This window comes from Boleophthalmus pectinirostris, unplaced genomic scaffold (genome assembly GCF_026225935.1).
Source record: "Boleophthalmus pectinirostris isolate CB_2022bp ecotype Guang Dong unplaced genomic scaffold, ASM2622593v1 HiC_scaffold_14, whole genome shotgun sequence".
NCBI lineage: Eukaryota > Metazoa > Chordata > Actinopteri > Gobiiformes > Gobiidae > Boleophthalmus > Boleophthalmus pectinirostris.
Genome location: NW_026571047.1, coordinates 19,146,074 through 19,290,252, shown reverse-complemented (window position 1 = coordinate 19,290,252; position 144,179 = coordinate 19,146,074). Strand labels below are relative to the sequence as shown.

Genomic DNA, 144,179 nt, shown 5'->3' with positions numbered 1-144,179 from the left:
AGTATCTTACAATGGAGAAGTTGTCAAATCGTACCTGACCATTTAGGATTCATATTAAAGCAGGGGTCAGTAAACTAAGGCCCACGGGCCAAATCCGGCCCTCCACGCCCCTATGATGGGCCCCCCTCCCCTCTGCTCCCCACCACTTGAACTGGCCCTATGAGGCAATCCTCAAAAGTGTGTCAGTTTTCAATTATAAAATGATATTTATATGAAGTATTTATATTTAAATAATTATATGACGTATTTAAATTCGCCGAATGTTCGAATTTTCGTCACCTGACAAGCTCAAGATCAAACAGTGACAGTCAACACAGGCGCAGAGTTCTGTAGTGCAGTTAAGGACAGCAAAATGAGTTGAGTTAAAGTATGAAAAGTTGACAGAGTGCAGAGTTTTCATAGAACAGTGGACGATTATTTTTGTGTTCAGTGTAAGGAGCGTACAGTTTGTCTGATATGTAAAGAAAGTGTGGCGGTTTCCAAAGAATATAATCTGCGTCGTCAGGGTCATACAATTCTGTTAAAAGGCCGACCTGATCCCGGCCCTCAGTCAAGAGCAATAATGTGGCCCCCAGAGAAAAAAGTTTGGTGACCCCAGCTCTATTTAACCAACCTAAAACAACATTTTACTGGCCTGACCAGCCAGTCCCTTCTGTCCCTCCATCTACACTTGAGACAATCCAACCACAGCTGCTCATTTGTAGCACGTGTCACGTGTACAGAAGATGTCTCCTCTCGAAAATACTTATTTTACAGTTTTGTGCTTTGATTTATGGTATTGCACAAATCCACACTGTTTATCATTCCTCCGTGTTGTTTTTTCTTTTTTAACATAAGCTACCATGTTCTTTTATACCTCAACAGAGCATGCATCTCTCTGATTGGCCTATCTATCTGTCAATCACACTGGATCATCCTGAATCAGGAAGACAGGATATGGTTCCAGACCGACTCGTTTTTGCGTAGTTTTGTCAAAGCGTCTGGTTCTGGCTGGCCAACGCTTTACAGCACCTGATCAAAAATAAGTTACAAAAAAAATTATTATTTATTAGTGCAGTTTGTGGAAATGTATTTTGCTCGTACATAGTTATCAATGTTACTCAAAGTTTTTATTTATTTATTTATTTATTGCTCATGCTATTATTTTGTTGGCATCAATTTAAAGAGAACAACAACAACATCAACAAGTCTGAAAATGAACATGAATACATATTTTTTTGACGATTAATTGTCTTGTCTTTGCTGCATGAACAAAAGGAAAAGGAAGAAGATAAATTTTATAAACCCTGCTCCTTTCACAGATAAAAAATTTAACATTTGACCCCAAAAACCAAACCAAGTCACCAATCAATATCAATAAGTCATATGCATGTTTGTGTAGTATATTTTAAAACTATTCTTATGTTTTCAGTAGTGGCATTTTGAACTCCAGATAGGAGATAGGGGGTAGGTGAAATCTGAAATCCTCTGAACATCAAATACAAGTCAAGACAAGACATACAAGATTGCTCAAACAACTATATATTATAACAATGTTCTCTCAATAGATTCATGGCTAAAAGATCAAGGACGTCCATTTTATGTAATACTCTTTAAGTCTGAAACAGTTGCAGTTCCTTTGACAGAGCCTTGTGTTTTTCATAATCCTTCACATTTTAACATCAGAAATCTTGTCAGCACAATACCATTTCACACAGATCCCAAACATGAACCACGTATGATTTTAAACCTGTTTACCGTCATTTGTCGTCACTTCGCTCTCTGTTCATTTCTACTTCAGCCATGTCTCTCTCACCTGCGCAAAACATGCCCCATCCACTGCTCTTCGTCAAACCTAAAGTCCCCCATGAGAAATCCTACTCTTTGCATCCTCTCTTTCTTGTCATCCTCATTGTTATTTTAGCCCACCTGCAAATCTATTTTTCAGCTCTCAAATACAGATGCCGACCAGAACCCACCGAAGTGCAAGAACGCTAAGAGGAAGCATGCTACGTCTTGCGCACTTCCTCCCATGACAATACTGTGAAGTACATGCATGGTAGTTTAAAGTATTTGTCATGTCCAAAAGAGCATTGCATGTATACCTGCTGTGGGTGCCAGAGACTCCCCCCCTCCCCCGCCAAGCTCCCCTTGTCTCCGGTGATTAGGGTCTCCTGGAGGGGTTATAAATCTTCGCTCAAAGACAGGCCAAAGTCTGAGGAGCCGGACAACTTTAAATTATCAGAGACTTCCTGTAAGGGTTTCCGATGGATGTGAAATGTAAAAGGGAGTCTCGGAGGGCTGTGGTGGGACATAGGTGGGACGTATAGGGGACAGGAGGGACGCTGGTCAGTGCTTATGGTCCTGTTGTGGACAGGACGGTCTGGAGCCAGGATTGTTCCACTTTGGAAAGAATCACACAGGGGTACTTTAAATTCCATTGCTTGCGTGTTGGGCTGGACTAGTTTTGGAGTTTTGTTTGAATAGAGCGGCTGATGTAACAGGTCACATTTGATATTTAAATCTAAATTACACTAAAAAGGTCTCATTAATCTAAAGGACTTGATTCAGTGATTGTTTAATTCTATCTTATATTAGTATGGGTCAACTTTACTCAACTATAGTTTTGTTTTTGTACAATGCACGGTCAAATTCATCCAAAATCTTAGCTGACTATAAGATAAATTAATTATCAAATGATAAAATGCAGTTATTAACCTTTTGTGTGTGTTTGTGAGTGAGTGTGTGTGTGTTGTTTTTGTAGCTTTAATAGTTCTTAGTGTGGGTCAAATGTATTCAACTCTAGTTTTGTTTTTGTAGTAGGTTTATACAGAAATAATGCACATATGTATATTTTTAAAGGTGCACTATGTAACTTTTCTGGTGTTGGGTCTGCCACCTGTTCCCTTTGTCTGATATGTTCCACAGCATGGCATTAAACATATTTATCTTACAGTTACAGTAGTTTTTATTGCACAAAAAATGCCTATAAAAACTATAAAGCATTCTTACTGTTCACCTCTCCATAGATCTGACTAGTATTACTAATTGATCGTTTTTGTGGAGATAGGTACATTAAATGTCTTAATGTGGAACGTTGAAGATAAGGAATCTGTGTATCATTCGTTCATTCGTTTTTCAAAATAAAACCAAAAATAAGAAAATGAAAAAAACAACTTTTTTTTTCATTATTTGTCTCCAAAACCAAAATGAAAAAACAGATAATCATAAATTTTTTCAGTTTTTTAGATTTTGTGTTTAAAAGAATAATGGAAAAAACGGATAACGGCCATTTCACGTTTCCGTGACTTCTGAACTAGGACTAAAACAGGACTAAACCAGGACTGAACCAGGACTAAACCAGGTCTAAGCCAGGACTAATTTTGGACTTGAGACAGAGAGAGAGAGAGAGTTAGAACCATGAGTCCATGGAGCAGGGTGTCTGTAAAGCACGATCAGGCTACAGATGCCCTTAGCTCCATGGGGCGAGGAGCTCTGCGCCGATTCGTTCGCCTGCGGTCACCCAACGGTCTACGTGGGCGCACCTCCAGAACCATACCGACACTCAGTCCTGTTTTAGTCCTGATTCAGTCCTGGTTTAGTCCTCCTGGTCCTGGTTCAGTTCGTATGCGGCACAAAAGTCCGGCATCACAGTCACGGAAATCATGGAAATGGGAAACAGCCGTTATCTGTTTTTCCATTATTCATTTAAACACAAAATCGAAAACTGAAAAAAAGAAATTGTTATCTGTTTTTTCATTTTGGTTTTGGAGACAAATAATGAAGAAAATTGTTGTTTTTTCATTTTCTGATTTTTGGTTTTATTTTTGAAAAACGATACATGGATTATAAGGCAATAATATATCCCTGAAGACACAATGATAACTTCAAACGTGCAGTATGAAGAACGAATAGTCAAAACCACAAGTGAAATATTTGTCCATATATGTAAGATACTATTGTTTGAGAACAGACTATTAGATGTGAAGTACACTATAAATAATAATAATTGTACATGGCGTCATATCCACGTTCTAACATATGTACATGTTAAATCCATTTAGTGTAAAAATTCCCAGCCATCTGGAAGAACGGGAAGAAACGCATTACCAAATATTTGCAAATTGTGTTTGATTCAGCTGTTCTGCAGATGATTTGAATAATTACAGATACAGCCACACAATGGGCCCAAGCTCCAGTGAAAATATACAGCCCTGAGTCCTGTCTGTGGGCTGTGGTCTCGCCAAAACCCAAGTCTTCACCTGTGCCAGTCCAACCCGGTCTGGGCTCCATCCGAACAAATAATCTGTCAAATGAACAAGAAGTGGGGTGAAAACAAGATCTTTATCCCCTCCTCTGGTCTCTCCATCTCTCCATCTCTCTGTCTGTAGCGTGACTGTGTATGAAGTGTTTAGAGCTGTTTGTGTATCTTATGTCTAACTGTGAGCACATCTGCCAACCTGCGCTCACTCACTGGACAACATCTGGAGGAGTACACATCAATCTTCTACAGCGGGGTTAGGCGAGTCCTTTTCCAATTGTGCTTGTCAATTGGTTGTATCATTTTACACTATTTTATTTGCCATTTATGACATCAGCCTGTACAGGGACTGAATTCGGAAATGACCAATCTTGTTTATAACCTGGCACAAAGATACTACCTCTTTGTTTAGGTCAATATTTTTATGTGTATTGCCCCTCATAAATACTAAAACTAAAATCCCTTTTGGATGTGTTGCATGAGGACTTCTCAAAGGCACACTATGTAGTTGTTATTTCTTTGCCCATGTTCCACAGTATGGCATCAAATGTGTATATCAAGCATTTATTTTCATGATCTTTTTATTTTTTTGTTTTATATCTGATCATAATGTGACAAAATAAGACATCATTGGGTTTATTTTTCAAAACATGCTTTCAGATCATGCATATTAATCATGGGTCCAAACAGTATAATGAAAAGAGAAGGTGATAAAGGATCACCCTGTCTGATGCCATGTCCACTTTGAAAGAGACACAGTATGATCCACTAACATTTCACAGGTTTTAGTGAACTAATCTGTCTGATGTGGTCATTTTGGTCTTTTCTATTAATTCTATTGTTTAAAAATAATGATATAAACATTTGTATTGTAGCATAGTTTGTACTAATACGTGTCTGATACTCGGTTAGTTTAGTTTAGCTCTGTTTTGTGCCTTTTTGTTTTGTCACGTGATTCTGTTTGTGGGTTTATGTGGTTTTATTTTGAGATTTAGTTTTGTTGCGTGTCCCTTAGTTTACTCGTTTTTTGTATAAGCCTACGTGACTCATTTTTGGCACAAACATATACTAATCCTATTATATTGTTTCTTAGTTTAGGTTATTTTATGTACATATTTCAGCATGTTTGTTAATTTATCCTTTTACATTCCTATTAATTAAACATTACTTAATTTATACCATTTTCCACCTTGTTTTTTGTTTTGTTTGTTTTGTTTTGGTGTTCCTTAATATTAGTTTACTCAGTTGTATTTTGCTTGATTTTTGAAGAAGATGTCACTGGGTTAATTTCTATCTAACTTCTACTAAGCCTTTTTAAATTAATATTATGTTTTACAGCACCCTTTATGTATTTTATACTGTAGTTTAGCACTAAGATTTTAAAAGAGCGTGATTTTAAACAATATAATCAAGCTGCATTTCAACACGGCACAAAGGTTTCCGGCCGTGATAATGGAACACCCTGATTGTGCTATTATTGCAAACAAAGTCTTTACAAACACGAGCAAATCCAACAAAAACCTCAGTCAACTATAGGACAAATTATCTAATGACAAAATGCAGTTATTAACCCTTCGGCGTGTATGTGTTTGTGCGTGCGTGTGCGCTTTGTGTACCTCCGGCCTGGCGTGTGTTGCTCTCGCTGTCTTTCATCACAAACCCACTCTCTCTTTCTCTCTCTCTCTTTCACTCGCTCTCTCCCCTTCTCTTTCTCGTGAGCTTCAGTTTCAGCGTTTGTGAGCGTCCCGGGCCATGGTCTGAGGAGGGAGCACGGGGGCGGATGATTTCTAACACATGGGGAGCCTTGGGGAGCCCACGCAGAGCTGGAACAATACAATGGAGGAGCTGTCAAGTGTGGAGGAGTGAGAAAAGAGAGGGGGTGAGAGAGTGAGGAGAGAGAGAGAGAGAAAGTGGGGATGAAAGTGAGAGAAAGAGAGAAGAAGAATGGGGAGAGAAAGAGAAAAAAGAGAGAACAGAGATAAGAAAGATACACAAAGACTGAAAGAAAAAGATAAAAAGTGAAGAGAGGGGTAGAAAGATAGAAGCGAGAGAAGAAAAAAATTTGAGAAAGTGAGAGATGAGATAAAAGAGAAAGGGAGAATGAATGGGACAAAAGGAGAAAGTGGAAAAAAGAGAAAACTGAGTTAAGAAAGAGGCAAAAAGGCTGAGGGAGTGAGAAAAAAGATAGCAAGAGTAAGAGAGAGAGAAAGAGAAGACAAAAAGGATACAAAGAGAAAGTGTGAGAGAGAGAAGAAAAGGGAGAGGAGAGAAAGAAGAGAGATGAGACAGACAGAAAGAGAGGAGGGAGAGATGATGTCAGAATCCTTCACACCCGCCCACACTCCGTCCTCTGGCTCCTCTCCAAAGGGAAGCAATATGAACTTGTGCATGCACGCACAGAAGCCACAAACTGAATTAAGGCTCTGAGTGCTGTATACACTACTGTGCACAAGCTCCAGGGCAGAGGGGTGGTGCAGGGGTGACTGCCGCCTCATAACGAGAAGGTCCAGGGTTTGAGCCACAGACTTTGCATGTTTTCTCTGTGCTTAGGTGATTTGGGTCCCTCTGTTAACATATTATAAATATATTGGTCAAGTTTAGGGATGCACCGAAACTAAAATATCCAAATATCAGTTGAGCCGATATCCTGATTGGGCCTATATATTGATATAAGAAAACTTTAATATTTACTGGTCGTAGTAAGTTTTAACTTTTACCCATACAATGCTTCTTAACACATTTGGATCAGTTTGTCTTATTTCATTTTTGTTTTAAGGAAATAAATGCAGTTTTCAGTCTCCACACTGGTATTGGTTATTATCGAGTATCAGCAGTATCAGTTGTCAGACAGCGGCAGGATATTTACTTAGTCACAGCTCAGGAAATGAAAAGCATTTTGACTTTACCAATTTATCAATTAATCAATTAAACTATTTATAGAGCGATTTTTGTACAAAAAAAAAAAAAAGTGTTGGGCTTTACTATTATGGTATAAGGGATAAAGAGAACAAACCATCTTAAACTAGATTTTTATTGTCCACATTAAAAATATTGTTGATTTGTTGAAAACTTCAGTTGATTTTTTTTTTTAAATAACCCATTATACAAATTTTAAGAGACTATTCTCAAGACAAGGATGAGTGAAGAAGGAAGCAGGGCAACTGTCATAAAACTTTTACTGGATTATAATTCATGCTTTTGTTCTTAAGTAGGAGAATAATGATTGATTTCAGTGTTTAAATGCCAAAAGAACATGTATCCTTCTAGTATATCCTTATTATAACCAGATATTTAGAAGAGTTATGAATGAAATCCCAATTTAAATTTAACTACCAACTTCCTCTTCTTAAGCCAAGCCATTTCCATAAGGTCACCATTACAATCTTGAGGTCATGCTAACCCACTGCCAGATCATCAAATTGCCTAAACCCTATTTTCAGATCCATCCAATAGATTAGATTATTAAGGAACAAGTCTGTGGTTGTTCCAGCACAGCCCTCCCTCCCTCCCCTCACTCCAAAAGCCCAGGATTAGGGCCCTGGGAGCAGCCGTCCTCCAGATGCCCTCCCCCGTGCTCACCCAGCGGAGAGGGGTCTGACTTCCCGTGACACCTCTGCGTTCCTGAAAGTGAGAAGCAGCTCCGAGGTCCCGTGTGGCGCGTACAAACTAGCACGCATGTTAGCGCGTTGGCACAGTCAGCGTGAGGAGGCGATGAAATTTCAACAGCCCCAGGTTTGTTCTGTATCCGAGGGAGTACGGGGAATGAAAATGAGTTGAAATAGAGACTAGCTTCTGTTTTAACCCCCAAAGTGCTGCAGAAAATGTAACTGAATGTGTGATTTTTTGAAATGTATAGTGGTGATAGAAGTATTCACACCTGTCCAAGTCATATCTTACCTCAAACGCACAGAATACAAAGTTGAGATAAATTCCTTTTACATCATGCCATGTGATTTAAAAGGAGCTACTGGAAAACGAAATGTCTGCATGCACCTATGTGGTTTAAAAGGAATTTGGATGGATGAGAACCATTAAGAAGCCCCTGTTTTAGACAGTACATTGTTGAGAATGGAAAACATTGTCCCAAAGAGTTATTTGTGTGTCATAGTGCAACAGGACTTCTAAGACAGAAAACAAGGTTATCCGCTTCCTCAGGCTTTCAGGTACATTCCTCCTAAAATGTTTCAAAACATAGTAAACTGGAGTCTTTGAGTTTATAAAAAAGTTCCCCATTTTACAGAATTTTGATAGAATAATGTTTGAAATAAAACTAACCCTTGCATCACATGAATCGTCGCATGTTGAGGGACTATTTTCTCATATATCAGTCCGCTTTCTATCAGGAAGTACAACTCACTGCTGCTCAGATGTAAATCCTTCAATTTTCAAGGTTGGTTTTACTTCTAAAATTATTCCATTGACACAGACATTTACATGGACAGTCTGGTGTAATAATAGATTGGCATCTGGTGTTTTGTGGAGTGGGTAAGACTGTTTTTAGTGGCAGGATAACTATGGCCATTGACATGCACTAACCTAGCACCAGCGACCTCTGCAAATACAAGGACTGGGACTGGGATATTTAAAAAAGTGTCTCCACACGTCTCCAACACTCTGGCTCACTAGGAAATGAGGCCCTGTGTCCAAAATTCCAGACTGTCCCTTTAAAAGCGTTGTTCATGCTGTTCACACACACCCCAACACACAAATACACACACACACTTATTGCAAAATTGGGACAATGTTTCAAAACATATCAATATATCAATATAGGCTGATGCTTTAACAAAGTTCCCCATTTTACAGAATTTTACTATTTTCAAAAGAAAACTGACAAAAAGACAGACTGTATTATTCATGCTTTTCCTTATTTGGTCATTCATTAGATTGGTCTCAGGTTAGTTTTTACTTTTACACAATTTGACTAGAAAATGAAGGCATGCATTTTTTGTTTGAATTTATCCAATCTTATTGTTTCCAAATATATATTAAATGTAGTTGAGTTTTTCTCATATGTTGTCGCTCTAATTGAGACTACAATGAGACTACAAATGGAACTAACGTCTAAACTAGGACTAGAACAGGACCAAATCAAGTATCAGGAGAGTCTGTCAACATTATGAATTGTAGTAATATCCTTTAATACCACAGGAAGTGCAGTGAATATCACTGCTGCTAAAAATACTACTACTGCATTTTGGTACTGGACACTGACCAGGTCCACAGTTACTATAAAAATCTGATGGTAAAAAACGACAGTGACACTTATTACAAACCACATAAGAATAAAGTAAGACTTTTACAGACCAGGGGGAAGCAGGTTCTGTCAATGAGTGAACTTGCTGACTTGAGATTTGGACTCCTCCAGAAAGAAAACAGGCCAGATCCCAACGGCCAACAGCAGGAGTCCAGAGAGGCCAGTGCACACGCCAACCACCAAACACCGGAGCTATCCATCACGGGACGATCCCACTGCAGGAGGAGAAGAGAGGGGGAGGAGGGGAGAGCAGGAGGGGAGGGGGCAACATGGGACCAAAACATAACAGTATGCGTGTGTGGTCATTGTTAGCAGGCCAGGGTCATTCTGTGTTAGTTTCTCTGGGAGTCTAAGCCAAACTGTACTCCCAGGACAGGGCACAGCAGTGGGAATGAGCGGAAGATAAAGCGCGCTCCAGAAAACTCCCTGAAATTCCAAACAAGTGTAATTCCTGTTGGACATGAAAGCAGCAGGGCCAGAAATCAATGTAGCGGAAGCAGCCACTTTGGTCTGCCAATGAAATAGTTTCCTCAGTGAAGCTATTTTTGTGTTGTGTAAGATTATGAAGGATGGAGTGAAAAGCCATAGAGGTATGTACAATATATGTATGTATGCATCAGTGTGCATTCAATCAACTCTTAGGAAAGTTGTCCACTAAATTATGTAGTTGTATTTTGCAACAAGAACTTTAGAATACTTTTTGTTCTGTGCAGTGTTAAAGTGCACTATGTAACTTTTCGTCTGTCATCTGCATGTCTTCATAGAAATGTTATAGCTTTGCCTGAAATATCCCATAGTATAGCATTAAACGCCTTGGAAAAACATGCATTCTTACTTCCATAGTGGAGTTCTTAGGCTTGATCCACACGACAACGCTCCTGGATTTTTATTTTTTATTTTTTGGCGGGTTGAAAAAGAATTGTGTCCACACATGTGTCAGATCAATAAATATTCATGTCCAGATGACAACGGAGCACTGAGAGAAAACGATGTAATACATATGCCACACCTGTATGTGGCGCTGTTAACAATAATAATAATATTTAATAATGCAGATCTCATCACCTTTTTTTTTTAACTTTAAAGTCATTTAGCCTAGTTTAGATGTATCCCAGAAATATAACCGTTTTGTTTTGCAAAAGTTAAACATAAGTTTTTGTTCTTTGGCCATAAGATTTGGATGAGAATTATTAGAATAACTTGGTCTCATAATTCAACAGTTTAATTACCCAAGTGTAATCTTTGTTATTGATCCATGTGCATAATCTGCGGTGCGTGTTGTTAGCATTAGCGCTAACAGCGTGGCTCGGTTGTTGGGTTGACGGGAGCGGCTCCACCAGGCTGCACCTGTCCCATTTCGGCAACACTCCTGCGGCCCGCGGAGGACTGTTCGAGGGCTGCAGCCTTCACTACATCCAAGGACCCTGGCGATGACGGGGTCACGACATCATCATTTTCCAAAAGCTGCAGTTTGCTTGTCCACACGGCGCATTCTCAGATTTCTCCACTCTGGAACTCGTTCTCAAAAAACGCCATTTTCACCCACCTGAAACGGTGGCTCTGTGTGGACAAAAGGCCAAAATGAAAAAAACCTCAAAGTTTTCACCAAAAAACGTTGGCGTGTGGACAGGCTCTTAGTCTCCACATATCTTTCCTGTAACCTGCTCATCTTCTTTGTTATACAAGTAGACAGATTTAATGCTTTACTGTGAAACATTTCAGGAAGCATTAACATCATTCAGAGTGGTTAAAGATGTAATTGACAAACTAATACCCCTCATTTCTCTTTAGAATTAGTAAAGTCTAACTGATTAGTACACTGAAGGGACTGAGTAATGTGTTTTGTACAACAACAATAATTCTAATCTAAACTAATCTAGTATTTAGTCAGCACAGAAGGTCAGCAGACGGCTCACCTCACTGTTTGTGTACTCTGCATTGGGTCAGATGATTTTCCACAACAACAGAGCAGAGACTGGGACCATCTGTGGACATTGGTCAGTCCAGAAATACTGCTCTGAAAACAACTGACCAGCAGACGCCAGTCACAGTTTGTTCACATTTGTTTTACAATACTGACTAATATGAACAAATTTAAACTAATTACCAAATAACTAACTAATTTTAGAATCCAATTTGTTAAAGATCTGCTATTTAACTTTTTGATTGGGGTTCGTCACCTACTTGTTTCTATAGATATGTCATTGCTCTGCCTTTAATGTTCCGCACTTATAACATTAAAGGGACAGTCCGGAATTTTGGACACAGGGCCTCATTTCCTAGTGAACCAGAGTGTTGAAGACGTGTGAAGACACTTTTTAAAATATTCTATTCAGTCCTTGTATTTGCAGAGGTCGCTGGTGCTAGGCTAGTGCATGTCAATGTATCAGTGTCTTACCCACTCCACAAAACACCCGAAGCAAATCTATTATTACACCAGACTGTCAATGTAAATGTCTGTGTTGATAAAACAATGTTTGAAATGAAACCAACCGTGCATCACATGAATTGTCGCATGTTGAGGGACTATTTTCTCATATATCAGTCCACCGCTGCCAGGCTTTCTATCAGGAAGTACAACTCGTTGCTGCTGCTCAGACATAAAACCTTCAAATGCAAGGTTGGTTTTACTTCTAAAATGATTTTATCAACACAGACATTCACATTGACAGTCTGGTGTAATAATAGATTTGTTTCGGGTGTTTTGTGGCTCACTAGGAAATGAGGCCCTATGTCCAAAATTCTGGACTGTCCCTTTAAACAGCTCTATCTTACAAGGATTAAATTACAGGTGGTTGTACAGCTCAAAAATACCTAGAAAAACTAAACAACATTCTGATTGTGAGCGGGCTGCCTCTCCACAGATCTGACCTGTAGCTAGTTCTTTGAGCTGGTCTCCATGAAGATAAAAAAGATGTGATAAAAAACTGTGAAACATTCCAGACAAAGCAATAACATCTGCGTGGAGAAAAGCATTTGATGGACCCTCCACCGAAAAGTTACACATTGCGTCTTTAAAGTTGTTGGTAGAGCTTCTTATAGATTAGAGTATATTTACTGCATATAGAGATGATAATGGCAATATGTTGTTTTGTTTTATTGTATAATAGCTCATTTGTAGTGTAAAAGTTACAGCAGTTGTGGTTGTAGCAATAATTGCAGCAGTAATTTTACTCTAGTTTTTTTTTACTCTAATTTTACTTTATTCAAGTCAAATAAACTTCAATTAATGCATATGTGAATCAGTGTTAAACTTTTTTTTTTCTTTTTTTGTTCTTCACATGTTATATTTCATTTGTATTTTCATATCATGAGATAAAACTTTTAGCTCATATGCTCAAAATTAAATATTCACTCAATCCATCTTAGTTTTTTACATCTGTTCTGTAAAATGTATTTGGAGAACAAGAAGTACAGTTTACTTACAAAACAAACCATCCACTACTTTAAAGTTTCTATTTCCTTATCTATATTATAATGTTGTTTTCTCATCACAAATATACCTGGAATTTTTCTCTCAAACTAAAAACACTCTGTTCCACCCTGTGATGTCATGTGGTAATACAGCAAGTGCTCCATTGTGTTTTTAAGATACATCTTCACTTCAGAATCACTTGGATAATTTCAGCCCTAGAACTCTAAACCAGGTCTAAACCAGGTCTAAACCAGGTCTAAACCAGGTCTAAACCAGGTCTAAACCAAGTCTAAACCAGTAAACAAGTCTAAACCAGGTCTAAACCAGGTCTAAACCAGGTCTAAACCCAGGTCCAAACCAAGTCTAAACCAGGTCTAAACCAGGTCTAAACCAGGTCTAAACCAAGTCTAAACCAGGTCTAAACCAGGTCTAAACCAGGTCTAAACTAAACCAGGTCCAAGTAAACCAGGTCTAAACCAGGTCTAAACCAGTCAAACCAAGTCTAAACCAGGTCTAAACCAACCAGTCTAAACCAGGTCTAAACCAGGTCTAAACCAAGTCTAAAACCAGGTCTAAACCAGGTCTAAACCAGGTCTAAACCAGTCCAAAAAGTCTAAACCAAGTCTAAAACCAGGTCTAAACCCAGGTCCAAACAGTCAAACCAAGTCTAAACCAGGTCTAAACCAGGCTAAACCAGGTCTAAACCCAGGGCCAAACCAGGTCTAAACCAAGTCTAAAACCAGGTCTAAACCCAGGGCCAAACCAGGTCTAAACCAAGTCTAAAACCAGGTCTAAACCAGGTCTAAACCAGGTCTAAACCCAGGTCCAAACCAAGTCTAAACCAAGTCTAAAACCAGGTCTAAACCCAGGTCCAAACCAAGTCTAAACCAAGTCTAAAACCAGGTCTAAACCAGGTCTAAACCAGGTCCAAACCAGGACTAAAACCAGGACTAAACTATGTCTGAAACAGGATTTAACAGGATTAAATCATGCTGCGTGGACCGTGTCTCCTCCTCTTCTATCAATACTATTTTTAATTTGGTTAAGTAAAGTCTGATCATTCAGTATTCAGATTACGTTACTCACTTTAAGTAATTTAATGGATTCCGTTACAAACTACATTTTGGGGTATGTAATCTGTAATCTGTAATCTGTAGGGGAATACATTTTAAAAGTAAACTTCCCAACATTGAACATGTGTGAATGAAACAAACCACATACTCCAGGTATGTTTTTGATGAAAGAACATTATTATAACATGGCTTTAAAACTCACAGGAATCATTTAGGCAGTTTAATGTCAAAAGCATATAGCAGGATTCTCAAATTGCCACATGTTCTTGTACAAAAACATCCCGTCTGAGATTTTTCTGAAAGTTAGTCATTTAAGACATTAATCTCCCCGTATGGCGACACTTCCTACTGTCAGGCTACCCCTCGGTTATGGCTATTACCACCACATCAAAACCAGCCCCGTGCATGAGAGGGTCCTGGGACAGCTGCTGCCAACACTACCACTGGATCCTATTTCTTAATCCAGCCCCAAAGTGAACAGGAACTCTCATACCCCTGGCAAAACACCTGGTCCAGCTGCTATGCCACCTTTCTGCAATAGCTGCTCAAAATGGCAATCCTAATTTAATGTATATTTAGCTTATATTTTTAGCTGGAGTCAGTATATCTCTATGTAATTATTGTTGTTGTAACAGTAGAAGGTTGAGTACGGAGCCACATCCATGAAATGTCAAATCAACTTTTATAACCTTTAATGATACTGTTCCATCATTAATGAGTAAGTAAGTAAGTTAGTACCATATTTTTTGGACTATAAATCACCCTTTTTTTCATGGTTTGGGCGATCGTGCGACTTGTATATTAAAATTTTCACACTGACAGCCGCGAGAGAGTGCTCTATAGTATCTGCTGCTCCTATTACTCCTCTGTCACTGTCACTTGGCTCTACTGCGCATGTCTCCTACAGAAAGAGCCTCTGTCCTGCTGCAAGTCCTGAAATCTGCAGATGAAAACTGTAATCGAGCAGCAGAAAGAAAGTTTGGAGTGAGCGAGAAACTTGTGAGGGAGTGGCAGAAAAAACACAACTTCACGTTAACCTGGAGGGTGCGCCATGCAACTTTCCTGGAAGTCATTGGATGGACAAAGCCTGGACTTCAGTGACAGCTGAAACCATCCTGTTGGGATTCAGAAAGGCAGGAATAAGTCTAACTGGAACTGATGCTGAGTCTGACGACAGCTACACAGAAGAGGAAGCGGCGCTCTGTTTACCTCTGGAGGTCACGGAGTTGCTCAGAAGTGACACTGAGGATGAAGAATTCAATGGATTTAGTGATTTGGAGTGAGATGGAGAGTTTGGTAAACTTGTTCTGTTCTGTTGTTTATGCTAAAGTTATCAGAAGAACTGTTCATATGTGATGTTAACAGTCTGTTGTTCTCTGTTCTGTTGTTATTACTAGAACTTGACTTTCAAGATGAAATGTCAGTTCCTGGTCTCTGATTTTATAAAATAAATTTATCCTACTATCCTCCCAATCTCTATTGCACCCTCTACCCAATGGTAACTACCGATGCGGCAGCTGTGCTCAATGCAATAATACAGTAAAAACTGATCATTTTTTACACCCTCACACTGGTAAAAAATATCCCATAAAAAGTGTTATCACATGTGCATGTACACATGTAGTCTACATGTTGAAATGTCCATGTGGCCTAGTGTACATTGGAAAGACCACAGGAAAACTTAAACAAAGAATAAGTGAACACAAGAGCTCCATCAGAAGAAACGACCGGGACTACCCTGTAGCAGTACATTTTAATGACCAGAGACATGATATTTGCTCCCTACGTTTCTGTGGCATTGAGCATGTCCCCCTTCCACCCAGAGGAGGGGACCATGACCGCATACTTAAACAAAGGGAAGCATTTTGGATTCACACTCTCCAAACTTTAGCTCCTAAAGGACTCAATGATGATTTTAATCTTAGCATCTTTTTGTAGACATTAGTTTACATCATTAGGTCTCTCGTTTTGGGTGGGCTGTATATGGGCTACAGCTTAAGATTCATTGTGTATATATATATATATATATAGATGTGTATATGGCACGACAACATTATTTTATAGTTGGGTGAATGTATACTATGTCTATATGTATCCATATATTCTTCTTACTTTTCTAATATTATTCTATGATCGTTATATGATGATTTCATTATTATTATTTGTATTATTATTACACTATATGTTGACTGTCTTTGTTTTTTGAATTATGGGGTTTTGTGTGCACTGTTTCTTTATGACCTGTCACCCTTGGGTGCTTGCCACACCCTATTTAAGATGGCCACCTGAGCTCTCATTCTGTTTGCCTGACGAAGGCCTAGTGCCGAAACGTTGCACGGTTTGTCCTAATAAATTTCACAGTTTGCAAGTAAGACGGTGTGCGGGATTTTTCTGTATAAAATAAATTTCCCCAAAAAAGTGCGACTTATAGTCCGGTGTGACTTATATATGTTTTTTTCTTCTTCGTTATGCATTTTTTGGCTGGTGCAATTTATTCTCCAGAGCGACTTATAGTCCAAAAAATACAGTAAGTAAGTTTTATTTATAGTGCTTTTCACAGACAGAGCATTATTCATACCCGGTCATTGTTATCTTACTCAAACTTGTTTTCTGATTCATGCATATTCCAGTAATCTTGTTTTGTTTGAAGCGTGAGTGCCCAGAAAATTTGTGTTTCACCTACCCCCTGTCTCTGCCCATTTTTGAGATTACGGTAATCAAAAGAGTCATACTTCCAAGACCAAAAACAAAACAAAACAAGTAAAGAAAAGCTGCAATGAACCAGTTTCTGTTTTATTATAATACTGTGACTTACAATGTGGGGAAAAAATATAATAATAATGATGATAATATTCTTCTTATATTTTAGTAAAGATCTTTCAGATTTGATGATATAAGTCTTCATCACCTCTTTCATTGCTTCAGTTTTGCTTGGGTCTCAAAGGGAAGTCTCGCCATCCTCAAGTGTTGACTGTGAACCAACTCCTGCCCGGCTATCGCCTTTCAGCTCCACAGACTACAGTTATTACAAGGGGTGGGCTGAGGGATGATGGGGGTGAGGGTGGGGGGTCTGGTACTGTGGGCTGCAGTCAGGAGACCCACTGATCCCAAATGAGCAGCGTAAGAGGTTTCCGGCAAAGGTGAGCAAGGACCGGGTTCAGATCTAAACTGAACCTTAATACAAGACAACACTTTTCAACCCAGATAAATTGGGAGTTGTCTCATATGGTTGTGATCCAATTCCAGCTCTGGGCAGTGGAAACTATTATTGTGTCCTTGGGCAAGTCACTTCGTCTTCCTTGCCTGGATGAATGTAGTGGGTTATTGTTATCAAGAGAAATCAACTCATTTTTTTTTTTTTATACATAAAGTACAGTGGGTCAAATATAGGAATTTAACAATATCAAAATCCCTCTGTACAATATATTCATGATATGCAGCTCATGGTTCAATATTTATTGCAGTATTTTAAATTGTGAATATGCTACTTTTTTCTTTTTAAAGCCTTGAAAAGGCCTTGAAAAGCCTTTGGTACTGTTAGAATATGAAGAAATTAAGATTTAAAAGTGCTTAATAATTAGTAATTAATAGTTATTTCTTCATATAGTCCGCACTGACAACACCAAAGGATTATGGTCTATGTAGTTCCCTCTGGTTTTTTAGCTATTGCTGCATCGTAGTAGCCAGGCTGGCGCCACCTAGTGCTCAATTTCATTTCTCTCCAGCAACTAGGTCAGGAATCGGAATACACTATACAGTTTGCAAGAACCCCGGAAGTGTGAGTTCAGGCACCAGCCAATCAGTGAAGAACCATAAATTCTGTGTTGGCAACGATTCCCGAGATTGAGGATGTAAAGTCTAAAGGAACAAAGAGAATGTTTGTTGAATTTTATCAAGAGGAAAAACGTTATTGCCTTTCTTCCTATGGGATTTGGAGCATTACATACACCACAACCAAACAGCAGCGATTGTTTAAATAAAAAAAGTACCCGCCTACTGCTGAGCGAATGGAATCCTAATGCTGTGAGGTCAGATGGTTTCCACAAAGTGAAACCGGCTGATGAATCAGGCTAGCATCATGGCAAGGCAAGGCAAGTTATTTGTATAGCACCATTCATACACAAAGTAATTTAAAGAGCTTAACAGAATAAGAAAGACATTAGAATCAACGTAACTGTTCATTTAAGACTTGTAATTCGATATATAGAGATGGCGAACACAATGACTCTCTTCCATTCAGTGACTTTTATAAAGCCAGACTTAAGAGCGTCAATTCTGGGCGAACAATTATACTTCATATAAACTTTCAAACTTTCCTTTCATACTTCCTCTTCAGCTCCGTCTCTTCCTCACATCCTTTCTCTCCCACTCTCTCGCCCCTCTTATACGGGACGTCCAGATTGTTCCCATTTAGTCCGGTCTATCTGCACACACACACACTCACAGTTCTGTCTTCATCAATCCTCCTCAGCTTTTTACAAGTCCGAGCAGCTGGTGTGCCCTCTAAATCTGCAGGGATTTGGGATAGTAAAAAGATAATGCAGGAGGAAGGTGACAAAGAGAAAGTTCAAGGCCCTACACAGAGTTTAGGGTTTGGAGTTTAAAGGCCAGACGCAAGAATGTGCCACCTTCTCTGCTTTCTTTTCTCTCAGCTTAACGGGGTTCTCAGACTTTTCACATTCAATCTGATTTATCAAAATAATAACACAACACACAGTTCAACCAGGAATACAGGAATGAAAAGAAAAAGGTGTATTTATTTCACAAGGAAAATGCAAATATGATAATGCACTGTAACAGATATGAAAGTGTCACAGGAAAATACATATTACATAAGTTCATTTAAATTATATTTTAGGCCATCCAACCTATGAGAAAAATAAATCAGTAAAAAATTAATAACTGATCAAGACTTTATTCAGTATATCAGTGTTTCCCAAACTTTTTTCTGGGGACCCATATTTTAAAAGTCAAAATTTTTTGCGACCCAAGTCAACAGACATTAGTGGTAAATCACAAAATAAAAGTGGATTTGACCATTACTAAACATTAATGAGGATATTTTATTGTTGTCTGAGTGTCGTGTCTCTGAACAATTAGTATTACTCAAGTTTTAAACAATGAAAAACAGTCATTGAAGCAGCAATAAAAGGAGCCATAAGTTGCCTATTTGGACATTAAATGTAGCCCTGTGTCTTACCGTGCGCCGCATAGACTGTGCCTCCTCTTGTGTTTAGCCATTTTTCTTTTCAAAATTCAACTGAACCAGAAATACTGGAACAAAATAGTCAATAAAATCATTACAAGAAGATTAGAAATTATACAAAACATGTCTTAACATTTCAGCATGTGTCAGAACTGTATTTTGCAGATCCACATGCAGATCGTGACAAGGCGACCCAAAAAAATTTCTTGTGACCCACCTTAGGATTGCGACCCAGTCTATGGGAAACAGTGCAGTATAGAACTGAGTGCCACCTATCAAACTTTAAAGTTGTACTATGTAACTTTTCTGGTGGTGGGTACGTCTCTTGCTTGTTTCCAGGTAGTTAATTAAAGCTATTTATTGAAGAAAAACACATTGACAAACATGCATTCTTACTGTGATCGGGGTCACATCTACACAGATCCAGGAACTCTGTGAAGTTGTGTCACCTGCCTCGTCTCTATGGAGATAAAAGTAGTATCATTAGACAAAGTGGTGGCAGCCCCTCCATCAGAAAAGGTACACAGTGCACCTTTATTGTATTATATTTTAAAAGGTCTGGTCCATTCTACTGTTTGAGATGAGAACAAGCCACTACAACTTAAAAGGAACCTACATGTTTAAAAAAAAAAAAAACTGATTCAGAACCAAGGTTATGGAGTGAAGCGTAACTGTGAAAGGAGTTCATTTATGGAACAGTCTTGACAAAGATATAAAAGAATCAAGTAGAATGATGACATTTTAAAAACACATAAAATCGGATGCAGTGTGTATGTATGAAAAAGGAAAGTAAGTTGTTGTGCATAATAGTGAAGATTTGTGTTTGCAGTTGATGTGACTGATTGTGCCTGAAGTAAAATGTACAGATTTGAAATGTTTTAAAGCGACTATTGGTGTTGAAGTTTTGTCTGGAAAATGGAAAAGGAGGCAGATAACGTAAGATGACTCTTCTTTCTGCTCCTTTTCATTCATTTCTTGTATGTTTGATGTTGTGACACTGTTGATGCCTTTTTTATATTGTATGAATGAAAGAAATAAACAAAACAAAACAGAACTCAGACTGAATACTGAGCAGCAGATGTGGCTGTGGGATTGTCCATTAAACCTCTCAGATCTCTGTCCTTCTCACCTCGGGCACACCCCAGCGAAAGTGAGAAAGTGACAATGTGTCCAACACGGTAGCACCCACTCGCCCTCAGCTGTCTCCTTCCATTTTGTTTGTGTCAGAACTGCACCAGCACCAGCACCCGCACCATCAAGACTGTATATTTACCTTACACTAATCTAACTCTGGTTTTTATCTAATGGAGTTGTGAGTGGATGAGGTAGGACACGTCAGGACCGAGGGCTGGGGGTGGGTGGGGGTTCTGGGGTGCGTTCTTGGGGCCCTCGTCTTGACCTTGTGAGAAAAGCAGTAGACACTCAGACAGAAACCTGATCAGAGGATGAAGTCATATCTTTATTTAAGGTAAAGGAAACAAGGGCACCAGTCTGGGATGTCCCGGGGAGACAGAGGGAGGGGGGTAATTGGAAGTACAAAAAAGTAGTGCTTCCTGACTAAAAAAATATTCATATTCGATTTATTCTAATTCAAACATATTCAAAAGTCTCAGGGCCAATAAAAGTATTAGTAGCAGAAGGGGTATTCTAGTAAATTGATTTATTGTTTTATGGTTCTGTGATTTTCTTTCTAAGTTTCAGTACCAAGAAATGAATCCAATAATGTCTTTATTATAGTCATTGTGTTTCCAACTAACCTGCAGCTGCCAATGATTTGCGGTAATTTTTATTTCTGTTACAGTTTATTAACGGATGAAATTTTGTTAATCAATTCAGCCGTAAAAGTGATGGGGCTAGGGCTGGGGAGTATGACGTAGCTGCACTAAACTGGCAGTAACAGTAAAATCATTATGAGCATGGCCAGTATAAAAAGAGGGAAGATTTGTGATTCACTGACAACTTTTTTTTGTTCTTAAATGTGCACTGTGAAACTTTTTAAGTGGAAGGTCTGCCAACTTTGCCTGGAATGTGCCACGCTACTGTGTTTAACTTATCATGCATTTGTTAAAATTACACATTTTTAGTACTTTTTAGTACTCAAAAATACCTTGAAGAACATGCATTCTAACTGTGAGCAGGATCTCCTCTCCACAGCTCTGACTAGTGGTGCAAGAAGTACTTCATTTTGTTACTTAAGTAAAAGTACACATACTGGAGAGAAAAAAAGGAAAGTAGTCAAGTAAAAGTAAAAGTATTACATGAAAGAATCCTCTCAAGTAAAAGTATTAAAGTACCAATTTAAAAATGGACTTAAAGAGTAAAAAGTTAAATTACTAATAATAAAGCTTCAGGTGTGATTTTGATAAAAATTTGGGCTGAATTTTCTTCAGTAGTAACAATTTAATATTTTCCTCGCTGTTTTTATTAGTATATTCTGTTTGCGCACACTACAACACTACAAATGTGTTCAAATGAAACTCCTCAGTCTTTCAGCAGGTCTCAAACCATATTAAAACTTTTTAGTCCTGTTCAAAAATGTTGTGAAGTAGAAAGAAGAGGTACCCGCTCTCAAATGTAGTGAAGTAAAAGTATCCACTTTAAAAATGTACTTAAGATACCTAAAAATGATACAGTCCAATACTTTACTACTTTTATTTGTTACGTTCCATCGCTGACTCTGACGCATAAACTCCAGTTTCACCAGCCCTCTGTCACCTGCTTATCTCCAGGGACATAAATTAGTCACACTGAGGAGCATTCCAGGGAAAGTACCAACATTTTCATGAGACAAGCAGGAAACAGATCCCCCACCAGAAAAGTTACATAGTGAGTCTTTAATCATAAATGTTATTATTATTATTTTATTTTCCAGGACACTTAAAGACACATTACAGAACACATTACAACAGTCACAAGAGCAATAAACAAATAACACTGGAAAGATAAAAACTGTGAAAAATTAAAGATTAAACTCTTTTCTAAATAGATGGGTCTTAATATCATTTTAAAGCTCTTCACTCCCATATTGTGATAGTTGTGGGGGTGGGTGCAGGGCGGCTCCCTCTCCTCTATCTCCTGCGCTCCGAGCTGTTTGCTGAAGCGCTGCCAGGAAAGTTTCACGGCTGTGGAATTTGGACAGGAAAGTAGCGTCGCTGGAAGTTTCAGAGGAAGCGTGGATCTGGGCCTCACGAATGCTCTCGCGTCTGTTTGTATCCCCCCTCGTCCCGCCACAGAGAGGCCGGACCCCTGGATAAAAGCGGGAGGAAGATCGTCAGGCGGCGGTCTCCAGGGAGGCGGGGCTCAGACACAGACTGCGCTCATGAGCAGACATAGAACAATACGCAGACACGGGGCCAGATGCTAAACCCACGCACTCTCTCTCATGTCCATTCACACTCACATTACCAGAGCAGGGAGGTGGTCAGATGGTTTTGCGTGTGTGCAGAGCTGTCATAAACAAAATACAGCACACAGTAGTCCTATAATGTGTATTTAGCAGTGTTATTAGTCATCAGGAGTAGTTGTAATTCTAATTGTGATATAAAAGTAGTAGGAGTAGTAAAAGTAGTTCTAGTAGTTGTTGATGAAGATCACTTAAAGGTTAAAACACATTGGTATGTTTCTTACTTAAATGTGCATTATGCAACTTCTAAGATATAGTAGAAGGTCAGCTACTTGCTTGTCTCCATGGAGATGTTATTTCTTTGCATGAAATATTCCACAGTGCGGCATTAAACTAATCTGCCTAGTAATTGTTTATTTACAGATGTTTTATAGCTCAAAAATACCTCAACAAACATGAATTCTTACTAAGTGCAGGCGTGCTTCTCTATGGCCTACAGAAGTGACTTGTCTTCATTATAATAACCAAGTTTATTTCCATACTGTAGAACAGGGGTCCCCAACCCCCCGGCCGTGGACCGGTACCAGGCCATGGGTCTTTTGGTACAGGGCTGCGAACACACACATACATGCGTCCTCCCGTGTTTCCCACGCCTCTAAACCAGAACTAAAACCAGGACTAATCCAAAACTAAACCAGAACTAAAACAAGGACTAAACCAGGACTAAAGTCAGGTCTAAACCAGGTCTGCGTCGTCTCACATACACTGCCAGTCTGTGAAAATATTGTTCAGAAAAGAGTCCGCGAAATAATGTTGGACATAAAACCGGTCCGTGGCGTAAAACGTTTGGGGAGCACTGCTGTAAAACATTCAAGCTTTTACATCTCCATGGAGACAAGTTATGTAGTGCAGCTTTAAAAAATAATTTTTTGTTTGATATCAGAATGGCTTGGCTATTTTCTCTCTTTTTTAGTTCTAGTAGTTCTTGTTTTAATTGTAGCCTCGTTGTATTAATATTATGAAACTAGAAGCCTAGTTGTAGTAGTTCCAGGGTTAAAGGAGACATATATTGTTTGTAAAATCAGCTTGTATGAGCTTTTTACTGTGTTATAATGCTGTTCCTTCCTCACAAGCTTGCTCATAGTTGTAGTTAAATTCATGCATGTTTCAGTAATCTTATATTGTTCTGTATTTGTGGCTTGAGTGCTGAGTGTGTTTTCACCTACCCCCTATCCCCGCCCACAGCTCTGTACTTACTTGCTATTATTCAAAAAATTCAGACTCCTGTCAAAGAATACCTGTAGTGCTCAAAACTGTTACATGGTCATTTTTATAACAATAAAAATATGTAATATAAAATCTATGGTTGCTTAAGGTGAAATGTTATGAAAATCGTAGTGCTTCTGCTCAATTTCATTTCTCTCCAGAGACTAGGTCAGGAATCACTATACACTAGACGGTTTGCAAAAACCCCAGAAGTGAGAGTTCGGGGACCAGCCAACCAGCGAAGAGCCATACATTCTGTGTTGGCAACGATTCCCGAGATCGAGGATTTAAAGCCGGAACAAAGAGAATGTTTGCTGAATTTTATCAAGGGGAAAGACGTTATTGCCCTTCTTCCTGCGGGATTTGGGAAAAGCTTAATGTACCAGTTAGCTCCATTAGCGGTGCATTACATACATCACGACCAAATAGCAGTGATTGGTGCTACCGTTGAGCGAACAAATCCTAATGCTGCGAGGTCAGATGGTTTCCACGAAACAAAACCGGATGAAAATCTCCAGTTTTAAATAGAATGTCAATAGCACTTTTCTAAGCCATTTTATAATGTGATTTACGATAAACAAACTGTAAAATAATTATATACATAAATGAAATAGTTTTGGAATCATGGAGGATAGTGGAATTGTAGTAGTAGTACATGTAATTTTGGTTGTGAGGTTGATTATACTGCTAACAATAGCAGCAGTAGTAGGGGCTGTATTATAAGAAGTATTTGTGTGTACTAGTGCAGTAATAGTTGGCCAGGATCATTCAACCCTACAGCCATTTGCACGTAACAATACCCAGACACACTACACGAGCCTATTCAGCCCCCTCACTCTCATCTCTCAACACCGCCATTACTGCAGCATGGAGACAATTACACACGTTTACATATGTTTATAATGTATACCTGCCACACAAACATACACAAGGTATTTTAAATCACCACACCTTCTAATATGCAGCCTCACACACTATCCATATCTCCCTTTGAAACGAAACAGGATCTGGGGCTGTCCAAGTCCAACCTCAGCCCAGCTGGTTTTCACTGCCACCTCCTACAGTAGTGCACAAGACTCCAGCGTAGTTTCCACAAGATTTACAGACTGCAACAAGCTCATATTTACAAAGTAATGGTACATTTCACTATGGTATTTCACACTTTGGAGACTTATATAATGGGCCATAGTTGTGACTGAATGTATTTTGGGCCACTGCAGAAATCTATTGTTCTTTCAAGTTAGGTAAGATTTCTGAAGTTTTTGAAAACTGAATTCAAAATTTGATCAGAAAAACAAAACAATCCAAAAAGCAAATGCAAAATTCTATTAAATTATTATTTGGGTTGGTCCCAAAAATAGACAACAAGGTAAAAAGCCTGTAGTTCTACAAAAACGGATGATTCAACCAATTCTTTAATGTCACCATAAATTTTGAATAATAAGAAATCCAAATGTATATTATATATTATCAAATATATATTTTTTTAGAAAGCCAACTACATAGATATTAAATGATTCTTTCTTAATTTGAAGGATTTTGTGAGACCCTTTTCCTCCTTCAAAAGTAGTACAATACTAACATAAACTCAGTTTTGAAACTAACAAATAGACTTGATGCTAAGGATGTAACAATAACCGAAATATCATGATATTGTATCGTCAAAAGTCTCACAATAATATTGTGGGCTGGCTCAATATATCAAATCATAAGTTTCTTTGCTTAAATGCATTGTTTTAAAGTAGCAATAGCTTATAAACTTAGAGAACTACATATCCCATGATTTATTTCAGACAACATGAAGAAATATGTTTTTTTACTTGAATTCTTGGGATTATGACAGAAATAATTCACACCAAAATTTTGTCAAGGGATTTTTAAAGCAAAAAAGTGTCCCGCCACAATTATATTTACCTCGATTCATCAGCTGGTTTCACTTTGTAGAAACTGCCTGACTTCACAGCATTAGAATTTGTTTGCTCGACGGTAAGTAGGTACTTTTTTTATTTAACCAATCGCTGCAATTGGGTCGTGATGTATGTAATGCGCCAAATCCAGTAGGAAGAAGGGCAATAACGTCTTTCCCCTTGATAAAATTCACAAAACATCCTCTTTGTTCCGGCTTTAAATCCTCGATCTTGGGAATCGTTGCCAACACAGAATGTATAGCTCTTGACTGATCGGCTGGTGCCCAGACTCGCACTTCCGGGACATTTGGGAACCATCCAGTGTATTTCAATTCCTGACCTAGTCACTGGAGAGAAATTAAATTTAGCAGAGGCACTAGGTGATGCCAGCCTGACTAAATTATATCAGCCTCTTCGAAATATCGCAATAAATATCGCACCGTGAGATGTATATCGTGATAATATCGTACCAAGAGATTTGGATATCATTACATCCCTGCTCGATAACAATTGTGATACCAGGATGGGATCAAAAAAAACACTCTTTCTTTAGACAATAATGACATTTTCAACATGAAATAATAATACTTTAGGTACACTTTTTCTGATATAGGACAGGCTAATTTGTCATGTAAATGTGACCTTTTTAGTATCAATACTTGCTCAAACGAGTATCTAGTTTCGACACTAGTTTTAAATCGATTATTTTGATTTGAGTTAGTATTAGAGCTAGAGATGGCAGACCTAAACACACGGTTGCATGCCTGTACTGGACATACTTTCATGCAGTAAGGATGCGATCAATCTACCAGTAGCACCAGTTGTAAATTAAATGAGGTGTATTTTTTAGTATAGAGTTTCCTGGGTTTAACTTTGTTCTCTGTGCTCCCATAGGCCCACAGACCCTCACCCATGTCACCACTTCAAGGCTGTCCATCTTTCTGGCTCCCCATCCTTCACCCCACACCTTCTGCTCTCCTGCCCCAAAAACGCACACCGATCCTGGGCAGAGACGCACGGAGACATGCCCTGGCGCCCACAGCACTCACTCAGGGCAGGACTAGATATATGGCACACATGAACAGCAGGGCATGGGAACTCACAGAGGACGCTGGGGTAAACATGAAACAGGACTGGGGCTATTTGGAATTTAAATCATTCACAGATTTATGTGCATGCTGTTGTGAAATGTTTATGTATGGGTTTTGAAGTTTGACTTATGAGTGTTTCACAACAATAAAGATATGCCTATGAAATTGTAAATTTCTATTAAATTAATCCAGTTAAAGGACACAATAATGGTCATATTCACTCTCTCATCACTCACTCATTCACTTATAGCAGACATACATAGGCCCTGTACTGTCTCACGTACAATGATGAAGAAGATAGTAACTTTAAGATGCTGTAGCTGTAGCTGTATTAAATAAGTCCAAAACAGAATTAGACTCTTTTTTTTTTTAAATTTGTATCAGGCCAAAATGATTTGTCACAATAAATGCATTTCCACCATCCAAAATGAAACAATTCAAAAATCAAATGCAAGATTCCATCAAAGATTCAACTCAATTTGATCGATTTATTTGGTTCAGCCTTATAATAGACAACCCGATAAAAAGTCTGTAGTTCTTAGGAAGTAGACTTTTTATGCCAGGAGCAAGCTGACCAAAAAATGATGACTTAACCAACTCTTTAATTTCACCATAGATGTCTGAATAATAAGTAATCCAGATGCATGTTATATATTAAAATAGAAATTTTTTGGAAGGCAACTACATACATATTTGGCCTGAATTTACAGATTCTTTCCTGATTTGAAGGAGTTTTGTGAGGCCCTTTTCCTCATTCAAAAGTAAATATGAACATTTAAACTCGATTTCGATACTAAGACATAGACTCAGTACTGATTCTGATACCAGGATGATAATAAAAAAAACACTCTTTCTTTGGACAGTAATGATTGTTACTGCGCTTAAATCAAAATAAATAAACTTTTATGCAAATTAAGGTGCCTAATTGTGATATTTGTGCATTTATACCTTCCATTACTTATGCAAATCATCAAAATGTGCCTTAAAAACAATGTGATGGAAGCACAACTGAGTTTTATAAGCACGTTTCACAGTGAGGCCGGAGTCGAGTTTTATTATGGTAATGTAACAACAACTAGCATGCTAAAAGCGCACTTCTTGATGGGGTGAACCCTGTAACACCTAATTAACATGGCAACATGACACTAGTAGATCATTTAGCAAAAGACAAATATTATTGACATTATGGTGCTTAGACAACAACTTGTTTTAAAGGTGCACTGTGTAACTTTTCTAATGGAGGATCTGTCACCTCCTTGTCTCCTTGGAGATGTTATTGTTTTATCCGGAATGCAGTGGTATGGGATTAAACGTATCCATCTTCATTTACTCAATAACACTGTTTTTTATTGACCTAAAAACTTGCATTCTTACTGTGAGTGGGCTCTCATCTCCATAGATCTGGCATCTAACTTGGCCCTGTGGTATCACCAGCTGTTTCCATAGAGATAAATAAGTGTAATGTCATACTGTGGGGCATTCCAGGCAATATCTCCATGGAGAGAAGCAGAGTGACGGACCGTCCATCAGAAAAGTTACACACTGCACATTTAAATGAAAAAAACAAGTGAGATTGGAAAAAACAAAACATTACAGCAGTTATTAGCAGCACTTTTACCTCCTGCCTTTGCTCTCCCAGTACAAATGCCCTTTTAGCATCTCTAAACATCTCCAACTGGTCCAGTGTGATCCTTTTTAACAGCACCGGTGTTTTGGGGCGTCACGCTCCACACTCTCAAACATAAACAAAGCAACGCGCTGAGGAAATGCCTATGGACAAATGGCCCCAAAAGTGAAGAGACCGTTTTATGGGAGACTAGGGTCCGTTCACCTGTGGGACACTCCAAGACAGCCGCCATTAGGAGCTGTGAAATTGGGAGCGACGCTGTTAGAGAAGAAAGCCACCCCTGCTGAGTTTGGAGCGTAACTTTTGACACCGTGACCCGAGAAGAGAAATAAACTTTTAGCAACAGGCCTAAACAAATACAGAACACAAATGTGGAGCTGGAGAGGTTAAAATAGGAAACTGGGGCAGACTGGAGTTAGACTTGGTTGAAAAGCTAAAAATGCACAACAAAAAAACAACGCAATTTTATTACATGAATCAATAATCTTTTCAAAGTATTTTTTATTCACAGAGCTCCTTCAAAATACACATGCAACGTTTGTGTCCAACTTGGATCAAATCAATGAATAAATGTATTGTTGTACTTTCATGTACTTATACTCACGTCTACATTTTAAAGATATGCGCTATGTAACTTTTATTATTATTATTATTATACTTTTTATTATGGTAATGTTCCAAAGTATGGTATTAATCTTGACTATTTTGTCCAAAGCGCCAAATCTGTGCAGAGGCAAGCCCTGTCCCAATAAGTATTTAAATTTTATTTTTTATTTTTATTTTTTTGCTTTCGGAAAACCTGTCGTTAAATAAAAGCAAGATAGATACATTTATCCAGGCTGGTGCCATCTAGTGCCTCTGCTCATTTTCATTTCTCTCCAGCAAGTATGTCAGGGATTAGAATACACTAGAGGATTTGCAAATACACCAGAATGTGAGTTCAGGCACCAGCCAATCAGTGAAGAACCATACATTCTGTGTTGGCAACGATTCCCGAGATCGAGGATTTAAAGCTGAAACAAAGAGAATGTTCTGTGAATTTTATCAAGTGGAAAGACGTTATTGCCCCTTTTTTTTTACGGGATTTGGGAAAAGTTTAATATACCAGTTAGTCCCGTTAGCGGCGCATTACATACGTCACGACCAAACAGAAACGATTGGTTAAATAAATAAAAAAAAGTACCCACCTACTGTCGAGTGAACGAAACCTAATACTGCGAGGTCAGACTGTTTCCACCAATTGAAACCTGTTAATGAATCAAGGCTAAGATGCATTCACCTGAAGTGACCAAATAAACTTTTATGCAAATTAAGGTTCCTAATTGTGATATTTGTGTATTTTTGCCTCTCATTACTTATGCAAATCATCAAAATGTGCATTAAAAACAATAAGACTGAAGCACAACTGAGTTTTATTATGGAATGTTGCAAAGTACGGCATTAAACTTCACTATATTTTCCAAAGCGCCAATCTGTGCAGAGGCAAACCCAGTCTCAATAAGTATTTTTAGCTATAGGAAACCTGTAATTAAATAAAAGCAAGATAGATACATTTGAAACTGTACTGTGGGTGATTCCAGAAAAGGTACATAGTTGAACCTTTAAAAAGTCTGTGGCTGTTTGCTGTATGAAGTAGTTTTAAATGGCGGTTGCTTCTTATGTTGTTTTCAAAGTATCATGTAAGTATCCTTTTCATCAGTGGTGCTGTCAGTGCACAGAGATCAGCAGATTAATGAGCGAGGAGCTGCCAACAGTCTGGTATGGGCCTGTGCTATTACTCATGTGCGTGGACAGCACCAGACGTGATTCATGCCACAAACATTCACATATTTATGCTTGAATTCTGTGTATTTATGGTTAGCAGTTGTTACATATAATTACCAAATACTTTTATCAAATAATACTTATCCAATCGATCTGTCACAGAAGGAAAGACTGTTTTCAAATATGGAGAGCAAAGAGTCCGTTAGTGTTATGCCCTTCTGCTCCTGGGATACTGCATGTGATTTTTGCATAAATTTGTTTTTTTATTTTGAAAAGGTATGATGCTAAAACTGGACTTTATTTATTTATTTATTTATTATGAAGTAGGTCAATAAAAATGTAAAAGTTATGGAAGCCCACACAACAAAAACTGGAGGGTTAAAATTTCAGGGTGAAATATTTAGAGTTGTTTTTAATACAAAAAGTGTTAACTATTTAAAAGTTAAACGGGGGTTTGACTTGGGGTTATTTACCAGAGTTGATATGATTGGAGTTAATTCAACTTTCCCTTAGTGTTAATTCAACTTCACTTAGTGTTAATTTGGCACCTCTGCCCACCACTTCAAACTCCTGCGAGAGAAGACCAGTTTGAACCAGTTTTACATAATTTCATCTCAAATGAACTAAAATAAAGTGTAAAAATAAACACCTATCTGGGTTGTTTAGCTAAATCAGGATAACTCTAAAAAGTGTTTTCCGTTTACTCTCAAAACATTAATATAACTCTTGATTTCGGGCTTAAACACTTCATTAACATTTCCAAAAAAGTTAAATTAACTCTAGAACAGATTGGACTCATATAAACTCTGAGAAAATGTTAAAATTGATTCTGTGAGAGTCAATTTTAACACTCCGCTTTTTGCTGTGCATTTCTGCCAGTAAATAAAAAATAAAAGCCTCACAGAAACTCATAATTACAAGTTTTAAACTCATAATTAGGTATTTAAAAGTCACAACTATTAGTTTAAAAGCCACAATTATTAATTTAAAAGTCATAATTAGGAGTTAAAAAGTTACAATTATTAGATTAAAACTCATAATTAGAAGTTTAAAAGTCCCAATTATTAGTTTAATGACTTTTAAACTCATAATTAATAGTGACTTTCTGTGAGACTTTCATTTTTTATTTACTGGCAGAAATGGGCTTCCAGTTAACTTACTTGGGGGGTTATAATGTTAAGTCATTATCTTATCAAAACATTGTGAGCGTTACCACTGCTGCTAATGGCTGCTCAAACAGGCGCTAATGTTGGCAGTGGGAGGGAATTCTACTCACATAATCACTCTAGTCAAAGGTGCTTCCCAAACATTAGGTCAGGCGCGGGTTTTCCTCGGTCAGAAGAACTTGGCGTAGCTTCTATAGACTTCTAGATGGCACCATGTAAAGAGATGTGTTTGAGGGTTGGCCATGAGGCGTCCATCTGTGTTTTTATGTCTGTGCAGCACATGTTAAAGACAGGGAGGAGAGGAAGTGTTTTACAACCTGATCGGAGCATCCCTCTTTCAAATAAGGACAGTTTTGGGAACAATTTTGAGTTTGTTTTTATTTATCACTGAAATGCTGGCAACATAAGCAACACTGACACAGAAGAAGATGCGAAAAGCATACTAAAAATACTGCTTATTTTGAGACAGTTTTGAATTTGTATTTTCAAATGTAATTAATATATTTTGCAGTTTCCTAATATTAGGCATCAGTGGGTAAGATTACAAACTGCTGTTAAAAAGCGGAAAAGTAAATTATAAAATACCAACAACAATCAGAATCAGAATTTACTTGTCATTTCAGTATAAAAAATGCACAGAAACTAAACACTGCAGTCAGGTCCAGGTCAAATAATAATAGAAATAAATAGTTTAAAATATTGTATGTTAAATACTGTCTTTATTTATTTATTACAAATTCAGTTGCTTCACTATATTGTTAAGAATTCTGTCATATTTGGAGAATATTTACTACTTTTTACTTCATAATACTTTTACTTTACTTTCACTTCTCTGGTGAAGGGTCTGCATAGGCTTGGAGATGTTTTTGCTTTGCCAGGGATGTTTAACAGCGTGGCATGTTATAGGTCAGATCTGTGGAGAGGCGACCCCGCTCAGATTGAGATTTAAATGGCCCTTTTTTTTGCGATAACAACAAGATCTCCATGGAAATAAGCAAACGGCAGACTGTGATGTGGTGCCATTTTGAGGATGACATTCATGAGATATAATATTTAATTTTGAGTTGTTAGTTGCTATGGCTACCTGTAGATGGGAGCCTGCGGGTGGACAGTGGACCTCATGCCGGGGATCAGACAGGAGCAGCGGCAGCGTCCCGGTCGGCCTGTTTACTCAGCTGTGCTCCCAGCGAGAGGAGACGATGTGTTCAGGGCCCCATTAATCATAGGAGCTTCGGAAGAGATAAACAGGCAGGGCCCAGCGGGGAAGGCAGCACGCAGGTCCACAACAGCACCGCGGGAGGAGGAGGGGAGGAGGAAGAGGAGGAGAGGGAGGGGTGAAGGAGAGGAGGAAGAGGAGGAGGAGGAGGAGGAGGGGGAGGCAGAGGTGGAGTGACCCACCGGGGGATACACCATAACACTTGCTCTTTGGTTCCACATCTGCACGGACCAGGAGCCTTGTAAATCTGCATTCCTCCGCTCTGGACAGAAGCACAAACACAGTCGGAAGCAAGCAACGTTAAAGGGCCCTTTCAACGCTATTTACTGATCTATGTTATAATGTTATTTTCTGATCAAAAACAAACCTGGAGTTGTGTTTTGTTTCATTCAAACATGTTTAACACACAAATCCTGCGTATTTAGGGTCTTGTCTCAATCTCAAAACACTGAAAATACAGGGTGTACTACATACACCTTTACCAGGCATGTAACAGTAACTGAAATATCATGATATAGTATAGTCAGAAGTCTCACAGTAATATCGAGAGCTGTCACAATATCGAATTATAAGTTCTTTTGCTTAAATGCATTGTTCTTTAGTAGGAACAGCTAGTAAACATCGAGAACTACGAATCCCATGATGCATTTGAGCACAGACAACATGAAGAAATATGTTTTTTACTTGAGTTCTTGAGATTCTGACTAATAATTCTCACCAAAATTTTGTCAACATAGTTTAAAAGCAAAAAGTGTCCTATCTACAGTTATATTTGCTACTCCAAAATATTGCAGTACTGTGAGATGAATATCGTGATAATATTGTACCGAGAGATTTGGATATATTTGGATATTGTTACATCCTTAATCTTTACTAAACTCATTTGGGTAACAGCTCTGGAATTGCCCATCTCTACTAAACTAAATGTAAAATGCAGCCGTTAACTTGGACACTGTTTTTTCATGACATCACAATGTAGAACAGAGCATTTTCAGCTTTGGAGATGTAGACAGACAAATAATAAAATGTTACTCAAACATGTGTGAATGAAACAAAACACAACTCCAGGTGTGTTTTTGAGGAGATAACAACATTATAACAAGCTCACAAGAATCAGTTTTGGGTGATATAGGACTTTTAAGGAAGCCAAGGATGAGAGCGATGCTAGAACGACCTTGATGAATTTACCATCAAAGAAAATTGTGTTCTAACAAAAAAGCATTTGAATTCTGGAATCAGTTGCGCTGGTTTCTTGAAAAGGCACATTGCTTTTTGTTTAACTTTATAGAGAAACAAATATTATACAAAACCATTTCAAAGCTATTAGCAACATGACACTAGTAGACCAATTAGCAAAAGACAAACATTATTAACATGATGGTGCTTAGACAATAACTTGTTTTAATGGTGCACTGTGTAACTTTTCTGCTTGTCTCCATGGAGATGTTATTGTTTTGTCTGGAATGTAACAGTATGGGATTAAACGTATCCATCTTCATTTACTTAATAACACAGTTTTTAATTGACATAAAACATGCATTCTTACTGTGAGTGGGCTCACATCTCCATAGATCTGACATCTAACATGGCCCGTGGTGTCACCAGCTGTTTCCGTAGAGATACTGTATGTGTAATACCAAACTGTGATAGCCTGATTCATCATTCACCTCGTAGAAACAGTCTGACCTCACAGTATTAGGTTTCGTTCACTCGACGGTAGGTGGGTACTTTTTTTATTTATTTAACCAATCATTTCTGTTTGGTCGTGACGTATGTAATGCGCCGCTAACGGGACTAACTGGTATATTAAACTTTTCCCAAATCCCGTAAAAAAAAAGGGGCAATAACGTCTTTCCCCTTGATAAAATTCACGAAACATTCTCTTTGTTCCAGCTTTAAATCCTCAATCTCGGGAATCGTTGCCAACACAGAATGTATGGCTCTTTGGTTGGTGCCCGAACTTGCACTTCCAGGGTTCTTGCAAACTGTCTAGTGTATTCTGATTCCTGACCTAGTCTCTGGAGAGAAATGAAATTGAGCGGAGGCACTAGACCCTGACTAATACTGTGGAGCATTCTAGGCAATATTTCCACTGAGAGAAGCAGAGTGATGGAGCGTCCACCAGAAAAGTTACACAGTGCACATTTATAATAAAGAAATGTTTAGTCCATGCAAATCTTTAAATGTCACTCGTCATTCACACATCTAATACAAACTGAGATGACATTCTGATTGCTGAATTTTTTTTTTTTTAAAGCTCATGTATAACAACTGCACTGGAGCTTAAAGAAGTGTTTTGAGCAGGAAATAAGACCAAGTAAGTTGTGTTTATAATTATATATATATATATATATATATATATATATATATATATATATATATATATATATATATATATATATATATATATATATATATATATATATATATATATATATATATATTGTGTACTTTTGTTTACTTTAACCCAATGAAATGTGAAAATGCAGTGCCTAATGTCACACTGGACATATTGCTGACTTAACTTTAAATTTATTGTCAATACTCCTGACATCAAGTACGTCACATATTTTATCCTCTTGTATGAGACTGCAAATAATTTCTTTAATTAAAATTTTTAAAAGTTTATAAATGTGCCTTATCAATGTTTGGACTATTATTGTAAATTCATTTCAGCCCTTTAACTCCAGTGGAAGTTCTCTTGGATATTACATTTCACAAATACAAATCTTCTATATTTGCTCCCTTTGATGGATTTTCTTTTATTTCTTTTATTTTATTTTTATTTGACTTGTGTTTTGACATTTTTACTGTATCATTGAGCTACTGTGTCCAGATAATTTCCCTCGTGGATCAGTAAAGTCAAAATCTAAAAGTCTAAAATACTGCGCGCTACAAGCCGGTCTGAAACTGACTCCTGTCTCCTGTATTCAAATGACAGTAACAAGATTTGTGTGCACTTCCTGTTTCCCCTTGAAACCAATATCCCCTGACCTGCTCTGTTCTGCGTCTTCATTTCTCACTTTCTCATTAAAGAAGAGGGATCTATTTGAGACGCTGCATTTCTGTCAATCTGTCATTTACACCAGAGCCTATTCAATGTTATTCTATACACCCACCGCTCGGGACCCTGGTGAGGCCGGTCCCCGAAAAAACAGCCTTTCTACCTGCTTTTCGTCCAAATACTTTCTTATGTCAGAGAGGCAAGATTTCACTCATCCCCTTTGCGATATTTCAGCAGCCCGATCAGTTTAAGAGAGCTGACAAATGCAATAAGACTAGTTTATTCCACGACCGCGTCTAAGTGGGTTTTAAGATATCGCGTTACAATGTTTACGCTGGCTTACTTCTTAATTATGGAAGTGTACGCCGTTTATCGCAACCTTGGGCTCCACGCTAATTGGCGGTGACGGGTTTTTGAAAAGTGACATCATTACGGGGTCGTCTGGTTTTTCCCCAGAGGTCAAACCCAGACCGAACCGTAGACGGGTGCAGAAAGAGACTGATCTATGGGTGAAAAGTGCATCGGAGCGAAGACTGAGCCATGTGGAGCTCCGTCAAAAATGGGATTGCGTAAAGTAATGTATGCACACAGCTGGAGGTGATTTTTTATTTAGCATTTGTTTTGATTTATTGAACGGAATAATTCGGGGTTTTAAGAGATTTATTTTTATTACGGTCTGGTGAAAATGTCCATCTGAAAGACAAGAAACAGAAACCTTTGGCAATGTGGACGCAGAATGTAGAGCTAAAGGAAAATGTACATTTAACGGTATTAAACTAAACAGAACTCTGTGCACTAACTGTTTGTGCTACTGTGTCTGGATGAATAAAGTTTGTCTATAAAAACATTTAAGGAGGCAGAGTGCTCACCTCAATACAATAACATTATGTGTTTGAGTGTTAAAGCTATTGTATGTAACATTTATGTGCCAAAAAAGACTAAAACGAGCATGTGTTTTTTTTTTGCCTATTGTGGATGTATTACTGGACATAAAAATATAGAAAAACAAGCATCCTTAAAATGAGCAGACTTGTATCTCCACTAACCTGACTCTTATTTGACTCGGATTAGGGCCTCCAGCTTGTTTCTATGGAAATGTTGCTCCTTTGGCTGTAATATGCCACATAGTGCCTCCGCTCAATTTCATTTCTCTCCAGCGACAAGCTCAGGAATCGGAATACACTAGACCAGAAGTTCCCAACCCGCAGGCCTCAGACCGGAACCAGGCAGTGGTTTGTTTGATACCAGGCTGTGAAAGACCAAACCAGGTCTAAACCAAGGACTAAACCAGATCTAAACCAGGTCTAAACCCAGGATTAAACCAGGACTAAACTCAGTCTAAACCAGGTCTAAACCAGGACTAAACTCAGTCTAAACCAGGACTAAACCAGGTCTAAACCAGGTTTAAACCAGGTCTAAACCAGGACTAAACCAGGTTTAAACCAGGTCTAAACCAAGACTAAACCAGGTCTAAACCAGGACTAAAACAGGACTAAACCAGGTCTAAACCAGGTCTAAACCAGGACTAAACCAGGTCTAAACCAGGACTAAACCAGGACTAAACCAGGTCTAAACCAGGACTAAACCAGGTCTAAACCAGGACTAAAACTAAACCAGGACTAAACCAGGTCTAAACCAGGTCTAAACCAGGACTAAACCGGGTCTAAACCAGGACTAAACTAGGTATAAACCAGGACTAAACCATGACTAAACCAGGACTAAACCAGGTCTAAACCAGGACTAAATTAGGTCTAAACCAGGTCTAAACCAGGACTAAACTAGGTCTAAACCAGGTCTAAACCTGGACTAAACCAGATCTAAACCAGGTCTAAACCCAGGATTAAACCAGGACTAAATCAGGACTAAACTCACTCTAAACCAGGACTAAACCAGGTCTAAGGCAGGACTAAACCAGGACTAAACCAGGTTTAAACCATGTCTAAACCAGGACTAAACCAGGACTAAATTAGGTCTAAACCAGGTCTAAACCAGGACTAAACTAGGTCTAAACCGGGTCTACACCAGGACTAAACCAGATCTAAACCAGGTCTAAACCCAGGATTAAACCAGGACTAAACTCAGTCTAAACCAGGACTAAATCAGGTCTAAGCCAGGACTAAACCAGGACTAAACCAGGATTAAACCAGGTTTAAACCAGGTTTAAACCATGTCTAAACCAGGACTAAACCAGGATTAAACCAGGTTTAAACCAGGACTAAAACAGGACTAAACCAGGTCTAAACCAGGACTAAACCAGATCTAAACCAGGACTAAACCCAGGATTAAACCAGGACTAAACCAGGACTAAACTCAGTCTAAACCAGGACTAAACCAGGTCTAAGGCAGGACTAAACCAGGATTAAACCAGGTTTAAACCAGGTTTAAACCATGTCTAAACCAGGACTAAACCAGGACTAAATTAGGTCTAAACCAGGACTAAACTAGGTCTAAACCAGGACTAAACCAGGTCTAAACCAGGACTAAACCAGGTCTAAACCAGGACTAAACCAGGATTAAACCAGGTCTAAACCAGGTCTAAACTAGGTCTAAACCAGGACTAAACCATGACTAAACCAGGACTAAACCAGATCTAAACCAGGTCTAAACCAGGACTAAACCAGGTCTAAACCAGGACTAAACTAGGTCTAAACCAGGTCTAAACCAGGACTAAACCAGGTCTAAACCAGGACTAAACTAGGTCTAAACCAGGTCTAAACCAGGACTAAACCAGGTCTAAACCAGGACTAAATTAGGTCTAAACCAGGTCTAAACCAGGACTAAACTAGGTCTAAACCAGGTCTAAACCAGGACTAAACCAGATCTAAACCAGGTCTAAAACCAGGATTAAACCAGGACTAAACCAGAACTAAACTCAGTCTAAACCAGGACTAAACCAAGGTCTAAGCCAGGACTAAACCAGGATTAAACCAGGTTTAAACCAGGTTTAAACCATGTCTAAACCAGGACTAAACCAGGACTAAACCAGATCTAAACCAGATCTAAACCAGGACTAAACCAGGTCTAAACCAAGACTAAACTCAGTCTAAAACAGGCCTAAAACAGGGTCTAAAACAGGTCTAAATCCAGGACTAAAACAGAACCCCCTCTGGTCCGCAAAACATTGTCTGATATAAAAGTGGTCCATTGTGCAAAAAAAAGTTGGGGACCACTACACTAGACGATTCGCAAAAACCCTGCAAGTCCGGGCAAGAGACATACATTCTGTGATACCAACGATTCCGGAACAAAGAGAATGTTTGGTGAATTTTATCAAGGGGAAAGACGTTATTGCCCTTCTTCCTACGGGATTTGGGAAAAGCTTAATATACCAGTTAGCCCTGTTAGAGGCGCATTACATACATCATGACCAAATAGCAGCGATTGGGTAAATAAAAAAGTAAATGCCTACCATTGAGTGAACGAATTCTAATATTGCGAGGTCAGACGGTCTCCATGAAGTGAAACCGACCGATGAATCAGGCTCATAATATTCCACAGTATGGCATAAAACTGATCTGTCTCCTGAAGAATGGTTTAAGTTTCTATTTCCATTGAACCTTTCACTTGACTCTCCACTTCCAGATAGTTACGTACTATCACATACTGTGCACACTGTTCCTCCAGCTATACGTGCTCCTGGCCAAGATCAAAGGACAAGATCTGGTGCAGTGTCAGGCCTACAGACAAGTGAAAATCAGTAAAATGGAAGAGGAACTACTACAGGGGAAACTTTGGGGAAATTTTGGAATGCCTGTATGGAATATAGTCACTGGATTGCATCTAAGCAAAGAAAGCAATATGGGCTAAGTGAAAAAAATGATCCTCTGATGCTATGTGGTGAGTGATTGAGGTCTGCTTAAAGTCATTCAGTTACAGAGGCAGAGGTTGTGAAGAATTATGTGTATCGCCGTTTCAGATGACATCACAATATATATAGGCCAATAATATTCAATACAGATGGGGGCAGCTATGATGATTATTGTTAAAATGTAGATTTGTTGCAATATAATGAATTATTGGGTCTAATCAACTTCATAATGTACCTCATCAGTTAACAAGTCATTTTTACTATGAGAAGTATATCCCAGGCTGGACGAGCTGTGTTTCATTACATGGCAGTTTAGTTTTTCATGTCTTGAAGAATAACATAAATTTCAGGTTTGATTTTTTAGTATGCTTAAAGGTTGTATGGAGGATTTTTTTTTTGGTTTCAAATTGTCAATGAAAGTTTAAAATACCATTACAGAGATGCAGCAGCCTTGTAATTATGATGACCAAAAAAAAAAAAAAGAATGAAAGTCCAACTGTGGACATAGTGAGGCCAGATAAACATCAGCCAATAGAAAACGAGGCTCACTCATTTTCTATTGGCTGTTAGGTTGTCAATCAAACTCCCTACGTTTCTAGTGTAACTGACTCGCCGTCGCACAGGGATTACGTGGTTTATGAAGCGGTTCTTAGAGGCTTTTTCAAACTGTAGCTTCCTCGCAGTTTCGCACAAAGTTTGTTGCGATGGAGGACGAGAATCCAAGACCAGTTCGTCGCGAAAGAAAGCCCATTTTTGAGATCGCTGAAAGAAGAAGAGAAGGGGAAAAGGAGCAAACCCAGTCTGAGGTGATTCTTGGAGATCTCTTACAGAGATTGCGCGAATGAAGCAGACAAAGGGTCTAAAAACCAACATGTCGGTCACTAAATTATTTCTAGACAGGTCACTCCAACAGTAATTCTGAACATGCACTGGATGTAAACAAGCGTGATTTCTAGAGTAAGGAGGCAGGAGGAGGTGTTTCTATTGAGGGAGCTGTGGAGGAAGAAGATGGTGTCACACATGCACAACATTTGAAAAATCACTGTCACTGTATTTCTCTTCCCTTAAAAAATCCTCTCTACAACCTTTAAACTTTCATGAAACTTTCTCATCTGAGCTTCAAGCTGCACAACCACTAACAATGACACTTTGGCGCCATCTAGTGTGCATCGATAGTATCATAATGCCACTCATATAAACCTTTTATGATGTATTATTAATTCTTGTTCTTATTAGTTTATTAGGAACATGATACTTTTAATAGTCTTGTATAAGCTGTTCGGTGCGTGGGAAATTCTGTCACATCAAATCCTTCCATTACTGTAATAAAGTCCTGGTTACAGTAACAGCCAATGTTTGTCTTTCCTTCAAAACTCCACTGCGCTGCACACATCACTGTTTTCATTCAGCAGTGAGGGTAAAAACATATTTTTAACTGACAGTGTAAGTGCAATTGATATAGACCAACTATCCTGCACATAAATCCAAAATAAACCGTAATCTCATTTGTGTGCCTGATGTTGCACAGTTAAGACCTTTCTATGGATTAGAACTGGTCCTTATAGGCACTTATACTACTAGTATATGAAACTGTATCACTGATCGTTATTACCATGGCATTATCTTTATGCAAAACTCTTAAAGGCGCACTGTGTAACTTTTCTGATGCAGTTACAGTTAGTTGCAGTTAGTTATTAGTTGTTTGTATGGCACTGTATTGATCTTGTATTGATTTCATTACCCTCATAAAACCGTATTCTCGCCGTGAGTGAGGCTGTTTTTCCACAGATCTGACCTGTAACTTGGTCTTGATACATCTAATGCCAAACAAGGAAACATTCAAAACGAAACAATCACATCTCCAGGGAGAGAGTAGGTGGCGGACCCAAATTGTTCTCTTTATAAGTTTGATTAAGTTTAGTCGTATTGATGGTAGAGAGGTAAAAACTGTATTAGGAGAAGAAAAAATCTGATTAAGATATGATTCACAAATCATTAGAAACTGCGTTTTGTATTGACATACCATTTCGACTTGAAACAATGTACTTGGGTCTCCTGATGGGTGAAAATGTGATGTATAAGGCTAAATACCTGTACCAGATTTTGAGTGTGGCTGCTAGGAAAGCTATAACCAGGAAATGGCTTGATCCACAAGTACAAACACTGGATGAATGGTTTGAGATTGTTTATGATATTTTTAAGATGGAGAGAATTACTTTTAGCATAAGACTGCAAGACGAATTTGAAAGCAAATGGAAACGGTGGATTGAATATATAAATACTATGAGACCAGACTTTGTTTGACACATTACTTTGTTTTTCTTGCAATTGGCTGTAATAATTATTATTCTTTATTATTATTTTTCTTTTAATTAATCCATCCTTTGTAAGCATTAAAGGCACACCCGCAGGTTGTATTGTATTTGTCTTTTTCATACAACTTTTTAAAAAAAGAAAAAGAAAGAATTACACAAAAAAAAAGATAAAAGATAATTCTATAACCTTCAGTGAATTGCACTTGTGTGTTGCATTACCGTCTGCAACCACAAGATGGGGTCAGTCACTACAACATCAAGAACTTCTGCCTCCTCCCTTCATTTTATTATTTTTCCATAGCTCTTCATACAATTCACATCATATGTATTTAAAATATACAGATAGTTTCATAAGCCACAGTTGTATTTATAATCATGAGCATGTTTCCAGGACTTTCCGTCTAAAATATTGACTCAAATGAAAGAGGACGTGAGTTTATCAGAACATAGCGTGTTGCCCGGGGACGTCTCAATAAAAGCTTATCTCAGTCTTTTCCTCCATCACCTCGCCATCTGCTGTCTGTTAAAGTGCGGTGTGAACGCGCTCTGTGCGCACTGGAAATACTGCCACTCCAGTTATAAACATATTACTCTATCTACACGCTTCGTACGCTTTAGGCTTCCTTTACGCAAGAAAGTGCATTTAAATTAACACCAGCGATAATGCAGTAGCTGTGAGACAATAAAAGGTATTCAAGTACATAATGTGATACCAAAATTCACAAAGCATATTTAGCTAATGGGGTCTATAAAACGGATGGATTAGAGGAGTGTGACCTGTTTATAAGGTGAGCAATTTCTGCCTGACTGTATTACACATTCAACATTATTATTATTATTCATATTTTCTAACATATTACGGGGATAGCTTACACATTGCAGTACATTTTTACTATATTTGTTGTCACAGAATAAGAAATGTTACAATAGAACAGCTATATATGTAGGTCTTTGCATTATTAGGTATTCTAAGACCTTTGCCTGGATACAGAATACACATATAGTCATTTATTTGGTCATTATTTGTCTTCAGTTATGCTACTGTACAGTTTTTATGGCACATGTACTGTATTCTAAAGTAGTTTTCAGCATTCAGTGTTGGGGAGTAACAGATTACATGTACCGGAGTTACATAATCAGAGTACAAATTATGAGTAACTATATTCAGTTACAGTTACTGTTTTAATGAGTGGTAATTGCATTACAGTTACTTTGTTGAAATAAATGGATTACACAGAGGTATTTAACTGTTTTCACATTTTGGGCTATATCCCCCTTTATTTTTTTATTTTTGGTAATTCCACTCATTGTCGAAAACCAAAACAGGTCTAAACTAGATCTAAACCAGGTCTAAAACAGGTCTAAAACTAGATCTAAACCAGGACTAAAACAGGATTTAACAGGACTAAACCACACTGCGTGGACGTGTCTCCTCCTCTTCTATCAATAATATTTTTAATACGGTTCAGTAAAGTCTGGGCTTTTTTATTTTCTTTTAGCAGACAAAACTTATGTGAAGATTTCCTCGTCTTTGCTTCTCTACAGCAAATCAAGTAATCAAAGTATTCAGATTACGTTACTCACATAAAGTAATTTAATGAATTACGTTACAAACTACATTTTGGGGTGTGTAATATGTAATATGTAGGGGAATACATTTAAAAGTCACCTTCCCAACACTGTCAGCCTTTTACAAATAAATATGTTTTTAAAGTTTTTTTAAAAGCTGGACATTGAAACCACTCCAACCCAATCACCACAGCAGCAAAGATAACATTGTAATATTCACTAAACCATATTGTAATTCACTGATAAATACTTCTGGGTATGGATATAGAAAATATGAAACAATACAGAATGAATCTTGAATCTAAATCTAACTATAAATCTTATGCCTTCACCTACACACTGCACTGAAGAGTCTTTTATAGGGTGTAATTCACTGATGTTGGAACACTTAAAGGACCCATGTTACATTATTTTCTGACTCTATACATCTTCACTAGAATCATTCAGATCATTTCAGCCTTGGAAAAGCCTTTCACTACTGAACAAAAGGTAAAAAAAAGTATCTGTTAACTTGAAACTACCACATAAGATCACAAAGTGGAACAGAGCATTATGAACCTTGGAGAGTTTGACAGACTCAAACATGTATGAATGAAACAAAACACAACTTTTGATGAGGGAACAACTAGGGCTGAGTATCATTCAGAAGTTGCCGATACTATACGTACCTCAATATACAGGCCACGATACGATACTCGATACAGTGAGCTTACGATTCGATACGATTCAGTACAATATAGTTCAATTTGATTTGGTATAGTTCAATAAAAAATAAATCACAGTTGTGATACTAAAAGTCTTTGTTAAACCACTTCTTGAGCAAAGTTCATATGAAACATAAACATTTTAATCATCAAGACAGGGAAAATGTCAAATTTGTCACATAAATGAGTTTCCTTCCTCTGGACAAGCAAAAAAACTGTAGCACTGTAACACAATAATTTAGTAAAATATGCAATAAGAATAGTCTTGATGATATATCAATACAGCAGTCCCCGATATTGATACTGTATCATTACATTAAGTGATACGATCCCTAGTAACAACATTACAACATGACTTAAAGTTCACAAGAGTCGACTTTGTGTAATATAGGACCTTTAATAAATATGTTTTTTACTGGAGACTATAGATCCAACTATTATTTCCAGTGATGGTTAATGATTTTTAGTGACAAATCAGACAAGCCAACATCTTTTTACAATCAATTCCATCCTAAACCTTATATTTAAAACATAATCTCAATACAAAATGTGTTCCCGAGCAGCTCTCACACTCGCTGACTCACACTATCAGTTCTGCTATCTTTATCTGTCCATTGATTCTCATGTGAAATCCGAGCCGGGGCTGCATCCGTGACAGAGGTGTCCGAACAGGTTAGATCTGAAAGTACACTTTATGACCTATTTAGCATCAGAGGATTATGTAATGGTATGTGTGAGAGAAGTGACCCTCCCCTATCATGTGTACAGTGTGACAGCATACAGCGCTGTTAGCTGCACGGATCACACTGACACTTTTCACACTCGGGGCATCAAAGGAAATACAAGAATGCAGTGACGTTCAATCTGAATAAACCGTTGCCAGGTTTGATAGTCTGGGAATTTTTATTTGCATACTGTAGAAATCTGTATATTCTGGTGCCATTGTTTTACTGGAAAAAGTGCAATAATAATAAAATATAATACAATTTTGGTGAAAAAGTATGATTAATGTATCTCTAATCTATAATGTATTTATATTATATTTATTAAAAAGATTATGTACTGGTAATTATGACTTGTTTTTAAAGTATGTACATGATGATTGTATGTTGATATTTTGTATAAATGTAGTTATATTATCTTTATATTTTAGTATTTGATTATTGGAGTGTAAAAATTGATTAATAATAATGTAGGAGGTGTAACAATATCCAAGTCCCATGATACGATATGAACCTCACGGTACAATATTTATTGCGATATCATGGGAAAGCTCACGATATAGTGGGGAGACTCACGATTAGGGATGTAACAATATCCAAATCTCTTGGTACGATAATTTCACAATATACATCTCACGTTACAATATTTATTGCGATATTTTGTGGAGGCAAACAAAACTGTTAATGTTCTACTTTTTCCTCTTAAAATGCCTTGACAAGACTTAATCCAAAGAACTAAGACTTAAAAGTGTTTAGAACTGTTATTTCTTCATGTAGTCTACACTGAAATGGAGCAAAGGATCATGGTTTATGTAGTTCCCTCTGTCTTTTTTTTAGCTATTGCTGCACCATAACTCTTAATTTAAGCAAAGAGACTTGTGATTCGATATATTAAGATGGTCCACGATATTATTGTGAGAACTTTGACGATACGATATCACAATGTTTCGGAAGTACTTTCTATCCCAGTCCACTTTATCCTTATAAGAGGAAAGAAAACCTGCTCGACTTATGTGTATCTGAAACACAACAGTAGCTGCTCATGAGTTTCAACTTTCGCTTATAGGTATTTTGAGGAGTTTTAACCATTCAAAAGATTAAATATTTAGTTTTGAATTGTTAATTATGGAAACTGTGCTAATTTTGCTTCACTCTGAACCCTCTGATTATTGTGAGAACGTTGATGATATGATATCATGATTTTTTGGTTATTGTTACATCCCTAATAATAACGTGTCCTTGTTTAGCATCAGTTTCAATTCTTTTCTGGTTTAGTTCTAAATTTAGTCCAAAGTTAGTCCCCATTTTGATTTGATGTGCTACAACCCTTTGACTCTTAAATAGTTTGGATTTATTAAAAGATACTGTACTGTAACTGTGTTGTATTTTGGAACTTTAAAAACAAATGCTATTATGCAAGATCAATAAAATTACTGCCACTCTCCATGGAGACAAACAGATGACACACCCTCCACTAAAAAGATTACATAGCGCACCTTTAAGTAAATAACTTGAAGAACAATATCAGATTTCAGAATCTGCCTTTCCCTGGGAGATGCATGAGAAGATGAGAGAGAGAGATACCTGATCCACCTGCTCTGAGCTCTTGTATTCGCCGCATATGAGAGGAATGTGTGAGAACCATCTGTAAATAACACAACACACAGCAAACAGCGTGAGAAAAGTTCAACTCACAAACTGGTTTAGACGCATTATGAAGTTGATGGCTTCATATCACCTGATCAGACGCTGTGTATCCAGGCGCGTTCCTGCAGAGCTGAAGATGGCTGCTATCATTTCCTGTCCACGAGACCTGTTTTCTGGGTCAGTGGACCTCAGTGAAGACCAGTCAAGTCTTAAAGGGGCTGCTCATGTAGACACTGGCTCTTATTGTGACTCAACAAAAGGGTCAAACCGGCGAGAAGACGACAGTGATCCCTGTTGCATGTCCAGAAAATGTTAACCATGTTTTTATTCATTCATAGTCCACTGAAACCTAGTCTATTGAAACATATGATATTTTAATGCACATTTTAATGGTGCACTATATGTAAATTTGTGATGTAGGGTCCCTCACCTGCTTGAATGTTTCATAGTCTGGGATAAACATATTTATCTTCCATATATTCAAGGCAGACATACTTGGTTTGGTGTTTAGAGTCACCTGCTTGGCTCCATGGAGATTGCTGTTTTATGTCAATTTGAGAAACATTCTAACCAAAACAACGGAGAAAATAAAGTTTCTAATGCTCCATCTAAAAACTTGTGTACAAGAGACACTTTTTAAAACTACTTTTTTGCAAATACACCAAAAAAAAGACTTAAAAACACTTAATGAAATAAGGGATAGTAACAGTGACAGTCGTTGCAGTAGACTTAGACTTGGACAAACTACTGAACCACAAAGGAAATTACTTAATAATAGTCATATGTAGTAGAAGTAATTGTCATTTAAGTAGTAGTACCAGTATTTATTCTAATTGCAGATTACATAAAATAGGTCTTTATACTACTTCAAAACAGGATTGCTTTCCTGACACCATCTTTGTTTTTTTGTTGACATAGCGTGACAACTTCGAAACCTAATAATTGTTCTCGTAAATGACGCCAGTTCTTTTTTCTTCCAAATTCCATTAACACAAAGGACAGTGATGGGTAAAGGATGGGTAACAGAATAATGCATATTTCTTATTGTGTGGTTTGTAAAGTAATCATTCAACAATGATAGCATTATAAGAACAAAATGTAAATATATGTTGTATTGTCCCTTCGCAGTGAAACCTTCCAGGGGCGAGTCTGAGGAGTGGTAGGGACAGCCCTGGCCACACCTGGAAATTTCATTGAATTTTAATCAAATTGAGGTCTGATGTTTTAAATTGTCAGCGATAAATTTGAAGCTTTCGAATAGAAGTCTACAGCAACTCCTGATTCAAATGTACAGGAATTATTTTTAGTTAAAAGCCTTTCTTGTTTATGTTCATGGATATTGAGAGCACTCATCCAAATAATTTCCCTTGTGGATCAGTAAAGTTTGTCTGAATCTAAGTGAATGTGTTATGATAATAGGAAACAAAATCAAATTATAAATCATGATTTATCAGTTCAATAAAGAAAATCTGTGTTTTCTGATTTATTTTCTTGCAATATGTCACAAAATAAAAATAAATGAGGTTACATTTAAATACGGAAATGTAAACATTAATTCTTAATTTAAAAAAAGTTGCTTACAGACTAAGATGCCACCCTCGGGCAACCCCAGTGGGAAAAAGTCTGGATACGGCCCTGAACCTTCCCAGTATCAGTTAGAGGAGATTAACCTACTTACTTTCCCTATCAACTTCCCAAACACTCAAACAACACTCACCGCCACTGTTACAAGAATGACATTATTGCTCTAAACTCAGCCTCTGTCTAATAAGTGCCACATCACATGGCAGAGAGGGATCCATTGCTTTTGTTGTAACGAGATTCTCTGCACCAGTGACTTTCCTGTCCTTATCTGAGACATCGGTACACTGGGGAGCCCGAGTAACCCAGGACGCGCTGATGTCATTCCGAAATGGGCCAAGCAAAACTGCACTGTACCATATAGTGCCCCATTGATTCATCCCTGCTCTGTGTGTGCGAAATTGTGATCTTCTTGCCCCTTGGAGACACAGAAAAACCAAGAATGACGAAGAGAGCCCATGGACCAGATGATGTAATTCGTTGTGTACTTGTTGTGTGTACTTCTGTGTATTGGGTACTGCGTGTTTGGCAGGGTTGGGGTGTTTTGCTCAGTGTAGCTCTTGGCGTACACAGGTGTAACTTGTTAGCGGGTGGCGGTGCTGTGCGGCTCTATGGGTGAGTGAGTGCAGTCACGCTCACAGAATTTCTATAAGACGACAGTTGTTCGATCATTAACGTCATTCAGGACATTCACAAAATAGACTGAGAAATGGACGAAATGGAAAAATAATGTCTATATATAGTATGGATGGAAAACAGTGAATCCAGCGTCATAAGAATAAACTCAATCTAATGTAAAGTGGTCAGAAATTAATATTAAAATAGTATTACTGTATGTTATTAGGTTCTTTTTATAGACCACGGGTTTGTTTTTCATACATGATAGTTTGGACTGCTCACTTGCAGTCTTCCTCAGAGTCATGTGATGTTACTGTGACGTGTCCGGTCAGCTGATTTAAACTGATTTTGGAGCTGTCTTCCTACCGGTGGAGGCAGGATGACAGCGCCATCTGCAGTCCAGCTTCCTCAGGACAGTATCCCAGGTGTGTGAGAGTAAAAAAGCCCCTCGTCCCGGTTTATCATCCCGTGGGCACGTTTCCGTATTTCGATTGCCTCTTTAATCCTGTGGTGATGTTTGTTTTCCTCTGTCCCAATGATGTTTGCTCCCAGTCCATAATAACATAGAAAATCAGAAGACCAAATGAATCTAATGAAGTATTACTGTAAGCGACTACAAGCTGCTCCCTTAATTGATACTACTTTACTAATCAGACAGTTTCATACTCTGAAGGGAAGTAAAATTAGCACAGTTTTCATAATTAACAATTCAAAACAAAATATTTAATCTTTTGAATTGCTGAAACTTCTCAAAATGAAGTTGAAACCCATGAGCAGCTACTGTTGTGTTTCAGATACACATAAGCTGAGCAGGTTTTCGTTCCTCTTATAAGGATGAGATGGACTGGGATAGAAAGTACTTCCTTTTACTTCATATTTTTATGTCTGAATTGGGGAATAAATTAATAATACATGTTTCATAGGGATGTAGCAATAACCGAAATATCGTGATATTGTATCGTCAAAGTTCTCACAATAATATCGTGGACCATGACAAAATATCGAGAAAGTTTTTTTGCTTAAATTAAGAGTTATGGTGCAGCAAAAGACAGAGGAAGCTACATAGACCATGATCCTTTGCTCCATTTCAGTGTAGACTACATGAAGAAATAACAGTTCTAAGCACTTTTAAGTCTTAGTTCTTTGGATTAAATCTTGTCAAAGCATTTTCAGAGGAAAAAGTTGCATATTCACAGTTTTAGCTGTTTAGCCTCCACAAAATATTGCAACAAATATCATACTGTGAAATGTATATTGTGAAAATATTATACAGAAAGATTTGGATATTGTTACATCCCGAATCGTGACCCACCATATCGTGAGCTTTTCCACGATATCGCAATAAATATCTAAATATCTTACTGTGAGGTTCATATCGTATCGTGAGACTTGGATATTTTTACACCCCTAATATTTAATACTTGCAATATAGAATATGTTAGTCAACTCCATAGAGAAAGGAGCTGGCAGACCCACCTCCAGAAAAGTTACATATTGTACCCTAAAACTGCCTCGAATACACTATTTCTTCATCTATGTTATTTATATTATGTAGTTTCCTCATCACAAACAGACCTGGAGTTGTGTTTTGTTTCATTCACACATGTTTAACACCTGTATATTTGAGAGTTAGAGTTCTTCTCTCAAAAGGAAAACACTTTGTCCCACCTTGTGATGTCATGTGGTAATACAGGAAACACTCCACTGTGTTTTTAAAGTCCGCACATCTTCACTAGAATCAGCTGGATGATTTCAGCCCTGGAAATCCTAATATCTACTGAACAAAAGATACAGGGTGGCTGTTAATGTGAAAACTACATGACATCACAAGGTGTAAACAGAGTAATAATAAAAGATTACTCAAACGTGTGAATAAAACAGAACACAACTCCATGTATGTTTTTGAGGAGATACCAGCTTTAATTACAATCGTATACATTATGCAAATGAGCCGCGTTGCTGCTTTCGTCAGGTACATGGTTATATCGCTCAGGTTGTGTTGTAAACATGACGTCCATGTTCCAGGTGTCTTTTACACTGCCCTACTGCTCTCAATGGAAACATGAGGTCACTGCTCCAAACAGCACACACTCCACACAGGTCCACACACACTGACATCAGCTGCCCCACCTGAGCCCACTTGGGACGGGGGGCACGGGGTACGGGGGGCTGAGGGGGCCCTGCTTCAGCCAATAGGGAACTGTTTTTATTATGTCATACCCTAAACTCCTATAGCTGCAGTAATACACTTGAAAAACAAAAAACAACAATGAGCTAACGTGAAAGGTGACTTATAGGCTTGTATACTTTTCTGGAGTACATTATGAAGAAATATATTGATTTTACAAGGCTATGTATATGTATTTTGAGTTATGTTTATTTTAAGAAGACAAATAATAGAGGAATAAGAAATAATGACAGCACATGAAATTAAAAAGTACTTGCCGGTTTCTAAGTGACAAAAAATTGGGGCTGTAGCCATAGCGATGAATTAAATTGTTCTATATTTTAAATGGTCCTCAAAATGGCGTACATAACTGAAAAAAGTACTGTGACTGAAAACCATAAAAAGAGATTGCCTATAACTGTAGCAGTCATGGTTGTAATAGTACTATAGTTGTAGTAGTAGCAGTAGTAGTAGTAGTAGTAGTAGTAAAGGAAGTTTATGGTCCTCAAAATGGCATACATAAGTAGTGTGGCTGAAACCCATAAAAATAAGTAGTTGTACCAGTCGTGTTTGTAGTAGTGATTGGAGTAATAGTTGTAGTAATAATGAAAGTAGTAGTAGTAAGGGAAGTCATATTTATTTTATTCACTTTGACTTGCTCATTATTCTCATGCCATACTGTATACTGAAATATTTGCTGTACTTTACTAAAGTTATATTTTGGATGATCCTCAAAATGGCGTACATAACTGGCAAAAGTATTGAGACCAAAACCTGTTAAAACAAAGCAGTTTAGCAGTCATGGCTGAAGTAGAAGTTGTATAATTGCAGTAGCAAAAGTAGTAGTAGTAAGGGAAGTAATTATAGTTCTATTTTATTAACCTTGACTTGCTCGTTATACTTGCTGTACTTTAAGTGCTATATTAAAAAGAAGCAGTTTATAAGTCATGGTTGGAGTAGTAGTTGGAGTAATAGTACTATAGTTGTAGTAGCAGAAGTAGTAGCAGTAAGGAAAGTAGTATATTTCTATTTTAACCTTGACTTGCTCACTATTCTCTTGCTATACTGTATACTGAAATATTTGCTGTATTTTAAGTAGTAATAAGTAAAAAGAAGCACCTTTTAAGTATGATTGGAGTAGTAGTTGGAGTAGTAGAACTATAGTTGTAGTAGCAGAAGTAGTAGTAAGTAAAGTAGTATATTTCTATTTTAAACTTGACTCTTCTCTTGCTATACAGTATCCTGAAATATTTTAAGTACTTTAATGTAATCAGACCTACGTACTGTATTAAAAAGAAGCAGTTTATAAGTCATGGTTGGAGTAGCTGGAGTAATAGAACTATAATTGTAGTAACAAAAGTAGTATTTTTCTTTTTTATTAACCATGACTTGCTCGCTATTCACATGCTATACTGTATACTGAAATATTTGCAGTACTTTAATGTAATCAGACATAAGTGCTATATTAAAAAGAAGTAGTTTCCAAGTCATGGTTGGAGTAGTATTTGGAGTAATAGCACTAAAGTTGTAGTAACAGAAGTAGTATTTTTCTTTTTATTAACCTTGACTTTCTCACTATTCTCTTGCTGTACTGTATCCTGAAATATTTGCAGTAATTTAAGTGCTATATTAAAAAGAAGCAGTTTATAAATCATGGTTGGAGTTGGAGTAATAATACTATAGTTGTAGTAGCAGAAGTAGTAGTAGTAAGGAAAGTAGTACATTTCTATTTTAACCTTGACTTGCTCACTATTCTTTTGCTACACTGTATACTGAAATATTTGTTGTACTTTAATGTAATCAGATCAAAGTGTTATATTAAAAAGAAGCAGTTCATAAGTACTATAATTGTAGCAACAGAAGTAGTATTTTTCATTTTTATTAACCTTGACTTGCTAACTTTTCACTTGCTGTACTGTATACAGAAATATTTGCTGTACTTTAAGTGCTACATTAAAAAGAAGCAGTTTATAAGTCATGGTTGGACTAGTAGTTGGCGTAATAGTACTATAGTTGTAGTAACAAAAGTAGTATTTTTCTTTTTTTATTAACCTTGACTTGCTCACTATTCTCTTGCTGTACTGTATCCTGAAATATTTGCAGTACTTTAATGTAATCAGACCTAAGTGCTATATTAAAAAGAAGCAGTTTATAAGTCATGGTTGGCGTAATAGTACTATAGTTGTAGTAACAAAAGTAGTATATTTCTATTTTATTAACCTTGACTTGCTCGCTATTCTCTTGAAATGTTTGCTATACCTTAATGCAATCTGAGCTGCGATGTGGTACCAGTGTGTACATACGGGATTATATAAGGCCGCTTTTTCCGTGTAAAACCAAACACTGTAGTAGTCTTGGCACCACACAACATGGCAACGGCCAACACACATATGAATCACACAGACCACATTAAACACACAGGATATCATGTCATGTAGTAAAGCACAGGGTCAGGCTGAGTTCTGCCACAGAGTGAGTACTGCCAAAACTACTTTCATGGTAGAAGATAGAAAGAATTGTGTTTGTTATTCTGGGAGCTACATTTCATATAATTAGTTCAATCAGACATAGAAATGATAGACGTCTAGAAACAGTTAAAGGTGCAATTTGTAACTTTTCAATATAGGTGGATCCGCCAAGAACTGCGAGTAATAATTCACAGTATGCAGTGTTGGGAAGGTTACTTTTAAAATGTATTCCCCTACAGATTACAGATTACAGACACCAAAATGTAGTTTGTAACGTAATCCATTAAGGTACTTACAGTGAGTAAAGTAATCTGAATACTTTGGATTACTTGATTTGCTGTAGAGAAGCAAAGACGGCCTGTTTCCCCTATGTATGATTTATTGCATGATTTGTATTGAATTTCGTATATGGCATTGCATTTTTGTTCTTGTGGGATTTTGTCCTTGGGGTGTACGAGTTGTTGGCGGAGTTTTGTGTATGGTTTTACTCCAGTGCTTATATTGTGTTTTTTCATGGCTTTCTAGATGGGTTCGGTTATACCTCTGATGTATGGTAGTGTGACTATGTTTTTGTGGTCCTGCTGCCCTGTGTTGGATTGTTGTGTTTTTTTCCGGGGTTTGTTGGTTTTATTGATAACTTGTTGTCTGCCTTTGTTTATGGCCCAGCTGGGATATTGACATTGTTTGAGTGCTTGTATGATGTGTCTCTCCTCTTCCTCCCTGTCGGTCTGTGATGAGTATGGCCCGTTCGAATAATGTTCTTACTACTGAAAGTTTGTGTGCAGTGGGATGTTGGGATGTCCAGAATAAATATTGGTCAGTGTGTGTAGGTTTCCGGTATACAGTCATTTTGATGCTGCCGTCTGCGATGTGGTGGATTTTAATGTCCAGAAAAGATATGGCTCCGTCTTTCTCCTCCTCGTGTGTGAATTGAATGTTACCTGTGTCGTCTTGTGTGTTGAGATGGTTCGTGAGTTCTTGCTGTATTTTTTCCAGGATGTCATCTACGTAGCGTTTCCAAAAGGTTAAACGGCATTGTGGTGGTGCTTTTTGTTCCAGGTCCTCCATGAAAAAACTGCTCATTATTGCTGATAGTGGATCTCCCATTGCAAACCCCTCTTTCTGTCTGTAAATTATGCTATTGTACTGAAAATATGTAGATTTGGCCACGAAACGTAATAATTGTGTAATGTCATCAACTGTTAGATTTGTGCGTTTTTTGAGTGTTCTGTCCTTTTTAAGTTTTTCTTGTACTATGCGTAGTGTGACATCCACGGGTGTTTTGGTGAACAGTGATACGACGTCGTGTGATATGAGTATTTCATCCGGTGCTATTGTAATGTTTTTTAGTTCCTGTGCCAAATGTTTCGCATTCTTGCAGTGGAATTTAGTTTGACCGATGAGTGGTTTTATTATTTCGACCAGGGCTTTGGATAAATTGTATGTTACCGAACCTATGCTATCGACTATCGGGCGGAGGGGCGTGTCTGTTTTGTGAATTTTCGGGGTTCCGTAAATGCGCGGGGTGATGCTGGCTGTAGGGATTAAATGGTTGTATGCTTCTCGGGTGATTTTTTTCTGTTCTAATAGGGGTTTGAGTAACGTTTTGAGGGCTCGTTTCTTTTCCTCTGTCGGATTCTTTCTGATGATTTCGTAGGTGTCGGTGTCTGCGAGTAGTCCTTCAATTTTATGTTTGTATGTTTTCGTGTCCAATATGACGGTTGTCCTGTCTTTATTTTACCCGCAGAGTTTACCCCCCGCGAGCGTGGGGTAAACTTGTCTAATTCTTTGCCTGTGAAGCCGCGTGGGAAGTTGGTGGCGTTTCCTCTACCACGCCCTTCTGAGGCGCAAAGTTGTCATGTCGTGGAACTGTCCGGTGCTGAAAAGGTGACTGGTCTCCCGGCAAGCGTCGTGGCTGCGCAGGTCTCAAAACCTGTGGGCTCCCCCTGCCTGCACGCTGACGAAGGAGGCGGGGCCTATTTTGTTTTAAATGGGTAGGTTTTTCACTTTTAACTGGACAATAAATTAGTTTTGGATGTTTTTTATGCTTTCAGCTATTGTCCAGTAACTTTAGGTGGGGGTGTTACGTGCAGGCACATTAATTCGGATTATTAGTTGTTTTTGTTTTCTTTTGTAGTAAGTTGTAATTAGTCTTTGTTGGTATAGTTTTTTGTTTATGGTTTATTTTTGTATGACTGTGCGGAGCCTATAAATACGGCTGGTTGCCTGTGGCGCGCTCTCTCTGCTCCTCCGCTCCGTGCGCCTTGCTCCGCCCGGCCCCGCTCACCTTGCGCGCTCCAGTCTCCGTGCGTGCGCCCTGAGGGTGGCCTCGCCCTGTCAGCCAGGTGCAGGGTGGGCTCAAATGTAGCCTGTGTTAGCCATTAGCCTTTTGTTTTGACCTGGTGGGACCGGCTGTCCTGTTTTCGCATTTCTTTTGGGTTCAGGTTGGTTTGGGTTTTTTTCTTGTTTGAGTTACAGGTGCTGGCACCGGCTTCTACGGCCCTGTACGGAGTTGGCCCAGTGTCGCACCTTTTGTTCTGTTTGGCCGGCTCGCCAGGTCCACCTTTCTGTTTATTACTTTTCATTATTTTTTTTCTGGGCACGGGAGGGTTTTTAAATTTCTTTAAAAAGGAAAAAAAAAAAGTAAATCAATTAAGAACCAACGATAAATAAAAGAAATTAAAGAGCCATAGCTTGACTCCTGTGTCCTTTTTAAATATGTTGAGACCCACCTTGTGGGGGTTGTAACAGGGGAATACATTTTAAAAGTAACCTTCCCAACACTGCAGATTAGTAATAGTAATAATAATGATGATACTGTGGAATGTAAGTGACTGCATCTGTTAAAGTTTTTAAACAATAAATGACTTTATAAAGTCACTTTTTTTGTTCTATATCAGTCTTTTGATCTGCCACAATAATGTAATAATGAATTTAAATGAAAAAACTCAAATTGAAGGCTTTTCTCAGCAATTTTTAGGTGAGATTACAGATCATAATTAATTTATCTCTCAATTTTTTAATCGCATGACAGCACTAAGTAAAACCATACACAAAACTCACGTACACCCCAAGGACAAAATCCCACAAGAACAAAAATGCAATGCCATATATGAAATTCAATGCAAATCATGCAATAAATCATACATAGGGGAAAGAGGCTGGGCATTTCATATCCGAAAAAAGGAACACCAAAAGGAATGCGAAAAGGAAATATTCCGCTCTCCTTGCGTGTTTCTAACACAATTTAGCGGTAAGTGTAACTCCTTTTTGGAAACATGCGCAGAGTCACGATATAGCGTCCATAGCTCCAATTTATTTCTCCACAAAGGTTCCAAAAACAGAGTAAAACTGCAAAACAGAAAAAGCTGCATTTAGCACAGTGCAAAATATAACTGAGGTTAGCTTAACTACAAGCTACTACACCATATGGTTCTTAATCTTCAATAAAAATACATTTCTAATAACCATCCATAACAAATAAAGCAAGGATATTATACATCTTATCTGTATAAAAAACAACTTACAGACAGTGAGGTCAAAGGCACGAACAAAAAGGCAGATGTTAAAGGATGAACACGTGCTGCTCAGGGCAAACAAAAACAACATAAGGCTAACTTGCTGTCATGACTTCCTGTCTCTCAAGAGACCTCCAAAATAAAAGACAGGCAGCAGAAAATGCAATCTACTGGTAAAAACAACTGTATAAAACAACATCCCAAACATTTTTAGGGCAAAACACTCCCCGCCTGGTATCTGTAAAGATGCCATATAAGAAACTGAACCACCATGAAACTAAACATTCTTTTGCTTTTAGAAGAAGAATAACTTCCGTAATGGGCCTAAGGAACTTCCTTGCAGATCCATCCTTGGACGTCTTGATCTCGATCTTGTGGACTTTTCCATCACGTCCAGGAAAGGTTCTTGTCACGAGAGCCATGAACCAGTCATTGCGGCATGTCTGAATGTCTTTTAGCAGGACGACATCACCTTCTTCGATATTAGGACTCGACTCTTGCCATTTGTGTCGAACTTGTAGTGTCTGCAGGTATTCACGCTTCCAACGACTCCAAAATTGGTCTGCTAATCTTTGCACTTGGCGCCACTGTTGTTTGTACAGGTCTCTGTCAGTGAACTTCCCAGGAGGAGGTGGTATGCTCTGCTTTCGCATGAGAAGCAATTCCTGGGGTGAGTATCTGAGGGACTTCAGGATCAGAAGAAATGGAAACAGGGGGCCTGGAATTGATTATTGATGTCACTTCGGCCATGAGGGTGCACAGGACTTCATGGGACAAACTTGCAGAGTGGGTACACGCTAACATGGAATCCAAAATCCTCCTTGCAACCCCAATCATGCGTTCCCATGCGCCGCCCATGTGTGAGGAGTGAGCAGTGTTGTGCAAGTTCACACTTTTCATGAACTAGTTCAAAGTTCAGTTCACACTTGTTCAAAGTGAATAGTTCACGTTCATAGTTCACAATTTTAATTTTGAACTAGTTCAAAGTTCAGTTAATTTTATATTTAGATGAGATCTGTTAATGAAAGGCTGCATTTATTTTTCAAACTGACTTCTAGTTTACAACAACTTTACAAGATCCACTGTTGGACAAGTGACTTTAAAACTGTAATGTGTTATTTATGACTTGTTACTGTCATTTCAAAGTCATTTGTTACATTACAATATTACTGTATTTAAAATGTAAAACATTACATGACTATTGCAGCACTTTTAATTTACTCTCACCAAAAGAACTGTTAAGATGCTGAACTTTTGCACCATATATGGACTGAACCAGGACTGAACCAGGACTAAACCAGGACTAAACCAGGTTTAAACCAGAACTGAACCAGGTCTAAACCAGGACTGAACCAGAACTGAACCAGGTCCAAACCAGGACTAAACCAGGTCTAAACCAGGACTAAACCAGAACTAAACCAGGTCTAAACCAGGACTAAACCAGGTCTATACCAGAACTGAACCAGGACTAAACCAGGTCTAAACCAGAACAGAACCAGGTCTAAACCAGGACTAAACCAGGACTAAACCAGGAACTGAACCAGGACTAAACCAGAACTGAACCAGGACTGAACCAGGACTAAACCAGGTCTACACCAGAACTGAACCAGAACTAAACCAGGACTAAACCAAGACTAAACCTGGACTAGAACTTGGAATCTAGGACCGCCCCTGAGAGAACCCCGAGTGCGATCGGGCGTCAGCTGCGTTTAGCTCGGTGGAGCGCGGACTTCTGCGTCGGTCCTTTTGTTCAAGATCACGGTCTACGCGGGCGCACCTCCGGCGTTTCACCGCTGCTGATATCGCAGGCGGTGATTTTAGCAAATTTGTATGAAGAAAAATGAAAAACCCACCATTTCAATCCAGGTTAAAAAAGCATTGTGACGCGCGTTACTGACATATGTACCAAGTAAAATAATATGCGCAGCACGTCCTGTGCGTGTAGATTTCAGAAAATAGGATCCATTCTATTTTTTGACGCTCTACGCGAGCTTAGGCGCGTATCCCCGTCAAAATACACAGACAGCATGTATCTATTGTTGTATTTGTGCATTTACCATCAGCACATTGGGCTCCCTGGGCAGTTCTGTATCATGTGAAAAAGCCCAGATCCACATAGACTGTTTATTAGTTTTTTGAAATTTACTTTTGAAATCCTTGCGTTTGCCGTGGTCAGCCTGTACAGAAGGTAAATACAAGCAGCTAAACGCGCCCAGTCAAGTTTGATTGACTTCCCATTGAGAGACACAAGAGCCCGTACGTTCCGCTAAAGCTGCCGGTGGAGTCGCCTTCGCGTTGACACGCGGCTGTGGTTTCGCGAGGTGAAGTGCGAGCAGATCGTCACTCGTCAGGTGAAAACAAATTCCGACGTTTAACTGAACCCCAACAGTGACGTACGTCGTTCATCACACATAATTTGAACAAATTCACGTTCAAGTTCTTGATTTACAAAAGTGTTGAGTTCAGTTCAAAGTTCACTTAAAAATGAACGTGTTCAATGAACGCGTTCTTTTGAACTCGTTCATGCACAACACTGGGAGTGAGGTGGGTTGAAGTGCCATGAACATCCTCGACCATTGGTGTATTTTTGTACTTCTGAGTCCTTCAGCACTTTATGGAACTCCAACTCTTTGCAAGCACCAACAAAGTTGGTTCCACAGTCAGAATGTAGTTGTTCAGAGGGGCCTCGGATAGCAAAGAATCTTCCCAAGGAGTTTACGAAGGAAGAAGTGTCCATGGACTCTATGACTTCTATGTGGACTGCACGGGTACTCAGGCATGTGAAGAGGACAGCCCAACGTTTGTTCTGTGTTACACCTCCTCTTGTGCGCCTGGCAGGGACGAACCAGGGACCGAAGATGTCCACGCCTGTGTACGTGAAAGGGGGTGAAGTGCTAAGCCTTTGTTCAGGAAGGTCTGACATTTTTTGGTTTTCTTTTCTCCCACAAAGCTTACGACAGGTGACACATCTATGTAGAATGCTGCTTATCCTTCTCTTACCGCCAACCAGCCAAATTCCAGCAGCTCGTACGGCACTTTCTGTAAAGGTTTGGCCTTGATGCTCAACCTGCTCATGGTAGTGTCTTATGAGCAACTCAGACAGGTAGTGTTTGCCTGGCAAAATGACTGGATGCTTTTCTTGATCAGTACGATCTGCCTGTTTCAGCCTGCCTCCAATCCTTAACAAGCCATCTTGACCAATGACAGGATTCACTTTTGAAAGTGAGCTTTTTTGGTTTACTTCAGCTCCCTTGGACAGAATGTTGAAGTCTTCAGGAAAGCAGGCTCTTTGTACAGCGTGAAGGATCACTGTGGTTGCTTTGGACAACTCCTCAACGGTGTGTGGTTTTTGACACTGGTGCCATCCATTACATCTATTGCTGTCTTTGCTTGTTGACTTGAAATAGTGGGCCACATGAATAAGGGTTGCAACTGCTCTTTGCAGGGACTTTCATTAAGAGAATCTTTCAAATCTCTCAGGATCAAGTGGCTTGTCTGTGTGGCTGGTTACGCAACTTGTCACTTGTGGTCTGATGTTAATGTCTGAGTCTGGATTGACAAGCTCGAAGGTTTGGTGCTGGTCACTAAATGCTTGGGGCTTGTATAAGAATGCTGGACCTGTGAACCAGTTAGTTTTGGTGAGGAGAGAGGCTTGAACAGATCTGGATGCATGATCCGCTGGGTTATGCTCCGTAGGCACGTACCGCCATTGCTTTGGCTCCGTGGACTGTCGGATCCTTTGACCCCTGTTGTGGACGTACACATAGAACCGTTTAGACTGGTTATGTATGTATCCCAGCACCACCTTACTGTCACAATAAAAGGTGACTGAATTCAGAGGGAGGTCAATCTCTTGAATGATGAGTTCTGCCATTTCCACAGCCAGCACTGCTGCGCAGAGTTCCAGTCTGGGTATTGTGGGCTCCTTTGCTGGAGTGAATCTGGCTTTCCCTAAGATGAAACCCATGTTAACTTGACCATCTTTGTCTGTGGTTTTGAGGTAAGCTACTGCACCAATAGCTTTTGTAGAGGCATCAGAGAAGATGCATATTTCTCTTTGCTTTGCTTTGGAGGGAGAGTTGGTGGCATAAGCACGAGGAATATGAAGGTCTTGCAGTTCCTGTAGTGAACCTCTCCATGCCTGCCACACATTGTGTTTGTCTTGAGGAAGTGGGGCATCCCAGTCAGTTCCTTCCAGCATCAGTTCTCTTAACAGAGCCTTCCCTTGAATGGTTACAGGGGCAACAAACCCAAGCGGGTCGAGACTGTTTATTGTGGAGAGGACTCCTCGACGTGTGAATGGCTTGTCACTGGGTGATACTTGGAAGGTAAAGGTGTCCGTTTTGACTTCCCAGCTCAAACCAAGACTTCGCTGCGTAGGCACGGTTTCTGCACTTGGATAGAGGTCTCTGATGTCCTTAGCATGATCTCCTGATGGAAACGCTTGCAAAACTTCAATGTTGTTTGACGTGATCTTGTGGAGCCTCAAGTGTGACTCTGAGAGGGAGGCTCGGGTTTTCTGCAACAGAATGATGGCTTCTTGCTCGGTGGGAGTAGAAACAAGTCCGTCGTCCACGTAGAACTCACGCTCCACAAAGTGCCTTGTGTGTGACCCATACTGCTGTTCTCCACTCTTTGCAGCTCTTCTGAGGCAGTATGTGGCCATGGCTGGAGAAGGGTTATTGCCAAATACGTGGACCCTCATCCTGTACTCGACAACGTCCTTGCTGGGGTCATTACCTCAAAACCAAAGGAAACGTAAGTAGTCTCTGTGGTCTTCTCTTACAACGAAACAATGAAACATCTGTTCGATGTCCGCCATAACAGCTACTCTTTCTCTTTTGAAACGGATGAGGACTCCCAAGAGGCTGTTATTCAAGTCTGGTCCAGTGAGCAGGACATTGGTGAGGGAGATGCCGTTGCATTGTGCGCTGGAGTCAAACACGACTCTGATTTGTTCAGGCATAGACTCCAAAACGATGGCAAGTACCAGCACTCACCTCCTTCTAGCAGCGGAGGTGCTGGCTCTGCGTGGTTGTTGTCGAATACCTTTTGCATGAAGGCAACAACCTGTTCTTTCATCTTAGGTTTGCACTCCAGCGTGCGTTGTAGCGAAGCGTGTCATGGCTTGGTCTCGATTGTTCGGTAGAGGGGGTCTGGGAGACTTGAAAGGAAGAGGAGCTACCCAGCTGTTAGACTCTTCCTGGAAAACTTGTTCATCCATTACTTTGAGAAACTGTTCATCTTCTATAGAGAAGGCGCGTTTGTCATCATTAACGGTTCTTGCAAAGACTGTGAGCCCAAGAGAATCCATGTCCATTGTGTTACAGCAACCATAAGTGAGTCCATTGGCTTGACTGCAACTGATCGCTTGTTTGAGATTGACATGGCTCATGCATGGTCAAAAAAGAGTAGGTCTGCCGTCTTCCAGTATGTTTGTTTTGTAGTTGTGGACTGTGGGCTTACGGACCTTTCCCAGACACACGTCACCCACTAACACCCATCCAAGGTCGAGTCTTTGGGCAAAAGGTGTATCATCAGGGCCATTGACTTGCTGTCTCACCTTGTGTGCACGGAGAATGTCGCGACCAAGGAGAATGAGGATCTGGGCTTCATCGTCCAGGGCAGGGATTTCTTTTGCGAGATTCTTGAGATGAGAGTGGTGCAGCGTCCGGTGTTGGTATTTCCTCACGATTGTCAGGTAGGTCATCACACTCAATTAGCTCTGAGAGTGGAAGGCTAATACCACCATTAACTGCTTCAATCTGATACCCAGTCGCCCTCCTGCCAGAGGTTGCGGTCAGACCAGCACACGCTTTTAGCGTGTAGGGGTACGTGTCAGCTTTGATCTTGAACATGTCGAAGAACTGTGACCTGGCTAGAGATCTGTTGCTCTGATCATCGAGCATTGCATACATCTTCACAACGTTCGCTGGGTGCGCTTTTGGGTAGACCTTGACGAGATAGATCTTAGAGCAGGACTTTGACTTTAGATGGTCACCACAAACCTTGGTGCACAAGGGACTGACGACTGGAGCTGTGGCAGTATCCTCCTTTTCGTGCTCCCCGCTGTCATCTTGTGAGGGATTTGAGACTTTGGTTGCCCATTTAGGTGGACCGGGGTGAAGGGCTGTCACATGACTTTCGCTGTTGCACTCGTCACATTTCAGCGTAACTTTGCAATCGCGGGCAAGGTGAGAAGAGGATGAGCAACATTTGAAACAGATGCCTTGTTCTTTTAATACACTTTTCTTTCTTCACGAGTCTTTAATCTGAAGCCACGGCATTTCTTTAGAGGGTGGGGCTTTTTTTTGAATAGGACACTGCTTGGTTACCTCTTCTTTGGATGTTGCTTCATTCGAAGTTGTGTCAGCAGTGACCTTGGTCTTGTGAACTGAGATTGTTGCTCTTGGATGTATAAGCTTTTGGATTGTGCGTTCTGCCTGAAGGATGTTTCCTGAATGTGTGAAGCTGGGATCATTCCTTGTTTTAGCTTGGTAGCAGATAAAGGCGGTGAAGTAGGAGAATGGGGGATAACTGACCTGGTAAGTCTCTTTGTATCTTGATCTCTGAGTGAGCCACTTTTCCTGCAGGCTGTACGGCAACTTCTCTACAATGGGCTTTATGCCGCGGGAGGTGTCCAAGTATGCCAAGCCCGACAAGTAGCCATCTTCCTTTGCCGAAAGTAGCTCGTTTAAAAGATCTCCCAGTTCTCTCAACTTGTGATTGTCCTTATTTGTAATCTTGGGGAAGTTGTCAAGCTTTGTGAAAAGAGCACTTTCTATGACTTCTGGAGCGCCATAACAATCGTCTAGTCTTTCCCATGCTGTTTTTAATGCAGCCTTCGGATTAGCTATATTCACTGTTCTCAGACGTTTGATGTGTTCGGCCGATTCTTTTCCAAGGCATTTTGAGAGCAAATCCAATTGTTCGCTTGCTGATAGATCCAAGTCCCTGACTGTATTAGAGAAGGAGGACTTCCATGCTCTGTACATTTCTGGAAGGTCGTCAAAGTGTGATAGGCCAGTGCTGACCAGCTCTTTTCGTGCTAGATACTTTGCCATATCCATCACAACTGAAGACTCTGGGAGATTTGTGTGAGAAGTGTCAGCATAATTTGGGGTGCTTAATTTGGGTTTAAAACCGCTGCGCACTGATTCTTCCCTGCTTTGGAAGGGACCATGGGTGTTTGGCTGGACAGTTGGGCGAGAGGTGAAAGCCATTTGGTGAGCATGAGGGGACACTGGTCTCTCTTGAGCTTGCAGTGCAAAAGGCCAGGAGTCTTTCACAATGTACAGTGTTGGAACGTTACTGTGAGGTTCTATAGAATTCTCTGATGGGTCTGAAAGTAGAAAGGTTCAGGGTTGTCAAGGTGAACATTTTGGTCTCTAATGTAGTCACTTACACGTTCCTGTGTGTTTTGGACTGTAACAGGGGGACTTCTTCTGCTGCAGACTTCCTCGTCCTCTAACCCAGCTGCGGCTTCCAATACTTCTGCTTGGGCATTAGCAGCTGCAGCCTCTCTTTCATATTTTAGAGCTTCAAGATTGGCTTTGAGTTTGGCTTTTTCAACTTTAATACTTTTTTCTCTCTCTGCGAATGCTGCATGTGCACGGGCTGCCTCTGCTATGGCTCTCGCTTTTGCTGCTGCGGCACTCACGGAGGACCTACTTGAGCTGGAGCTTTTATGGCTTTTAACTGATGCTCCATCTTGGAAAGGTTTTGGGTTAGTGTTTTGGGTGGGTTCTACTGGAGCGCTGTGATGTGCGTCATCCATGTTTGAGCTCGTTACCTTATTTCTGTTGTGTACTGCCACTTGTATACTGTCTTTTTACTATTCTGCTCTCCTTGCGTGTTTCTAACACAATTTAGCGGTAAGTGTAACTCCTTTTTGGAAACATGCGCAGAGTCACGATATAGCGTCCATAGCTCCAATTTATTTCTCCACAAAGGTTCCAAAAACAGAGTAAAACTGCAAAACAGAAAAAGCTGCATTTAGCACAGTGCAAAATATAACTGAGGTTAGCTTAACTACAAGCTACTACACCATATGGTTCTTAATCTTCAATAAAAATACATTTCTAATAACCATCCATAACAAATAAAGCAAGGATATTACTCATCTTATCTGTATAAAAAACAACTTACAGACAGTGAGGTCAAAGGCACGAACAAAAAGGCAGATGTTAAAGGATGAACACACGTGCTGCTCAGGGCAAACAAAAACAACATAAGGCTAACTTCCTGTCATGACTTCCTGTCTCTCAAGAGACCTCCAAAATAAAAGAGAGGCAGCAGCAAATGCAATCTACTGGTAAAAACAACTGTATAAAACAACATCCCAAACATTTTTAGGGCAAAACAGGAAACGTCAGGGAGACTCACCAGAACACAAAAAGACAAAGCAGAACAGGAAAACCTAAAATCCGCCATATCAGACCACAATTAAAGGAACAACCACATTATGTATTGGGACGGGGCTCGGGTCAGTGGATCGGAAAACAACAAGTTCAAACGCTGGAACAAGGAGGCCATTGAAATCAGGAAACGAGGCACGGACAGCATTAACCGTGATGACGGAGCGTTCCTCCTTTCACACACCTGGGACACCCTCCTCCAGAGAACACCGGGCGACGGGAGACGTGGTCAGTCTGAGCGACCTGCCAGGTCCATCAGGCTGACCACGTCTACAGGAAGTAACAACAGCTGATATACGACACGTCACCACCAACATCGGTGACAGTTCTGAAGATGGCTTGCAGCTAGCAGCCGAAACATGTCAACAAGGTAAATACACTTTACTGCATTGTCTTTAAAAAGAACCTAAGAAGTAAAAGTATATAAGAAGACAAAATGAACATCATTGGCTTAAGATCTTGTCAAGATGTTTAAAACGGAAAAATTTACATTTTTCCAACTCTTATATAAACACAGTACTCATATATAAATATACCGTGACTTTTTAAGTACAGTTTACTTTAAAATTCATATAAATTGCAAAAACCAAAGCTTTATTTAGTACTTTGGTTTACAGACTTGAAATGACTTGAAGCTCAAAGGAGACGACTTGGACTTGACTTGGACTTATGGGCCAGTGACTCGAGACTTGAGTTGGACTTGTCTGTATTTGACTTGGGACTTGACTTGGACTTGAAGTTAAAGACTTGAGACTTGCAAAACAACGACTTGGTCCCACCTCTGACTTCAGTTACAACAGGAGCCAGTATCTCACACTGTGGACATTTTCACGCAATGAAGTAACATCGCCATGGAGACAAGCAAAGAAGTTACATAGCACAAATTTAATTTCACCATTTTGAATATTATCTTGGACTTGACTTGGTAGTCAAGTTGTGCTTGTTTCGTGTTCCTATAGCAACCAAGTCAAATACGCCCAAGATTTTCAGACCTCCAAAGTTGATATTTTGTCATAATCTCACCACACTGTTTACACCACAGAGCTTACAAGTTTCAAAATGTAAAAATATTTTGAGATAACAGCAACAAAAATAACCCCGTAGTAATTCTTGTTTTGATTTCAAGCCCATTCATAAAAAAGACATTAGAGCCTCTGACACATCCTGCCTTTGATTCCACAGAAGTGGTTTTGATGGAAGGTCTGCTCCCGCCCCCCGGCTACGCCCTCTCGGTATTCCCCCTCTCTAGATAAACAAACCAGCTGCATCACTATAAATGACATAAGATGGGGTTTTTGGTACCCTCAAATTACCATGGTGATAAAGTAGAAAAGGGTTTGTGAATGGTGGTCTTGGAGAGTGGGGCCTGGTGGCGACAATAGCACAAGTCATACAAAGATGCTCTGTGTTCCTCCATTAAGCCAACAATGTGCACCACAACACAAGCTCCACTGTGTCTATGTATAGGTTTAGATTCTGTTAGGGGTTAATGGTTACTGCTATTACTACTACTACTACTACTATGTCCATACCATGAATAGAAAGCATTGTATAGTATAGTACATGTTTATCATTAAAGAGCCCATATCACGCTGTTTCCTCATCACAAACAGACCTAGAGTTGTGTTTTGGTTCATTCACACATGTTTAACACACAAAACCTGCATATTTAGGCCTCTCTTAAACGAAAAAATACTCTGTTCCACCTTGTAATGTCATGTGGTAATACAGGAAGTGCTCCATACACTTTCATTAGAATCATTGGGATAATTTCAGTTCTGGAGTTTCCAATATCTACTGAACAAAAGGCAAAGTGTAGCTGTTAACGTGAAAATTACCACATCATGACATCACAAGGTGGAAGATTGGAGATGTAAACCTAAGCCTAATAATAAAGGATTACTCAAGCATGTGTGAATAAAACAGAACATAACTCTGGGTATGTTTTTGATGAGGTAAAAACATTCTAACATGGCTTAAAACTTAAAAGAAACTAACAAAATTTCAAGTCAGGACTGATTTAAAATAAACCAGCATTACTGTAGGGCCTATTAAGTTAAAAAAAAATTTTGGTCGAAACAGTGATGTTTTTATTCATTATGTCCTTTCGTCCACACTTAGCCAGCATTTCGGGTGGACAAAAACTGTGTTTTTTGAGAACGGGTTCCAGAGTGGAGAAATCTGAGAACGCCGGCGTTGCGTTGTTGTGTGGACAAGCAAACCACAGCTTTTGGAAAATGATGATGTTGCAACCCCGTTGCAGCCCTCGAACTAGCCTCCACAGTTAGTCTGTAAGGCCGTTGCCGAATGGGACAGGTGTAGCCTACGGAGCCCTGACAGTTTCGACTGCTCACTAGCGATCTTCCTCACAGTGGTCACGTGATGTTGCTGTGATGTGTCCAGTCAGCTGATTTAAACAATCATCACTGGGACAGAGGAAAACAAATACCTTTGCTGGATTAAAGAGGCAATCGAAATACAGAAACGTGCCCAGGGGACAACAAACCAGGACGAGGGTTTTTTTTTACTCTCACACACCTGGGATACTGTCCTGAGGAAGTTGGACTGCAGATGGAGCTGTAGCAGTAGGAAGACAGCACCAAAACCTGTTTAAATCAGCTGACCGGACACGTCACATCAACATCAGGTGACCACTCTGAGGAAGAGCACTAGTGAGCAGTCGAAACAGTCAGGTATAAAAACAAACTCATGGTCTAAAAAAAGAATCTGATAACATAAATTTTCTTGTTTGCAGATGAGAAAAACACTTTATAATTACATGCAGACAGCACACATCTGTCTCATTTTGACCCTAAGAGCTGCTTTTACTTTATATCTGTATGGGGCAAAACTAATTTTACTAGGAAATAGGGTACAGTCCCTTTAGGTTCTGTCCAGTGTATTTGCCATTTGCAGTATAAAACAGGAAAGACTCTCCACACTCCTCTTTGATTTTATGATTATTTATGTTTTGATTTGTTTGTATTGTGATTTTAATGTGTTTCTTATTATCTAAAGCACTTTGAATTGCTTTGTGTATGAATTGTGCTACACAAATCCACTTGCCTTGCCATAATACACTCTCTCCCATTGAAGGGCAAAATAAATTGACAATATTAAAGGCGCACTGTGCAGCTTTTTGGTTGGGGGTTTGTCACCTGCTTGTTTCTATGGATATCTCGTTGCTCTGCCTTGAATGTTCCACAGTGTGACGTTAAACAGCTCTACCTTATATTTATTCAATTACAGGTGGTTTTATAGCTCAAAAATACCTAGAAAAACAGGAATTCTGATGTGAGCAGGGTTGCCTCTCCACAGATCTGACCTTTAACTTAGTCCAGATTGGTAGATAGAAAGATTTAATGCCATACTGTTAAACATTCCAGACAAAGCAATAACATCTCCATGAAGAAACACATTTGAAAGAAGCCTCCACAAGAAAATAAAACAATGCACCTTTAATTGGATAATATTGTAAAACTGATAGATAAAACCAGAAATACTGATTGAGAACATGTAAGAAATTCCCCAGTAAAATCTTTCTGGACACAGCGCTTGGTTGAGACCTCCATCACGTCTGCGAGCTTTCATACTGCCCTTTTGTATAGCTCCTGTTCGCTCAGCTGGGCCAATGCAGCTGCACGGTCTCTCTCCGACAGACCGACCACCGTCTCCAAAAACAGCCCAATAAATGCTATTGTGCTCACCTGATTGATCTTTCACAAGCCCACAGAGGCCCAGACAGGCGCAGGGAGCCGGGGCGATGGCGAGGGGCGAGCGGGCGAGCGAACAAGCGCTCCAGTGTGCGGAGGGAGAGGGGAGAGAGAGGGCCCGGTGCAGGTGGTGTCGGGGGCACGTTGGGTTGGCTCGCTGGTACTCATCACATGCCAGCGCTGACATTTCCTGACTGTGGACATACACATGAAGGCATCCAAGCAACGGTCTGGCCCCTGAGGAGAATGAGAGGCAAAGGAAGGAGAGAATGAACAGAAGACAATTACTCTTAACGGCGATTCTATTAGTGTGTAGTCTGTGTATAATTTGTACTAACAATACGCAGAAGTCTTATATATTCAAGAAACTCAAGGTGGCTTCACAAAAAGGTGCATTATTCTTTCACAGTTTCAGTCACGCTCAGTGGTGACCAGTTAGAGCCATGAAGCAGTTGGGAAAGACTAATTTGCCTGTGACTTGGTGAATGAAGTGTCTTGCACAGTGACACAATGACAAAAAAAGGAATATGAAGCATAAACTTTGACCCCTGAGCCACTATTGTCCAAATCAGACCTGGACATTGTACAGCTCCCAGGCCACACACGGCACTTTGTCTGACTCTGACCGGCCTGTTTAAGATCATTTGGAATAACAACATGAACATATTTTATAATTTTACATCATACATGGACTAAAACTGCATTTCTTTTATTTTAGAGGAGTTTAGAGTTTCTAAATGACATTTTTTGTAAGGCCACCTCACTTTTTCATTGCTTAGTCATAACATAAACTCTTACCAGTCTTACCAGCAGAGGTGGGACCAAGTCATTGTTTTGCAAGTCTCAAGTAAGTCTCAAGTCTTTGACCCCAAGTCCAAGTCAAATCTCAAGTCAAATACAGGCAAGTATAAGTCGAGTCTCGAGTCACTGGCCCATAAGTCCAAGTCAAGTCCTGGTCATCTGCTTTGAGCTTCAAGTCATTTCAAGACTTTAAATCAAAAAAGTACCAAATATATTTTAGATTTTTGCAATTTATATGATTTTTAGGAAAATTTTACTTAAAAGTCATGGTACATTTATATATGAGTATTTATATAAGAGTTGTAGAAATGCAAATGTCTTGATAAGATCTAAGTGTGAATCATTATGATCAAACTAGAAGATTTCAAAGTGCTTAATAACTATTATTTTGTCATGTAGTCGCACATTAAATCAAATTTAACCCTCCTGCAGCCCTCAGTACATTTTTGTACCACTCAACTTTTCTTTTTTGTATAACCTTGGCAATATTGCATCAAATAGCAACAAAATTGACCAGTTTGCCAGTTTCTGTATATTGTAAAGTATTTTTAATTTCAATTTTAAAATAGTTTTCTTTCAAGATCACATTAATTGAACGATCTATAATCAAAATACTCACACCTGTGGTCCTTAGGTACATTTTTGTCCCATTGACTTCCATTCAAAATTGCTTTATTTACTGGTATAACTTTGCCAGTATATTTTCACTTTTTGATTTATTTTTCATTTTTTGATGTTGAAAACCCATCAAATGTTTTTGCTTTCAGTGTCTTTTTGAATTTTTCTATATATATATATTTTACTATGTATCTTCCATTACAATATTATATCAATAGAAAGACATTTGTACATATGAGTCCAGACTAAAGAACAGAGACAGATATTTGAGATTAAAATTATATGGGAGTATTCTAGAGAAGTCCCCAGCCTCTGATAATTCAAACACAAATTAAAATTACTTGAAAACATCAATTTTTTTTCATACACATAATTTGAGACTTTTGCTGTCAAAAATAGCATTTAAGGGGCTAGAATTTCAAACTAGTATTTAATATTTAATTTGCATGATTATCGCAGAAGTAAATAAAGACACTGATATACAAAAGTTGGACAAAAATCCGTACTGCATAAAAATATTGTAGTATTGTTTTCCAGTGTACATTTTTGTCACAAAGGAGCACAGGTGTGATTATTTTAGAGGGTGCACGAGAGTTAAATATTCAGAACATGTTGAAAAGTACCTGTTGAAGTAACTGAACTTACACTTGAGTATTACAGACTTCCCTAAGCATACGTGCCAAATGAGGATGACCTCATTTGCCACATGTACAGTTGAGGTCTGAGCTTCTGTTGGTGAAGTGTGGGGGGTCGTCTGGGCTGCTCCTGATTGAACATCATCACTGCCAGGAATACCTCAGGGCTGTTGCATTGTGGGAAATCGTTTGATGGTGTCTCTCCCTGTTTGTGTGTGGTTAGATCCGCAGCAGGCAGCAACAATTGTGAGATCTGGAGTGAAAAGGCCAAGAGGAGGTGTGAACCAAAATCCAGGAAAGCATGTGAGCACGGATCCGGCAGGGAGCATGTTTGGAAAGTATTATGAGGACATACCTGCTGCATGTCCAGGAAGGTTGGAAGATAAATTGCCTCCTACACATCCTCTTTGCAATTTGAATGATGTTAATAATAAATTAAACACATGGGATACTGTCAAATTATTTTCGGTTTGTATTGTTGTGTTTCCAGAAAAAATTAATCTGGAAATCCTAATGAGCACTTAGGGACAGGAGACGTACAGGACAGGACCTTGAAACGTGTCTAGGATGTGAAATCATGTTTTTTATAGAATTTTGATATTACTTTGATAACAGCGATATTTTAAGTGTTTACGGTAAAACCCCACACAAACCAGTAATTAATCAGAGCATCAGTGTAAGACTTTTCCAGATGGTGCAGTCCCACTGTTCCTCTTAAAACAATAATAATGACATAAATGGTTCAAAGGTTTCTACTGAAGGTAACTTTAGTGTGTTGAACTGTAATACCTTTGATACAGACTAGTGCAAGCAGCTAACAAATTTGCTGATCACAATTTGGCCCTTGTCAAACTTAATAAGCCCATGTTACGCTGTTTTCTGATCTGTGTTATAATGTTGTTTCTCATCGAAAAACATACATGACAGTTGTGTTATGTTTCATTCACACATGTTTAACACAAATCCTGCATATTTAGAGTTCAGAGTTCTTCACTCTGTTCCACCTTATGATGTCATGTGGTAATACAGGAAGTGATTCACTGTGTTTTTAAACTCCATATACCATCATTAGAATCATCTGGGTACTATTAGCCTTGGAATTGCCAATCTCTGCTGAACTAAAAGTAAATGGGAGCTGTTAACTTGAAAACTACTCCTCCATGACATCACAATGTAGAACAGAGTATTTTGAGCTTTGGAGATGTAGATGACAGACTAATAGGGGTGTAACAATAACTAAAATATGGTGATATTGTATCGTCAAAGTTCTCACAATAATATCGTGGACCATCACAATATATCGAATTACAAGTCTCTTTGCTTAAATTAAGAGTTATGGTGCAGCAATAGGCAGAGAACTACATAGACCATGATCCTTTGCTCCATTTCAGTGCAGACTACATGAAGAAATAACAGTTCTAAGCACTTTTAAGTCTTAGTTCTTTGTATTAAGTCTTGTCAAGGCATTTTAAGAAGAAAAAGTGAATATTTGCCTCCACAAAATAGTGCAATAAATATTGTACCGTGAGATGTATATTGTGAAAATATTGTACCAAGAGATGGTACGATATGGATATCATTACATCCCTAATCATGAGCCTCCCACCATATCGTGAGCTTTCCCACAATATTGCAATAATTATCGTACCGTGAGATTCATACCGTGACAATATCATATCATGGGACTTGGATATCGTTAGTAGCCAGGCTGGCGCCACCTAGTGCCTCCGCTCAATATCATTTCTTTCCAGTGTCTAGATCAGGAATCAGCATATACGACTTCTGGTTCGCAAAAACCCTGAAAGTGCGAGTTCGGTCATCAGCCATTCAGCGAAGAGCCATACATTGTGTTGGCAACGATTCCCGAGATCGAAGATTTAAAGCCGGAACAAAGAGAATGTTTGGTGAATTTTATTAAGGGGAAAGACGTTATTGCCCTTCTTCCTAGAGAATTTGGGAAAAGCTTAATATACCAGTTAGTCCTGTTAGTGGCACATTACATACATCACGACCAAATAGCAGCAATTGGTTAAAAAAAAAAAGTACCCACCTACTGTCGAGCGAATGAATCCTAATGCTGTGAGGTCAAACAGTTTCCACAAAGTGAAACTGTCTGATGAATCAGGCTAGTAAATGAAACAAAACAGAACTCCATGTATGTTTGATTAGATTAACATTCTAATGTGGCTAAAAGCTGACAAGAGTTGATTTTGAAAATATATAAGACTTAAATCATGATTAAACAATGACTGATTTGAAACTATGATTTGGGTTTAAAGCAGTAAAAGCGTCCATCACAAGTGTATTGCACAGGAGCACATATTTATTTCTATGACATTGCTTATTCTGTTCAATAACATGTTTTATGCACCTGACTCATTTGTTTCGATTTCAGCTTAAAGTCAAGTGAAATTGTTCCATAAATAGTCAGAAGTACAAAATCTGGTTAGTTGGTTGTCTTTTCTTACATCATAGTAATTCTGACTACAATTGCAGTCACAGTGGAATTTCATAAACATGTAACCTTTAATAAAACACCAAGAGATAAACAGAGAAATCCGAGCTGTTTCCATGTTGTGATTTGCTTACAGATCTGCCACAGTTTCAAAGGCTGCTGCCCTCTCATCTGAGCTGCTCTTAAACCAGTTTTTGTACACAGAGCCTGACACAGTGGGAACAATGTGAACCTGTCAGTACAAAGTGAACCTGATACTTGTCACAAACTGAAGACGAGCCAATGAGCAAACTGCCAACTGCCACCACACTTCAAAGCAGGGAAAGAAAAGGGATTTCAAAAGCTTACATTGTGCAATATTTTTTGATTTTTAAAGATCCTAGATTATGTAAAATGGACTCTTATGAGATTTTAGCTGTGTTATAATGTTGTTACCGTCTCAGAAACATACCCACTGTTTTGCTTCATTCGCACGTTGAGTAATGCTTTATTATTAGTCTGTCAAAATGCTCTGTTCCACCCTGTCATGTCATGCAGTGGTAGTTTTGAAGTTAACAGCTACAATTTACCTTTGGTTCAGTAGAGATTGGCAATTCCAATTTTTGTGGAAGTGTGTGGAGTTTAAAAACACTTTGAAGCACTGTCTTTATTGCCACATGATATTACAAAGAACAGAGTGTTTTCTGTTTGAGAGAAGAACTCGGCCTAAATATGCAGAATTTGTGAGTTAAACTTGTGCGAATGAAACAAAACACAACTCCAGGTATGATCAGAAAATAGTGTAACATATAGCCTGATTCATGACCAGGTTTCACTTCGTGGAAACTGTCTGACCTCACAGCATTAGGATTCATTCACTCGACGGTAGGGGGGTACTTTTTTTATTTAAACAATCGCTGCTATTTGGTCATGACTTATGTAATGCGCTGCTAACGGGGATAACTGGTATATTAAGCTTTTCCAAAATCCTGTAGGAAGAAGGACAATAACGTCTTTGCCCTTGATAAATTCACCAAACATTCTCTTTGTTCCGGCTTTAAATCTTTGATCTCGAGAATCGTTGCCAGGACAGAATGTATGACTCACACTTCCGGGGTTTTTGCAAACTGTCTAATGTATTCCAATTCCTGACCTAGTCTCTGGAGAGAAATTAAATTGAGCAGAGGCACGAAGTGGCACCGGCTCAGCTATGTAATATGGGCCCTTTAAATCTATTTTGACAGAGTTTTGCTTAATAACATGCACAGATCATAGCGACACAGTACGGTGTTGCCCTGGATTCGACATGGTTAAGGACCAGTAGGCTTGAATTGCTGCAGTGGAAAATAAAATGACAAAGGCACTTACAGTACAGGGAATTTATTTGTGTTCAGGCCACTTGCAAATCTTCATTAGCCCTGACAAAGACTTCAAGTAGAAATATAACATGTAACCACAGGGTCGACAGTCAGAGGAGAGTGCAAAGTTACAAGCTGCACAAACTCTTTTGGTCAGTCATCATTCTCCTATAGAGCCATAAACCTCTGGCACAGTCTCACACATGAAATCATATCATGGACAAATTATGAAAAGTTTACACGCTTGTTCAAACAACGGCTTTTAACCAAACAAACCTGCACACATTAAACTAACAAATTCAGCCACATGAACTGTATTTATGTATATGGATGTGTTGACTGAAACCTTGCTTTGTCGTGAATGGGAATAAACGTTCAGGTAGAAGTGCCATGTGTTAGATATTCAGTTCCTGCACTGTACTGAGGCCTGCCACTGCCCACTAATTCTTCAATATATAGGTATAATATGTATAATACTCCCTACAACAGAAGCATAGCCAGACTGGACTGCACTAGATTGGAAAGGACAACACTATCACAATGTCTTGAGGGCTGAACTCCTTTTTATTTAATTTCTACTGCAGAAATAGAACCACGAGCCTCCTAAACTTCATCTCTACTTCACCATGACAAGTGTATTGCACAGGGGCACACATCTGTATCTATGGCATTGCCTCATCTGTTCAATGATCTGTTGTTTGCACTTTCCTCATATGTTTCGATTTAGTCTTAAAGCAGGTTGAAATGGTGCCATAAATTGTCAGAAGTACAAAATCTGGTTAACTGGTTTTCTTTTCTTACATCATAGACATCACAGTAATTCTGACAACAATTGTACAATCATATCATGTAGAAATTATGAAATGCTTACAGCCTGACCAAACAATGGCCTTTAACCAAACAAACTGAGCTGTACATGTGTAAACAGTCTACGGATGTGGTGACTGAGATCGAACGGGACTAGTTTCACTTATTGATTGACTGCATGAATGATGGCATTAATATACATAGTGTTTTATTGGCATGTACACCATTCATGACATCATCCGGTGCAGGGACTGAAAATACAGGAAAATATTGAATTTCGTGATAACCTGGCAGAAACATTAAGGTAGTTCTGACTAAGCCTATCTGAAGATCTGAAAATGGGTCCCTAGGTGCAGTACTGGCACCAATCCAAACACTGAACAGTGGGTCAGATGCAATGGATTTGCAAATGTCATTATGGCACTATAATGTGTACTTTAGTCTTGTGCTGTCAAGTGATTAAAAAAAAAAGAGAGATTAATTAATTATGTTCTGTAATTAATTAATCGAATTAATCTCTTTTTTAAATTTCACTTAAAAAATTGCTGAGAAAAGCCTCAAAGTTTGTATAGAGGATTTTTTTTAAGGGAAGTTAAAAAAAGCGACAGTCCTTTTTCAAATGTTGTTCATGAGTGATACCACCTTCCTCCTCCACAGCTCCCTCAGTAGAAACACCTCCTTCTGCCTCTTTACTCTAGAAATCACGCTTGTTTACATCCAGTGCGCGTTCAGAATTACTGTTGAAGTGACCTGTCTAGAAATAATTTAGCAACCGACACGTCAGTTTTTAGACCCTTCGTCTGCTTCAGTCGCACCGTCGCTGGAAGGAATCTCCAAGAATCACCTCAGTTTGTCTTCGCTCCTTTTCTCCTTCTCTTCTTCTTTCTGTGACCTCAAAAATGGACTTTCTTTGGCAACGAACTGGTTGTTGATTCTCGTCCACCATCGTGACAAACTTTGTGCAAATTGCGAGGAAGCGACAGTTTGAAAAAGCCTCGAAGAACCGCTGCATAAACCATGTTATCCCCACGCATAGGGAATTTGATTGACAACCCAACAGCCAATAGATAAAGAGGGAGCCTTGTTTTCAATTGGCTGATGTTTATCTGGCCTCACTACGTCCACAGTTGATAGATTTTCATTCTTTTTTTTTTTTTTTGGTCATCATAGTTACAAGGCTGCTGCGTTTCTGTAATGGTATTTTAAACTTTTACTGACAGTTTGAAACTAAAAAAAAAAAAAAATCCTCCATACAACCTTTAACTTGAGGTATTTTCATTTGAATTAATTATTACATTATGTTCATACTATCATTAACGTTTTTATATAAGTATCATCATTTTTATTACTATTACTAATCTGAATAAATAAACTCAACTTTACAACATATAAACCATAACCACTCTAGAGCCACATCAGCCCCTTTGACTTTATAATGTGTTTAATGCAGCTTTGCTCAAGTCTCCCAGAAACGAAACTTAAAACCTCATGGCTAATTTGCATAAACTAAGTGGAGAAAAGAAAAAAAAAAAAAAAAACGCTCTTGCGCACTGATGCGGTTCAGCTTCTACTAAAGGACTCGACTCAGTGGAATAAGAGTGTTCTTTCTGTGACAGAGGGATGTTGATGTTGATGCTGAAGGTGAGTCTGTTCTGTGTCGCGATGTTTTCAGAGATCAGACGTGTGCAGGTTTATCGCAAATGTGGCGAGAATGGGAATGAAAATAAAACATTTTTGCGGGAGCGAGCAGAGCAGGACTGCACAGTGCGGGACTGTGTCCTAACAACACATAAAAACAGATTTTATAACAAGGCAACTTGCATACAGAAGCAGTAAAGTTAGAGATTAAAAATAAGATTAACGCGATTAAAAAACATAACGCTCTAAATATGACTGTAATTAATTAATCGCAGTCTAAAAACAACATTACATTATTATTACTACATAAAGCATGTTTTGCAGTGAAGCTAATTTGAGGGGCCTATGTCATCAGAGGTATAATACTCCCTACAACAGCATTGAGCATTGAAATTGCCAGAATGAGTCTAGTGTCATTTGAAAGATCAATTACTACAACCAACAGTATTTCTCTATGCAATTACTACAAGCTTCACCAATTTGCAGATAAGGTCACATGTTGATAAAAATGTGAATAAAACACATTACTACAATTTAAAAAATGCTAAAGTCCAACACCCACTTCCCTATTAAAAAGATAAATGCATTTTCCAAACTATAATTCTTCATAATCTCTTCATAATTCATTCCACTATAGGCCCATGTGGCAGTTCAATGCTATAGCTGAATGTATTGTAATAGTATATAGTACATGTGAGCTTGGTCAGCACAGTGATAAGTACTGACACAGACTGAGGGGAGACATTTTAGGTCCCGAGCAGCTGTGGAGTGAACTCAAAGTGCTTATTGATCACACTGCGCCGGTCTGATGGATGCCTCAAATGTTATTATAGCCTCTGCTGTGCTAGTTATGGAGACAGAGTGGTCAAAGTGTAAGAGACAGGAGGGAGTAGACGCTCTGAAAATCCAATGCACAATAAAACATTACAGGAGGAAATTACAGGGCGTTTTTTTGTGTTTTTCTCCTTCTTAATGCTGATAATGAGGATGGTGACTCATAAGCAAGATGTTGGATTAAAGAAGGACTTAGTTGAACTTGGAAAAAGTTATCTACCGCTGAATGTTTAAAGGTTCTATAATTGACTCTTGTGAGCTTTAAGACGTGTTATAATGTTGTTACCTCAGATCTGAAGTTGTGTTTTGTTTCATCCACACATTTCTTTATTGAACTTATTTTTATTAAATCATTTTGGTGCAAGCCACATAATTACGAGCAGTAAAAATGCAATACAAGTTAAATGACAATAAAGTTACAGTGTAGATACAGTCATAAACATTGTCTCCTCATTTATCATTCATAATATGCACTACACACACACTACAACATAACTGAAACAATCCTGCAAAAGATAGTCATCCATTTGAAGTATAGGCCTGAATTGAAGACCATTTGTCCATGAATAAATCTGTCTTCATTTGTAACCTTGCAGTTATTTGCTCCATAATATATACATCCTTTATTTAATTTTTCCACTGGGTAATTGTGGGGGGCAGCGGTCTGAGCCAGGAGACCATTTTTTTGGCAATTAAGAGTAAAATTTTCAGCAAATGAAAATGACTATTTGCTCTTAAGTCATTTGGAAAAATTCCCAACAGCACAATACATGGCTCTAATATAAGTTTGATCCCCAAACAGTTTCAATTTCCATCCACACGTTTCAGTAAATCTTTCATTTGCATCTGTCTGCATCTCCAAAGCTCGAAATGCTCAGCTCCACCTTGTGATTTCATGAAGTGGTAGTTTTCACGATAACAGCTACCTTTTGTTTACCTAGAGATTGGCAATTCCAAGTCTTAAATTATCCATTTCTAGGTGCGTTGAAGGTGTGTGTCGTTTTAAAACACAGTGGAGCACTTCCTGTATTACCACATGACATCACAAAGCGGACAGTTTTATGTTTGAGAGAAGAACTTTGCCTAAATATTCACAACTCCAGTTATGTTTGTGATGAGGAAACAACATGATAAAATAGTAAAGGTGTAATGATATCCAAGTCTCACGATACGATATCATCACGTTATGAACCTCACATTACGATATTTAAAAAGCTCATGATATGGTGGAGAGGCTCACGATTCGGGATGTGACAATATCCAAATCTCTCTGTACGATATTTTCACGATATACATCTCACGGTACGATATTTATTGTGATATTTTGTGGAGGCTAAACAGCTAAAACTATTAAAATGCTACTTTTTCCTCTTAAAATGCCTTGACAAGACTTAATCCAAAGAACTAAGACTTAAAAGTGCTTAGAACTCTTATTTCTTCTTGTAGTCTGCACTGATATGGAGCAAAGGATCATGGTCTATGTAGTTCCCTCTGTCTTTTTTTGCTATTTTTGTGCTATTGCTGCACCGTAACTCTTAATTTAAGCAAAGAGACTTGTGATTCAATATATTATTACATGATATTATTATGAGAACATTGATACTTTGAACTATTGTTACATCCCTATAAAATGGATCAGAAAATAGCGTAACGTGGGCCCTTTAAAGCTACAGTTGTCATTAGATTGGTTGACCCACTCCGGCTGCATTCTCAAACTACACCACTAGATGCTTTCTGTGTTACTGCTGTCTGAGAGTGTGCCAGCTTTGGCCAGACAGAAGAAGACCAGAGACCACAGGAGAATCTGAACCAGGTAAGGGGAAGGAGGGGGGCAGGTTTCACATTACAACAAATTGAATAATCTTACAAATGGTAGCTTTAAGGGCAGAGTCCGTGAACATGTAATAAATGAAAAAAATAACGAATCGATTCATTTTTCATACATTGGCGTCCATGTTCTTGTCTCTTCTTGCCAGCTGGTGATTCATAAACACAGTACTCTATAGATTTAGGTGGAAGGATGAGTAATAAAACAGAAAATGCAATCCAATCCAAAACTACTAACAGAATTACCGAAAACAGTATAGTCAGATTCTAGTGAAATTTCCTTGGAATAACAAAACGTATGAACTATACATATTTATACATTTACCCAGATTTCCAACTGTTTGTTTTAAAACGCTTTACTATTTTAATATGATGAACTGTAAAGTATCGGCTGTGCTCTGTTAACCTCTCTGGCTCAATTTTACAAGATAGTCTGACAAAAACAAAAGCAGTTAGACAATTCGTCACATCATCAAACTGCCACTTTGCATTGCTCGGAACACATTCTTTCGAAACATGTTTTCTTAACATTGAATACATTGGAGACATTCTATTTCCAAGGAAGGCCCCTCTTGCTATACCAACAGTCATATGTTGAATAAGAATGAGCTGAATTAGACCGAAGTTCATATACCGACCCATATTTTAAAAGTCACAAATCTTTGCGGCCCAAGTCCATAGACATTATTCGTAAATCACAAAATAAAAGTGGATTTGACCATTATTGAACATTAATGAGGATATTTTATTGTTGCCTGAGTGATCGTGTCTCTGAACAATTAATATTAATCAAGTTTTGAACAATGAAAAACATTGAAGCAGTCACTGAAGCAGCAATAAAAGGATCCATAAGTTGCCTATTTGGACATTAAATGTAGTCCATTTCTTTTCTTTTCAACATTCAATTGAAGTAGCAATATTGGAACAAAATAGTCAATAAAACTATTACAAAAAGATTAGAAATTATACAAAACATGTCTTTACAGTTGAACATTTCTAATGAGATAGGTGGGCACGTCTGCGTGTTTGTAGCGTGTTTGAGTCTGGGCTGCAGGAGGAGAGTGCACCAGCAGATCAGGTGCTGTTTCTGTGCTTTGTTTTTTATTTTTGTGAGCACAGAAAATCCAAATTCACACATATATGTAGTGAAAGGAATAAGCATAGAAATACTGGCCCTACTGAGGATAGGATATTCTGATGAAATGCTCATCCAGAATGATGATAAGGTCACAGATCCATGTATACAACTGTATCTTGCAGACCTACATGCAGATCATGACAAGGCAACCCAAAAAAAATCTCTTGCTACCCACCTGAGGGTCGAGACCCAGTCTTTGGGAAACAATGGACTAGATCAATAGGTCACTTCTACTACTACCACATTCTATCACAGCTATTGACTAGAGCTATGAATCAAATGCCAAAAACTTGACATTTGTTGCCAGATGTGCAAAACGCCCATAGATACACTTGCAAAAACAATGTAAAAAGTTTTTAAAAAAGAGCCATCATGAACAACCCAATACACTGTGGTACATACTTCTATTACACTACAGGGTCAGAATAGTTTTGAGCAAGATAAACATTATATTTAGCATCAAGTCGTTAAACATTATAGGCCTAAAGGGCTCATACTACGGTATTTTCTCTATGTTATGTTAGACTGAATTCTTATTGTTATGTGGTAATACAGGAAGTGCTCCACTGTGTTCAGCCCTGGAATTGCCAATCTTTACTGAACTAAAGGAAAAAGGAGCTGTTAACTTGAAAACTACAGCTTCATGACATTGCAAGGTGGAACAGAGCATTTTGAGCTTTGGAGATATAGACAGACGAGTGATAAAGGATTACTCAGACATTTGTGAATGAAACAAAACATAACTCCACATTTGCTTTTGAGGCGGTAACAACATTCTAACATGTCTTAAAGCTCGCAACAGTTAGTTTTGTGTAATATAGGACCTTTAAAGATTACAACTGAATAATCTGAGAATATGTGACTCCACAATTTCAAGCATCATTGACCTAAATAAAGATAAGATAGGCTGTAGCTGTTGCTAATATCCACGTTTGTGTCTTTAAGTTGAAAATAAAAAACTTTCAAGAACAACCGAGTGAGATTTATTAGGCTGACAGCTCTGTACAATGTCTGACACTGCCTTGTATCCACATTTGACCCACGCTTGAGCTTGTCCTGAGCTGCAACATTAGACCTGCGCCTCAATCTAAACGTGCATCTAAATGTCATTAAAGCAGGAAACACATGTGGACTATCACCTGTTTTGGAAATCAAAATGGATCTAAACAGAGGAAGAAAGCCATGTGTGGCCCATCTCAGACAGTGTAGCGCCTAAAAATCTCCTCTATAATCTGGTTACTTCAGTTCAACTTTATTTCCTGTGTCATTTAACACAGAGAGTATCCACATTACTTGTTGGTATAATGTAAGTAGTTTTGTAAGTAGTTTTGTTTGACAAAAAGTTAGGTTGTTAAGAGCAGAGTGGCTAAAACCACAAGAATGTATTGCTCTCCTGAACGTATCTAGCCAACGTCAGATTACGCGTGGATAAAAAAAAGTGTGCCTTTCTTTTAAACCTTCGTGTCGCCTTGTAAACGTGGCCAGCTTTAACCATGCAACCACGTAAACAAACTTTGAGTGCGTCTGGGCAGGAAAAGAAAAACATGACAGGACGTTCGTGCCAGGGCAAGTTTTTATGAATGGAAGTTTTTTTCCTCCCTCCCCAACTTTCCCTCTCTCCCTTTTTGTGAATGAAAAACAACTAGAAAATCCAGTATAAAACAGGCGCAGGGCGATTGGTTACTGCGTCGCTAACCTCCGCCCACTGTTGCTAAGATTCAGGATGTGGCGCTTCTGATTGGCCCAGAGAGTGAGAGCCAGACTTCATTCATAAGTCTGTGTATTCACGGGGACAAAGGCAACGAAATTCGAGCCCTTGAAAGAGGAAATCATCCAATCACGGGGCTTCACTGGCGCAAGATTGAGAAGAACGAGTTGGAATAACATCCCAAAGCAACATTGTGCATTAAACCAACATGGTGGTGGTCAAAGAAAGTATTCTAACTCCCAAACATTCCAGTCAAAACGTAAACCAAAAGCGTAACGTATCAGTTAAGGTACGTTCAACATCTGGTTTTGGTCAAGTTCTGTACAGTAAGCAATTCCCTTCATGCTTACAAAGTGGGCAGACGTGGCATTATGTAAAATGGCGTTTGGACAAGGCACGCCAATGTATGCGTAAAAGCAACATATTTTGGTTACGCGCCGATTTAACCAAGATATTTTGAAGATATTTTGCAAGTTTGTGAGGTAAACCACAGCCATACTTTGCAGTCTTATCTGTGCCCTGATAACTACCCCTAACTCTCCAACTTTCCCTCTTGCAATAACCACCCTAACCTTGCGCGTAACGTACAACTCTAAAACAAAAACAAGTCCCTATCCATCAGAAAGGAAAGGGAATACGAAAAGAGACTTGTGTGGATCGCTTGCAGCCCGCTGGGTAATCACTCGCCATCACTTCCCTTCTCGGCATTTTTTGTGAATGGGGCTCATTATGCATGCAGCCTCCACGCAGCCCATTCAAGAGCGGCGCTGCGTCTCTTCAGTGGCGTTGGTGTGTGCGCGCGGTGCAAGGCGGACTTTGCGTGGACTGGTCTTTAACTCAACAGCAGCCTAAATGACCACGAACGGCTAACGGGATGGATTATAAGATGGATGGATATTTGGACCAACAAGTGCCTTTTACTTTAGCAAATGTGCGTATATAATTTCAATGTTTTTTACGCGCTAAATATGTATTACGCGTTGCTTTCCTCCGCGCAGTTAGACTCATTCGCGTGTGCACAGAAACATATGAACTGTTTTGCTAATTTTACAGTGAAATGTGAAGTTTGCACGGTAAATGTAGCGCTAAAACAAATGCATTTACCGTGAAGTTTCTTACAGAGCTAACGGAGTCCGGAGTGTGCCAAATGGTCACTTTATCGCGGACAAACGCACATTGTTTTTCTAAGTCTGCCTCCACAAATATGTTGATTTCCGACTAGCTTGTTTACAATGCATACTGCTAACATTTCAAGAAACCTTTAGCAACATGACGTGACGCTAACGTGCTCGTTCAACTTTGCTAAAAACGTGTATTCAGCGCTGTTGTTTTGACTTCTTGACGCACGCCATGCCTTAATAGACTTCTCACTTTTTCTCTCTCTTAACATGTATGCGTTTTGCAGAAGTCGCAAGGAAATGGACCCCTAAATAGACTGTTGATGGCAGCGAAAAGGAAATACATGGACACAGAATTACCCCCTCAGGAATCCGAAGGTACAGTCAAAAGTCATCCCGTGGCCTCATTAACTGACATGTTAACCGTGCGCCATGTAACACACAACCGCATGCATGTAGATTTTCACCTGTAAAAGTTTAAATATTACATGAACCCTCAGCTCATTTGACTCTTTTTTTTTTCTTCTTCTTCTTTCTCATGTCCAAACAGACCTCTTCCAGGATTTAAGCCAACTCCAGGAGACGTGGCTCACAGAAGGTTAGACATTTTTTAAAGATTTCTTGCTGACCTGCTTTTAAAATTACATCTATAATTGAAAAGATAGAGCGTGCCATTCAACAGCTTTTTGGGTTTTTTGGCATCAGATCATAAATTGGATGTTTTGAGTTTTGGATTGCAGATATTAAAATTGTTGGACCAAATAGGTGATTTGCTTCTTTACCAATGTGAGATAGGAAGTTTCTCATTGGGAAAAAAAAGCATTTAACTCCAAACTATAAGACTGAACCCAGATCTGATCAGTATTTGAATTTGAATTTTCAATGTATTTGTTTGGAGGATAAGCCCTTTGAGGTTTCTTGCCATCTTATTTTCAAGGGGGTCCACAAAAGACACATACAGTAGGATACATAAATTCAAATAAACATCAAAACAACAAAACCAACACAACCACACACACACACTCACACACACTTGACTCTTTGACACATAACAAATCAAATCTGAACAAAAAAACTAAGACAGAGTTAAAATATAGTCACAAAATTCAACTAAATGATCCAAAACTATTACAAGGGTTATGTAAATCCTGAACCAGAGCATTTTTAAATGAAAGGACAGAAGTTAATGCACAAATTGATGAGGGAAATTTGATCCAATCAGAAGGAGCTTTATATTTAAATGAGTGTTTTCCTATTTGTTTTTTTGACTCTTGGGACAACAAAAAAGTAAAAAAAAAATTCCCAAAGTGCTTTACGCTGAAATAGTGGTGTGGTAGAAGTCTAAATCTATGAAGTCATGACATTGGATTTTGTTTTGCGATTGTGGTGTACAGTGTCGCAGGTTAGGATTTAAAATATTGTCTTTTGGAAATGTGAAATGTACCTGTAAAGAGCAGAGGTAAAATAGTGTCAGTTTGAGTAAGGTTCGAAAGAAAAATGAAATAAATATGAAGGTCCTTGCAGTAGTGCTTTGTAACTGATAAGATAATAAACTCAAGTTCATATGGATTGCCTTTTTTAATATTATCTAATTGAAACACTGAAATCTGGCAAGTGGCTTGTGTAATTGTAAAGCAAAAAGCATGTACATTTCTATTGCATTTACCTCCAAAACTTAAGTGTTGCTCTTAACTGTTTTTTACTGCATTTCCTCTATTACTCCCATGTTTATACTCAACCTCTATCCAAGTTCATAATGTACAGTAACCATAAAAACACAAAGTAGTTTACACACACACACACAGACACGCACAGAGGCTCATTATTCTCTTGTGCGTGCCCTATTTTGGCCATGTTGCGGTGCGTGCCAGTCCGGAGCCAAACCAAACAAACACGCAATCCAGCCCGTGTCACTCAAAGGAGCAGAGCAGTGGAAGAGGGGCAGAGTCACAGGCGATCGTCAGCCACAGACTCAATAAGAGCAGTGATGACGTGAGATCTAATGGAGGAATTACACTGTGGGACGCGGGGCTGAAATCAACACATGTCCAGTGTCATTATCAAGTCTGTGTGAAGTGGAGAAGGCAGAGGTGTAGTAGTGTTTGGGAGTTTGGGGTATGAGTGGTAAGATTTTTTGGCACGATGTGAAATTTTGTGGTTTACAAATTAATAGTTTTGCATTGTACTGGCAACACAATACACTTGGATCTAGAAATGTAACAGTTTTAATGTGATTCAGTATCAGTAGTTGTGGTTAAGATCCAGTTTAGATTTGTCTGACTTCTGAATTTGTGTATTCCTGATTGAGCATTGCTTTAGTTCAGGTTAAAAACATTTCCTAGAGTTTATCAAGCTGAAAGTAATGATTATTTTAGTAGACGGCTAGCCAGTGATGACTAGTCAAATGATTCAATCTGTTTTGATTTCAACAATACATTTATGATGCCTGAAGACTTGTAGAGAATGCTTAAGTAGAGTGGATGAAAATCACAAATACTTATTGTTTTTTTGCCATTTTGATTTAATATTAGAGCTGTTTTTGTTCTAAAATATATTTTGCAATGTGTTTATGAGGCCATACAGTTTACAGTCCTCTACAGTCAATGATTATTTTAGTAGTTTAGTCTTGTTTTGTAAGATTAGATTTTGACAGAGATCAAAATCTTGGCATAGCTGGTTTAGTCTTGATAGTTTTGTTTTTATTTTGTCTTCAATATTGTGAAAGGTTAGTCTGATTCATCAGCCAGTTTCACTTTGTGGAAACCGTTTGACCTCACAGCATTATGATTCGTTCGCTTGACAGTAGGCGGGTACTTTTTTTATTTAACCAATCGCTGCTATTTGGTCGTGATGTATGTAATGCGCTGCCACAGGGCTTAACTGATATATTCAGCTTTTCCCAAATCCTGTAGGATGAAGGGCAATCACGTCTTTCCGCTTGATCAAATTCACCAAACATTCCCTTTGTTCCAGCTTTAAATCCTCGATCTCGGGAATCGTTTCCAATGCAGAATATATGGGTCTTCGCTGATTGGCTGGTGCCCGAACTCGCAATTCTGGGGTTCTCTCAAAACCGTCTAGTGTATTCTGATTCTGATTCTGACCTAGTCGCTGGAGAGAAATGAAACTGAGTGGAGGCACTAGGGGGCGCCAACTTGACTAGTGAAAAGTTGTGAAAAGAACAATTTCTAATCACATTCTATTGTCACTGTTTCACTGGACTTGACTGTGTTTCTCAAAATGCGGTCCCGTCTTCTCTGTGAAGTGGTACTGCTGTAGTCTTGCATAATATTTTGATTTTTATGCCAGATGCCCTCCCTGACACAACCCACTCCATTTATCTTGGCTTGGAACCACAGCACATCAACAAACGTTTGGTGTCTCCTCTGGAACACAGTTGAGAAGTATATTGAAAAACACCAGTGTCTCTATAGACTTATAAAACGACTTCATTTTTGTTTTAGGGTTCGGCAAAATAAACTCCAGCCTAAACCACTTCAGTGTGTAATATGACTGAAGTGTTATGCGTCATGTTTGTGTGATTCATGAATCATTGTAACATGATTAATGATTATTGCCATTGACTGGAGAAAATAAACTAACTAACTTAAAGGTGCAGTGCGCAACTTTTGTGGTTGAGGTCACACCACTACATGTTATTACTGTGGTTAGGGTTAGGGTTACCAGGAATGTTCCACACTATGGCATTAAACTTAGCTATCAAATATTTATTCAGTTACATGTGTTTTTATTGCGCAAAAATACAGGAAAAAAAGGATGGGCTTGCCTCTTCAAAGACCTGACCCTTAACTTGACCTGGTGGCGTTCCTGTCTTCAAAACAAGCAGGAAACAGACTCTCCACCAGAAAAGTTGCACAATGCACCTTTAACTTAGGGTTTTCTTGGGAGTTTTTTTTGTACTTTGCCTCATGTGTGTTACAGTAAAATTCAATAAGACAACAGTGAATATGATTTAATGACAAAACTGGTGCAGATACATTTAACAGGGTTTGATTTATAGCACAAAAATTAATGAACTAACTTAACTTTTTAACATTTTTCTTTGTTTATTTTTCAACTTTGCCTCATGTGTGTTACTGTAGATTACGATAAGAAAACGGTGAATATGATTTAATGACTAAACTGAAGCATATACATTTAATAAGATTTGATTTATAGCACAAAAATGTATGAACTAACTTCACTTTTTAACATTTTTCTTTGTTTAATTTTCAACTTTGCCTCACGTGTGTTACTGTAGAGTATGATAAGAAAACAGTGAATATGATTTAATGACTAAACTGGAGCTTATACATTTAAAAAGGTTTGATTTGTAGGCACAAAAATAAACTAACTTAACTTTTTAACATTTTTCTTTGTTTAATTTTCAACTTTGCCTCATTTGTGCTATAGTAGAGTACAATTAAACAATAGTGAATATGATCCAATGACTCTGTTGATGCTACGTTTTAAAGTTTTCAGGCACAAAAATAAACTAACTTAACCGTTTAATGTTTTTCTTAGTTTCATTTTCCACTTTGCCTCACGTGTTACAGTACAGAGCAGAGTACAGTAAGCCCACAGTGAATATGATCCGATGACTAGGCTGCTGCAGATACATTTTAAAGGGCTTGGTTTATAGGCGCTCTGCTGTATCCATGTCAGATTTCTCACCTCTTTTCTAATGCGCCATGAAAAAACCAGCCAGTTGACTTCACACCAGCGTCAAAGACTGAAGCCCATAAAACCAAACAATGGGAGAAGCAGCAGAAGCACATTTGAATTGACACTTTTGGCCACCCTCAGAGACACTCGCTCCTGTTGAAATACTCGTGCTGACGGGAAAATGGTAGAGACGTTTTGCGGTTCCTATTGTGTTGTTGTGTCGGGTCTTTGATTATCAAAATGAGTGGAGTGGATTTAGAAAGAAGAGAATGAAGTTACAGTTTGAAATGTGAAAGCTAGACTAGAATTTTGACAAAACTGAAAATGTCTCTTATAACCTAGAGTGTAATGAGTCTTAAAATGGCTAAACAATAAAAAAATCAACATAGGCAGTGAAAAAACTCAGTTCAGCTATTTTATTTGATAGAATTTATTAGAATTTATTAAGCGTTACTTTTAAGTCTAGTACGTTAGGTGCACTAGGTAACTTTTTTGGTAGAGGGTCAACCAATTGCTTGTCTCAGTGGAGTAGTTATTCTTAGTTTGGAGTATTTCACAGTATTTCACGCTATTAAATCTGGCTTTTATTAATTAAATTAGAGTCGATTCTTTTAAGTCTTGTTTAAAAACACATTTTTACTCACTGATTTTTAACACGGTGTGAGAATTTTATGGTCCTCTGATTGTTTTTTCTATTTGTTATTTGGTAATTTTTGTATATTTTATGTTTTTTATTCACTTGCTAATGTATTTATTTTATGCTTTACTTTATTTACTGTGTTAATTTTTATTGTGCCTATTCTGTGCAGCACTTTGGAGACTTTGTGTTAGTAAAATGTAATCTGATTCATGAGGCGGTTTCACTTCGTGGAAACCGTCTGACCTTGCAGCATTAGGATTCGTTCACTCGACGGTAGGCAGGTACTTTTTAAATTTGTTTTTTTAACCAATCGCTGCTATTTGGTTGTGACGTATGTAAAGCGCCAGATCCCGTAGGAAGAAGGGCAATAACGTCTTTCCCATTGATAAAATTCACCAAACATTCTCTTTGTTCCGGCTTTAAATCCTCGATCTCGGGAATCGTTGCCAACACAGAATATACGGCTCTTCTCTGATTGGCTGGTGCCCAAACTCACATTTCCAGGGTTTTTGCGAACCGTCTAGAGTATTCTGATTCCTGACCTAGTGGCTGGAGAGAAATGAAATTGAGCGGAGGCACAAGGTGGCACCAGACTGGCAAGGTAAAATGTGCAATACAAATAAAGTTGGATTGGATAGAGAAAAAAAAATATTTGGAAAACATGCTTGTGATGTGAATGGGTTGCTTCTCCACAGATCTGACCTACAACTTGGCTTATCTCCACAGAAATATAGATACTTTTAAACATTTCTAGAGCATTCCAGGCAAAGCAATAACATTTCCATGGAGACAAGCAGGTGGTAGAAAAGTTACATAGCTCGCCTTTAAGATTATATATTTCACACCTTATAATTTTGTGTTTAGGATATTGCAACAAGTCAAACATGACCAAAAGAAAGATATGTAAACGATATCAAAGTTAATGTAGCTTTAAGTAGGGGCTTGCTAAGACCCTCTCCTTTCCTGTTGCATTAATGAAAGACCTCCTGATGACTGAGCGAGCTTGTGAAGGATTCATGTAGTAAAACGTTGTAATGGGGGGATGTGTTTTTTCCTCTTTCTTTGCATCTATAAGCAGAGCGGAAGGCCAGAGGAGTGAATGGCAGCCGCTCAGAGCTTGTCATGTCTTGTCTAGTGGCTTATAAGTCTTTTGGCGGGTTCAGACTCCGCCCCCCCCCGTCTCCCACTGAGAGTAAAAAAAGGAAAAGTCATCCGAGGTGCCTGGAAGTGAAGTGCACTCGCTGGCTTCGTGTGCCGACTTGTGTTCGAAAACCCGAGCAGAGGTTCCAGGAAAAAGCTGTGAGAAATATATATACGTAATGAGTAAAAGTCTGAAGGTTTGCCGCAAAATATTACAAGTTAAGAGCTCAAAATTCTCATGAACACTACAAAAATAGAGGAACATTGTAAAAAGTTGAGTATTTTTTATATAGTACAAATGTAACCTAAATTTCTAATAATATTACTACATGTTGCCTTTTTCTGACTTTGCATAACTTGTTAGATTTTTTACTTTCTGTTTTGTAAAGTTTTCCAAAATGGCTGCTTTTGTGATTTTGAGCTATACAAAAATGTATTAAACTGAAGTACTACTACTACTACTACTACTACTATTACTACTACTACTACTTTACGAAGAAGCACTAATACATTTCTATTAGGGGTGTAACGATATCCAAGTCTCACGGTATGAACCTCACCGTATGATATTTATTGCGATATGGTGGGAAAGCTCACGATATTTCGATATTATACATAATAACAAGACAGACATTATAAAATGTTTTGATCAGTCATTTGGTACATTTATTGTCATATTCTAGGGATGTAACAATATCCAAATCTCACAGTACGATATTATCATGATATACATCTCACGGTACGATATTTATTGCGATATTTTTGGGGTTGATATAATTGTAGATGGGACACTTTTTTGCTTTTAAAATACCTTGACAAGATTTTGGTGTGAATTATTTCCATTACAATCCCAAGAATTCAAGTTAAAAACATATTTCTTCATGCTGTTTGCAGTGAAATGAATCATGGGATATGTAGTTCCCGATGTTTATAAGCTGTTGCGATATTACTGTGAGGCTTTTGACGATACGATATCACAATATTTCGGTTATTGTTACATCCCTAATTTCTATATATAGAGGGTCAGAAATCTGCTTGTCTCCATGGAGATGTTATTGCTGTCCCTGCATAGATAACTGCAATACCATACTCTAGTAAAAAAGCTACACAGTCTAGCTTTAAGACAGAGAGTCCCACAGCATTTATCAATTTGCTTTGTTTTTGTTACTATTTGTAAGTTTTTGTTTTGGTGTTTCAAATCATAAATCTTTGGAAAGTCTTGTAAGGAAGCAACTATCATGAAAAAAGTAAACTTATTTTTTATACAGTGTATCCGGAAAAATAACCACCAATAACTCTGTGTTTAGTGCTATCATCCGAGGTGCTCTGTTTTGTTGAAAGATAGAAACAGATTGATTGTCACATCTCCAGATCTTTTGTATTGGCCTCTGCTGTGCGTCGCTCTTACGCAACTGCTTGACTTCCCCCCTCTGGCCCAAAGGCACAAAGTTAAAAAGCCTTAATATTATTAGCGTATAGTAAGTGACAGGATGTGCACATATTACATAAGGAATCAATGAGGTTTATCTGAACATGCTCCGTTATCCGGTTTCCTCAGTGCAGGAAACAGGACGGGGACCGTGCAGAGAATGCGGATTCCTTGATTTCATTTTATTTTATTTTTATATACAGACTTTTATTTTTTGGTAGCTGGGGTCTGGAGAGTGGACTGGGACAGTGAGGGAGAGGAGAGGGCATTAGGGTCGATGGCTGGGTCAGAAATTCATTATTGTGGTTGAAATAGAGTTTAGGGTCAGAGAAAATAGTGCAAGAACGGCGATACTGAAGTTGCTGAGAGAAGGAAAAAATGTGAAGTTCATTTTGGTTGGTAACAAAAGTATTTATTCTTACCTTAATGTAAACCAAGATGTAGGTGAGGTCAGTCTTGTAGTAATTTTTGACACGTAAAGTTGAACTATGTAACTTCTCTGGTGCTTCTTTGCTTAATTGCCTGATTCATCAACCAGTTTCACTTTGTGGAAACCGTCTGACCTTGCAGCATTAGAATTTGTTCCCTCGACGGTAGGCGGGTACTTTTTTATTTAACCAATCGCTGCTATTTGGTCGTGACGTATGTAATGCACCGCTTACGAGGCTAACTGGTATATTAAGCTTTTCCCAAATCCCATAGGAAGAAGGGCAATAACGTCTTTCCCCTTGATAAAATTCACCAAACTTTCTCTTTGTTCTGGCTTTAAATCCTTGATCTTGAGAATCGTTGCCAACACAGAATGTCTGGCTCTTCGCTGATTGGCTGGTGCCCGAACTCGCACTTCTGGGGTTCTTGCAAACCGTCTAGTGTATTCTGAGTCTTGACCTAGTTGCTGGAGAGAAATTAAATTGAGTTTCACAATATGGCATTAAACTTAATTTTGCATTTACTCTATTACAACTGTTTTTCTCACATAGAAAAAACCTTGAAAACCCTGCACTGTTGTTGTTAAGAATGGGCTCGCCTCTCCACAGATCTGACCTATAATCTTTGTCTGGTTGTGTCACCTGCTAGTTTTTATGGCGATACACGTTTAATGCCATGCTGTGTAACATTCCAGTCTATTTATAAAGCGGACTAGTGTGCTTACAGTTTCACTCTAATTCACAGTTGCGCAAAAATTTCCGCCAAGAAAGTTGCCCAATGTAAATTTTCAAGAATACAAAAAGCCACCAATATGATTTCAAATAAACGAGTTGTTGAAAAAAAACTTACTGCATATTTAAAAATGAATCTACTGAAATAATTGACTCCTAACCTCAACCATTGATTTACAAATACACAAAACCACAGATACAAAGCGCTTTAAATGGACTTTCTCTTCAAATTTCGGTTGCCATTTTGTTTGTGTTACTCATTGCATAACCTAGATTGGAGTCATAATATTTAACGAGCGGCATTAGTTTTTCCCCCACCAATTTACCATGACGTAAGTGTGATCTTGTTCAACGGAAACACTTTAAAACCCTTAAAAACAAACCTGTATCTTGGCTCCTTTCCACGTGTAACACTGGGTTTATATTTGGACTATTTTATCCTTGCGACCTCCTGTATATAGCTGACAGATATATTTATTGACTGATATTGATTGATTACTATTTTTCTGTATTTTTGTACATAAACATTCATATAATTATATGGCTTATTTGACACCAGCCTCTGGTTTCTTTTGCTGATTATTCAGAATGTATTTTTACAATTTATGTTTTTGCCCTTTGTTATTAGAATCCATGGATCAATAAATCAGTCAATCTTGATTTGATTCAACTTGACAAGTAAAATTGTCTACCATTAATTCATTAATCATTGCATTTTATATAGTGCATTTCAAGATGTCTAAAGCGCTTTACAGTTCATTATTCATTCACTCAACACTCAGGACCCATGTTTTGTTGCGAGGTCAGACAGTTTCCACAAAGTGAAACTGGCTGATGAATCAAGCTAGGAATGTTCCAGAGTGTGACATTAAATAGCTCTACTTTATATTTATTCTATTATTGTAGCTCAAAAATACCTAGAAAAACAGACATTCTGACTGTGAGCGGGCTTGCCTCTCCACAGATCTGAACTCTAACTTGGTTTGCTTTGTTCTCCATGAATACTGAAAGGTTTAATACCAGACTATGAAGTATTCCAGACAAAGCAATAACATCTCCATGGAGAAAAACATTTGATGAAAAGTTACACAATGCACCTTTAAGTGCAGCAAGATGTATTTTTATATTTTAAGTACAAAAAGCCGCATTGCATTGGTAGATAAAATGTAATCAAATCCTGATAAACTTGGCTGGATTTGAGTTTTTGCGGTGAACACAGAGAGACTGAAACACACCGTGATCTCAGCGGGTGCACGGTGACCCTTTGACCTGTGTCATGGGGAGTTGGCACTTGGCACTCAGATGATTTCAGCTTTTCTGATCTGTTTGTTTGAGTTGAAGTCCAGAGCTTTAGGCTACAATAGTACTCGGATTAGGATTTCTATAAAAAAGAGGCGTACAATGGAGGCATGTCTGCACAGTACCTGGGTTGGGCATCTGTCACTAGAGCATGAATGAATGTGTACTAGACCAGCAGTTGTTTTTTTTATAACTTGTATTGAGAAGACTGGAGCTCATAACAGTGCTTATGACGTCGATTTGACCAGACTAGAAGTGAAAAATTAGCTTGTGTTTGGGTAAATGCTTTCTCAATGACTCTTGCATCTAAAATAAATAAACAAACGCTAGACTAATTTGATCCGTAATTAATATCTGTCCAGTGTCTGTAATATTAATGTCTTATTTTTTACATTTTTATTTATCTAATGATTGTGCAACTTTCTGTGCTATTTATAAAAGACCTGTTTGCAATATCTGAATTCTTTGTTAAAGTTATTAATCTGTCTACATCTCCAAAGATTAAAATTCTGTCTTCCACCTTGTGATGTCATGAAGCAGTAGTTTTCAAGTTAACAACAACAGCTATCTTTTACCTTTAGTTCAGTAGAGATTGGCAATTCCAGGGCTGAAATTATCCAAATTATTCTAGTGAAGTTGTATGGAGTTTAAGCACACAGTGGAGCACTTCTTGTATCACTACATGACATCACAAGGTGGAATAGAGTGTCTTCTATTTGAAACTCAGCTTAAATATGCAGGGTTTGTGTGTTAAACATGAGTAAATGAAACAAAAAAGAACTCCAGTTATGTTTTTTTAAGACACAACATTACATAATAGATCAGAAAATAACATAATACGGGCTCTTTAAGAAATTACTTTGATGGTTGGTCAAATTTTAAATGAACCAGCACAAACTGTAGAATTGAGGTAGTAAAATAAATCCATCTAATATTTATTTTCCAACAGTTCAGTATGGAATTTACATATTTACTTTTAGGCTGTGTTCACTTGCTCACAGTTGTTGGGTTTTGAAACTGATAATAACATTAACCATGGTCACTAGGGGTGTGCAAAAATATCAACATATCGTATCGTTTAATGTGATGATACAGTATCGATATCACAGGCTGCTGTATCAATATATCGCCAAGAGTATTTTTTTGTATATTTTGTTACAGAGCTACAGTTTTGTTGCTTGTTCAGAGGAAGGAAATTTGTTTATGCGACACATTTGACATTTTCACTGTTTTGATGATTAAAATGGGCATGTTTCATATTAACTTTGCACAAGAAGTGGTTTAACAAAGACTTTTTAGTATCATGTCCACGATTTAGCCTTTATTTTTATTGAACCTTATCAAATAGATTTGAAATATATAGTATCGAACTGAAAGTGCACTGTATTGAGATATGTATCGTATCGTGGTCCTAATGGTACCCAGTCCTAATGGTCACTACTTGCCTAACCTTATCCTAAACCTTAACCCAAACCTAATCTAACTCATATTTGAACTTAAAATCATGCTGTTCATCTAATAATAAATCACTGAGTTTAGTCCCTTTAATGCGATAAATAAACCAACTCAACATCATCACATTCAGGACTAAACTGGGACTAAACCTGGACAAGATTTGAGCAGAACCAAACCAAATCCACACCGGGGCTCACCCAGGATCAAACTGGAAGTGAACCAGAAATACAGCAGATCGTCACATTTTATTATTTAGATATCTTGTCCCATGTATGTTTAGTCCATTTTTCACCCCTCCATTTCCTTTGGCGTGTTCCATCTGCCTCTTGTTTAATATTCGTGCTTAAAACTGATCCAACCCAGACTCCCTCTCCAAGCTTAGACACTGTCCCCAACGTTTTTTGGATCTCGTCCCTATTTTGACGTGACATATTCGCTCACTCGCCGATCCAGACCAGCCTGTTTGGTTTGTCTGCAGCCCCAGAATGGAAACTCTGGGAAATTGTTTTCTTGTTTTTCTAAATACCACTCTACTGTAAACACAATAGTAACAGTTGTAATAAGTATGGATTATCTTTATGGTCTTCTTTTACAACCAAAACAATTTTACGATGTGACTCACTACGGTAAATAACAGTGTAGGTCAATTATTTTAACTGTAGCTACTGGAAGGTCGTAGTTAAAGTATGCTGGGAGTACTCGAATCGCAGTTATGTAAGAAAAATGCTGCATTGACTTGTTTTGTTATGAATTATTTATATGTGATCTAAAGTGTTTGATAAAAGGTCAGTTCAAACTAGGGTTTTATCGAAAGTATTGAAAATCCTACACTAATTAATTCTTAGGGCCGGGTATCATTAAGAAGTTGCAGATACGATACATATCTTGATACACAGGCCACGATACGATACATATCTTGATACATCAACCATGATGTGATACATATCTCGATACAAAGGCCTTGATACAATACATATCTCGATACATAAGCCACAATACGATGCATATTTCGATACAAAGGCCACAATACTTCTTCTTGTGTAAAGTTCATATGAAACACCAAATCACCAAAACAGTGAAAATGTCAAATGTGTCGCATAAATGAGTTTCCTTCTTCTAAACAAGCAACAAAACTGTAACCGTAACAAAATAATTGAGTAAAATATATCAAAAAATACTCTTGGCGATATATCGATACAGCAGTCCATCCATGATATTGATACTGTATCATCACTTTAAACGATACGATATATTGATATTTTGATATTTTTGCACACCCCTATTGATACTAAAACTAATATCAGAAATAGAAACTCATTTGAGCAAGTATCAAAACTCAAAAAACTCACATTAACAGGACAAAATTTGAGGTAAAAAAGTTAAAAAAAGAAAGTACTCATTGTGGTATCGTAATTGGTATCGAGTATTGAATCAGTTCCACAGTATCAAAAATCAAGTTGGAAACATTTATATCATAACACTAATTCAAACAGGAAAAAATCTAAGTATAAATGATTGCATGCCATCCATAAGGGGTCTGTTTCTTGGTGTTTGTTCTAAGCCTGGATAAAAAAAAAGTGAGGGAGGGCATCCGGCTTAAATCACCATGTGCCAAGAGTCATATTATATTACAGTTCAATACACAATTAAAACTTTCAATCAATGACAGTCAATGTAGTAAAATATCGCAAACACACTATGTTCAAATTCTCACTAACTCTTTTTTTTTTTTCTCGTTTATTTCAGCTCAGGTTCCTGACAGCGATGAGCAATTTGTTCCTGATTTCCATTCTGAAAACTGTAAGTACAAACGTGCGGTATTTCTCTCACAACTTCTTAAAACTAGAAGCCTTGAAGTAAAAATACACATCTGGGACAGTTGTTTCCTGTTAAATAGCCAGAGGCCCTTAGTGGTCAGTCCTACCCGTCCATTTGGATACAGTAATCCTTTAAATCCTGGTCATGTAGTACATTTGTATGGTGATTGTGCATCCCATTAGACATTTGCATATAAGTGAAAAGGCTGAAAAGGGTCCGGCCCAGGAAACCGGTAAAAAGATGATGGCGGGCGCAGGTACAAAGGTGGGCTTTTGTGTTCATCGGAAGGTACCAAACAGAAAAGCAAATTCCTGGGCTGCACAACTGAGCGAAGATTTGAATGCGTTTCCCTTTTTCTTGTTCAGAGACGAAACAATAGTGAGTCAGGATCTGGGTGGATGTTCAGACAGACTTTTTTTTTACTATTCAAGCTGAAGTCTTTGCATCGTTATCAAAGAGTAAAGAGCACGGTGCTAAAATGGTACAAAAGAGAAATCAGGAGTAATCTCTGATCTTTCTTTCCCTTTGTAGTGAAGTGTAGAATTCAGTGCACTTTATTGGAGCAATCTTTAGTTCACTCTTATTGACGTAATATTGACATACATAAACTTTCCAGCTGATGTCATTAATAACATTCCCAAGGGGTGTGGCGCTAACTGGAGCCACTGCTCTGTCTGAAGCTCTGTTACTCAAATTAGACGTTAATCTGAGTTTTATTTTAGCACAATCTGACCAGAAAGAATTGACTTAGTGGGAATTATGCTTGCATTGATCGCTGCCTTCTGAAAAAAAAAAAAACTGTTTAGTATTTTTTTTCCAGGAGTTTCCAGGCAGCGTTTGCTAATGCGTGTATTGTGTCTCCGTGGTAACTGCTAAACATTTCGCCATAGACATACATCCACAATTCCAGTTAAATAGTGAAAAGTGAAGTGAAAAATTAACATACAAAATTGTTTTTAAAATGACAAATTATGTATTTTTAGAAAGTTAGATAAAAAAATAAAAAATTCCAATGTGAACATATTTAATAGTGCCATTGTTCATCTTATGGCAGGGGTGTCAAATTCACAGAGGGCCAAAAATAAAAACTGGGACTAAGTCATGGGCCAAACTAAATATTTATTGAAAAATTTCAACAACATCTGCATGTTTTCTCTTCTTTCGAGATATGTAATGTTAAACTTTTTCTTATTAAAATAAACGTGTAATAATAGTTTTGCTTAAACACTGAATCCAGAACAAGCATAATATAAAATAATAACAAAAATTTAAATAATGTCTCTATAGAAGTATAAAGTATAAATAATGTTTCTGTAACCGGTGGGCAGCTCTAATACATATTTGATATAATCTTGCGGATCAATTATAATTATATCATGGGCCAAATTTTGCCCCCGGGCCTGAGTTTGACATGTCTGCATTGCGGCTTATCTACGGACCATTACAGCCCACTACTCTGATTGCATTTTTACTCCTTCCATTCATAAAAACTCGGGACACCACTACGAAATGAACACTCGTCACGTGCTGTGTAGTTTATAGTGGACCTTTTGTGATTATTTGACTCTATTCAGTATTACTTCCTGTATCTTTTTTGTGTGTAAACATCATGTGACCGTGCCCTCCCCATGTCAGCGCAGCCGCGCCCCCTCCTCTGTGAAACACTGTCGCAGAGTGTCGTCCAACAATGGCGAGGAGGAAGTGCGGATGAACCCTAGGGCCACCGCGGGGTCATGTCTACTTAACCCCGTGCACTGTGAGCCAATCAGCTGTCAGGGCACGGCTGGCGCTTGACCCGGGTGCGTTGCGCGGGGTCAGGGGGGCGAGCGTTTGACGGACAGTTCACTTATAGGGCGCGTTCGCTATCCTGCTGTTAACTCTGCGGAAGGGAACATCTCCATTCAGAGTGTGAGTGATGGAAAATAGAGGTTGACAAAGCGTTATAGATACGTGACACACATGGACGGGAGCCAATGTGTGAAAAGGCCAGAGGGAGGATGGCGACGGGTGTATTCAGACATGCCACCGGGTACACAAATCCAGATTATGCAGTATAATCCTGTATACATTTTATTTAGGCAGCCCATTATTCTTTATGTATGTATTTACTTTGTACTACTTCATTCAGTACTTCACTATTACAGATGCATTGTGTAACTTCTGGGATGTTATTACTTTGTCTGGAATGTTCCACAGTATGGTATTAAACCTTTCTATCTTCATGGAGACCAAACAAATCAAGTTACAGGTCAGATCTGCGGAGAGGCGACGCCGCTCACGGTCAAAATGCTTGTTTTTCTAGGTATTTTTGAGCTATAAAACCACCTGTAAGTCAATAAAAGTAAGGTAGAGCTGTTTAATGTCACACTGTGGAACATTCCAAGCAGAGAAATCACAAATCTAAAGAAAGAAAACCAACAAAAAGTGAACCATTAATCTGTATTTTTCTATTATTCATATTAATCTATGTATTTATGTCTTTATATTAATCTAATTTTGTTGTTTTTGTCATGTTGTTTTTTTTATACACTTGCCTTTACTTAGTCAGTCAGTTACGGTTTGCTTAACTTACGGTTGTTGGTTTTACGCCAGATGCCCTTCCGTCTTCTTTTATGAGATCCCCATTATTCTTACTTTACTTAATACTTCACTATTAATCTTTAAATTCATGTCATGTTATTTTTTCGCCTTTTGTTTTATGGACTTGCCTTCACTTGGTCAGATAGTTTGCTTTGACTCACGGTGGTTGGTTTTACGCCAGATGCCCTTCCGTTTTTTATGAGAGAAATCCAGCAGCAGTCACTCTTCGTCCTACTCTGTAAATTAGAATTAATTAAAAACATTAGGCCTACGTTTATTCAGGCATGTGACATCGGGCAAAGCTCCATCGGTGTATGAATTTGTAGTCCTTTGTGAGTAGATTACAAACGCTTAAATCTTACAAAAAACGTAATGACTATTCCTTTTGAAAATGTCAGTATATCAGAAATCCCATGGAGCTTACACTGCAAAAAAGCACTTAGAAGAGATTGTGTAACATACCTGCACATCTGTTAAACCCATTCAGACTAAAGAGAGTATCTGTGTATGTGCTATTGAGAAAGCCAGGTCATGCAGTCAGGCCAGTAACATGCAGCAGCTGACCTGTACACTCACGAGTCATTAGGGAGAGACCGTTTTCTTCTTCTAGGGATTTGGGCGGACTTTGGGGAAACTTCATAAAATGGTGGCACATTTATCTAAGCTCTAATCGCTTCTACGGAACATACAACAAACTTTTATCTTATATTTAAAGGTTCTATATTACACAAAATTGACTCTTGGGAGCTTTAACCCGATGATAGAATGTTGTTACTTCATCATTAATATACGTGGAGTTGTGTTTTGTTTGAGTAACCCTTTTAGTCTGTCTGCGTATCCAAAGTTCAAAATGCTTTGTTCTACCTCGTGATTTCATTTAGTGGTAGTTTTAACCTTTTAACTCCTTAGCCAGATGATTTTAGTGAAGTTTGAAAGATGAACTCAGCTTAAATATGCAGGGTTTGTGTGTTTAAAAATGTGAGAATGAAACAAAACACAACTCCAGGTCTGTTTTTTTTTTTACAAGGAAACAGAATTTAAAGCATAGATAGATCAGAAAACAGTCTAATATGTGCCCTTTAATTAGTCGGTTAAACTTACTGACACAGAATCATTCTTAACAAACCGTTTGATCATTATGACTTTATATTTCATTAAGGTTAACAATGTGTAGTGAAATATTTAAATCATTTCCATATTGGAGACAGAGCAAACACACAGAACAGTGTACGTGTATCTTATCTCATCTTATCTTAAAGTGACAGTATGTAACTTTCTCTACCGTTATAAAGGTGGAAAGTCAGCAGCACGATTCACTTGCATGTTTCTGTGGAAATAGAAATTTAAAAAGATTCTTCAGAAGACTAACACGTTTTATGCCTCTTCCACAGAAACAAGCTGGCTATTGTTTCTTTTTCTCTATTGTTTTTGCAAAAACGTTACAGAGTATGGCTTTAAATACTTTTTACAAGTAGGCTACTGCAACTACTACCAGTACTATTCAAGTTTAAGAACAGTAACAATTATTGTAGCACTAAAAGTTACTGTATTACACTGGTTTTGTTTTTTAATGTAGACTTTGTTATGTCCTGGTTTAGTCCTGGTCCAGGTGTAGTTTTGGGTTTAGTCCCAGTCCCAGTGTTGGGGAGTAACAGATTACTTGTTACGTAATCAGAGTACAAATTATGAGTAACTGTATTCAGTTACAGTTACTGTTTCAATGAGTGGTAATTGGATTACAGTTACTTTGTTGAAATAAATGGATTACACAGCGGTATTTTCCTGTTTTCACATTTTGGGCTAAACCAAGACTAAACCAGGACTAAAACCAGGTCTAAAACAGGACTAAAACAGGATTTAACAGAACTTCCTCTTCTATCAATTTTTTTTTTTAAAATTTGGTTAAGTAAAGACTGAGCTTTTTTATTGTCTTTTAGCAGACAAAACATCTTATTTTAACATTTCCTTGTCTTTGCTTCTCTACAGCAAATCAAGTAATCCAAAGTATTCAGATTACGTTACTCACCTTAAGTAATTTAATGGATTCCATTACAAACTACATTTTGGGGTATGTAATCTGTAATCTGTAGGGGAATACATTTTAAAAGCAACCTTTACAACACTGGTCCCAGTTGAGAAATGTACAAGTATTTCTGTACAGTCCACACTAGTATAATTACGCTCTAACTATTCCTACTTTATTCCTGCTCTTTCTACTCCTACAAAGTAAAGTATAATCAGTCTTTAACAGCCTTCAAACATGCTTAAGTATTTTTCCTTCTAAAACCCCACAGCGCACCGTCCTTTGTCCAAGTATGTTGTTTACACTTGTTCAGGAGATCGGACCCATTCACAAATTTTCTTCCCTGGCTTGTGCGCGTAAGAGGAAGTGTGGCCGCCCCTCCCCCCTGCACTCTCCATTCATAAAAAAAAAAAAAAGCCCTACAGTAACACAGAGATCTGCTCCAAGCTCCGCCCCCTCTTCCTGTCTCTGGACAAACTTAGTTGAATTTAAGAATCTCTATACCTCCATTTCTTCCTCTCTCTGTTCTCTCCGTTCTGGATGCGGACATGTTGTGAACAGTTGGAGCTGCGGTGATTTACAGAGGGCTGGTGTGGGGACGTTTGTTTAGTTTGAGCTTTAGCAGCGTAATTACATATGGTGTGGCAGAGGAGAACGCAGCTCACTGTACGACAAGAATGAAAGTTGTGGAGAAGAGGTCGTAGAAAAGGTTAAAGTAGAAGAGAGAACTGAAAAACACTTGAAATGAAATGCACTTTTGAGAGTTATTTGGCAGGACTTGAATATAGTTACATAGTTCTGGAATATCTTCAGCACTATTTTCCCAAAGGAGACATACTTTTTCTTTTTAATTCCTGCATCCATGTGTTTTCCAAGTTTGTCTTTGGTCCATTACGGAGTTTTGTTGAAAGTCTGACCTTAGTGTTTTTGAATTAACAGACCTATAAACCAACAGAAGAGGAAAACATTAGTAATCAATGAAGCTTCTAAGCTGTCGTTAAAATTGGAAAAGGAGACTGCCAAAGCCCCACCCTTCAAATCAAAGCGCACAATAAAACTAGAACTGAAACAAATTTGAAAGTATTAATACTGAAAAGAAAATCACATACACATTTTTTTCATTTGTTTTTTTCTTCTTCTTTTGTTTTTATCTTCGTCTATGTCCATGATTATTTCCATTGTAGATTCTCACTGAATAAAAACTATGAATGAACACATATGGAATGTAGTAAACAAAAGATATTTCAAAATAGCCACCCTTTGCTTTGAACCCTGGTTTGCACTTTTGGCATTTCTTCACCCTGACACGGCAAATGAAAACCATTTTAGGAGACTTTTTTTGTTGAAACGGTGAAGTTTTCTTTTTAGCCTTTCGTCCGACTGAGCCGGCGTTTTGGGTGGGCGAAAAATTGTGTTTTTTGAGAATGAGTTCCAGAGTGGAGAAATCTGAGAATGCCGGCGTTGTGTTGTCGTGTGGACAAGCAAACCACAGCTTTTGGAAAACAATAATGTCGCAGCCCTCGAACTAGCCTCCGCTGATCACAAGGCCATTGCCAAAATGGGACAGGTGTAGCCCACGGAGCCGCTCCCGTCGTCCACTAACCGAGACACGCTGCTAATGTTAATGCTAACAACACGCACCAAAGATTACGCACATGGATCAATAACACCAATTATGCACTGGTAATTAAACTGTTGGATTTTGAAACCAAGTTTTTCTAGTAATTCTCATCCAAATCTTATGGCTAAAACCAAAAACTTATGTTTAACTTTTGCAAAACAAAACGTCTATATTTCTGGGATACATCTAAACTAGGCTAAATGACCTTAAAGTTTAAAAAACTGTGATGGGATCTGCATTATTAAATATTATCATTGTTAACAGCGCCACATACAGGCGTGGCAGATGTATTACACTGTTTTCACTCGGTGCTCCATTATCGTCTTGACGTGAATATTTATTGATCCGACATGATTTGTGTGGGCACAAATTTTTTTCAGCTCGCAAAAAAAAGGAGCGTTGTCGTGTGGACATAGCCTCATTGTGACAAGGTCAAGGGTTTTAAACGTCAACAAAGCAAACAAAGCTAAGGGTGGCTACTTTGATGATCTTAATATAAAACACAAAACACTTAGCTGATTTATTTGACTTTTTTTCTTTACTGCATATTTCCATATATCTTGCATTGTATATTTGAAGTATCTAAAATGTAGGAAGTAATAAACATAAAAAAAAACTTGAATGAGAGGGCGTGTACAAACTTGTGAATGGCAGTGTAAATAGGACAAAGTTCAGGCTTTCCCCAGCGGTTTTGTAATGGCACCGATACCAGAAATAGTATAAAACCACATGGTAATACTAAAGAAAGTATTATTTTGTGGTGCTAATTACATATAATCAAAATAGTGATATTGAAATATGTATCTACTCTCAAGCCTTTTTCTTATTGAATTTGAACAGTTTGTGTCATGACAACACTACAGTCTGCTAATATATGTTTTTTTAATACATACAAGTGGAAGAATATGATTTTCTTTAAGTTCAAGACATAAAAAATAAGGAAATAGGTCATCTGTGGGATAAAACAAACTTCTCAATCCAAGAAGAGTGTAAAAAGCTCACTGACATGTCCACCGTGATGTGCTTGGTCATGAATTCACAGCCGGTCCTGTTGTTTGGTCCGATCGTCCCCTTTTGGAGCATGGCCTGATGGGTAAACTCTGCCCCTCCCTTTCTCTCTCCCTCCTCCTCTTCATCCCCCTCTCTTCTCCTCTCTTCTGCCCTAAACAGAAACATGCCTCTGTGTTCTCTCGCCACTTTCCAAAATACAGCTGCTACGCAACAAAAGTGTGAAAACATCCAGGTGCCAGTACTTCCAAGCAGCTCCATCTCTCAGCTCGGTCGCAGATATTTGTGCCACTTTGGTCTTGGGGTTTACGCAAAATGGTTCAACAAATCTCACGGGGTGATTTGGCGTGACAGGGTTCGTGCGCACACACATAAACAGCGCATAGACCGAGAGGCTGCGTGCACTTTTATGAATGGGGCGGTTGTGGAGGAGCAGTTGGCTGAGGTTAGGTACTGCATCGAGTAGAGCTTCATTCATGAAATAAGGACATGGTTTAGGATGTGATCTTGATATAACTGTAATTTTCTTATCATGTTTCTTAAAGGTACATTGTGTAACTTTTCTAGAGGAGGATCTACAAACTGTTTGACTCATGAAAATTTTTCCGCTTTGCCTGGAATGTTTCATAATACGATCGACTTATCTGTCTTTTATTGATTCAATTATAAGTGTTTTTATTGGGAGTATAATCTTGGTTTGGTTTGGTGTTGTGATCTGGTTGTTTCCATGGAGACAGTAACAGTTTATGCAATTTTTCGGAACATTCTAGACAAAACAAGGTGGATGTGACAAAAAGATTACGGACTCTACGTACATACAAAAATGTAAACAAAGATTGCGCATTTTAAGCATGTCCACACTTGAGAGTAAACTAAAATATAAACAGCAAACCAAAACTAGAATTCTATGCATTTCAGAAGTTTGTCTTTGTAATTTTCTGACTGTGACAATTCAACTAACCATACCATATCAATTTCAAAGTTTCCTAATGCAGTCAAAACTGATGTAAGAGAACTTTTTGTTTTCTGTCTTTCCATTTCAGAACAGAACGTAGTCATCTCAACCTGATCGAATCAAATGAAAGTGTGATTTTTAAAGACCAGGCGTGCAGCGTAATAGGCATTTAACAGCTTCCAGTGGAGAAGTAAAAGCTGGACTGCTGCGTGTTGATTCAGGGCAAGAGGGGAGAGGGAGAAGGAGAGAGGGAGAGAGGGAGGAGAGGTCTAGAGAGAGAGAGAAGGAGGGGGGGTCAGTACATCTTTGTGAATGGAAGGCAGTGTGTGTTTTATTAGGGAGGCATCAGGGGAGGTGAGGGAGAGAGGCCAGCAGAGAAGAGCGAGGAAAAGGACTGGCTTTTAGGACTGGCAGTATTTTCAGTTGTGTTTTATAGCTTTGGAATGTACATGTACTGTAGCATTGATATCTTAACAGTTGAAGAACAGCTTGAGTAAGACGCGCTGCTTCATGAAATATTGGGAAACGGTTGAAAATGTCAACCTGTAAGACGTGGAGTACTTCTGAATAGAGCAAGACAAAAACGACACTACAACAAACAGGAAAAATACTCCTTAACATCTACACATCGTAACTTTTCTGGTAGAGGTTACACTACCAGCTTGTTTCCATGGAGATGTTGTTGCTTTGCCTGGAATGTTCCACAGTATGGCTTTGAACCGATTTTTATTTTGCAGTTATGTTATGTGTTTCAAGACTTTAAAAAACTCCTATGAACGGGGTCTGCCCTCCACAGATCTGACTTGTAACGGGAACCAGCTGGAAAGTCCTGCTGAATTGTACACACACACACAAGTTACAAATATCTCAACACATTTGTTCATACATACAAAAAAAAATGGAAAAATGAATTGGTCTCAACTGTGCCGCAACTATTTCAGTATTTTACCTTACATATTTCAATAAAAAAACATAGTTAAGACCTTCCTAAAAATGATCCTGAGTGATTTTTAAACAAATCTATAGCTTTCTAAGTTTCTTGTGTTGCGCTGCTTACAAATTATGTTCATGGCAGGTAAGGAAATAATTAATATTTCTTCCCAAATCAACAGTTACAGATGGTACAGGACATGGGGAACAAGAAAAAAATATTTAAAATACGAATTCACAGTAAACTTCTGCGAGCAAATGAGTATTTTATTGATATTACAGACTGAAAAAATGTGTGCTGCTTCTGGAAGATCGGTAAAATGACATAAACAAGGCCCCACATTTGGTCTCGCTACATTCACATTTCATTTTATTATGATAGAGAAGCTGATTTTCTATCTCAATACATCACAGTGAGTGGCTCGGCAAAAGTATTGATTGACATGATGGGGAAGTTCAAAATAAAATAGAAAGACGTTTGGACGGGATGGTTTTTAATATGAGTTTCTGGTCAGCTGCAAGTTGATCTCACTGTTATTCATGTAGGAGGTGGTGTACCTTCAGAAATCACAAATGTTTCACAGTGTTGCTTTAAGCGCATTTATTAGCCTGATTGAGAAGTTCAAAATAATACAGAAAAATGTTTAGATGTGACCATTTTAACATGAGTTTTCTGACCAGCTGCAAGTTGCTCCCACTATTGTCCATACTAGTATTTCAAAAATATATAAAAAGAAAGCAAAGATGTATTCCAATCTGTCTCCACATATGGGCCTGTCCATAAAGATCAGGGGGGTGTGGGTCCGGCTCCAAGCTGCTGACACAGGCCACTGAAGGTGCGATCTCAGAGGCCCAGTATGACCATATCGACCCGGGGCCCATCCATCGCGGGGCTGGACGCGATGAGGAGGACTGATAAACGACTTGATAAAGATAAAGCTCAGATAAATCAGGGCGAGGGGCAGATAGGGGGGAAGACAGCTCGCGTGCTGGAGGGGGGCGAGGGGGGGTTTACGGTCCGCGATTGCGATCTGGAAAGCGCGTGAGAGATCGGCGGAGCGAGACCTGTAGATGTGGCGTTAGCACTGATAACTCAAGTAAGGTGTCTGGGCTACTCTTGTTCTAGGTTATCTGTTTTTGATAACGCACACAGATGTATACATGCTCCCGTTTTCAATTTTCCAAAGTCATTTTATCATTTGAGTAACAGTACGGGGGTATATCGATCCCGCACATTAAACATTAAGAAGGGGGTAGTTATATTAGGGCTTTGAAAAGATTGAGAGAGCAGAGTCAATATTGTTTGAGATTAATTACCGCTAGCCTGGCCTCCTCTCTGCATGTCCCCCTCGCCCACATGTCCCGGGACAAGGATGTATTGTACGAGGCGCACAAAACAGCTACGGAACTGGTCAGATTTACGACTAGTCAATGACCGTTTTATAAAAAGCAAACGTGGCACAAATGAAAGTGAAGTGGACAAGAGGGAGAAGGAGAGATGTCACTGCTTTTACAGATAGCAGAGTTATGAGTTATTGACCCCATTGGAGTAGATGAAATTTAGAGCACATTGTACTTCAGGGGCTTCACTGTGACAGATCGGATGAAAGCAGATGTGTGGACCGTAACTAGATACTTGAACCGGTACATTTTAAAATAATGGGTCCTTTCCGTGTAGATTTGACTTATGTTTTTTGAGGAAAAATACCTCAGCTTCATTGGTTGTAAAGTGGTAGTAAAAGTGATATAACTCGAGGTGGCCTAGAGGTAACAGGAGTGACAAAATACTAATAGTAGTGGTAGTAGTTTGTAGTGGTAGATGTAGTAGTAGTGACCGTGGTATAGTATTGTGGAAGCGATAAAAGTGCAAATATTAGAAATAAAAGCTAAATAGTAGTATTGTATTTTTCAAGTTGATCCGGAGTATAAGTCACACCAGCCAAAAAACGCATAATGAAAAAGAAAAAACATATATAAGTTGCACCAGACTATAAGCTGCACTTTTTGGGGGAAATTTATTTTATAAAATTAGAGACCAGGAACCGACATTTCATCTTGAAAGGCAAGTTCTAGTAATAACAATAGAACAAAGAACAACAGACTGTTAACACCACATATGAACAGTTCTTCAGATAATTATAGTATAAACAACAGAACATAAGTTTACTAAACTCTCCATCTCCAAATCACAAAATCCATTGAATTCTTCATCCTCGGTGTCACTTCTGAACAACTCCACCACCTCCAGAGGTAAACAGAGCACCGCTTCCTCTTCTGTGTAGCTGTTGTCAGACACAGTTCAAGTTAGAATTATTCCGGCCTTTCTGAATCCTGACAGGATGGTTTCTGTTGTCACTGAAGTCCAGGCTTTGTCGATCCATCCAGTGACTTCCAGGAAAGTTGCATGGTGCATCCTCCCGGTTATCGTGAAGCTGTGTGCTCCATCCACACTTTCCGCCAGTCCCTCACAAGTTTCTCACTCACTCCAAACTTTCTTTCTGCTGCTTGATTACTGCTTTTGGTTGAATATTTCACTACTTGCAGCAGGAGAGAGGCTCTTTCTACAGGAGACATGCGCAGTAAAGGGCGAAATGACAATGGTACAAGTACAAGGAGTAATTGGAGCAGCAGATACTGACACACAAGCCTAAAGCCTCTCGAGGCTGTCAGTGTGACTTATATATTAACATTTTCACACTGGACTATAAGTTGCAGGAAACACCAAAACCATGAAAAAAGTACGAGTTATATTCTGAAAAATATGATAGTTAGAATGGTAGTTGTAGTGGTAGGGGTGGCACTTAAGGTAGTGGTTGTTATTTAAGTAGTAGTAGGAGGAGGAGGATTGTGTGAGAGATGGGAATGCAAATAGTAGTAGAAGTTATCGTAGTATAAGTAGAAGTAATAATAGACGACATAACAGTAGATAATGTATCTGTAGTAAAAACTGAAGAAGGCTGTACAAGAAGCAATGCCACAGAAGTATACCAGTAGTTACTGCAGCATAGTAGTAATTTGTAGTAGTAGTAGTAGTGGTAGTAGTAATAGCATTTTTCTTTGACAGTAAATGTTGCATAGTATTTCGATCATAATCTCATGAGAAAGTTACAAGTCACATCACTTCCCACAACTCAAAAAGCAGAACTGAATCTTGGGCCATTGCAAAACGCAACAGCCTAATGTCCATCCTGTTGACCAATACTAAATCATATATAGAGAGAAAAGTAGATTGCTTTGGTGGAGCTCTGTGTCCTGCTTATATCGCTGTACTTTCCATCAGTCTCGTTAGGCTCATTTGGCAGCTATCTGACATGCATTCTTTAAATATTCAAGGAGCCTGAGGCATTATCAGATGAGAGAGGCTGACCTGTAAATCAGATAGAGAACACACTAATGGATGCAACACTCTTAGCCCAGTGTCACGAGCGGCCTGCCTCTCCATATCAAATTAAGCTTTTAGGAATAATACCGACCAATCATGTCTGAATAGGGTTACAGGCTACGCTATAGATCCTTTTAGTGTTTGTAAATAGACCTGATATATATGAATGGTGCAATAAACCCAGACAGTAATGCATTTTATGTGAAAGAATTGATAGCGAAAGTTATGAAGCTGGAAAAGTTTGAAAATATAATGTGTTTATTTTGTGGTTTTGTGCAATGTAATAATGTAAAATGTTCAAAATGTAAGTGATTTTTATATTAGCTTAGCAGTTCATGTTTCAGTCTTCTCTCTCTAGATGTAAACTATGCTTTGCAAACTGAACATAAATTGCAAATCTAATAGTAATTAGTTTTCCTACATTAGTGCATGCAGCCCTTGTGCCTAATTAAACTTAGGAGCTGGAAGAAAGAAGTTACAGAAAAACAAAAACCAGTGAGAACAGGTAGAGGGTGCTCTGGGGAAAAGGATCAAACTTAAGACACAACGAAATCCAGGCACATCAAAAAAGTTAAATTTGCACAAGGAAAAGTGTGAACTTAAAAGGCCTTTATTTAAATGGCCAAAGCCAACATGTTTCAACCATGACTGGTCTTCATCAGGACGCAGCTGAAAGACCAGTCATTGTTGAAACATGTTGGCTTTGGTCATTTAAATAAAGGCCTTTTAACCTTATAGTTTTCCTCGTGCAATATTTAGTTTTTTGGAGTGCCTGGATTCCACTGTGTCTAAAGAAAGAAACTATTTGAGAACTCCTATTGTGCTTGTGTCGTCTAAATAGTTTTAATCTAGGATACCTGTGGATCATTATGTTATAAATTGAGCATTTCAGATCAAAATATTCATCTAAAATTACTTAATAAACCAAACAAGCCTGCTGACTTTTGCTTTAGAAAACTGCGATGCCCAATGGGAGCAGACGTCAGAGTAAAGAGTCGGCACCTCACGTAGACAGAGACATCACGCTAGCGAGTAGCCAATTATTTTTTGATTTGTGCCAAAATTACTACATAACACTGAATCTTTTGTGAATCCTACACCAATTAAGAAAATACAATGGAGAAAGAAGTAAATACAGAGCAGTGGGCGACGGGGCGTGTGCCGGTGGCAGCGAAAATGGGGGTTGATCGTAAATATGGCTCCTGTAAATAAGTGATTAAAGATTGTTCAAACATGCAACGAATCACTCCAAATACAACTTCAAGAGGGTAAATGAGAAGGGGAAACAATTATAACATAATTAAAAGTTCAGAAAAGTTTCCAATCAAAGCACCAAAGCAGAAACGTCTCCATGGAAACAAACAAGCGCCAATAGAAAAGTTACACGGTGCATTTTCAAAGAAGCATAACTTCTAAAAAATCAAATATTCATAAAAAAATTGTGCAAGGGTCTAAGTGAGAAAAGGCCACATTTGCAAACTATTGTCATAAGCTTGGTTGTGTAATAGTTGATTGTGTTTTTGCAGTGTGTGGTGACTGGAGACACACGCACACATGTTGGACATATGTTTCCATGCACCATTCAAACGGATCTATGGACTCTCCAAACAGATTGCACTGCATCACCAATATTTCCTTCCTCTTTTTGTCCCTTGACACATACAAACTCTTTCTTTCTCTTTCTTTAGATTTTAGTGGATTGTTGCTGTTGCCAAGACGGGTGTGATCTATGTTTGCTGACTGGTTTGTAGCCCTTGAGCAAGACAAGCCAAAAATGTAATAGTTGGATTTGAACGTAGTTTTAAGGCACAAACATAAATTATTCTGAATTATTTTCAAATGGTGACAAACTAACTCCAGACACAAAGACAATAGGATTTTAATATCCTGAGTTGTCAAAAAGAACAAATGCTGACAAAACAAAAAAAAACACATGAATGTTCAGAACTAGTATAAGAACACATGGTTATTTGGAAACTACTAGCTAATTTGTGTTGAAAATTGTTGTTTTTATTTATTTTTGTTTTTAAAATGAGTATCAGCTGATATCCTGTTTTTCTTGGTTTTGAAATTGAGAACAGCATTTTAGTATTGTGACAGCTAAGGATGTATCCAGAAGTGGGACCAAGTCTTTGTTTTGCAAGTCTCAAGTAAGTCTCAAGTCTCTGACCTCAAGTCCGAATCAAGTCTCAAGTCAAACACAGGCAAGTCCAAATCGAGTCTCGAGTCACTGGTCCATAAGTCCAAGTCGTCTGCTTTGAGGTTCAAGCCATTTCAAGTCTTTAAACCAAAGTACCAAATATAGCTTAGATTTTTGCTATTTATATGAATTTTAAACTAAACTGTTCTTAAAAAATCCTAGTATATATATATATATATATATATATATATATATATATATATATATATATTTATTTATTTATTTATTTATTTATTTATAAGAGTATTTATAGAGTATATAAGAGTTGTAGAAATGAATTTAGTTAATTTTTCCTTTTTAAATGTCTTCACAAGATCTTAGTGTGAATCATTACGGTCAGAATAGAAAAAATTCTGATTTAAAAGTGCTTTGTAAGTCTTCTCAAGTCACAAGTCCAAGTCGAGTCCCAAGTCTTAGACCATTTTATCAAGTCAAGTGTCAAATCCTAAAAATAGTGTCTCACAATTTACAAGTTCCCACCTCTGGATGTAACAATGTACAATCTCATGGTACGATATTATCATGACATGTTTTGAATGCAGAATGCAGAATTGCAGAATAGGCCACTTTTTGCTTTTCAAATACCTTGACAAGACTATGGTGTAAATCATTATTGTCATAATATATATTTCTTCATGAAGTCTGCGCTAAAATCATGTTTTATGAAGTTCCCTACATTTATTGGCTGTTGCTTCAATTAAAAATGCATTCCAGCAAAAGAGCTTCTTATTCAAAACATTTTGGTGACCCATGATATTATTGTGAGACTTTGGACGATACAATATATTTCAGTTCTTCTTCTAGTAGTGTCCTTTGCGTTGTCTCATTCTTTACAACTGACCGCACCACTCTGGCACCAGATTTCCAACTTTGCAAAACTAATTTTATGAATGAAAATCTTCCTTTAAACTCCTCACACCGTTCGAGTTATTGACATCCTTGTTTCCATTGATCCACATAAGGGATCCATTGTCTAGCGCAGAACCAGGTGTAGCCAACTAAGCCACGTGTCGCCTTGGATAACATTGCACATGCACAGTTCATATCACACTAGATATGAACCAGACTTCCAGATACTGTTAGCATTGTCCCTCCGATGTTATTTGTACAATGTGTCCAATTATTAAGTGTGTATTTACATGTCCTTTGCTTCGGCGATATCCAGTCACCTTGTTTGACACTAGGCCTGATGTACATTGAGTTATTATCCAGACGCTTGTGAGTTGGCCAAGTTACACATAAACATAGAGCATAAGACTATCCAGATCCACTATTGTATTAAGACTAGATGTCCCAAAGGCAAAGATTTTAATGGTTGGAAATTTTGTGTGTCTAAAATAAGACATTGGAGTTCATTTCAAGGTTTGGTCTGCTTAAAAGATTTAGTTGAATTTCCCTTACCTCAACACGCTATTCAAGGTTGCGAAATTAAAGTTTTATTACATATTATTTTGGTACAATTGTTATTCCAGATGCCCTTGTTTTAATAATGTCTATACATCAAGATTCTATATATGTATTTAGACTGACATGTACAACTACCTTGTCAAATAATAATTTGCAAAAAAAGAAGAGCAGTTAATTCAATGATTGCGGTCATCAGGCGTCCCTCAGGGCTCAGCCTTGGCCCCCATACATTTTTCTTAATAGTTCTGTATTTATTTACTGTGGGTAAGGGGGAAAACACAACCAATAGATATTTTATGTTATTAGGTTCTTTTTCAGACCTAGAGTTTTGTTTCATACCCGACAGTTTCGACTGCTCACTAGCGTTCACGTGATGTCACGCTGTGACGTGTCTGGTCAGCTGAGAAAAAAGAACCTGATAACTTAAAATATCGGAAGGCCAAATGAACCTCATCGGATTACAACAAATAGATTCTCAAACTAATCCGATATCATAGTGTCTTCAGAATTGTTATTTCCCAACACCAGTGGCATTTTGGAATTTTTTTCACACCAAATGTTAAAAATAAATCATAGAATTTATATAAAAAAAACACAATATTTGGTTGAGGTGTTTCTCAAATTTTTTGTATGCAGATATTTTAACTAATTATGTCAATCAGTTGGCTTTGCTGGTTTCTTTTTTTTTTTTTTTTTTTAAGTTCCTTTCAGTCCTACTGTTGCTACCATAAATTTCCCAGCCAGGAGTGTCCCTAGACTAACATTATGTATAAAGACATCTAAATCACTTCAGTACAACTTCTTTATAATATATTTTTAAATTGTTCCAAATGGTGACGGCCGTTTTCTTAAGGAGTTCCCCAGGGACCTACCTTGGCTCCCATACATTTTCCCACATGTTCCTAGAAAACCATTGTATGTACTGCTCCTGCTTGTGTGTGTGTGTGTGTATATGTGTGTGTGCCTGTGTGCGTAAGGGGGTGTGCCTTCTCTTTTCCTCCTTGTGCGATTTGTTTGTGGTGGGCGTCCGTTGAATAGGAAACCCCCCCTCGTGTAATGATCCCTCTACTTCCTAAAGCACTCAACCATGACCATCACCTTTCACCCCGGGCCCTCCCCCCGAACAGCGCGCATTTACATATGTAAGGGGACATCTCCAGCCTGACTATAGCGGGGGTCATCCCTAAACGAACTGCTCCCAATGCGGTGTCAAAGGGAGACACTGAAGAATGCCGCAAAATAAGGAAGGAGGAGATAAGATGTTAGCTCTGAGGAAGCCCTGTGACCTTATCAGTGGAGGAGACGCCTTGGATTGTTGTAGAAGTGTGAATCTAAGCCAGAGTTTTGACAAATGTTAGGAGAGTGCGTGAGAAGTAAAAAATGAAATAAATCGACTGGTTTGTAAATATTATAAAACATAACAGATGCTAAGGATTTAGTCATTACAATAGCACTCGTTGGTAGTGATTGACAGTAGGGTTTAAGACATTTGAAGTGAACTGAGAACAGCGTTTTTGGTAAGAAAAGCTGCTAAAATATCATATGAGTAACACTTTAGTTGAGGGACCACATATTAACAGCTAACTAAGTGGTAATTAGTTTGCTAATTAGCTGTTTCTTAGCTGTTAGTTGGTATTAATTAGGGATGAGCATTCCATGAAATTTTCTTAATCGATCGTTGGAAGAATTAACGATCGATTATCGATTAATCATTAACATTTTTATATTAAAATGATCATCATTATTATTACTATCTGCACTACTAATCTGCATAAATAAATTCAACTTTACGACATATAAACCGTAACGACTCTAGAGCCACATCAGCCCGTTTGACATTATAATGTTTTTTATTCTCAATGTGTTTAATTGTGTTTAAGTCTCACAGAAACTAAACTTAATACCGCATGGTTCATTTGCATAAACTAAGCGAAGAAAAAAAAAACAGCTCTTGTGCGCTGACGCGGTTCAACTTCTGTCGGATTAAAAGACATGACTCAGTGGAATACAGGTTAGTGTGACCATATTTGCGTTTGTCAAAACCAGGACACCGTACGGGAGGTGGGAGGTGGGGCCTCGTCATCGACATTGAGCGACTCTCACCTGGCAAAACTTTTTCCCACTGGACACCGAAACATATGTGCTGCTTTATACACTGTGAACATGGACTCACACTTGTCCCGACCGGAACGGAAAGGGAGGAATTTCTTGTACAAGTCATTGTTAAATACGCATTTGTGCTTCGGTACGTTGCAGACTGACTGCCTGTTTGTGTCTACTCGCTCCTTCTGAGTGCAGAGAGACACATGTACGAACCCTGTTTGGTCACGCTACGCACAGCAACCTGCATTCGGTTTGTCAATTAAAATGAATATAATCGATGAAATTCTTAATGATCAATTATCGATTAAATGACTAATCATGCCTATCCCTAGTATTAATCAAAAACTTATTCATACTTTTTAAGATTTCAGTGTATGCACAAAAACATCTATTGTAATCTCCACTACTTTAATGGGAAGAAAATACTTAATGGGTTAGTACTCGCAAAAAATTGCCTCAGACAAAAATGCAGTACTTTATAAATGCTAACAAAGATGTAATTAAGCACTTATTATACTTATTTTACTATTAACTAGCTATGAATATGTGGACCCTAATCTAAAGTGTTACCATCAGATGAAATTAAAAAGAAAATAAACTTGTGTAGTCTTTCAAAAATAGGTATTTTTCTGCTCATTTGTGGTTAATTTTACAGTCCTTTCACATTTGTGCAATGCTAGAATTTCATCAGAGACTATTCTGATATTGAAAAACAGAACTGTGGTCCTCAAAAAACATTTGTCAAGACAGAATTAAATTTCTCTTGCAATTTTCCTTTGCACTGAAACCAGCCTGGACCTCCTGGGGGACTACACAGACATAATTTTTTTGAAAGACGGCAGAAAAAATGTTTATTTAAGCTCTTTCTTTTTTTCAAAATTACACACGTCTTCTTCGTGCTATTATTGGCTTTTCCACACGTAAATCATATGTATCCTTCAGTATTCAGACCTGCGTTATCTCAGAGCGTAGCTTCGAGAGGCTCCAGTGATTGTGTACTGGAGCTGTCTCTGTACTTCTAAACACGTCCCCGATTCTTCACGCTTCACACTTGGGGTCATGAACCGTCCCGCTTCCTCTTCAAACAATAAAATATGAAGATCTGTACCAACAGGTGATGTAACATTTCACAAGGAGTCAACACGAGGTCGCGCCGGAGTAGAGGAGCGCTGGATTCGTTTACAAGACAGACATTAAGTTAAACAAAATGGAGAAATCGCGCAGGGAGATAAATGGTGATATGTCATGGGGGTTTTGCAAATGCTTGATATTATTTGATATAGCTCGGTTTCCTGTAAATTTAACTCAAATGTTTGCAAATAATACTTCATTAATCGGAGTATCAGTCATGGTTTTACAAGTCAGGTTTTGTCTTTGCAGTGCTTTAGTTTAAACAGATGTAGAACAAACTTGGCAAAAGTCAGAGTTTATATGGGAGTGTGTCACAGTGCTGGACATTAGTGATGGGACTTTTGGATGTTTTTGCTTTGTTCATATCAAAGAATTGTTCAAAAAATTGGCCCTTTTTATATTTAATTATGTGACAGAATTCAACGTAAGATCTTATTTTATCTTTTTTTTTTAAATCTAAGACTCAGATCTGTTTAAATGGTTCAAACTGAGAGTGTGAGTGTGCATACCTTTTGAAATCAGGCTGGGTATCATTAAGAAGTTGCCGATACGACACATACCTCGATACATAGGCCACGATACGATACATATCTCGATACAGTGCAGTTTTGATTTGATACGATATATTTCAAAGCGATTCAATAAAGTTCAGCAAAAATAAAGGCTAAATCATGGCTGTGATACTAAAAGTCTTCGTTAAATCACTTCTTGTGCAAAGTTCATATGAAACACAAACATTTTAATCATCAAAACAGTGAAAATGTCAAATGTGTCGCATAAATAAGTTTTCTTCTCCTAAACGAGCAACAAAACTGTAGCTCTGTAACAAAATAATTGAGTAAAATATACCATACTCATACTCAACATACTCATGGCAATATTGGCGATACTGTATCATCACGTTATGCGATACGATATATCGATATTTCAATATTTTTGCACACCCTCTACTTTGAAATAATGAAAATCTAAATAAAACGTTGCGCTACAATATGATAATTATTTGTGCATACAGCTCTTATTTGCTTCGGTGCTGATTCCTGTGTTGGTTTGACGTTAATCAGTGTAAAAATGCATGAAAACTGGAAAAAAAAAACATTTGGTTCTTTCAAAACATGTGATTCAGATCTAACATTTACACCAAGGAATCGTTTAAAAGAGCTGACTCGTTCACAAATGTCACGCTACTGTTGAACATTGCTGAAATCACAAAAGAAAAAAAGTATGAGTATAAATTGACAGTCTTCCTGAACCTGGACTCCTACATATGATACATAACCATCTGAGGAATACACTGCGTTGGTGGAAATTTCACAGATACAACACAAATGCATAGAGTCTGGGATATGTGCCCTATGTTTGTGCTGACATTAAAAAACAGTAGATGATATTTTCTGAAATCTCTGGCACATGACATGCTGTTCCCTGCGTGTGCTCAGCTTCTCATTCACTTTTAATGTTTCTAATGTGCGTCGAGCCAAATACACGTACAGTGTGTCCTGGGCCTTAATTGTGTTCACATTTACATCACTGTTCATTTTAATGTTGTATTTTAGCTGACTTTAGGTGTAGCTTTTCTGGTAGAGGGTCCGCTACCTGCTTTTCTCCATGGAGATGTTATTGCTTTGTCTGAAATGTTTCACAGTATGGTGGTAAATTTCTATTTACTGGTCAATTTACTGGTCAGATCAGTGGAGAGGCAACCCCTGCTCACAGTCAGAATGCTTGTTTTTTAGGTTTTTTGAGCACTAAACCTAGCCTGATTCATCAGCTGGTTTCACTTCGTAGAAACCGTCTGACATCGCAGTGTTAGAATTCATTCACTCAACGGTAGGTGGGTACTTTTTTTATTTAACCAATCCCTGCTATTTGGTCATAATGTATGTAACAGTAACTGGTATATTAAGCTTTTCCCAAATCCTGTAGGAAGAAGGGTAATAACATCTTTCCCCTTGATAAATTTCACCAAACATTCTCTTTGTTCCGGCTTTAAATCTTCGATCTCAGGAATCATTGCCAACACAGAATGTATGGCTCTTCGCTGATTGGCTGGTGCCCGAACTCGCACTTCCGCAGTTTTTCCGAACCGCCTAGTGTATTTCGATTCCTGACCTAGTCGCTGGAGAGAAATGAAATTGAGCGGAGACACCAGGTGGCGCCAGCCTGGCTACACTAAACCACCTGTAATTGAATAAATGTAATGTAAGATTGTTAATTGTCATACTGTGGAACATTCAAAGCAGAGAAATGACATAGAAACAAGAAGGTGACAGACCCCTAAAAACAAGAACTCTCTGAATCAGTTTGTTAAATGAGTGAGGTGATTGTCCATCCTCAGAGCAGCCTGGACTCTCTGGGACACCTTCTGTAACTGTCACGAGTACAGAGTATTTTAAAAGACATAGAGCATCCACTAAACTCAGAGTTTCAGCTGCTTCTGTCTGGTCAGAGACTTTTAGTCAACAAATCGTTTTAAAAGGAGCTTCATTCCAGCTGCTATCGTACTTATGAATAAATTGTAATCTATTCATCAATTTTAGTACGTTTGTCTTGGAAAAATCGTGTGTTTTCATATGTTTAATATTTATTGCTATTTTAGCCAAGCGTGACGGATGAATTTTACTAACTGTTTATGGAACAAACCATTCAGCACTGGAGCTGTGTAACACTTATTTTGTAATTGTGTTTTTATACGTGTTATAATGTGGATGAATGTGCCTCTCAAATCTGCAAAACAAATTTACCTACAAGTACGAATAAAGCAACCTAACCTAACCTGATATGCACCTTTAATTAAATAAAAAACTAAATAAAATGCCACCACAGTGATTAAAACAAAACTACAAATTACTACTACAAAAATACACACATTTCTATTTATTAAAACTACAAGTAAAACTTATCAAACTAACTGACTCCTGGACCGAATCGGAAAATCCTATAAAGTGAAAGCATCTCCCGCTGTCTGTGGCATTATCTGCTTTACTCTGCTGCTTTGTGACTGGAGCTGTGTGCACTGTCTGTAAGGTCTGTTTGCAGGTCACGACCCTATGGCGCAGGAAAGCACCAATACCAATAGACAAGCACACAGGAGCATTGTGAGTGTTAGCGGGTCAGGTGCCCTCCCATAGAGTGTACAAGCAGAGAGGAGGAGGCCGGGATCCACGGTGTCTGACAGGGAAATCTGCTTAAATGCACTTTAATCCTGTTGAGCTGCTGCTAAAGCTGACACTTCCTCACCTGCCTCTCCGTCGTGGGAGAGTGAGTAAAGCTCGAATAAGATCATTAATAACAAGAACCGAGATTGTTTGATGTAGAAGCTCTTTTGATAGCGTGGAATAGTACGTAGTCGGAAAGAATTTGAGGTATTTTTAAAGGAATTTTTCGCATTGTATACTGTACTCGTTGAAGGGTAAAGTGCATACCGAAGTATAAGGCAGCGTGAAACCACAGTTATGGAGTGGTTAACTTTCTTTGTGCCAAGAGTTTGTAATATTTAGTGTTGCAAATCTCTTACAATTTTAGACTGAAGGAGAGAGTTGGTTTGGGAAGGGCATCCAGCTTAAAAGGCCAAGAAGATTTTGATTAATGGCAATCTCAAAACGTGAAATATCGTCTACTTTTGTGTGATAAATATTGGTCAATCACAGTTAAAGTAGGTCAAATAGCTTGCAGTGGTAAAGACATAAAACAGTGCAACATATTAAAGATGTACTACGTGACTTTTCTGGAGGCTCCACCACCTGCTTGTCGCCCTGGAGATGTTATTACTTAGTCTAGAATGTCCTACAGCATGGCTTTAAATGTATCTATCTGCATGAGACGAGGTAAAAGTACAGTTCAGATCAGGGATGTAACAATAACCGAAATATCGCGATATCGTATCGTCAAAGTTCTCACAATAATATCGTGGACCATCACAATATATCGAATTACAAGTCTCTTTGCTTAAATCAAGAGCTATGGTGCAGCAATAGCTAAAAAAAGACATAGACATAGACATGGACCATGATCCTTTGCTCCATTTCAGTGTAGACTACAAGAAGAAATAACTGTTCTAAGCACTTTTAAGTCTTAGTTCTTTGGGTTAAGTCTTATCAAGGCATTTTAAGAGGAAAAAGGGAATGTTTGCCTCCACAAAATATCGCAATAAATATCACACCAAGAGATGTATATCGTGAAATTATCGTACCGAGAGATTTGGATATTGTTACATCCCTAATCGTGAGCCTCCCCACCATATCATGATCTTTCCCACAATATCGCAATAAATATCGTACCGTGAGGTTCATACCGTGACGATATCGTATCGTGAGACTTGGATATCGTTACACCCCTAGTTCAGATCTGTGGAAAGGCAACACCACAGAAACTAGTCTCTTTATGTGTGCGTGTTCTCTCTACAGTAAGAAATTGGAATAAAGTTTTTTTTTGTGCAATAAAAACACATGCAATATAATAAAAAAAATCTAAAATAGATATGTTTAATACCACAGTTTGGAACATTCCAGGCAAAGTAATAACATCAAGTAAACCCTCCTTTATTCTTTTTTTTTTTTTTGAGACGTAGTGCAATCTATAGTTGTAATTATTTTCCACATAGCTTCCCTCTCTGAAAAAGGGGCCGTCCTCTCTGTGCGAAGTCAGACTCTCCTTTTTGTGAATGGACTGGAGCATATAATTACCTGGGCTGAGCTATTCAGCGTGGCCTGCTCCGTCAGCTCCACACCCGCAGAGCACACTACTATGAACCCACACACACACCAACATACAGAGACTGGCCACGTGCACGCTCCTGGGTCCACGTGCACGCTCCCACACACACACCAACACAGGCCTCCTCCCAGCTGGAAGTGCACAGCTGCTCCTGTTTACCCTGTCGAGACCAGAAAAACATCCTGTACAGTTCTCCGGCTGAAAACCTCCCCTTGGATAATAAATACAAGCCAGCGGCGCAGTTTGAAGCTACACTTTGGGTGGGTTTTGTGGACAGGGAGGATAAGACACGATAGACTGAGAAATGTGTCAGGGATGGAGAAAAGAAATGGAAAATCAGGATTTCTTTAGTAAGCATTTTTAGAAATTTAGAGATAAAGATAGATATAAAAATATATCTTTAAGGTTCACAGATGTTTGAGTAACCCTTTAATACTAGTCTATCTACTTCTCCAAAGCTCAAAATGCTCTGTTCCACCTTGTGATGTTATATTTTGGTAGTTTTCAAGTTAATATCCAGCTACATTTATGAAGAATCCCTCAGTCGTCCAGGTAGAATCCATGGTGAGGAGAAAATTCAGTTTGTCGACTGGACAAAAGTTAGTTTGGTTGAAGACATTTCGCAGCTCATCCAGAAGCAGCTTGAAGAAGAAGCAGCTTGGATGAGCTGCGAAACATCTTCAACCAAACTAACTTTTGTCCAGTCGACAAACTGAATTTCCTCCTCGCCATCCAGCTACATTTTACCTTTTGTTCAGTAGAGACTGGCAATCCCAGATCTGAAATTATCCAAATGATTCTAGTGAAGGTGTATGGAGTTAAAAAACACAGTGGAGCAATGATTGTGTATTATGTATTACCACATGACATCTGTTTGAGAGAAGAACTGTGTGAATGAACCAAAACATAACTCCAGGTATGTTTTTGATGAGGAAACATTAGAAAATAGATCCAAAAAAAGTGTAATATGGGCCTTAAAAAAAAAAAAAAAAAAAAGCATAACTAGTTCATTTTAAACAGTTTGCAGCGGTCCAAGCTTATTCCTTCCTTCCCTGTGCATTCCCAGAATCCTGATTACACAAGTTAAGAGCTTTTCACAACTTTCAGAGGCCAGAGTGGAGTTTTGCCATCACAGCAATGCCAACACCAACTAGCATGCTACGCTTTATAATTAGACACAGAAAGCACACAGTGGTCTCATTATAATTTATCTGTACCAGGGCAAAACGTTTTTACTTTATTACATGAAAAAAAATCAATTTGGTAGGCTACAGCCACTTTGTATTGCAAAAAAGTGAGTAATGGTGATACAGCAGCAGGGAAGTGCGTCAATAAAGGAGAACAAAACGAAATTTCTTGTGATAGCGTTTTTACAAATTACAGTAGCATTAGTTAAAGAAGAAGTACAATATTTTTTTCTATATATATTTTGGAAAACCCATATAACCATCACATAGTAACAGTAAAACACTAGAAGGTACTAACCCAGGGTATTTTTATAAACTGGGAACTGCAAGAGGTTTTGCAGTTTTTGGAATTATCAAGTCATTTTCGGAAAATCTAGAAGGAAGATGTAAAAATATGGTATTACGAGCCTAGATCAAGCAATAGATATATTAAAAAATGTATTTGTTAACTACCACAGTCACAACTCAAATGTTATTAGTTTCCATGAATTGAAAGCATAAGTACATGTTGTTCAGAAGTAGAATTTGGCAACCAAAATGAGAAACAAAAGCAAAACTTAAATTGTGACAGAGGGAGGGGTGATACAGCAACGGGAAAATGTGTCAGTAATGAAGAAAACTAAAAGTCAGGATTTCTTGAGTAAGCATTTCTAGAAATGACTGATGTTTTTTCAGAGAACACATGTAATCATCAAATAGCAGTAGTGAAAATCTTGGGTATTACGTATATTTGTGCCAAACTTTGATTGTAACTGCAATTGTGTTGCATTAAAGCCATGTTTAAAGGTCCTGTATCCTGCAAAATTGACGCTTGTGAGCTTTTAGTCATGTTACCTCTTCAAAAACATACCCAGAGTTGTGTTATGTTTCATTCACACATGTTTGACTAACCCTTTATTATTAGTCTGTCTACATCTCCAAATCTCAAAATGCTTTGTTCCACTTTGTGATGTGACATTAACAGCTACCTTTTTACCTTTTTTAGTTGAGACTGGCTATTCCAAGGCCGAAATGATCCAAATGATTCTAGTGAATGTGTTTGGAGTTTAAACACCCTGACACAATTCCTGTATTTTCACATGACATCACAAGTTGGATCACAAGAGTGTTTTTTGATTGAGTGAATGAATCAAAACACAACTCCAGGTATGTTTGTGACGAGGAAACAACATTATAATATAGATCAGAAAGTACGCAATACAAGCTCTTTAGTTAGTATATGTGACCTACACTCATACTGATTTAAAAATCTTAAAGGGACAGTTCAAAATTTTGGACAAAGGGCCTCATGTCCTAGTGAGTCAGAGTGTTGGAGACGTGTGGAGACACTTTTTAAAATATTCCATCCAGTCCTTGTATTTGCAGAGGTCACTGGTGCTAGGCTAGTGCATGTCAATGGCCATAGTTATCCTGCCACTAAAAACAGTCTTACCCACTCCACAAAACACCCGAAACAAATCTATTATTTCACCAGACTGTCGATGTGAATGTCTGTGTTGATAGAATAATTTTAGAAGTAAAACCTTGCATTTGAAGGATTTATGTCTGAGCAACGGTAGTAGCGAGTAGTACTTCCTGATAGCGGCGTGATATATGAGATAATAGTCCCTCAACATGCGACGATTCATTCGATGCAAGGTTAGTTTTATTTCAAACATTATTCTGTCAACACAGACATTCACATGGACAGTTTGGTGTAATAATAGATTTTCTTTGGGTGTTTTGTGGAGTGGGTAAGACTGTTTTTAGTGGCAGGATAACTATGGCCATTGACATGCACTAGCCTAGCACCAGTGACCTCTGCAAATACAAGGACTGGATGGAATATTTTAAAAAGTGTCTCCACACGTCTCCAACACTCTGGCTCACTAGAAAATGAGGCCCTATGTCCAAAATTCTGAACTGCCCTTTTAAGTTACTGTAATGAAATAAACACAAAAGCACGTAATGTAGTGTTTTCAAATCTGACAACGAAAAGCAAGAAACGCAATAATCTTAGCTGTCTACTTGGTACACATGTAAACTCTTTTTTTCTTAAATTGTGAATAAGGAAGCTATAGTGTTAATCTTTCCTGCTAAGTAAGCATATGTAAGTATTTTTATGAATGAACGTAAACCTCCGTTAATCCTTCTTTAGATTTCAGTCATGCATTAGTAGTAGTAGTAGTAGGCAATAGCACAAGTGCCCTTGACTTTGACTGGGGCTGTTGGGCTGTTGTTGTGTCTGGAGACAGGAGGAGGAGGGCTGGGCGAGGACCTGTTTGGAATGCGGTCGTGTGTGAGCTTGTGTGTGCGTCCCATAGAAGTGCGTACGTGTGTTTTTTAAAAAAGTGCGATGTTTATTCACGTCTGTCTCCCTCCCTCTTCTCCACTGGCCCCTCCCTCTGCAGTGTGTAGTGCAGCTGACTGTGTCTTAAGCATTTTGGCCGGCACGTAAAAGAGATTCCAATGCACACGCAGGTTTTTGGCTTTATGTAGTATCGGGGGAGGGCTTAAAGGGCATAGGACAGGTTTTCATGTTTTAAAGGCCTAAAGGTATTATGCTATTTTCTGATCTGTTTCCTCATTACAAACACACTTGGAGTTGTGTTTTGTTTCATTCACACATGTTTAACACACAAATTCTGCATATTTAAGATAGGATATCTGAATCATTTCCGATCTGGAGCTACCAATCTCTAAAAGGCAAAAGGAGCTGTTATTTTATTACATGCAAAAATAAATCACTTTAAATTGCAAAAAGTGAGTCATGGTGATACAGCAGCAGGGAAGTGTGTCAATAAAGGAGAACAAAACTTCAAAACTACTGCCTCATCGCATCATAAGGTGGAACAGGCATTTTGAGTGTTGGAGATGTAAACCAACTAATAAAAAAGTTACTCAAACATGTGTGAATGAAACAAAACAACTCCAGTTATGTTTTTGAGGAGGTAACAACATTATAACATGGCCTAAATCTCACAAGAGTAAATTTTGAGTAATATATGATCATTTCGTTTCGTGGGATAGTGCTGGACAATTATGGGAACTTTCTAGGAATCATTCTATCTGTCTCATCCAGGTACAAAACTCCATTCAACAATTCAATAATTTATGAGCAAGGAACATTTTGTCATTCATTTTTATTTGTCAAATAAAAACATTTTGTAAATAGGGTAATTTTAGCCCTTGATTACAGTACTGTTGCTAGGTAACGTGTTATACTGCATGCTGCCCGTGTCCAACCACGAAGTAAAATTATTAACTTGACTAAAATAAGTTAAACTAAGAAAAGCTAGCCTAATATTCAAGTCAAATCTTAATGTTAACAATGTTTTCGTTAAATGGGCCTGACAGACAAAGCAAAGCCTTGTTGTGAGTGCCTAAGACTCATCTCGTGGTTTTGTTGCATTTTGTTTTACAGCAGTGGCATTTCACAGCCCTCCAGTCACCATAAAGAAGGAACCTCAGAGCCCCGGGTCAGACCCCAGTCAGTCCTGTAGCCACAAGCAGACCTTCACCTACCCCAGCGGAGAGCAGTGCCTTTATGCCAGGTTAGTCCACCTCCAAATTCATAAGCCAGTAGTAATATAGCACAATTTTGTTGACAATTTCATGAATGGGAAGTAATGAAACCAGTAATAATTGATTAGATTGATTGTTCTGCCCAATACTCTCTCACAAAATGTATTCCCAAAGAATCAATAAAGCCACTCCTAAACCAGATCTAAACCAGGACAACAGTAAATTAGGGTTCATTTGATCCAACTGCATTTATTCAGTTACAATGGCTTAAAAATACCTTGAAAATTATGCATTCTTGTTGTGGGTAAGGTCGCCTCTCCACAGATCTGACCTGTAACCTGATCTGGTGGCACCCCCTTGGAAACAGATAACTTAATAGATAACATTCCTGTCAAAATAGAATAGAAATAATATCTCCAAGAATTATGACAAGCAAGTGGCCGACCCTCCACCAGAAAAGTTACAGAGTGCGCCTTTAATCCTATGTCCAAACCTATAGTGACACTAAAGCTGCTCTGGTCAGCCGTCTCTAACTCTGACCACATGACGTATCGACTCCAATCCCACACCAGCGGGCCTATATCTGTACTGTTAGCTTTATTGACTGAAACAAGCTAAAACAAGCCCTGAGGACAGCCATGGTCTAAAACAGTGTCTAATATGTGACGTGTGAACGCTCCACAGTGCCTATGAGCAGAAGAGGGCTGCAGCCGGGGCCAAGAGCTCCTGCCCCGGGACCCCCATGTCCCCCCTGACCCCCCAACAGCAGCAGCAGCAGCAGCAGCAGCAGCACTACTCCCCCAAAGCCACTGCTGCCACCGGACGGCCAGACGCAGGCTACATCAACCACGCCCCGGCAACGCAGCCACTGCCCAGCAACAGCTACCACCTCAACCCCAGGTACAGAGTATAACCAAACATCATATTGAAAACATCTTATTATATTTTGTTATGACAGTTTGAGTGGTCAGTAACTAATGATCAGATCCACAAGTGTTGATGATATCCTTGTATGATCTTCTTTACTTTTACAAGATGAGAAGAATTAATGAATACTGAATAGGCCTATTTAAAAAACATAATGACAGCTTTATGTTTGTTGCACCACCATTTATTTATCACTGATTAGAGAAACTAAAATCACAAACACACTCACCACAAGAGCTCACTAGGCCGTGCACTTTGAAGTCTTGATTACGTGATCGAGTACCACAATATACTCGTTTGACTTGAAGAAAGTAACTGTAACCAAAATACCACTAAATTCTGAATATGTATTTCTGGTATATGTATTTATTTACTGTCCAACACGATATGAACTATGCCGCTTACTAATACACTTTTGTAGACACACTCAAATCCATTAAAACTGCATAATCTTTCTTTTTCCAGCTCCAGGTACCAGGGCCATTCAGGAGACCCCATGGGCCCCCCTCAGTTCCCCCCTCCGGCCCCGGCGTTCCAGCGCATGCCCTCTGCCCCGTCAGGACACGGCAGCAGCGGGACAGGAGGAGGAGGGGGTGGGGGTCCCGGAGGAGGAGGGGGAGGAGGAGGAGGAGGGGGTCCGGGTGGAGGGTACCACCGGCAGCACTCTGACCCCTGCATGCCCTACCTGCAGCAGAGCTTTAAGCAGGAGTACCTGGACCCCATGTACGAGAGGGCCGCTCAGGGCATGACGGGCCCGGGACATGGGCACAGAGGGCACCCGCACCCGCACCCTCACCCCCACCCACCGCACTCACACCCACATCAACACCGCTTCCCCCCGGCCCACATGATGGTCAAGCAGGAGCCCACAGACTACACCTACGAACCTGGTGAGTGGAGCCAAAGTTTATGTCAAACATTTTGAAAACTCTGTTTTCCAAAAATGCATTTTCCATCAAACAATGAAGGCAACACTTACATCAGTTATGCCAGGGGTCTACAACCTTTTTCTTCTGGTGAGATACCTTTACAAAAAAGAAAATGCCAAAGAGTTGCTTTTTTAGCGGTCACAAGAAATCGAACATATAAAGCCTTAAATGAAGAACAGTTAGATCCCTGTAAAACACAAACCTTTATCCATTTATTAGTGCTCAAAGTTTAGGGTGACCAGATTTTCAAAATAAAAAAATGGTGACATTCCTGTTTTTTTGACGGTTAGTAATAATAACAATTGTGAAACATATTATGAAGAATAATTATGAACAACTGTTATGCAGAGACTATTAATGACAAACATGTGAGTCAGTATAGTTACATTTTCTTTGTGTTTTGGTCATTTTTTTTTTAGCAGCTTTCAATATTTTACCCCAACAAACGGCAATGTATGCCTCTCTTTACTGTTGGCAGTGATCGGATTGGTCCAAAATAGAGACACCTGGGACATTTCTTATATAAAACTCAGACAAATCACTGGTTTTGTATAAATCTGCTGGGACAGGGGACATAGGACTCAAAACTGGGACTGTCCCGGGTAAACAGGGACGTCTGGTCACTCTATCAAAGTTAGGCATAAAAATTATACATTTACGATGGTAGTTGATCAAATTTGAGCCATTCAGCACAATATGTATGCCAATAATCCTTTGGCGAGCTACTTGGAAGGGGGTAGAGAGCTACAGGTTGGAGAACCCTGAGTTATGCACTTATGTATAGCTGCATATAATTATGTAGAGGGATTTATATGTAATTCCTAAATCGATTTTTGATTCTAAAACATGAGACCAAATAAAAATGCTTCGATATTATTTCAGCAATACATCTAATATGCACTTTAAATAGAAATACAAACTCTATTATGTCAACAAAATGGACTGAGAACACATTTTACATCTACCTCTAAACATTATTCAAGTTAAAAAGTCAAAGTATTTAAATCATTATAAATCTGCAGCACATTTTTTCCTCATGTCAATAATGCGAGTTTTAGTAGTAGTGATCTTTAAATTATTTATCTATATTTTTGTTTTGTTTTGTTTTTTTGCTATTCACTTGTGTCTCACTTTAAAAACTAAACAATTTGACAAAAAAACTAAAAATGTAATTAGTTCCAACAACAAAACTGAGCAAATTGGATCTTCTTACATTAAAAAAACACATTCATAAGTTTCCTTAACCTTTTAACAGGCATTTAAAGCCCCAGTCAGCCTGAACAATAATGACATATTATGGCTATCACTCGCTAATCTGTTCCACTCTCTCAGAAGTCCTTTCAATCCAGCGTCTCCCTGGTGTGCGTAGCTAACTAAAGAACAAAATGTCCAAAAAGGCAAAACAAATGTATTCACTGTATCCACCCAGCCCACTCCCCCTCCCTCCCTCCCCCCAAAACTCCTCCCTTCAACTCCCTGACACTTTGCAGAAAAAAATTGTGTATTTTTTTAAAACTTGCGGCCGCTCCTCTCCTCCTCCCTCCTTCCTTCTCTCCCTCCCTCCCTCCCTCCTCCCTTGTGCAATGCATTCAGTGAAAGAGAGGCAGAGGAATTTCATTGAGAAAATGGAGGGCACTGGAAAGACTAGAGTCCCCAGTGGAGTGAGCGCAGGTTTCAGGTTGCACCCGCGGCTTCCTTTTTGTGCAGGCAGATGAACTCATAATGGAAAAATGAGCGTCGCCGCGGTAACCTGAGCCTCTCACTGGACGGATCTCTGGGACGGGGGGGGGGGGCTTATGGTGGGGGTTATGGGGGTAGGAGGGGGTGATAGAGAGGGGCACGGGGTGGAGTGGCCAGGGTTTTTAAACAACATAAGAACAGTGGACGTCTAAGTGAACAATGAAAGAGAAATTTAACACTTTGGTGATCACGGTGCAGTCATACACATGCACTGAATAAACTACAAAGAATATGGTCAATTGAGATTTTTTTTGGAAGTTTTGAATTTATCTATCAATTTTAGTATGTTTGTCTTGAAAATTGTGTGTTTTTATATTTTTTATTTTATGTATTAATTTTGGGCAAGTAAAGATTTACATTCTTATACAATGGAACATATAACATAAGTGAAATTATAATAGAAATTAAAATAAACACAACAAAAAAAAAAAATGTTTTTGCCCAAAAAGGAGTGGGAAGAAGAAAACTTATTTAATCCCACTTCCCACTCTTCATAATCTAACACAATGAGCTTTCTTTTGCATTTCTCAGACATTTTGAATTAAACTATATGAACTATTTACAAGTGCGGACAAAGAGTCACTGTTATAGTTCGGTAACTTTTTGTCTGCACTTGTAAATAGTTCATATAGTTTGGCTACGATGGCTCCCCATATCCACAACACAGCAATGGTAATTACTGCTAACTGAATGTCTCTCCCACTCTTCACCCCATTTTATTCTACTTTAAAGTTCGACTAAAGCATACATGAACTAAAATCTAATCTCAAACTGTCAAAAATGGCAATCTTTTCAACAAAATAGTTACAGAATTGCTAGTATAATATTGTTCATTAAGAATGCAAACTTAGAATTATATACAAAACGCAGAGATCGCTTTCTTTTCCAATGTTTTGATGCCTTGATATTTTTAATACATGTGATGAAAAATAATAGTTTCATTATCAGAAATGTAAACTTTTATGTTGAAAAAAATTACATTTTTTCTTGATGATCGGGTTGTACATATTGTAATTGCATGTATCCGTTCTATGCATCGTCTATTGTGATTTTAGCCAAGTGTGATGGATGAATTTAACTAATTATTTATGAAACAAACCATTCTATACTGGAGCTCTGTAACACTTTATTTTGTAATTGTGTTTTTATACATGTTTATTGGACATAAAGTGGATGAATGAAATGTGAAATGTGGGACCAGCCTCTCAAATCTGCAAAATAAATTTATCTACATGTAGACAGTAGCTCAGTTGGTAGAGCGTTCGTCTGATATGAAGTTTGGCGGTTCGAATCCCACTCTCAACATAAACATCATTGGTTGAGGGGTCAGAATGGGAGGTGTGATTCCAGCTCCCACAGATGAATGCTGTCGTTGTGTCCTTGGGCAAGACACTTAACCCACCTCACCCCCGGTGTCTATGTACACTGGTGTATGAGTGTGTGAGTGAATGGGTGAGTGGTTCCTTGTTGTAAAGCGCTTTGAGTGCCTTGAAGGTAGAAAAGCGCTGTGGAAAAATGTGACCATTTACCATTTATGGGTACAAATAAAGCAACCTAACCGAATCTAACCTAAGTTTATAGATTCAAATACAAATTTACAATGACTTTTTAGTTAGTTCCACAAAAAACAAGCAAATAAAAAGTCTTTACAAATCTTTATGACTACAAAAAACAGGCATATCTTTTTGAAGAATTACCATTTTAAACTGTACTTTTTTCTTTCAGTTTTAATTAAATGCTCTGTACATGTAAAAAAGTAAAAATCTGTTTTGTCCCAGTACAGAAATATTGCAAAAGCAGCTCTTAGGATAAAAAGGAGACCACTGTACTGTATAATTGCCAACGCAGAAGTGACACTGGTGCACTGTTTGCATGCTAGTTGCATCACCAAATTTTGCGCTCTTAAATGCAAACAGAAAGTTAGAAATGAGTTTGCAAACTGTTTTTGAATGCTCTAGTTCTATTTTTATATTTTTAAAACAGTAAAAAATTAAGTCCAGGGCCTTTAAATGATACAATCTAAACGGAGCACGACCTTGAATGTTCAAACACTTACAAAAAGATAAGCTATATGCAAATTTTAGATGTTACATAATATTATTCGCACTTGTTTACCTACCAGCTCCAGTCATTCAGTTCAAACTCACTACGTATTTATGAATGATTGATCGCGTCCTTTCTTTCAACAAATAAAAACACAATTCATTTTTTACTACATTTTCGAAAAGGCGTGTTCAGTTTGCTCCACACGTCGTCGTCGTCGACAACAACACAACCTGAAACTACGTACGAACCAATAACAAAACCTCTTCCTTTTCATCTTTTCAAAACACACACAATGCCAGCTGCCGGTTTTGTGAATGGGTCTTTGGAGTTTCACAACCAAATTGGCATACCTTCACTAATCACAGCCATTGTAGCATGTGAAAGACACCCAGTGCCCCACAATAAACAGGATACAATTAACTAGCTCGCCCAGCTCTGGTCTAGTGGGAGTGTGCCCTGTCTGTCCGTTGCCAAAGCCAGAATAAGGATATTGTTGTACAGTGTGATTGGGGGTTTTGATTTGTCCCTATGGCATCTTATCACAGCGGCTGCATTCTCCACCAGTGAGTCATGTATAAAGCTGCAGGCAATAGAGCTACACCTTTTTAAGATCAAGTTTCTCCCATTGAAAAACACTGTGATAATAGACAAACTGTTATGTATGAAAGATTACCAGACACGCCTTTTGTAAGATCAGAAAGTTTAAAGGTCCTGTGTTACGCAAAATTGACTCATGTGAGGTTTTAATTTTGTTATCTCCTTTAAAAATATACTTGGAGTTATGTTTTGTTTCATTCACACATGTTTGAGTAATCCTGCATTGGTATAGGTTGTCTATATTTCCAAAATTCAAAATGCTCTGTTCTAATTTTTGATGTCATGAAGCGGTAGTTAATATCTACTTTTTACTTTTTGTTCGTTAGAGATTGGCAATTCCAAGGCTGAAATTATCCAAATGAGTCTAGTGAAGATGTACGGATTTTAACAATACAATGGAGCACTTCCTGTATTATCACAAGACATCACAAAGTGTGGAGTGTTCCAGTGTTTGAGAGAAGAACTCAGCCTAAATGTTGCAGGTTTTGTGAGTTAAACATGTGTGAATGAAACAAAACACAACTCCAGGTCTGTCTGATGAGGAAACAATGCTATAAAATAATATAGATAAGAAAATAATAGAGTAATATGGGCTTTTAACTTGATGTGGTGTAAGGTCAAAGTCAGTTATAATTATTTATTTATTTATTTAAGTGCAGATGTGTTTTGGGTGCGAAGTAGTTGCACTAATAGTTGTAGCAAATTAAGTAGTACAAGTAGTAGTAATACACGAAGGAACTGTAAATTACTTTTATTGTACTTTTATTGTAGTCATTGATGGCTTAGATGGCAAAGCTGATAGTAATGCTTGAAGTAGTAGTAGTAGTAGTAGTGGTAGTATCAGAAATAGTAGTACACTAGTAACAGTAATAGTAGTCATAGCAGTGTCAGTAGTGACAATGGTATACAATTGTGGGAGATAGGAGTACAAATGGTAGTAGTAGTAGTAGTAGCAGTAGCAGTAGTAGCAGTAGCAGTAGTAGTAGTAGTAGCAGTAGTATCAGAAATAGTAGTCATGGCATTAGTAGTACTCACAGTATTAGAGAACTGTGGGAGATAGGAGTAAAAATAGTAGTAGTAGTAGTAGTAGTAGTAGTAACCGCAGTAATAGCAGCAGTAATAGCAGCAGTAGTATCAAAAGTACTAGTCATAGCACTAGTAGTACTCACAGTGGTACAGAATTGTGGGAGAGATTGGCATACAAATAGTAGTAGTAGTGGCAAAGGTAGTAGTAGCAGAGGTAATAGTAGCAGTAGTAGTTGGAGTAGTAGCCGTAGTAGCACTAGTTGCAGTAGTAGCAGTAGTAGCAGTAGTAGCACTAGTAGCAGTAGTAGCAGTAGTAGAAGTAGTAGCAGTAGTAGCAATAGTAGCACTAGTAGAAGTAGTAGCAGTAGTAGCACTAGTAGCAATAGTAGTTGCAGTAGTAGTAGAAGTAGCTGTAGCAGCACTAGTTGTATCAGAAATAGTCGTTAAGCACTAGCACTAGTAGTACTCACAGTGGTGTAGAATTGTGGAACAGATACTACTACAAACAGTAGTAGTAGTAAAAGCAGTAGTAGTTCTTGTAGTATAAAATGATGTACACTTCAAGTCACATAAACATTAACCTCCCATCGTACTACTTAGCATTAGCTTGGTATAATTCATAATAATAATTTAGCAGCAGCAGTAATTCCTGACATGAAGTACGTCTCCTCTCTCATCTCCTTGGGTCCATTATGGGCTCAGACTTGTAGGAGATCTCGCTTTAGGCTCTATGAAGATTAATTTCTATTTGAGCGAACTGTATGGATTCAGTTTTCTATGTGCCCAGACAGAGCAGACATTGTATACTTTTCCATTTTTCTGGTCTGGTGAAGGGGCTCTTCGCTCACGGCCTAAAAATACCAGCAGCTGAAGAGGAGAAGAGATATTATAAATGTAACGGCTGCCCTTGAAGTGATAGGAAGTCATGCATATTCTAGCTCCGGGCTTTTTCGAGAATCTGTGTACAGTTTAGTCAAATTTGTGTTTGTTTTTTAAGTATTTAGAATTAGAAATGTTAACGTTTTCTTTTCTTTCTTTTTTTTTTTTTTGCAGATGTGCCTGGATGTCCCTCTATGTACCACCACAACGATGGCTACCCAAATCCACAACACAGCAATGAAGGTAATTATTGCTACCCGAATGTCTCTCCCACTCTTCACCCCATTTTATTCTACTTTAAAGTTCAACTAAAGCATACATGAACCAAAATCAAATCTAAAACTGTCAAAAAATGGCAATCTTAGTTGACACACACACAAAATTGTTACAGAATTGCTAGTATAATATTGTTAATTAAGAATAAAAACGAGATCACTTTCTTTTCCAGTATTTTGATGCCTTGATGCTCTAGTTTTATATCAGAAATCTAAACTGTCATGTTGGAATTTTGAAAACTCTTAAATTTTCTCTTATTTTCGTCGATCGAGGTGTACATATTGTAATTGCATGTATCCGTTCTATGCGTCGTCTCTGGTTGCGGTCATTGGCTCGGAGACTGTCGCGTGTTTCCATTGGCTGCAGTCCTCCGAGTTCATGTTGTTATTGGCTCAGAGGAGTGCCTCTCTCCGGCCTCAAGAATCTCTGAATAAACAAAATCTATGGAAAAGACCATGCTTTTCCTACAGCGAAAAGAGGAAATACTGCCAATCAAAGTGACTGTTCAGACACAGTGTCACTGCAGCGAACTGTGGACAATGGACGAACAGATATGAAAGGGGTTTGGGTTACGAGTTTTATTTATTCAACAAAGGTGATGGAACTACTCAAAAGTCACACTGAATGGTTATTTAACAGTGATTTGTCAGTAATACTCAAGACTGTACATATAAATGGACATATCTAACCCACAAGCCGCTACATTCCCAATAGGAAGAGAACATGGAGTTGCTTCTGGCTCCGCTGACTTATACTGAAAAATAGTCACCTCTTTGTGTAACTGCTGCAGTGAACCTTGTTATTTTGGTCTTAAAATGTTCATATTAACCCACTCTACATGATCCTGGTGTTTTCACTTTGCTATTTTAATCCCAATCTGGAAATGACTCAAAATTCACTCCCTCAGTCCACTTCTTTATACTGTCTATGAGTAATACGAGGAAATACAATCTGCAGTGTTAGGTTAAACTGAATTATTACAACTAGGACTATAGTACTGAAAATTATTGATTGAATATACATACACTATTTCATTCAAATTATAAGGTGAAAATATTGCTAAGATGTTTGTTTTATTATTTTCTTTTTTGCCTACAGTGATTGTATTGTGATTTTAAAACTTTAAATGCACACCATTACTATTGTCTAAATCAGACATGTCAAACTCAGGCCCGGGGGTCATATTTAGCCCGCGATATAATTATATTTGGCCCGTGAGATCATATCATTACACACAGGTCTCCAGGAAGAACAGTTGATAGCCAAGGTCAGTTAAATACAATCAATATTATATTAAGGTTAAAGTTAAGTTAAGTTGTTAAGTTATTAAGTTAAGTTATTAAGGTTAAGGTTATTAAGGTTTTATTAAGATATATTATATTAATATATTAATGTAAACATTTTGCACTATCCCTGTCTCAAATAAATAAATACATAAATAAAATATCAAATATGTATTAGAGCTGCCCGCCAGCTACAGATAGGCTATAGAGACATTATTTATTTAAAATTAATTTTGTTATTACTTTATATTATGCTTGTTCTGGATTCAATGTTTAAGCAAAACTATTATTAAACATTTATTTTAATAAGAAAAGGTTTAATATTACATATCTCGAAAGAAGAGAAAACATGCAGATGTTGTTGAAATTTTTAATAAATATTTAGTTTGGCCCACGACTTAGTCCCAGTTTTTAATTTTGGCCCTCGGTGAATTTGAATTTGACACCTCGGGTCTAAATCAACTTATATTACTTTGTACACAAATATCCATACCTTGCCTATTGCTGTAATATTACTAATATACTTATATATACAAAACACTTTATTGTATCATTATCAAACAATATTTCATCAAGTAAAATCATAACTTTAAATACACTATAGTCACTGTACTAACTGTACTGTCATAATTCATTCCTATTTCTGTTTTCCAAAGCTGTGCACCTACTTCTGTATCAAGTCCTTCTTAAATTCACACATGCCTCTTTTGTCTTTGTCCATTCCAGGCTATCTGTTTGAAAACGACTCCCGCGTGGTGCCAGAGAAGTTCGAAGGTGAGTTTCTTTTACTCTCCGTTTCATTTGCACACCGTGGCCCATTTGGCAAGGTGTTGGCACGCAATAATCACGAAACCCAAACCATACTGTCACTACTCCCAATCTCTATCTCCCACTATCAAGTTCTATGGATTCTAGCGCGAGTCTTTGTTTCTAGAGCTTAGCATGTAGAGGTTTGGTTTCATTGGTCATTGGAGGTGACTGATGCTGAAAGAGATTTGAGTGGACAAGACGACTATAAGGATTGGGCGATTTAGGTTGGAACTACTGGGAGTAACTTAGCACACCCTCTCATGTTGCTAAACTTGTGTACAACATATCCAGTGACCAGTAAACAACGAACACAAGCACCGATCAGGGTCTTTTTACTTACATTTAACGTATGCTCCAGTTTGGGCTCATTTGTGGAAGAGCTGCAGTGCGTCACTCTCATGTTTAGGTTGTCCCCATGTGCACTGGACACAGGCTATCCATGACCTGTAATGTAAATACAGGAACTATTCAGATCTGGTTCTCGCTTTTTTTTTTTTTTGACAATTTGAGCAATAACCTGATTTTGACGCAAACACTAAGAATTCGGGTTGTCAAAGTATCAAAAATCAGATAAATAAAACTAGACACTCATTTGAACACACTTTTTGTAGGTTTATAGATAAAGTTGAGACTAGTTAATTATAAAATATATTAGAAAAAATGTTGGAATTGTGATTTTACAATAAATTCTGCATTTTTCATACGTCATAGTTATTTTCAGATTTAATATTGTAGTACAGAAATATATAAAAATTGGTTTAGACTACTCATTCTCAGATATTTTCACGCATTTTTTGTAAATTTTCACAAGTACAATAAGAAAAGATTTGGCTTTCCAAGTAGAACTAGGTCTAAATTGTATTGATTTTGATTTTGTTTGATTTATTTTGAGCTTATGACAGTATTCACATATACAGAATACTTACATTTACATAGTCAAAGCTCACATAGTAGGTTTTCTACATGTTTAAAATGTAAAACTGGACTACACTGCTCCTATAGTTCTAATTAGGTCAGTAAAAATGACTAGAAAGAAATATCTAAACAGTCTATAACCTACTTTCTACATTGTTGGGCAGTGTGCGTCCATATAATTCAATATTTTTCATTTTGCACAAGTTGGAGCTCAGTTACTGTCAAACTTCCCCTGACTTTCCCCGGCAGCCCTTTAATCAAATACCTTGGCATTTACAGTTGAAATATTACCCTGGATTTAATAAAAGTGGTCAGAAAGCGTTTGAGTGTGTCCACTGTATGTGAAACGTCCAGATGTCCTGGCAGTACCCAAATGCACTCACTTCCATCTGCTGTTTGTCTAACTCCCTCTGAACAAGAAACGTAAGAAGAACCGAACCGAATGTGAGTCTTACGGGAGTTCTTAAGTCATGGTTTGTAATGGTGGAGTTGGACATGCCAAAATACTGTACCCACTGTAGGAGATGTAGCAACAACACTTCAAAAAGGAAAATTAGAAGGCAGTGTCCAAAATCATTGAGAAAGTTGTTGAGAATGAACTGAAGTGAGAGTTATTTTTCATGTTTCATTCAATGCTTTTTTATTTTATTTTATACAATTTAACAGCATCTATGTTTACCGAAGTGAATGAGTTTGAAAGTGAATGAAAGGATGTCTGATAGTTTAAAAACCTTAGTTACAAGGTTGTGTTGTCAGTAAAATATTTGCTTTTTGTTTTGGGTCTTTCTGTACTTTCTGTATTATCAGAAGGCTTGAAATATTATGTGCATACCTTTTTGTGTTGAGTAAGGTAGTAGTAAAAGTACTCCTCTTCTCTACACTACATTACATTACTATAGTAAAACGGTGAGGTGGGATAAAATGAAATAATCTTATATTTGGCATAATTTTTCTTCATATAGTTACAATATTTTATTATGCGCCTTGCTTTTCTAAGGCTGTGTTCACACTTCTACACACAATTATCACTAAGATGGGACTAAACCCTGGTTCTAAAACAGGACTGGATGAGGACAAATCCAGGACTAAAACTAGACCAAACCAAATCAACCTAATCAGGCCTAAACTTGGCTCAAATTTGTCTAAACTTCTCTAAACCAATGGTATAGCTGTACTAGTAATATTTTTAGTAGTATGTAGCGAATTGTCCATATAAAAGACTTTACCGTAGTATTCTGTGTGTGTGTAGGTGAGGTGAAGCAGGAGGGCGGGGCCAGTGGCGTGTTTCGGGAGGGCACCCCGTACCAGCGCCGCGGCTCTCTGCAGCTCTGGCAGTTCCTGGTGGCTCTTCTGGACGACCCCGGCAACGCGCACTTCATCGCCTGGACGGGGCGGGGCATGGAGTTCAAACTCATCGAGCCTGAGGAGGTAAAGGGAATGTAATGGGTTTCTATGGGAACGCTCCAAAGTCCAGCGGTTCTGTTGTGTGCGTGAAGAGGGAGGAGGTGTATAGTTCTCAACACTAGACTCAACAAAAGATACTCAAATGTGATGAAATCTAAAACATTCTGAACGTAAAATCTAAACACATTTACATTTTTAAGATATAATGTTTGATTTGCTGTGTTATATGATATGTAAAGCCAAAGTATATTTATATTTATGTACTGTGACAACTACAAAATGTCTCCTCTGTACAAGCTTTACCTAAATACTTCAAAATATTTTTTCTGGTATCAAAATTGCAAACAGAATTGCATTTAAACATTTTTTAACATAATTATTCCTCCAATCACTTCCAAAAACATAATTCTGCCTTCAGTCTTCAGTGTTTTTTCAAATATTAATTCTAAAACTTAAGTGATAAGTATATAAATAATGGTTGCAAATCAAGCACGTTCAGTAATAGTTTGTGTTACTCATTCACTCATTCATTTTCATAGTTCATAGTTTATTCCTATTTTCACTTCTGTGTTCTCGCTCAGATTAGTCGGATCAGAGGCGTGATTCAGGCACTTTCCTTGCGGTCTCTTCCCCTCCTCCATTATCTCTCCATCCATTATTCAACACATGAAACTCACAGAAAAAAAGACGACATACAGACACCAAATCGTACCATGGCCCCCCAGTCCCACCTCATATTTCCACTAAGAATTTCTGTAACGTCCAAGTCCCTGCTATAGTGACTGGACTGCATGCTTTTAGCCCAGTCCAGATAAAACCTATAGTGTGTTTCCCACTATCTTTTACTGTACATTAAATATGAATGGAGTTTTTACAAGAGCAATTAGCTGAGAGCGCACTCACAGATCAAAGAGGATGGACGCAGTGGGAATCGGACCGTCCTGAGTCATGGTACCGGCCCCTCCCCCGAACTCTCCATCTGACCCAATGCACTTTACATGGAAATATGATTGAGTGTGTTCAAGTCAACTGATATGTTTGTTCATAGTTTTTGGTAACATAATCGGGGGGGTTTTTGCTGAAGAAAGCTAAATTATGTTCCACAGTGTACATTAAACCGAACTACCACGAGAGACAAGCTTCATTACAGCTCAGAACTGCGGAGAGTCGCTCCTACTCACAGAAGGAATTAATGTATTTTTGAGCAATAGAAACACCCGTATGTATGAACACTAGAGGGGTATGTTTAATGGAATATCATGGAACATTCCAGGTGTAACATCTCCATGGAGACAAGCATGTGGTGGTGGACAATACATGAGAAAAGTTGCGCAGTGCACCTTTAAACTAAAAGTCCAAATAAATAATCTACCTCTAGTTTATTACATGTTTGAGCAGGTTAAAAATGATAAATTAGAGCCTAAAAGTAAAGATTTAAACCAATAACAATGCTTACAAGTACAATTTCAGTGTATTTTTTTTCAATCACAGAAGTTTAAACCAGGACATTTACAAGCTCAACAAAATGTAGTACAGATTTAGTCGATTAGTATGACATTTTGTTGAGGAAACAAAAGTAAAAACTTAATGTAATATTGGACTAAATCTGTACTTAAACTGAAAACCATAATGGTCGAAATCCAGATTTGTTGTTGAAATGAAAACTACACTGACAGTTGCTAGAAAGCTCGATAAATTCAAGTGAGTGAGCCATATATTTCCTCTTAGAGTTAGTGGTCCCAAGTTAAAGGGGAGTTTGGGTTTGGCCCGTGCCTCACACCCCAGCGATCGCTCCTATTTCACTCAAAACACTGCAGGACTATGGCTGCATTCAAGTGGTAATAGGTTACATAAAAAGGAAGTGAATTCACATGGACACTGGCCCTGGTCTCTACATGTGGATCGTGTTAAGAGAAAGCGCCGTTAACTTGTTAATGAGGACCCCTAGTGGTTATACGCAAGCATTACACTTGACTGGAGACGTGTTTCTGCAGTACAGTAGTTTGACCTGGTCTCTCTGGTTCTGTGTTCAGGTTGCTCGGCTCTGGGGGATGCAGAAGAACCGTCCGGCCATGAACTACGACAAGCTCAGTCGCTCTCTGCGCTACTACTACGAGAAGGGAATCATGCAAAAGGTAAGAATAAATACTACATAAACTTTAAAACTACCAGACCATCGTGATGCCAACTTACTGTAGTGACCCTTTATATTTATGTTATGTTATGTAAGATGCACCAAACCAGCTACAAATTCTGATATCTCTACAAACGATTGGGTTTTGAGTGTCAGTGGAAATCCAATATCAGTCAATAACAGGATGAGTATTGATTATCGTACATGGTGGACATGGTCTGATCCAACTGTGCAAAGAGCATGGTGTAAACTTGAGTGCAAACATTATGAGAATCCAGTAATGTTTTATGGATCAAACACCCAATACTATTATCATATCTGTGCATCTCCAGTAAATCTTAATGTGTTTTAAACTTTTACTTTATTCCCACAAAAGTCTACTACATGTTATATTCTATATTCATACACGTAGTACTCAATAGGTGTTCCCTTTTGTAAAAATATTTGTATTCGTACTTAAGCCTTAATAAAGCATGAAGAAAGACTTAATAAACTCATTTTTCATTATGAATTAAGGATGATTCAGGCTTAGTAACTACTTAATTAAAGATTTAAGAGTTAGGGTATTAATTAAGTAGTTAAGCCTGAATCATTCTTAATAAACTCTTTGTTCATTATGAATTAAAGATGATTCAGACTTAAGTAATCTCTTTGTTCATCTTAAAAGTGATTCATTAAACTTAATTAAGTTAGTTAAGTTAAGCCTAAATCATTTAAGGATGATTCAGGCTTAGTAACTACTTAATTAAAGGTTTAAGAGTTAGGGTATTAATTAAGTAGTTAAGTTAAGCCTGAATCATTGTTAATAAACTGTTTGCTCATTATGAATTACGAATGATTCAGGCTTAGTAACTACTTAATTAAAGGTTTATCGATTAAGTAGTTAAGTTAAGCCTGAATCATTCTTAATAAACTCTTTGCTCATAATGAATTAAGTATTTGTTCTTGATTATTAAGGCTTGTTATAGTTATTATAAAATGTTAACGGCAAACAGCATTTGTAAGCTGTTCTTGCCTCCGAACTTCAATAAATCATCGATAACGACCATAATCATCTTGTTCCTTCAGTAACCCACTCTGTTTGTTTGCGTTGCAGGTTGCTGGGGAGCGCTACGTTTACAAGTTTGTGTGTGAGCCCGAAGCGCTCATCTCTCTGGCCTTCCCCGACAATCAGCGGCCGAGTCTCAAGTCCGAGTTCGAGCGCTACGTCAACGAAGAGGACACGGTGCCCCTGTCCCACCTGGACGAGGGCGTGTCCTACCCCCCCGAACAGCCCCCTCACAACATGGGACCCCAGCAGCCCTACTCCAAAGGCTACATGTACTAAAGCTAGCCCCGCCCACCTCCTCATCTACAGACCGACCAATCATACGCCCCGACGCCCCACGCACCTCTTGCACAGGCCCCTCCCACTTGTATATAAGGCTATGGTGTTTTTTGTTTTAAATTAATCTCATTATTAGGGATTTTTTTCTTTGAGTTTTTAAGAGCTGCATTCCTCTCATATAAGAGAATTATTCAATCCATAAACATGACTGTGGTTGAAGAGATTGCTTAATAAATACCCATTATGATACCAAACCTGACGACTGCCTTCTCTTTATTATAGACAATTTATGCATCATAAATGTCATAATGATAATGTCTGTGTGATTATAAGGCCTATTATAAAGTAGCATTGAAACAAACTATTTAAACTACTTGTATTAAAAACAACACATAATCTGGAAATATGATGACATTTTTTGCCAATAAAAAATAAAGATAAGATTAAATACAGCTTTTTAATATTTTCCATATTGAAAATGCTTTTTTTTATGATTGTTGAACATCTTGAATTGTGAAATAATGGAGAGAATATAAGACAACCAGACGGCTGCCATTTTAGGGGTAAATCCTATATTTTACTGTACCATCGCTGTATGTTTGATTCCTTTTGTTTTCTTTATGAATATGAATGACACTGTGACAGAGGGAAAAAAAATAGGCCAAATAAGCTTAAGGTTCAGCCTACACCCTTTTTCGGTCTTCCTGCAAATGAAATGTTTCTGGAATAATGTCAGAGTATACTAGCCTGATTCATCAGCTGGTTTCACTTCGTAGAAACAGTCTGACCGGCATTAGGATTCGTTCACTTGACGGTAGGCAGCTACTTTTTTTCATTTAACCAATCGCTGCTATTTGGTCATGACGTATGTAAAGCGCCGCTAACGGCACTAACTCTTGTATTAAGCTTTTCCCAAATCCCGTAGGAAGGAGGACAATAACGTCTTTCCCCTTGATAAAATTCACTAAACTTTCTCTTTGTTCCGGCTTTAAATCCTCGATCTCGGGAATTGTTGCCAACACATAATGTATGACTCGCACTTCCAGGGTTTTTGCGAACCATCTAGTGCAGGGGTGTCCAAACTTTTTTCATCAAGGGTCACATATCTAAACACAGATGAAGCAGAGGGCCGATCGAGAGCCGTAGACTGGAGCTCAGTACAGTGAATAAATGAAATATTTGCATTAGAATGAACCATCAGTCTTTATTCATGCTTAGATCCTTAAAACCACACACTAAATATTAAATATTAGTTTTATCAAGGTAGATTTTCAGAAAACTTGCAATAAAAAAATGATTTTTATTTGATGCAAGGTAATTTGGGCTATTTCACCTGGAAGTCTGAGAGTCAAGAAAAATGTGTCTGAGAGCTGCATTTGGCCCCTGGGCCATAGTTTGGACATGCCTGATCTAGTGTATTTCAATTCCTGACCTAGTTGCTGGAGAGAAATGAAATTGAGTTGAGGCACTAGGTGGCACCAGCCTGGCTAAGAATATACAGTAGCTGTCACCGAAATAAACTAATTAATCAATACTGTAAAAATAATGATGATAATGATTTCCAGAATCTAAAAATCACATCATAATTTTGTACCTTTTCAACAACCAGTCCCTAGCACACACACCACAGTCATACTGGGCAAGGAGAGTAAAGTATCTTGCCCAAGGACACAACAATATGCTCTGGAATGGAAGCAAATCCCCTACGACACCAAGTATTCCCAGTGGGCTCCCATTTTAGCAGTTACAAAGCCCCATCCCAGGAGAGCTTGACAAATGAGACACGATGAGACAT

The 144,179-nt window shown here is 38.3% G+C and overlaps 1 protein-coding gene and 1 pseudogene across 2 annotated transcripts; one reads left to right on the top strand and one right to left on the bottom strand.

Annotated features, from left to right (window-relative positions):
* Window positions 1–56,794: 56,794 nt before the first annotated feature.
* LOC129407894 (uncharacterized) lies at window positions 56,795–57,578 on the bottom strand (annotated as a pseudogene).
* A 25,679-nt stretch (window positions 57,579–83,257) lies between these two features.
* Window positions 83,258–142,638, top strand: etv4 (ETS variant transcription factor 4). 2 transcript variants are annotated; one of them, XM_055150597.1, is made up of 12 exons: window positions 83,258–83,551; window positions 84,026–84,116; window positions 84,289–84,336; window positions 97,273–97,326; window positions 125,991–126,120; window positions 126,776–126,991; window positions 127,484–127,908; window positions 134,410–134,478; window positions 136,521–136,568; window positions 138,769–138,947; window positions 140,957–141,058; window positions 142,154–142,638. In XM_055150597.1, exons 1-12 carry the CDS (start codon window positions 83,495–83,497, stop codon window positions 142,382–142,384), a joined length of 1,650 nt encoding a protein of 549 aa, XP_055006572.1. In that variant the 5' UTR covers window positions 83,258–83,494; the 3' UTR covers window positions 142,385–142,638. The 2 variants fall into 2 exon arrangements, with proteins under 2 accessions (XP_055006572.1, XP_055006573.1); XM_055150598.1 differs by lacking the exons at window positions 83,258–83,551; window positions 84,026–84,116; window positions 84,289–84,336 and adding an exon at window positions 85,709–85,862.
* Window positions 142,639–144,179: the final 1,541 nt, after the last annotated feature.

Excerpts from the sequence above, each read along its gene's own strand:
- etv4 (XM_055150597.1), top strand. The coding sequence starts at position 83,495 with ATGGATTATAAGATGGATGGATATTTGGACCAACAAGTGCCTTTTACT. Across the intron at positions 84,337-97,272 it reads GGAGACGTGGCTCACAGAAG|CTCAGGTTCCTGACAGCGAT; the intron begins GTTAGACATTTT and ends CGTTTATTTCAG. Across the intron at positions 126,121-126,775 it reads GAGCAGTGCCTTTATGCCAG|TGCCTATGAGCAGAAGAGGG; the intron begins GTTAGTCCACCT and ends AACGCTCCACAG.